General features: G+C 48.3%; 5 protein-coding genes across 9 annotated transcripts; 2 read left to right on the top strand and 3 right to left on the bottom strand.

Moving 5' to 3' along the window:
• Positions 1-67,913: 67,913 nt before the first annotated feature.
• Positions 67,914-75,009, bottom strand: LOC128332549 (phospholipase A2 inhibitor gamma subunit B-like). Its single transcript, XM_053266897.1, has 6 exons — positions 74,916-75,009; positions 74,135-74,256; positions 73,264-73,467; positions 71,324-71,482; positions 70,098-70,238; positions 67,914-68,191 (listed from the first exon to the last, which is right to left on the bottom strand). The coding sequence occupies exons 2-6, from the start codon at positions 74,190-74,192 to the stop codon at positions 67,980-67,982; spliced, it is 774 nt and encodes a 257-aa protein (XP_053122872.1). The 5' UTR covers positions 74,193-74,256; positions 74,916-75,009; the 3' UTR covers positions 67,914-67,979.
• Positions 75,010-80,486: 5,477 nt separating this feature from the next.
• Positions 80,487-92,845, bottom strand: PINLYP (phospholipase A2 inhibitor and LY6/PLAUR domain containing). 2 transcript variants are annotated; one of them, XM_053268161.1, is made up of 5 exons: positions 89,894-92,845; positions 86,656-86,772; positions 83,948-84,100; positions 82,361-82,504; positions 80,487-80,766 (listed from the first exon to the last, which is right to left on the bottom strand). In XM_053268161.1, the coding sequence occupies exons 1-5, from the start codon at positions 90,048-90,050 to the stop codon at positions 80,618-80,620; spliced, it is 720 nt and encodes a 239-aa protein (XP_053124136.1). In that variant the 5' UTR covers positions 90,051-92,845; the 3' UTR covers positions 80,487-80,617. The 2 variants fall into 2 exon arrangements, with proteins under 2 accessions (XP_053124136.1, XP_053124137.1); XM_053268162.1 differs by lacking the exon at positions 89,894-92,845 and adding an exon at positions 87,624-87,742.
• A 1,863-nt stretch (positions 92,846-94,708) lies between these two features.
• On the top strand, positions 94,709-112,093 carry XRCC1 (X-ray repair cross complementing 1). Its single transcript, XM_053267588.1, has 17 exons — positions 94,709-94,865; positions 95,770-95,862; positions 96,145-96,252; positions 97,130-97,288; positions 97,659-97,739; positions 97,829-97,946; positions 98,698-98,819; positions 99,256-99,379; positions 101,000-101,225; positions 102,123-102,239; positions 102,482-102,575; positions 103,338-103,533; positions 104,450-104,504; positions 105,777-105,922; positions 107,949-108,039; positions 108,380-108,455; positions 109,081-112,093. Exons 1-17 carry the CDS (start codon positions 94,815-94,817, stop codon positions 109,192-109,194), a joined length of 1,971 nt encoding a protein of 656 aa, XP_053123563.1. The 5' UTR covers positions 94,709-94,814; the 3' UTR covers positions 109,195-112,093.
• Positions 112,094-113,164: 1,071 nt separating this feature from the next.
• ZNF575 (zinc finger protein 575) lies at positions 113,165-129,919 on the bottom strand. 4 transcript variants are annotated; one of them, XM_053267593.1, is made up of 3 exons: positions 129,787-129,919; positions 118,234-118,347; positions 113,165-115,852 (listed from the first exon to the last, which is right to left on the bottom strand). In XM_053267593.1, exons 2-3 carry the CDS (start codon positions 118,313-118,315, stop codon positions 115,155-115,157), a joined length of 780 nt encoding a protein of 259 aa, XP_053123568.1. In that variant the 5' UTR covers positions 118,316-118,347; positions 129,787-129,919; the 3' UTR covers positions 113,165-115,154. The 4 variants fall into 4 exon arrangements, with proteins under 4 accessions (XP_053123568.1, XP_053123565.1, XP_053123564.1 ...); XM_053267590.1 differs by lacking the exon at positions 129,787-129,919 and adding an exon at positions 126,997-127,112; XM_053267589.1 differs by lacking the exon at positions 129,787-129,919 and adding an exon at positions 124,368-124,709.
• Positions 129,872-139,758, top strand: ETHE1 (ETHE1 persulfide dioxygenase). The gene is made up of 7 exons (XM_053267594.1): positions 129,872-130,179; positions 134,085-134,229; positions 134,499-134,647; positions 135,762-135,891; positions 137,534-137,623; positions 138,256-138,372; positions 139,234-139,758. The coding sequence occupies exons 1-7, from the start codon at positions 130,018-130,020 to the stop codon at positions 139,284-139,286; spliced, it is 846 nt and encodes a 281-aa protein (XP_053123569.1). The 5' UTR covers positions 129,872-130,017; the 3' UTR covers positions 139,287-139,758.
• Positions 139,759-141,357: the final 1,599 nt, after the last annotated feature.

Raw genomic sequence — 141,357 nt, 5'->3', positions numbered from 1 at the left:
GCTCTTCTCTCCATGAGAATCACCAGCCCCATGGGAATCACCAGCTCTTCTCTTCATGAGAATCACCAGCCCCATGGGAATCACCAGCTCTTCTCTCCATGAGAATCTCTAGCTCTTCTCTCCATGAGAATCACCAGCTCTTCTCTCCATGAGAATCACCAGGCCCATGAGAATCACCAGCTCTTCTCTCCATGAGAATCACCGGCCCCATGAGAATCACCAGCTCTTCTCTCCAAGAGAATCACCAGCTCTTCTCTCCATGAGAATCACCAGCTCTTCTCTCCACCATGCCTACTTGTGTTCTGAGTGTCAGCCTCAGCGTGGCTAGGGGATTCCCCAGCGGGCATTCCCTGACATCCTAGAAGTGCGGCCTATTTCCTACCATTATAAAAGGAAGCCCAGAAATTGATGGAGCCTGCCTGCTGATATTTCAAGCTTGGTTGAACACCGACAGTAACTGGTACGATGCGAACTTTTTACACCAGCTTCTGGAACTTGGAACCTGCCAGGTGCTTTGGGGGGCCTCCTGTTTCAAGACAAGCTGCTGCTCTGCTCTGCCTTCAGCCTCCTCAGGGTACATCGTGCTCCAAACTCAAGAAGACCACCAGACTGCCATTGTGTGAACGAGGGCTGAAAGCAGGCCTGATTCTAATAATAATGTGAGATTGAGAATAATCCCACTTTCATTCAGCACCTCCGCTGCAACTATTGGGTACCTGGCTGCTGTGAAGCAGTCATATGTTTTTATCCAGGTCACAGGTTGAGTGGCCATGAATGATAATTCTGTACTCATGCGCTGCAGCGTGCATGCACAGAGCGATACTATGAGTATGGATGGCATGACGGGACGGGATAAAATAAAGCACTGAGTTGGCAGGAGGGAGGAACATAGGAACATAGGAAACTGCCATATATCGAGTCAGACCATTGGCCTATCTAGCTCAGTATTGTCTTCACAGACTGGCAGTGGCTTCTCCAAGGTCGCAGGCAGGAATCTCTCCTCAGCCCTATCTTGGAGAAGCCAGGGAGGGAACTTGAAACCTTCTGCCTTTCCCAGTGTGGCTTCATCCCTTGAGGGGAATATCTTGCAGTGCTCACACATCAAGTCTCCCATTCATATGCAACCAGGGCAGACCCTGCTTAGCTATGGGGACAAGTCATGCTTGCTACCACAAGACCAGCTCTCCTCTCCAGGGCTTCACTCCTGACTGCAGTTGAGAGATAATGAGGCTATGTGCATGCATGTGCAAAACTAGGCTAAGGGAGCCCAGCCCGATTTTGCATGCGCGCGTATACCGCCGGGATCAGGCCCAATCCTGGTGGCCCCCACAGTGGCAAACCCGCCTATGAAGCCAGGCTGTAAAATTTTGGGGATTGTCTGTCATTTGCAGAGGGGAAGGGGGATCTCCATAATGAAACATGCATTCGGGCAGTGCATTCTTGGAGCTCCGGGGGTGCAGGGCAATGTGTGCCAGCACTCCGACCCTTGGAGCCACTGGCAACCGCTGGTGATCGTCTCGGAGGACAATCCACCTGCCCGAGGGAGTTGGACTGCTCATGTGCAGGGGAGGTAAGCATTTCATGGCATCCTTCCCTCACCCCTTTAGAGCCCATTCTCAAATCATGAGAATGGGCTCAAGCTTTTTCCATGCTCCTCTGCATTAAAGCTCCCTACAAACAGAAATCTAGTACACTGGGGAGAGAGTGGAGTGAGGAATTTCCCCTGGGTTGTCCAGTTGCTCATTTGCCTAGTTTTTTTCATGAACGGAACATCACCACCCTGGGATGTGGGTTTGGCAAGTCCCTGTTGTCCTTTGCTGGAACTGGGTCTTGGGATGCTACCAGATGCTTCAGCCAGGCCTCGAAGGACAGCAGGCATCCAGTTGCTCAAGTGAGTAGTGCTTGGCTGGCAACACTAGCCATGGCCAAGGGGAATGGACAGATGCCACTGATGACTCTGCTCTGATCTGCATGCTTTGTTTGCACATCTCTTTATGTTGATGCATTGGAAATTCAGGTTCACTGCTAAGTGGTGAAATGATTCAAGTTCATAATAAAGCCTCACAGTAACTCACGGTGAAGCCTGCTGTGTGAAAAACACCCTGGTGGGGCATCACAATCGGACGAAACCCCGTGTGAGATAAATCCTGCATCTCTCTACCTATGCTGTGCTTGAGTACTCACGCACTGCCTTCTTTGTAACGATATGGGAGGACCTCTATCCTTTCTATTACTAATAATTATATTCCACTTTTCAACTAATGTTTACACAGGAAATAAAAAATAAAGATGGTTTCCTGTCCACCAAAAGAACACAAGGAAGACACCAGGAGTGAGCACTGCAAGAATGCCATGCTGGTTTGAAGTGAGACAATTGCTTTCCTCCTGTTCCATGTATGAGAATCACCAGCTCTTCTCTCCATGAGAATCACCAGGCCCATGAGAATCACCAGCTCTTCTCTCCATGAGAATTACCAGCTCTTCTCTCCATGAGAATCACCGGCCCCATGAGAATCACCAGCTCTTCTCTCCATGAGAATCACCAGGCCCATGAGAATCACCAGCTCTTCTCTCCATGAGAATCACCGGCCCCATGAGAATCACCAGCTCTTCTCTCCATGAGAATCACCAGCTCTTCTCTCCATAAGAATCACCAGGCCCATGAGACTCACCAGCTCTTCTCTCCATGAGAATCACCAGCTCTTCTCTCCATGAGAATCACCAGGCCCATGAGAATCACCAGCTCTTCTCTCCATGAGAATTACCAACTCTTCTCTCCATGAGAATCACCGGCCCCATGAGAATCACCAGCTCTTCTCTCCATGAGAATCACCAGCTCTTCTCTCCATAAGAATCACCAGGCCCATGAGACTCACCAGCTCTTCTCTCCATGAGAATCACCAGCTCTTCTCTCCATGAGAATCACCAGGCCCATGAGAATCACCAGCTCTTCTCTCCATGAGAATTACCAACTCTTCTCTCCATGAGAATCACCGGCCCCATGAGAATCACCAGCTCTTCTCTCCATGAGAATCACCGGCCCCATGAGAATCACCAGCTCTTCTCTCCATGAGAATCACCAGGCCCATGAGAATCACCAGCTCTTCTCTCCATGAGAATCACCGGCCCCATGAGAATCACCAGCTCTTCTCTCCATAAGAATCACCAGGCCCATGAGACTCACCAGCTCTTCTCTCCATGAGAATCACCAGCTCTTCTCTCCATGAGAATCACCAGGCCCATGAGAATCACCAGCTCTTCTCTCCATGAGAATCACCAGCTCTTCTCTCCATAAGAATCACCAGGCCCATGAGACTCACCAGCTCTTCTCTCCATGAGAATCACCAGCTCTTCTCTCCATGAGAATCACCAGGCCCATGAGAATCACCAGCTCTTCTCTCCATGAGAATTACCAACTCTTCTCTCCATGAGAATCACCGGCCCCATGAGAATCACCAGCTCTTCTCTCCATGAGAATCACCAGGCCCATGAGAATCACCAGGTCTTCTCTCCATGAGAATCACCAGCTCTTCTCTCCACCACGCCTACTTGTGTTCTGAGTGTCAGCCTCAGCGTGGCTAGGGGATTCCCTTAGCGGGCATTCCCTGACATCCTAGAAGTGCGGCCTATTTCCTACCATTATAAAAGGAAGCCCAGAAATTGATGGAGCGTGCCTGCTGATATTTCAAGCTTGGTTGAACACCGACAGTAACTGGTACGATGTAGGGATGTGCATAAAACCGGTTCTCCCGGTTCGGTTCGGGTCCGAACCGGGTCCGGACCGGACCGGGGTGGTTCGGTTTTGGTTTTGCCAGACCACCCCCCCGGTCCGGTTCGGTTTCGAACCGGTTCGGATCCGAACCGAACCGGTTCGGATCACAAAAAGTGGCTGGTTTTGAAGGGGACATTGTGTTCTACCTGCCACCCAAATTTCAAGTCGATTGGACCTTCCTCTGATTTTTTACAAATTTTTTTCAAAAAATAAATTTTTGCCCATAACTCACAATGTGGAGCCCTTAGGGGCAAAAAAGCTGGGGTGGGTGGTAGCCACCCATGGGTGTCCTCCACCCCAAAAATCCCAAGGCAATTGGTGGCTCCTAGTATTATTGGTGAATTTCTGAAGAAAATTTTTTTTCCATTGGCTAGAATGGGGGTTTGGGTCTGCCCCAGACCCACCTCTGTGGGGTGGCAGCACCCCCAAAGTGGGTCCGGGGCCATGGCAAAAATGCCCTCAGTCCCTCCCAGCAATCCCCGTAGAGATAGGAGTGATGGTTCTGTTGTTTTTCTGAGGTATTCTGAGTGTAGATTCTATGATAGCTTATGAGATTTCCAATGAGACACCATGAATCCACTCTCATTTGCTATCACAGAATCCACACTCACTCAGAACACCTCAGAAAAACAACAGAACCATCACTCCTATCTCTACGGGGATTGCTGGGAGGGACTGAGGGCATTTTTGCCATGGCCCCGGACCCACTTTGGGGGTGCTGCCACCCCACAGAGGCGGGTCTGGGGCAGCCCCGAACCCCCATTCTAGCCAATGGAAAAAAAATTTTTCTTCAGAAATTCACCAATAATACTAGGAGCAACCCAACAATTGCCACCCCATCTTTTTGGCGCCTCTCTCTGGGCGCCCTAACACGTAACACCTAGTCAGTCCATCTTAATGCCTACCTACTACCACCACTCCTATCCAAGCAAGTAAGAGGAGGACACTCAGAGAGACAACACCCACTCTCTGATCTAACAAAAAGGCCACAGCTGTGCTGCCTGCCAGCACAGCAGCAGCAGCGGAGCAGCACACTAAGCACAAGAGCAGCACACACAGAGAAGAAGCAGGAGGCGGAGCAGCAGAGCAGCAGACCTGCTGCTCCGCATGATGGGTGACGTGATGCCCAAAGAAACCACCGCCTCACTCAGTGCCTGCCACTGACTAGGCCCGACAGACAGAAGCCAGCCAACCTGCTCTGCTCTGCTCTGATGCTCCCCATGGATGATGCACACACACCCTACATCTGCATCCCAATGACCAGACCAGACCAGACCAAGTGCGCAGAGTCAGCACAGGCCAGCAGCCACCAGCCCAGCAACAACAACAGCTACTACTGCTACCACCACAGCCAGTGTTGCCGCTACAATAACATTCCCAGTCCAGTCACGCGCGCCACAGCCTGAGCCTAGCACACAGCCAACAGCTGCTGCCAGCCAGTGCCTGGCAAGCCCAGCCAACATGAGGAGGAGAGAGCTAACAAGTAGACGGCGCACGCACATCACCAACCCATCACGACGGCGCAACTGCAAGGGGAGAGGGCACAATTACAGGCAGGAGGAGGAGGAGGAGGAGGAGGAGGCGGGCGAGGCAATCCTAGCACAGATTTGAAAGTTTAAAATCCACCAGGACATCTTCTAGAATCTAGACTTCTGTTTTTTCTACCACCAGCTGTAGTGTCTAGTTAGTCAGTGTGCTGTGCAGCTGAGCTGAGCTGAGCTGAGCTGCATGTGAGGAAGGGTGACTGTAGCTAGTTCTTTAGTTTCAGCAGACTGAGCATTGAGCATGGGCAGTGGCCTTGGGAAGCAACACAATTACACGACACTCACCTGCTGCTGCTGGTTCTAGAAGTTGCCTCTTCTCGTCTTCACCTCTTCGTGTGTGTGTGTGTGTGTGTGTGTGCAGTGAGTGCATGCCTTTTGCCTTGCTGGAAAGAAATGCTTCTCTGGTCCACCACCACATATCTGCTCAAGGACACAGAGGCCCAAGGCAGAGGTGGTGGCACCAGTGTGAGTGCATGTGTGCTGGTGGTGTTTGCCACCACAGGTGTTTTGTGTGTGTATGTGTGCGCTGCTAGCTAGGAGGGGGGAGGGAGGCAGGGAGGGAGGCTGGGAGGCAGGGGGGAGGAAAGGGGAGGGGGAGAGGGATGTAGAGGGGATTGAAGGGGGGAGGGTCCGGCTCAGAGTTGGTCAGCCACATATTTGTGCACACACGTGCTCACGTGTGTGCTTCGGTGGGAGAGACCAGACTCTCATCATCTGCCAGACCGGGGTTGGGGGCAGTTGAGGCGGTGGTGGGCTGGAAGGGAGGGAGGATGGAAGGTGGTGAAGAGGAAGGGGAGAGGATGAGAGGGGAAGGATGGAGGGAGTTGGAGGGGGGAGGAAAAAAACATGTAGACAGACACACACCACACTACACACAGAAAGCATCCACACACAGAGACAGTGCTAGGCATCCATTCACACAGACAGACAGACAGACAGACACACAACAGGAAGAGACAGACTGAGCCTGCACCACACACACACACACACACAGACCCAATTCCCCCCCTGCACAGTTATCAATCAATATGTTGTGTTGGCAGCCAGTTCATTGCTATTCTGATGGTTTTGGGTTTTTTGCCATCAGCCAACATCAACAGTGACCACAATCAAGATGAACATAAGATGATAATAATTCATTCGTTTCATTTCAAAAAATCACCCAATCATTTTCTCCATGTAAACCAAGCCCCCCACACATGATTTCTGGTGACATTTTCAATAAAATCAATTCATTTGGCATTCATCATTTTGTTCTCCCTTTGTCACCTTTTTTTCTTTCTTTTGCATAATTTTGAGGCTTGATTTTGACATGGGGTTTTTAAAGAAAAAATTATTTACATGTTTATTTACATACAGTATTTACATATCTACACTGCATTTTTGAACGTATACCCGCCGCTGCCGCTAAGTCTAGTACTCCGTGGGCTGTGCTACTTTGGGGGGGTGTGCCGTGCCCACGCCAGGTCCCCAAATGCTGACAGGTGGATAGATAAAGGGCCTGTGCTGGTCAGCATTGGGTTTCTTTTTAGGTGGGCGTGGGCATTGTAAACATCTGGCCAGTCGCAGCACTACAACTACTACTACAACTGCATCTCTGTGTGGGCACACTACACGCTGCGACTGGCTGGCACGGCTCAGCATCTGTCACGTCAGCTCAGCTAGAGGTGGAAGGGGGGAGGGTAGGGATAAGCAGAGGTCGAGCCAGGCAGGTGACCAACCATGGGGCAACCCACGGTAATCACTCGCCCGTCTCAAACTGCAGCTTGGGGTAGCCCAACAAGGGGAGGTTCACCTTAAGGAAGACCAGCTGCTCCACCAGACCAGGGTCCAAGCGGGAGCGAGAGGGTGTCACCACGTCCCCGGCACGTGAAAACACCCGCTCGCTCTGGACACTGGTTGGGGGGCAGGAGAGGAGGCGCACAGCCACCACCGCCAGGTCCGGCCAGACTTGGCGGCGGCTCGCCCAGAACTGTGCGCAGTCCACGCCGTCTCCCTCCACAGGCTCCTCCAAGTACTGCGCAACGCATTGCTCAGCACTGGAGGGGGGCCTGGCAGGTCGAGCCTCCCGCATACCAGGCATGGCGCCATAGCAGAACCGCTGAAACCACTGGGCGGATCTCGAGTCGGTAGCAAATGGCTGCTGCGATGGCGCCGCCTGGGATGCCGCGCTGCTGGACTGGGAAGAGGGAGGGGAAGGGGAAGCTGACGCCGGCTGGCCGCCCATGCTGCTGCTGGGTGCGGGTTGGGCCGCGAGGGCTGCCCCCGCACCACTACCAACACCCTGGTCTCTGCGGGCCCTAGCGGCCTCCTCCTCCCTAACCTTCTCGACCAGGATGCCCTTCCACCTGGGCAAGTCGTCGGCACTCACGGCATTGCCCTTGAGGGCTGGGTGACAGAGACAAGCGAGGACATACTCCTCCCTGTCTCCCAGCACATCAACGAGCCGCTTGTCAACCCCAGACCTCAGCCTCCCAGCCAGAGCACGACCCTCTGGCGTGGTCAGAGAGATATGGAGTCCACCCATCAGCTTCTCGAGACCAACAGCTGTGGGCAGCGCCTGGCTCAAGGGAGTGGTGTCGCCACACAAGCCCTTCGTGGCAAGCTGGAAGGGCTCGAGTGCCGACACCGCCTCGGACATCTGCTTCCACTCTGCGTTCGAGAAGTCGCAGACATCCAAGGACTCGTCCCTCGCCAGGGCGACAAGGGCTCTCTCCTGCTCCAACAGGCGCTGGAACAGGAGGAAGGTGGAGTTCCACCGCGTCTCCACATCCGTAGGGATGAGATGGCGAGGAAGGCCAAGGTCATCCTGCTTCTGGCGAAGCAGTCTCCTGGACTTCTCGCTGCGGTGGAAGTGGGCGGCCAGCTTGCGGGACTTATCCACAAGCGTGGCCGTGGCAGCAACAGCACCTGCGATGGGGCGGGCCCCCTTCTCCTGGGACGCCCTCAGCTCCTTAAGGCCAAGGGCGTCCCTGACGGTCAGATGGAGCGTGTGTGCCATACACCGTATGTTCACACAGTCCATGACTGTCTCGACAGCGGCGGTAACGTTGGCTCCATTGTCGGTGACAATGAAGCCGCGGGAGAGGTGTGGACACCCGCCAATCCACTCCTCTATCTGGCGGTCGAGTACGGCCGCCACCTCCTCCGCGGTGTGCCTCGTGTCCATCGTCTCCACGTGCAGGACGGCCCACCTGTGCCGTAGTGCATCGGGAGCCGCGCCGGACCCGGAAGCATCGCCCGCGGAGGTCCCCTCACTCTCCGGTCCCCACCAGTGGGCAGTGAGGGCCAGGAAAGAAGCGTGCATCCCACTGACACTGGTCCAGAGGTCAGTCGTGAAATGCACGCTTGTCCCGGCCGGAGCTGCACGCAGCTCGGCCGACACGAGCTCCCTGCACCGGCGGTACAGGGAGGGGACCACGTTCCGGCTGAACGTCGTCCTTGAGGGGATGACGTATTCGGGAGCCAGGTATTGGAGAATACAGCGGAAGCCGTTGTTCTCGACCACCTGAAACGGCTGGTCATCGGTGGAAATCATCTCCCCTATGAGGCGGGTGAGGTGATGATGGTCCACGCGAACAATACGCTGGCTGCCCGAGGACTGCGTCCACCGCTGGACGGGCAGTGTAGCCTGCCTGCTGGCTGGCACACTGCCGCTGCCCGCCCTAGTGGCAGATGCACAAGGCGCACTAGCGCTGCCAGCCTGTCCCCTGAGACCTGGGTGGTGACGCTCTAGGTGTCTCCACATAGGCGTCGTACCCAGGTGCGCAGGGTCCCTTCCACGGCTGACAAGCATCCTGCAGTGGACACAGCGGGCGTGGAATGGGTCATCTTGAGGAACCTCAAAATGCACCCATGCACCACTGCCCTTGGCCTCCTGTGCCCTGGGCGCCGTCCTAGGCCGTTTCTCGCAGGGTGGCTGCAGTCCTAGGGGGGGGGCGGCCGCCGCTGCCTGCCCACTGCTGCCACCCAACCCGCCCCTTCCGCCCTCCACAGCGGAGGAAGGGCCCGGCTGAACTGGCATCGGAGAGGCAGGCCTCTCCTCCACCACCTCGCCAGACCGCTCCCCACCAGAGTGTCGGGCTTCACGAGGGGGGGCCCCACTGAGCGGCGAAAGGATAGGGGGAAGGGGCCCCAGAGGGAGGGAGAACCTGGCTGCATCGCTGCCAGCCGCACGGTCCTCACCGCCCTCTACCTGCTCTTCCAACTCCACAGTCTCCTCCACCTCAACAACTGGCGGTAGCTCAGCAGCACCTGGTGCCGCCGGCGAGGAGGGACCCGCCACAGCCCTAACAGTGCCTCTGCCTCTGCCGCGATTGGCGGCAGCAGGCGTGGGGAACTGAATCCTGCGCACCAAAGATGGGGCCGGAGCAAAGAATTCTCCAATGGGGAGAACTGGGGTGTCCTCAGGCTCCCCGCGTCCTCTCCCTCCCCGTGCCGCAGGCGCACCCCGCACCTGGCCTCTCCCACCTCTGCCTGCCAGCCTTGAGCGAGCCCTGCCCGCCACACGGCGCTCAGACATGCTGCTAGGTCAGAAGGAGGGAGACTTTAGGAGGAAGGCCAGACAGGGTCAAAAAAATAATTTGGAGGGGCTTAGGGGCCAAAAAAAAGGCAGCTGATTTGGAGGCGGCGGGGGGGAAGTTTGTTTTGAAAAAAGGAAGCCAATGGGGGGGAAAGGAAGACTTTTTGATATGGGGGGGGAAGCCAATCGAAGTGAGGGGGAGGGTGTCCTTTTTGAATTTGGGAGTCAACCACCAAGCCAATTGGGGAGATGGGTCTGGGAGGGTTTTTTTTTAGAAAAATAGGGGGTTAAAGGGTGGAACCCCGGTGTGGGAGGGTGGCACGGGCAGTTGGGTGGAGTAGTTGTGGTGTGGGTGGCAAGTTTTTAGCTTTTTTGGGGGGGGGAGTGGATGGGGGGAGGGCACAGCACCTACCGGGGGTGGGGGAGGGATGCAGTCAACGCTTGGGAACCTGCAGATCAAAGGAGGAAACCCTTATTTAGTGAACTGGAACACAAAGTGTGGGTTCTGGGGGGTGGTTCAAACTCAATGCAGCCTATTTAGTGACTCTAAATTGCACACAACCAAAACCAGAACCCAGTCACACCAACACAGAGGTTGAACCCACCCACTCTGTGACTCTGCCTGCCCAATGCCATGGCAAGCAAGCAGCAGCAAACACTTGATGGCAGCCTCATGGATTGAACATCATGATCATCATCATGCGTGTGTATTGGCCCAGCATGTAGTGGCAGCATCAGAGCCCAGCCAGGACCCCACTCAGACTGCCCCAGAGGCAAGGAAGCACTCTGGCATGGCATGGGCCCAGCATGTAGTGGCAGCATCAGAGCCCAGCCAGGACCCCACTCAGACTGCCCCAGAGGCAAGGAAGCACTCTGGCATGGCATGGGCCCAGCATGTAGTGGCAGCATCAGAGACCAGCCAGGACCCCACTCAGACTGCCCCAGAGGCAAGGAAGCACTCTGGCATGGCATGGGCCCAGCAGTGGCAGCATCGCATCAGAACCCTGGACCCCACTCAGACTGCCCCAGAGGCAAGGAAGCACTCTGGCATGGCATGGGCCCAGCAGTGGCAGCATCGCATCAGAACCCTGGACCCCACTCAGACTGCCCCAGAGGCAAGGAAGCACTCTGGAAGGCACCTGTTCAAAAACCACCTGCAAGACGCATGCAATGCAACGCAACACACAGCAGCAATTTCTTTACTGGGCATGGGCATGAAGACACAAGTTTTACAACAGTACATCTCCTCTCCAAGGTTCCCTCCCTCCTCCCCACACCCAAATGCATTTCAGAATAGGGGTGTCCCTATTTAAAACCGCCAGCTAGGGAGAGAAAGGGGCAACAAAAGGTGCACAATCGCACACGCACTAACCCCTCTTCTTCCGGTCCTTCTCCTGCCGCTCACTGCTGGTCACGGATTCGCCGCCGCCAGCCAGCCACCCTGGGCTGAGACACAGCAGGGCGGCCGCACGAGGCACACAGGCAACCGGGGTAGTTCAACAACGATGGAGGGGCAGAAGTGAGGAGACAACACTGTTTGTGTCGCTCAACTCACCCCCAAGCAGAGACAAAATCAACCAAAAACTATAAAAAGAAAAAAAAACCGATGGCAGCCGCCAGGTGGGTAGGCTACTGTGTGTGGCTGCAGCTGTGGGAGAGGAGGTGGAAAGTGAAGGGGAGCAGAGAGAGAAAAGACTAAGAGAGAGAGAAAAGAGAGGGGGGGCAGGGACAAAGAGAAAGAGAGGAGAGAGAGAGAAAAGAAAGAGAGAGAGAGGAGAAAGAGAGATGATAGAGAGAAAGAGGAGAGAGGAGAAGCGCAGCGCAGCAGGGAGGGGGGATTCAGGTGTGGGGGGAGGACACAGCAGTAGCAGCGGTCCAAAGAGGTGGGGGGAGCAGAGAGGGTGTGTGTGGTTGGGGCTAGTGTGTGGCAGGGGGCCTGGGGTAAGTGGAGAGAGTCGGGGGCAAGGAGGAAAAGAGGTGGGGTGGGGGGAGCAGAGAGGGTGTGTGTGGTTGGGGCTAGTGTGTGGCAGGGGGCCTGGGGTAAGTGGAGAGAGTCGGGGGCAAGGAGGAAAAGAGGTGGGGTGGGGGGAGCAGAGAGGGTGTGTGTGGTTGGGGCTAGTGTGTGGCAGGGGGCCTGGGGTAAGTGGAGAGAGTCGGGGGCAAGGAGGAAAAGAGGTGGGGTGGGGGGAGCAGAGAGGGTGTGTGTGGTTGGGGGCTAGTGTGTGGCAGGGGGCCTGGGGTAAGTGGAGAGAGTCGGGGGCAAGGAGGAAAAGAGGTGGGGTGGGGGAGCAGAGAGGGTGTGTGTAGTTGGGGCTAGTGTGTGGCAGGGGGGCCTGGGGTGAGTGGAGAGAGTCGGGGGCAAGGAGGAAAAGAGGTGGGGTGGGGGGAGCAGAGAGGGTGTGTGTGGTTGGGGCTAGTGTGTGGCAGGGGGCCTGGGGTAAGTGGAGAGAGTCGGGGGCAAGGAGGAAAAGAGGTGGGGTGGGGGGAGCAGAGAGGGTGTGTGTGGTTGGGGGCTAGTGTGTGGCAGGGGGCCTGGGGTAAGTGGAGAGAGTCGGGGGCAAGGAGGAAAAGAGGTGGGGTGGGGGAGCAGAGAGGGTGTGTGTAGTTGGGGCTAGTGTGTGGCAGGGGGGCCTGGGGTGAGTGGAGAGAGTCGGGGGCAAGGAGGAAAAGAGGTGGGGTGGGGGGAGCAGAGAGGGTGTGTGTGGTTGGGGGCTAGTGTGTGGCAGGGGGCCTGGGGTAAGTGGAGAGAGTCGGGGGCAAGGAGGAAAAGAGGTGGGGTGGGGGAGCAGAGAGGGTGTGTGTGGTTGGGGCTAGTGTGTGGCAGGGGGCCTGGGGTGAGTGGAGAGAGTCGGGGGCAAGGAGGAAAAGAGGTGGGGTGGGGGGAGCAGAGAGGGTGTGTGTGGTTGGGGGCTAGTCTGTGGCAGGGGGCCTGGGGTAAAAAAAAAAAAACAACACCTGGGAACAATGGGCAGAAAGTCTGGGGGGGGGGGAGAGGAACCAACAACAACCAGCAGGGAGGAATGGGACACACACACAGCAAAACCAGAACCAAAAGAAGCTAATTGATTTCACACAAAAAACCAAAGTAACTAAGACAGGACTCAACAGGCAGCAGCAGCAGCACCAGGGAGGATGGGGAACAACACTCAGTCTGGGTGGGAGGGGGCAGGCAGGGCAGGAGTGGAGGAGGAGGTGGCAGTGGGGGGAGTGGGTTTCTGGAGGGGAGGGAGGGGGGAAGCTAGGAGCAGGACCACAGGGGAACAATCAAATTTGAATCCAAACAATCTATACACAAAGTAAAAAAAAGGAAACCAAAGGGCAGCCAGAAAGTCTCAGGGCGGGGGGGGGGGGTTACAACTACCAGGGGGAGGGACTGGGGGAGTGGGTGACACACACAGGGAGCAAAACCAAAACCAGAACCTAATTCCACAAAGAAATCCAAAGAATGCAAGGCTCAACAGGCAGCAGCACAGGAGGGAAACAATCTTATCTGGGTGGGAGGGAGGGAGGGAGGGGGGAAGCTAGGAGCAGGGCCAGAGGGGAACAAATTAACAATCAAAATCAGAACACAAGGAATCAAATTGCAGCAATAATATAAACTAAATCCTCAGAAACACAACTCAGACAGGCAGCCAGCAATAACAATAGCTATTAATTAAAAACCAAAATCAGCAAATATATAAATTTACACAGAAGCAATAATTGAATGCAACTCAAAAAGTGGAACAAAAGTCAGGCAAGGCACAAAAACAGGAAAGCAATGCAGAAGAGGGGGGTGGGGGGGGGGGGGAAGGAGGGAAAGCCAAAACTTTGGAAGAAGGGTTGAGAGAGAAAGGGTGAAGAGAACAGAAAACACACAACAGGAAAAGTTGGAAAAAGTTGAGGGGAAAGTATTAAAGAGGTTTGGACAGAGACAGACAGAGGGCAGATGGACAAGGTGGCACACAACAACACACACAGAGAGCAGAGAGACAGACACACACTAATGTGACACACAGTCAGCAGGGACTCACAGCAGACACCAGCAGCAAAAGAGCAAGCAAGGTCTCAGAGATGATCCCACAACTGCAGCCAAGAGAAGTTTCCAGAGAAGAGGCTTGGGTTTATATAGGTTTGAAATTCCCTCCTTTGGGAGCCCCCACCTTTGCACTCCCCCACGGCCAACAGGGTGCCAGCTCTCAACAGTGCAACAGCCAAGCAGCCTACCAGACCAAAGGACTCATTCTGGCCAATCAAAGGATCAATAGCGCAGCCAATACAATGCCTGAAAATAGCATCACAAAATGGATGCTAGGAGCAAAAGTTTCAGGAATGAGCCACAAAATGGAGGACACACTTCAAACTTTAAAGGGACACTCCAGAGACTCAATTGAACTCCCGAACCGGTTCGGGAAACCCGAGCCGGTTCGGAGCCGAACCGACTCGGATTCGGTCCGGATCGGTCCCAGAAGGGCCCGATTCGGTCCGGGATCGAACCGCCGGATCCGGACCGGTTCGGGACGAACCGATCCAGATCCGGACCGAACCGCACATCACTAGTACGATGTGAACTTTTTACATCAGCTTCTGGAACTTGGAACCTGCCAGGTGCTTTGGGGGGCCTCCTGTTTCAAGACAAGCTGCTGCTCTGCTCTGCCTTCAGCCTCCTCAGGGTACATTGCGCTCCAAACTCAAGAAGACCACCAGACTGCCATTGTTTGAGCGAGGGCTGAAAGTGAGCCTGCTTCTCCACCTCCACCTTCCTCATCCCTTAATGGAGGTGCCTTCGCCTCCCACTCCACTGGTCATCCAGGACTGGTGGGTGTTTTACTTGCTCTGATTTCTTTGCAGCTGAGGGACAACAATGAATTGAAATAATCATCATCCGCTGGACAAGGATGAATGGAGAATCTTAGCCTGATAATACTATAACTGTGCACTGGTGGTAAAACCTGAAACCTCAATTTTTCTTATTCTTACGAGTTTAAGTTTCAGAGGATTCTTTAAAAAACCACCTGTTAGTACATACCTTGTAGCCACCTAATGTCGCAGTGGGAAAATGGCTTGACTACCAAGCCAGAAGTTGCCGGTTCAAATCCCTGCTGGTATGTTTCCCAAACAAAGGGAAACACCTAAATCGGGCAGCAGCTATATAGGAAGATGCTGAAAGGCATCATCTCATACTGTGCGGGAGATGGCAATGGTGAACCCCTCCTGTATTCTACCACAGACAACCACAAGGCTCTTGGGTTGCCAGGAGTTGACACCTACTCGATGGCACACTTGACATTACATACCTTGTGGTACTTGTTTATTGCACAGGTCAGTATTGCAACACTTTGTTAGAGTAAGATTGTCATTTGGTTTACAGTCCTTGGCTTCAGCACATTCCTTGTTAAAGTAAATGTGATAACCTGCAAAAGGAAATTGGATCTTGTGTGATACAATTGCCTCTTAAATTAAATACTTGTGGCCCTTCCAAATACGAACATCAGTTAGTTGAAGGTCATATAAATGAAGATGGAAAGTACTGAATTTAGCTAACTAATCTCAGCTTGAAATTGTTGCTTTTAAAGATGTTTCCCCAAAGTTGGTTTTGAATTTGGTTGAATTAACATTTTGTTTCACTTAATTTTGAATTTTCTAGAACTTAATTTCAGCTGCAGATTGCACAATCTGTAGACAGATTGAACTTCAGTACATTTCTTTGAGGAGGACGTTTTGAAAATTAGTCCCTCCTGCCGCTTGTACATAGACTGCCTGCTCGTCCCCACTTCAGGGGGCATGTAGGGCTGGTTGAGTCAACCTAGTTCACACCTGTAGGTTGATTTTTCAAGAGACTACAATATTACAATGAGGTCATATTCATGATCAAATGGTGGGGGGGGGGGGAAGCTGGAGGGAAGCTGGATCCTACATGCTCCCTCCCACATGATGGGAGCCTCAGCTGGGCTCCACTGTCCATGTGCCCACATGAGAGATGTGGTGGCAAGCCCAATGGTGATTGGGAGCAGGGAAGCAAGCCAGAGTTGCCAGGTATCCCACAATGCTCTGCGCAAGGAGTGCAGTGCATTTGGGAAGCTCCGCACTCCTGGCCGCTCCTTCCCTCCCGCTCTATGATAAAGATGGCTGCCGGCAGCCTGGGAGCAGCTCCCAGCAGTGTGGAGCTGCACCCAACCATCAGGTGAGGTAGGCGGTGCATGCTTGTCCTCCAAGCTCCCTTTAAGCCTGGATTGCCCAACAGGGCTACCCAGGGGAGGAGCAGAAGCAAAGGAGGCACCTTTCTAAAGCAGTGGTTCTCTTTGTTGTAAGATAGACCTCCCCCCACCCTCAGCTCTTTGCTGGGGTCTATCTTGTGTTTCTTTTTTTAGATTGTGAGTCCTTTGGGGACAGGGAGCCATCTTTATTTATTCATTTATATCTATGTAAATCCCTTTGGGGACTTCTGTTGAAAAGCAGTGTCTAAATATTTGTCATATTCGCAGTCGGGCTAGCTTGCTCTGTATGTTCACCAGTGTTCTCCTTTCTTTCCCCCTGCAATTCTGAAGTGGTCAAAATAAAACCTCATTCTGTGTTAGGAAAGCCTGGCTTGCTTATTGAGTGAGGATTCCTCTCACCGTTTGGTCTCCATGCCACCTTCCCCGTCTCCAGGCTCATGTCATTGTCTTTGAAATCTGAGCATCGACATTCCATGGCAGCTCAAGCTCAAGAGTCCCTCGCACCCGAATCCCTTCTCATTACCGTTTGGTGTGCCTTTGTCAAGATACCCACCATAGAGGCTTGCCTTATCTTCCTAGCAGAGGTGCTCTTAGCCCTGGACTTTGGGGCTGAAGTCCAGGGCCTCCACACCTCCTCTCCTCCCAATCCCCTTTAGTCTGTCCTGAGTAGTGTGGTCTGTGCCCTCAAGAACTACATGTTAAAAATGATTCTTGTTTAATACCTTTCTTTTTTGCTATCTCCCCATGTCCCTCCTGTCTGTGTTAAAAAATGATGCTTAACTTGCAGGGCAGGGCGGGGCAGGGGGAGGGCCCCAAAGGCCTCTAATTCCCGGCTCCAAGATCACCGAGGTGCACCTCTGCTTCTTAGTGCTGCCTGAGGGATTTCCATTTGCTTTTATCCAGAGGCAGCTTCATTTCATGGCTTTCTTCAATATGACCCTCTTTTCTTGATATTGAGTAGGGACGGGCAGGAGAAATGGTCATAATACTGTAGACACATGCACAAAAAAATACCCAGACTCCTCCCTCTGTCTTTAGGCACCAGTTTGTCCCCCAAGAAATTGTTCATTGAGCATATGCAGACACAAATAGACGCAGAGGTTATCTGCTGTATTTGTTTATTTGGATCACAATTCAATGGGGATTTAACTCACAAACCACCTTTTCATTCATTTTACTCCCCAAACCTCCAAATTTGACCCTTTTTACTTGTCTTATGACATCCCATCCACCTGCACCAACTGCTAACAGGATGATCTTGGGAGTCTGAAGTCCCAGATCCTTGGTCCTGTAACTACTAAGCTCTCCACTACCCCCCCAAAAAAATTCCTAAAAGTGGTAGAATCCGTGGCGGAAAGGGGAAGGTTTTGCTCTCTCCTATCTATCCTTCAAGGCTGAGCTCAGCTTGTTGATCTATTCCTTGAGCATCGCTGCAGTTTAAATGGGTGTAGTTGAGGGTAACAAATCCACTGACAGTGTGTAGAACTCCTCTTGGGATTTGACAAAAATTTGGCGTTGCACAGCTCCGATAAGCCACAGCTATATCTGTATCTTCAGCTGTGAAAGAAAAAGAAGAATGCTCACATGAGAACTATAACCTCTAATATTCCACATAAGAAAATAAGAACATACACAGTGGCTATTCAAACAGCCGCATGGGTGGGCAGGGAGAAAGGCTGGGCCAACTCACCTTTCCTCTCCAGATGAGCGACTCAGGATTCACCACACCATGCAGTGCCATGCTCCAGAGGCCGGGAGCACACATCCCAGCCACTGGATATCCCATAATGCACCTTATAGCCTTTAAAGCCCTCAACAGCTTGGGCCCTGGGTACTTAAGAGAACGCCTCCTTCATTATGAACCACACCCACCGCCCATTGAGATCATCTAGAGAGGTTTGTCTGCAGTTGCCACCAGCGCGTCTGGTGGCTACTCAAGGACGGGCCATCTCCATCGCTGCCCCAAGGCTTTGGAATGCTATCCTTGCTGAAATAAGAGGTCCCACCCTAATCTGTATTAGGCTGCACGTGAGAACAACCTCACAATCATTCTAATCTAGGTTTAATGTGGGTTACCAAGATTGAGATGATTGTGTGAACCCATGCCATGGTGGTTTATAGCTGGAGAGTCCTACCTTGGAATGAATTCACGCAATCACACAAAAGTTGGCAACTCACATTAAACCTAGATTCAAAGGATTGTGTGAATGTGGCAAATAATGACTCGAGACCCTGGGGTGGGGAAAGAACCCAAAAGAATGGCACTTCTAGCAGCTTGAAGTAACAGGCACAGAATAGGGATAAGGACCATTAAGGGATTACCCCCATAAATAGGGACAGTTGGCACCTATGGAGAATTCACCCAATCGCACAAATGTTGGCAACTCACATTAAACCTAGAAGCTATTCTCACGATCAATAGAAAGCAGGCTAAGGGTGCTTAGCCCGCTTCCCACCGATCGTGAGACTCACCGGGCTCGCAGCCGAGCCCGGTTTAGTCAAAGCGGGCAACCTGCTTAATTGCCCCTGCCTTAAACCCAGGTTAGCGGAGCAAGTAGACCCCCGACCGGGAGTAGACCCATTAGTAGACCCCCCGACTCATGAGTAGACCTACTGAAAAGCAGCCTCTTGGCTTGGGGATCTCTCCAGCATGCCCTGCGCACTAGCGCTGGGCATACTGGAGCTTCCGGGGGCCACGTGGCCCCCAATCCTCCCAGTCCCCGCCAGCTCTGTAACGGAGCTGGCAGTCATGTGGATGGCCACTTCGGCCACCCGGAATAGTCTGCCTGCTCATGTGCGGGGAGCGCGGGCTAAACCTGCTCTCCCCACTAACCATCCCCAGGCGGCTCTCACTGACCGTGGGAACCGCCTCCTAGATTCAAAGGATTGTGTGAATGCGGCAAATAATGACTCGAGACCCTGGGGTGGGGAAAGAACCCTAAAGAATGAGCAGCTCGCAGTAACAGGCACAGACTAGGGATGAGGACCATTAAGGGATAACCCCCAAATCACCCCCATAAACAGTTGGCACCTAGGGAGACCTTGGGGTGTGTGTGTGTGTGTGAAGGTATATGTTGTGGACTACAAGAAAGCATTACTTGTAATGGAGTGAGCTAATTATGGGTTGTCCCCCTTGTTTCCCCCTCTTATTAATATCTATCTATCTATCTATCTATCTATCTATCTATCTATCTATCTATCTGTAAATGTCCTCCGATATAAAGCCCTTTCTCACAAAGGGCTAAAAAGGGCGAGGGGAGGAAGCCGTCAAAAGCTTACTTCATCCACAGATAATCCTCTCAAAGAGTCTGTGAGGACATTCACACCATCGAGAATTGTGTTCTACCCAGGTTTGTGATCTGTGTGTGCTCCTAATTTTCGGTTGTGTGGAAACAAGGTAGGCTGAAAACCTGAGTAGAAGTGATTGTGTGGAAGCAAGGTAGGAGGAAACGCTATCCATGTTTTCCTCCTACCTTGCTTCCACACAACCACTTCTACCCAGGTTTTCTTCTAACCTTGCTTCCACACAACCAAAAATTGGGTGCACACCCAATTTCCAAACCCTGGTAGAACACAGTTTTTGATTGTGTGAATGACCTCAAAGTGTGGAGACCTCACACTCAGATGTACAGCTGCCTCCTCAGGCAGCATGGAAGGTCGGGGGTGCAAGGAGCATCTCAGCCCCCCCCAGAACTCCCATAATGCCCCATACTTGCTCTCTTAACCTCATTTAGGAGGCTGCCCTCTTTGTGAGTTTGCTCCTGGAGTTCTTACGATCAATACAGATTGGGCTTGGCTTTACTGGCCCGTTTTAGGCTGATCATAAGAGCCTCATACTTTGTTTATTTGAGTTGAATGTGCTGGTGAGAATGAGGGAAATGGAGAGGGAGGGATCGTATCATCTAGCTTGAGGGGAAGGGATGGGGCGGTCTTTCTAGGAGGCAAGGTGGGATTATCACCTCAGACAGCACATCTGGGGCCACCAGTAAGCGGACGACATGCCCTTCTGTCTCTTACTTTTGAAAAGAGGAGGACGAGAGGGAATGGAGATCACACAAAGGGGGCAGCCTTTGGTACCCTGCCTCAGGCATACAGAGGCCCTGAACTAGCACTGGGAAGAATGTAGTTTTTTCCTTACTAAAATTACAAAACAGCACCACCAATAATAACTTTTAAATTAAAAAAAAATTCTAGCAGGTTTGCTTAAAAAAATATGTTGGCAACATTACTTACGTGCTTCGAGAGTAAAAGCTATGTATACGCATTGATTCTCATCACCCAGGCAAGCGACAGTGTCGTCAGCTTGGCAATGATCCGTATCAAGGTCTAAGCAGCTTGGGCACTCAAGGCCATTGGGTTGAAGGTTTAAGGTAGGTGGCCCTGCAAAATTCAAATCCTACAGTCAAAACATGGATTCAGTGCCTTTCCCCCTTCTCTGGTCTCTTCTGTCCCTCTCTTGCTAGACTTCTAAGGAGTTGCCACCTCCCGCTCATGTTCTCCAATTGAAATCCACTACGCAGATAAGACAGATCTACTATCTCTAACTTCAGTGTTGCACTCTTTGTTTGGGGTGTTCTTTTCCTGTGGGTTACCTTGAGCTTTTGCACTGTAAGTGTTTAAGAACAGAAGAACAGAAGAAGAGCCCTGCTGGATCAGGCCCAAGGCCCATCTAGTCCAGCATTCTGTTTCACACAGTGGCCCACCAGATGCTGCTGAGAAGCCCCTAGGCAAAAGCTGAGGGCATGCCCTCACTCCTGCTGTTGCTCCCCTGCAACTGGTATTCAGAGGCATCGTGCCTCTGAGGCTGGAGGTGGCCCACAGCTACCAGACTAGTAGCCATTGATAGACCTGTCCACCATGAATCTAAGCCCCTTTTAAAGCCATCCAAGCTGGCTTTAATATTTTTAATGTTTCTTACAGGCCACCTGATTTCTACTTGTAGTTTGGGTTCCATAGGCTGATCTCTCTAGGAAAGACTGGCTGGCTGGTTTTATCCCTTCTGCAGTCCACGCCCCCCGCCAACATAAATCAAGTTCTCCCCATAGGTGCTAACACCCATTCTCCAACCCATTTTCCAACACTCTATATAGGGAGGCAGCCTCGGCCCAACATCCCACCAGGAGTGTGATCAAAACTGACTCCTGTCTGGGAACTTATAAGTCGCCCTCAGAGAATGAAGGGCAGGCGCTGTGCATTGAGTCCACATAGTCAATGCCTCATCTTCCAAGAACTGCCCACTGGTCTTGGTAGGCGTATTTAGTGATGCTGAAGCTAAAGTGAATTTTCATTCAAATTTGAAAAAAGGGGGTTGAAATTTGGGGGGGGGATTGGGGGGAATTTAAGGGGCGCAGCAAAGTTCAAAATATTTCAGGGCCTCCTATTGTTAGAGCAGTGGTGGTTTTTGGAGGAATTCTGGCAGTGGTTGGAGGTGCCATGGCAGAGATGATTGTCAAGCTCCTCCTGAAGGTTGCAAGCTCGTCGCCCCTATGTTTCCCTCCCCACAATGCCCTGAAGTGATGCTACATCTTAGGCATTACGGAGGGGAGAGACGAAGCAACTGCTTGCTACTGGCAGTGAAGATTTTTTTGTTCGTGTGGAAACAAAGTAAGGGGAGAATCTAGGTAGACGTGATTGTGTGGAAGCAAGGTAGGAGGAAAAGCTACCCAGGTTTTCCTCCTACCTTGCTTCCACACAATCACTTCTGCCTAGATTTTCCTCTTACCTTGCTTCCACACAACCGAACATTGGGAGCACACACAGCTCCCAATCCCAGGCAGAACGCAGTTTTTGATTGTGTGAATGACCTCATTCACACAATCAAAAACAGTGTTCTATCTGGGTTTGGGAGCTGTGTGTGTTCCCCATTTTCGGTTGTGGGGAAGCAAGGTAGGAGGAAAAGCTACCTAGGTTTTCCTCCTACCTTACTTCCACACAACCAAAAATTGGGAGCACACACAACTCTGAAATTTGGGTAGTACATAGTTCTTGATTGTGTGGATGACTTCAGTATTGAGTTAGATGGGCCAATGATCTTACTCCATGTAAAGCAGCTCCCTTGTTCCTATATTCCTATGTGATATCTGGACTGATTTTCGTCATTCTAAGCCCCTTACTTGAAATAAACTGGGTTGTGAAACCAAGGTTTGCCATGGGTTCCAAATCTTGGTTTATTTCAAGTAAATTATTAGAATAAACCAAAATCGGTCAGTTCAGACATAACAATCAATCTTGGCTTCTTTCTAACCTAAACCAGAAAGAGAAGCCTTGTGAGGCCCATGTAGGCAGGGAAAGGGGAAGTTCGCACCTCCAAGGCTTAGGGATGTTGCATGAAACCAAGCTTTGTCTGTGTGTCTGCATGATATATGAATCCACCCAATATGTCTACATTCTCAGAATCTCCTGCACAAGCTATGAAGATGACTTGTGTATAAATGATTATTCACCTATGGGTAATGTTGGGGGTAGATGATACAACATTGCTTGCGGAAAGCAAGAAAGATCTAGAATGGTTAATTTTAAAAATTAAAGAAGAAAGTGAAAAATTTGGATTGCACCTTAATATCAAGAAAACAAAGATATTGACGACTGCAGAGAATACACAAGTCAAAGTGAAGATCAATAATAAGATAATTGAGGTAGTAAAGGAATTTATTTTTCTTGGCTCTAAATTTGATTAGTGTGGTGACTGTAGCCCTGAGATCAGGAGGTGTATAGCATTTGGAAGAACTGCAATGATCAGCATGAGTAAAATTTGGAAAAACAAAGATATTAGTCTCCTAACCAAATACAGATTAGTTAATGCAATAATATTTCCAATAGCCACATATGGCTGTGAAACTTGGACTTCGAAGGAAGCAGATAGGAGAAGGATGGAGGCTTTTGAGATGTGGTGTTGGAGGCGACTGTTGTGTATCTCATGGACAGCTAAAATTATGAATAAGGAAGTTTTAGATCGCGTTAAACCAATAATATTGCTAGAAGCTAAGATTACTAAACAAAGACTGACATTTTGGTCATGTTGTGTGAGCTGATTCACTCAAAAAGACAATTATGCTGGGAATGATCAGCAGGAGAAGGGGATGGCCTTGTACTCGGTGGCTGGATATTATTAAAAATGACATTGGAATGACCATGGCAGAATTAAAGGAAGCTGTCCGAGACAGGACAGCATGGAGTGCATTGATCCATAGAGTGACCAAGAGTGGGACACGACTGAACGGCTAGCGAGAGAGAATGTTGGGGGAAACCTGAAATCTCTACACGTTTCATTCTAAAGTGCTTCCCAGACTGTGCCTAGTAAATATATATTTGTAGTCACTGATATCGGGCAGCAGCAAAATAGGAAAGTGCTGGAGGGGGATGCTCACTTCAGTGACAATGGCAAAGTCATCATCTAAAACTGTGTGGGAGAAAGGCAATGGTAAACCACTCCTGTATTCTACCAAGAAAGCCACATGGCTCTGTGGTCACCAGAACAATCTTTCCTTTTTTCTTTTTTCTAAAGAGATGGAGATGCTTACTCTGGTTATGTTCTCCATTGCATAGATCAGAATTGCAACAATGGACATTCGAAGAAAAGGAAAAACCAGTTTCTTCAGTGGTTCTGTAAAGGCCTGGTATACAGTACTTGGAGCTGGCACAAGTCTTCGTAGCAAAGTTGGAGGTGGTATTCACTGTGAAAAGCAATCAAAAACAAATATCTACAATTCCCATCATTTGTGGTGGTAGCTTTTGATTGAAAAACATTCACCAACACTGAGGAGAACATTTTCTCAGAGTGACTTTTGACATGGAGCTCTTTTGAAAATTCATTAAGTTTTGAATGTATTCAGAACCTAATCTCAGCTCTAGTCTGCCTTTTTAGAGACTGATGACTCTTTGTAGATAATTGGCGAGATATCAGACACCCTCCTCCCATCTTTGGTTAAAGACATATTATCATCCCAACATAACCACCCAGAGATGCACAGTTTGGGCAGTATAGAAATGTAATAAATAAATAAATAAATAAATAAATAATCCACGTGTTCTTAGAGTTGGTCATTTTTGAATGTGGAACTTCGGAGTTGCGTGGATTTGCTGCTTGATCGATTATAGGCTGGAGCTGAGATTAAGTTCTGAATATTTTCAGACTGTAACGAATTTTCAAGAAAGTGCAATGTCAAAAGCCCATTTGAGAATATGTTTTCCTAAGTGTTGATAAGTGTTTTATAATCAGTAACCAACTTTATGCTAATGAAAGGATCACAAGGATAATGAAGGGTTGGTGGTGCCCAGGAACACAGGTGGGCCAATCAAGAGGGGTGGGCCAATCAATCTATCAGTCAAGCTGTGTTGCTTGGCCATAAAGAAGGGCATTGGTCAGAGCTGTCCAATTCCGTTTAAGGGAGTGGAGAGATAATGAAGGCTAAGTCAGGTTGGTGAGCCCCCAGCGTGAGCCAACTCCCAAAGCCCTCAAGGCAGATTCACAGCTGTGTTTTGGACTAGCGGGGTGCATGGAATCGACTGGTCCAGTTCAGTTTGAGTCTGGATTGGACCTGAACCGGACAAGGTCAGTTCAGTCCGGAACACCCTTGAACCCTCCCTGGCCCGGTCCAGGGGATAGTAAACATTTTTTTAAAAAAATAATAATAATATTTTAAAGAATTACTTTCCTCCTTCGGGGGAGTTTTGGAGGTGGTGGGGGGCCATGCGGAAGTCCCCCCCCATCAGCCTCCCTTCATGCCCACACTGGCCAATCAGCCAGCACTTTGGCCCATTCGGACCTTCCCCCTCGGGTGCAGTGGCTCTTTTGGAGGCCGCTGTGCCGGCGCAATTGTCCTCTGCATGACCTAGGCCAAACAGAGGCTAATTGCGCAGTCACAGCGGCCTCCAAAATGGCCGCTGAACTAGAGGGGGAAGGCCCGAAGGGGCTGAAGAACCAGCCGCCTGCTATGGGCATGAAGGGAGGCCAGTGGGGGGAGGCGGTAACCTCCACTGATCCCCCCCGGCCGCCTCCAACAACTCCCCCAAAGGGAGTTAAAAAATAATAATTCTGGAACTCTCCCAAACAGATGGGGGGTGGTCGGTCCGGTGTCGGACCGAACAGGGGATGGTTCAATTTGACCCCAAATGGTCAAACCGAATCGGTTCGACATCAAACATGTTTGACGCCGAACCTGTTTGCACATCCCTATTTTAGACTAGGGCAAATTGCCACACCTATGCCCATCACTTGTCCCCTTTTCATTTGCCAACAAGAAGGCAATTATTACCAAAAGGGTGCCGGGAGGTTGAAAGGACTCTCCATTGGAAAGAGCAGTTTTGCAGTCAATGCTGGGGCAATTCAAAGTTCTACCTGCACTGATGCCTCATCTTCTTAGGAGACTCATCTCTTGGTGCTACGCTGAGCAAGCAAGGAACTCACCCATTAAGGATGAAGCCAGTGGTCTTCACTAATTTTCAAGGGGGGACCACTTGGGCCACAGCCCTTCAATGCAAGAGTTATTTCCTACTGTGCTGACCTCTGCACATTGCTGCACAATTCTCAGTGCTGGGACGGCCTTTATGAGAGAGAGGCCTCTCTTAAGAGCACTGTGAGGAAGCAGTGAGAAGGGCTACTCTTCCCGACACTCTGTTCATGCATTGCATCACGGTGCGGAGGCTCAAGAGGGCTCTATTTTCATTCAAGCCGTTCCCTGCTGGTGGTGGTGGGCAAGGTGCAGCACTGCCTAGTGGAAATGGCTGTCCCCGCATGGTTCCAGTGCAGAGTATGATGCTTTGGCCAAGACAGACCCAATAAGCAAGGTGTCAGGGGGACACGATTGCTGGGGTCCACGACTAGGCCCAGGCCTTACAATGAAGAACACTAGGCGAGGCAAACTAAGGTCCCATTGTACTCACAAAGCACCAATGCCACAGTGATGCTGCTGCAGATGTTTTCATCCTCTGCACATTCTATCTCTTCAGGGTTGTTACAGGTTTGTCTGGTGCCGGCACACTGGTAACAGATAAGAGATGCCACTGAAGAGAGAGGGAAGGAGAGAGAGAGAGATGCAATGCCTCAGTGACACCTATGTAAGTCACACAAAGTTAGTGGGGCCATAGTTAGTGAAGGACCAAATGCATGCGTATATGCAGAAGCTTCCAGGTTCAATCTCTGGTATCTCCAGGTTAAGGGCATAGCTAGGGGAGAACGGGGCCTGTGTTCACCCCTCTCCCCGGGCGGCCCCTTGGAGTGAGGGAGATAATGTAGAAAATAGGGAGGGGTGGAGCTGGGGCGGGTCAGCTTCTTGAAAGGTTGGATACTCTTCTACCAAGCGTGTTTCCTTGCATCTCCTTGAGCAAAACCCCTCCCCTCTGCACTTTAAATAAAGGCTGAACATTCAAGGGAATGAGGTTGGGGGTATCTAGCACACATATGAGTAATGCACATATTTTTTGTGCTTTCACAGATGTATATCCCAGGCTCCCAGTTCTCCCTACTCTTATCTATTTTGATTTGCTTTGATGAGCCCATGAGGTTCCCAGAGGTCTTGCCTTATTCAGTTATGGTATAATAATAATAATAATAATAATAATAATAATAATAATAATAATAATACCACCATACAATCCATAAACACCTGGGCTATACCTGTTATCAGATACACTGCAGGAATAATAGACTGGACCCAGGCAGAGCTAGAAAATCATGACCATCAATCATGCTCTGCACCCCTGTAGTGATGTCGATAGGCTATACATCCCTCGCAGCTCAGGTGGAAGAGGAATGCTGCAAGTCCATCAAACAGTAGAGGAGGAGAAAAGAGGCCTTGAAGAATATATAAGGGAGAGTGAAGAAGATGCACTTCAAATGGTAAAGAACGAGAAACTATTCAACACCAATGAAACAAAGCAGGCCTACAAGAAAGAACAAGTCAAGAACCGAGCAGAAAAATGGAGAAATAAGCCCCTGCATGGTCAATATTTGCACAATATAAGTGGAAAATCAGACATCACCAAGACGTGGCAATGGCTTAAGAATGGCAACTTGAAGAAAGAAACAGAGGGTTTAATACTGGCTGCACAAGAACAGCCACTAAGAACAAATGCAATAAGAGCAAAAGTCAAAAAATCCACAACAAACAGCAAGTGCTGCCTTTGTAAAGAAGCAAATGAAACAGTGGACCACCTAATCAGCTGCTGTAAAAAGATCGCACAGACTGACTACAAACAAAGGCATGACAAGGTAGCAGGGATGATACACTGGAACATCTGCAAAAAATATAAGCTACCTGTAGCCAAAAATTGGTGGGACCATAAAATTGAAAAAGTGGTAGAAAATGAAGATGCAAAAATATTATGGGACTTCCAACCACAAACAGACAAACATCTGCCACACAATACACCAGATATAACTGTAGTCAAGAAGAAAGAAAAACAAGTTAAAATAATTGACATAGCAATACCAGGGGATAGCAGAATAGAAGAAAAAGAAATAGAAAAAAAACAACAACAAAATTCAAAGATCTACAAATTGAAATTGAAAGGCTGTGGCAGAAAAAGACCAAAATAATCCCAGTGGTAATTGGCGCCCTGGGTGCAATTCCAAAACAACTTGAAGAGCACCTCAACACCACAGGGGCCACAGAAATCACCATTGGCCAATTACAAATAGCAGCTTTACTGGGAACAGCCTATATTCCGCGACAATATCTATAATAACAGCAACAACATTGATAATAAACTTCAGCCATCCCAGATCCTTGGGAAGGACTCGATGTCTGGATAAAACAAACCAGTCAATAACACCTGTCTGACTGTGTAAATAAATAAATAAATAAATAATGTGTAAACAAGAGATAATAATAATTATGATTATGATTATTTTAAAAATCAGGATGTTTGGTTGCTACACACCTGGATGGAGCAGGGTCAATAGGAGGCATGTGGTCAGCAGAGCCTTCATCATGCTGGAAGATCAAGCGTCGAGGACAACTCAGAGCAGAGTTGGATCACCTAAGGTGACTGATGCATCAAGGGACTGACTTGGAGGACTTTATAGGCCAAGGCAAGAGCCCCAGGGCACCCCCTCAGCGAGTTATAGAAAATGATGACGATGGAGATGGCACAGTTCCCCAGAAATCCCATGTTGTACAGGAATTGGGTGTTGAAAGTGGATGGATGAAATCTTGTTCTGGAACTCTAAACAATTCTTCAAGGCAACCTCCCAGTATATCCTTGCCTCAGTTTCATCATACAGGACTCAGAAGGTACACTGAGAGCTTGGCTCAACGTGATCAATCTGTAGCATCGAACAGTCACAGCACCGGGGGTTTCAGGTAATCTAGTCCAACTCCCTTAAACATCCCATCAGACCCTGCTGAGTAAAGAGGCACCTCTTAAAGTGGTGGTTCTCATATTGTGAAGTACACTGGGAAGCACCCCTTCCCTGCTGGCCTTCTATCTTCATAACTGGTTTGACTGGCTATTTAGAATGCATAGAGCTATTTTACATAAAAAGTAGGTCTTAGATGCAGTTATAAGCTAATTAAAGGTTTTACGCTCTGTCCCCCAAGAAAATTACAAAAGTAGCTCACCTTCTCCTTGCACTGGGTGTCTCCTTTGCAATAAAGGGGTACCTCTTATATGCCTCCCTGCACACTTCCCCGCCAAACTCCCGCTGAACTCCTGCAAAACTCCTTTGATATCTGTTTGCAAAGCCCTGTTAGCAAAATTCCTGGGAGAAAAGGTCCCCTGTGGCTCTTGACTTTCCAAGAGCATTTGATCCATATCTAAGAAACTGTCATGGCCATTCAGATCAATCTTGTATTAGCTATTTACTTTTGGATCAAGATGCTGAGGTTACATATAATGTGGCCAAATTTCTTCTGATTACTAACAGGATTAGAATTATGACATCTTCTCTAACCTTTTAACCTCTGTGTATTATAGCAAGAAGAAATGAAAGGAAAAGATTTAGGTCTAACAAAAATCAATATAATTGATTCTTAAATTAAATAGTTCTGACACTTCCACATATCTATAGTAGATAGCTGAGGGATGTATAGATAACGATGGCAAATATTGAATGTAGCCAACTAATAACCATTGAATGTTTATATTCATGTACATTATTTTAATTGATCATTGATTTTAAATTTTGATTCATTAATTTACATGTATTCATAGCTGAAGGAACTTTCTACCTCCATATTTGACAACAGCTTGGTCCTAACCTTAACCCTCTGGAACGGAGGGTGTGTGTTCACATATTGGGCAGATTTACCTCAAAGTCCCTGCGAGCTATTGGGGAGCACTTCACACACAATTTGGGTTTTTAATCACGCATTAGATTGTAGCCCAATTTATTTATAACTTGGGTCTATTTGCGGCCTATTTCCTACCATTATAAAAGGAAGCCCAGAAATTGATGGAGCCTGCCTGCTGATATTTCAAGCTTGGTTGAACACCGACAGTAACTGGTACGATGCGAACTTTTTACACCAGCTTCTGGAACTTGGAACCTGCCAGGTGCTTTGGGGGGCCTCCTGTTTCAAGACAAGCTGATGCTCTGCTCTGCCTTCAGCCCTGCATCTCCTCAGGGTACATTGTGCTCCAAACTCAAGAAGACCACCAGACTGCCATTGTGTGAACGAGGGCTGAAAGCGGGCCTGATTCTAAGAATAATCTGAGATTGAAAATAATCCCACTTTCATTCAGCACCTCCGCTGCAACTATTGGGTACCCGGATGCTGTGAAGCAGTCATATGTTTTTATCCAGGTCACAGGTTGAGTTGCCATGAATGATAATTCTGTACTCATGCGCTGCAGCGTGCATGCACAGAGCGATACTATGAGTATGGATGGCATGACGGGACGGGATAAAATAAAGCACTGAGTTGGCAGGAGGGAGGAACATAGGAACATAGGAAACTGCCATATACCGAGTCAGACCATTGGCCTATCTAGCACAGTATTGTCTTCACAGACTGGCAGCGGCTTCTCCAAGGTCGCAGGCAGGAATCTCTCTCAGCCCTATCTTGGAGATGCTGCCAGGGAGGGAACTTGAAACCGTCTGCCTTTCCCAGTGTGGCTTCATCCCTTGAGGGGAATATCTTGCAGTGCTCACACATCAAGTCTCCCATTCATATGCAACCAGGGCAGACCCTGCTTAGCTATGGGGACAAGTCATGCTTGCTACCACAAGACCAGCTCTCCTCTCGTCCATTAAGACATTTAATGCAGGGTTTTTGCAAGCCAGGAGGAGTCCTATGATCTGTTGCTGGAACTGGGTGTTTGGGGTGGAACCAGAAGCTCCACCTGGGGCTTAATGGCCAGGCATAAACTGTTGAAGTAATACACACTGTTCTCAATTGCAAACCAGGCATGGCCCAGGGCCATGGGCACATGGCACTGATCACTCTACTCTGCATGGCTTGCTTGGTCACTCGTGGCGTCCTGCCACTATATGCTGCTAACTTGGCAAAGAGGCACCTTTTTAATGTGGTGATTCTCTTTATTTAGCAGGGGGAGAGTAACTGGCCCGATCCACCCCCAGCACAGGACCTCCAGTGACTGTTGCTGGTGTCTATCTTGTGTTTCTTTTTAGATTGTGAGCCTTTTGGGGACAGGGAGCCATCTTATTTATTTATTATTTCTCTATGTAAACTGCCCTGAGCCATTTTTTGGAAGGGCGGTATAGAAATTGAATGAATGAATGAATGATAAGAACTGGTGAAATGGTTTTCTGGGACTCTGTCACTGTTGGCTGAAATGCAACCCAATGGCTCCAGTTCATCGGAATGAATAGATTATATATAGGTTGCATCACCTGAGCTCCCGAAAGATGGGCATTTCAGTCTACACCTTCTTGACTTCTGTCTAGGGAAATAGATGAGGTAGGTTCCAAATCTCCGAGTACTGTATAGGGATGTTAGTTCCAGACCAAGGATTCCCTGACCCTCTTCAACTCACATTTTATGAGTTGAACTCAACTCCCAATGCCCCAGAGCAGCAGCAATTTCATTCTTCTTCAGGCTTCCCCTCTTAGGACCAAAGTGGTGTAGTGGTTAGAGCATTGGAATTGGACTGGGTGTACATGGTTACCTTTATCCCCACAACAACCCTGTGAGGTAGGTTAGGCTGAGCTATAAGCGACTGGCCCAGGGTCACCCAGTGAGTTTCACGGCTGAACAGGGATTTGAACTCCCCCCACCAGAAGACTCACAGCTCCAGGCTTTTTTCGTCCCCCCCGCCCCATCCAATGGTGGTGATGCCAACGCTGCTTCTGGAAAACCTGTGGTAAACCATGCAAGTATCTTCATCAGGTGCACACTCCTTGTGGAAGGCTTTGCAGCCAAATGCCCCCAGACCCCTACAGGCTTGACACCAGAAAAATGCCACTGCAGACAGGAGAGAAGATCTAGAAGCTCATGGTTGTATGTATATAATCATTAAATCAATCATAGATAGAATTTATATTTCCAGTTAGAGACCACAACATACTGTAACAATGCCTATTTCCAGACCTATCATCAGACATTTTGGGGTGTTGTTCAGGGGAAGGGGTAGGATTGTTAAATCCCATGACTCTTATATGTGCACATGTGTGTGTGCACATGCTCACACACTCACATTCTCATTCCTTCTTGGACCAGCCATTGTTTCAGGGGGTTTATTTTATCATTTGAAAACCTTAAGCCAGTTCTTTTACCTGCCAGATAAAAGGCAGGCTACAGGCTCATATACTGATTTATTATGAATACAGTATTTGTTTTGCATAAGCTTTTGTCACAACACCTATGTTTTCAGATGAATGCTGCTGCGTGGAATTTGAAACTGCACATCTATTAAGTCATGTGCTGAAGTTGGATGAAGATGCATTAGCCTTCCTCAACACCTCTACTTCACCCTCCAAATGATGGTGAACAACACCTCCCTCCCAAAGACTCAACTGTCCACCTGATGCAAACCTCCTAGCTTCCAAACTTGATCCTGGAAGACTTTCTATATCTGTTCTCCAAGTTCTGTAGTCCAGGCTCCCAGATCTTCCTGTTTCTATCTATGAGGCCATACTCCTTTCTCCTTCCAGGAGCCTATGAGATTCCCAGCCTTCTTCTCTGAGCCCACTGCATGTTCAATTTCCAGAGAACAGAAAACAAACACAGTATGATGGATTCCTACTCACCTGGAGGGAGCAGGTGCTTAGGAGAGCCTTCATAGTGCTGGAAGAACCAATATCCATGAAGGACAGACCAGAGCTGAACCAAACTAGATGACTGGTGATCCAGGGGTTGACTTGGAGATATTTATTCACCAAGGAGAAAAGCTCCGGGGCAACAATCAGGAAGAACTGGCATGCGAGATAAGTGGCATGTGAGATAAGTGGCATGCGAGAAGTACTGAATATGGAACCTGAGTGTTTTCAAACCAGTCACATCATGTTATATAGGAATTCTGTGCTGAAAGCACAAAATCACTTCCAGGAACTCCATCAAAGCCAAATAGTTTCCAGTTCTGCCTTGTCCTGTGGGTTTGGCCCCTCTGGTGCTCGCTGACAATTATAAATTGGGTTGGGAGACAGAACTTAGGGAGACATTTTTGTCCTATGGACTGTCGCCTGAGAACCTGCTATCCTTGGGCCTTGTCTAGGCCCAGAGGGTATTTGTGCCGAGACCAGAGGATGTAGAACAGCAAAAGGATCTCAGTATAATCTCTGACTTCAGTCAAGAGTATTATGTAAATATCAGCTGTTCTCCAGCAAAATATCTATCATTACTTACCTTCCCCCAGTTACGTAAAGCATTCTTCAGAGCCAGATTTGATGTACTCCCATCGGCAGTACTTTTTGGCAGGTATAATAAAATGCCTCAAGCCAATAGGATCTGTCCTTGCGGTGAAGGCATGCTTGAGACAATACAATATGTTCTTTTGTACTGCTCCTTCTATAAAGACTCACGTGCCAGCTTGTTTACACCCTTGTTACTGTATAGGCCAGGTAGGGACAGGTTTTACTAGACAAGTTTTCTCCTCTCTGATGAGTGTGTAGATATTACCCGAGAGGTAGCCAACTTTTGCTTGACAGCCATGAAAATCAGACAACAGAGGACCACCAATGAGATGTAACTTGATATTTGAATTGATTTGCTGTACCTGTTGTATTGCATTATATTGTATAAGAGGGGCATGTTTTGGATTTTGACTTTTGTGTATTTGATCATTGATTGTAAATAAAGTTCTTCTTCCAGTTCTTCCCTGTCTCAGTTTCACCACTGTGGAAGTCAGAAAACACACCCACACAGAGCACCTCAGAGATATCAATTTGTGCATCACCGCACAATCTTTCTCCAGCAATCTGGTGCCTGTTTGTAGTCCTGAAGCCAAGTTACTTAGGAACCCAATTCAGACATTATGCTGTACAAGTGTACAGATGTCTGTATACTCCTGTGACTGTACCTGTGTTCATTTTAAAGGTGAACCTGGATACAGGTCCTTCAAATACATGGTACAGATAGGAAGGAGAGGAGAGCTGGTCTTGTGGTAACAAGCATGACTTGTCCCTTTATCTAAGCAGGGTCCACCCTGGTTGCATATGAATGGGAGACTTGATGTATGAGCACTGCAAGATATTCCCGTCAGGGGATGGGGCTACTCTGGGAAGAGCAGGAGGTTCCAAGTTCCTTCCCTGGCATCTCCAAGACAGATGAGAGAGATTCCTGCCTGCAACCCTGGAGAAACTGCTGCCAGTATTGTGAAAACAATACTGAGCTAGATAGACCAATGGTCTGACTCAGTATATGGTAGCTTCCTATGTTTCTATGTAAGTGGACATCTGTCCCTCTGTTTATGTGAGTGACTGTACCTGTGTACAGATCTGTACCTGTGTACGCTGTACACTCATTGTATGCATGTTGACTGTAACATGTGAATGGGCTTATGGTGTTGCATTTTCATGTGCTTCACAATTTAAAAAAACAACCAAAACTTTAGCCCTGCCTCTGAGAATAATTAGACAGTATATGTGCATGAGGCCTGTTACAGTTTCAGATTACTTTAAGTTTTATGTTTCCCCCCAGAAAGATGTATGAAATATATTCCCATGAGCCATGCTGAGAATGCTATTTTTGATCTCAGTTTCCCCCAGGTTATCCTACAGACTGTAGAGTCTGGTAAGTCTAGTTCTTTTAAGAAACTACATATAAGCTGATACAGTAAATTAAGAAATACAGTTCATTTTTCCAGATGAGGAGTGATGAGCAGTTCCATTTCGGGTTGAATTGTTATTAGCTCACAGGTTTTTCATATCAGCCTAAACCCTGCTTAAAATCGTACTCCTTTTTGCCAGTTCTAGTCTTTCTCCAGAGTTCGGCTGCCACCATCTCCATTGCCAGCACCACCAGTTTTGACTTACTTGGGTAGACGGGGTGTTTTTTTGAAGAGTTGTGGATTGGGAACTGCAATGGTGGGGAGCTGGAGTAGATGATATCCAAGGCATCTTCCTGTTCTAAAATTCTATGATTCTAAGCGGCTGCAGTAGCCTTTTCTATTGCAGGGATTAGTGGCCCCACTGGAATGAGCATCAGTGGCAGAGTGTTGCCCACCAAACACATTAGCCCTTTGTGAGCTCAGATAATTCACACGGAAAGCCAGGTTTTATTGTACTTTCATGCCAGCCCTAATCATTCCTGGTGTAGCAAATCAATTCATAAGGAAACAAAATGCTCAGTTCCCTGCTGTCAAAAGTCTTCATAAGTTTGTCCTTAATAAATGGTGGTCTGCAACAAGAAGTGCATCTCCCTATGTGGCCTAAATCCCAAATACTGGAAAGGAAATGTTCCAAATCCAATATTTGATCTACTGGCCAGAATGTGGTAGTAATGGCCCAGGGGTGTAGCAAGGTTGGAGTTGGCCCAGAGACAAGATTTTAAAATGCCCCCCACTCACTGAAGTACACACACACACACACACACACACACACACACACCCTATGTGCTACAATAGAACATCATCCTAAATTATTTTTTAAAGGTTTTGTAAATTGTGGTACGATGCAAGTCATTGAATGGTACTAGAGAAAGATATGCTGTTCTGGTAGCTCCAAGTCTTAACACTCACATCAATTTCAGAGAATGAATACAACTGAAGGAAGCCCGGGCGGATGTGCAGCTGGGGGAGTCAGTCATGTGACTTGCCTCTGCCCCCCCCAAGGCAGTGGGCCCCCAGACAACTGTCTCCCCTTGCCCTATTATAGCTACACACCTGTAATGGCTGCAACTGAACCTGGGAGAGAGATTGCTGAGTACAATGGGACAGGAGTTCTTTCAGGTAACCTCCCCTACAGGAAGCTAGAGTCAGGCTTTTGGATGTATCCAAAACTGCACTCATAAAGTGGATTATTCTGGATTTCACAGGGTTTATGCCCACCACCTGGTTTCCACCCACCCCAAAGATTCTTAGCTACCAAGCCCTTTCACACCCATTAGGAACACATCCCCAATGTGTGTCTGGTTCTGCCTCATCACAGGAAACCTTTCAGAAGCAGTCCTACCTAGTCCCAGGATGAGATCAACTGTGTTCATTCCCTCCTCCATGGAGTACAGAGTATATTTAAATATTGACAACACATGAATTTATGCACAGTTCTGCTCCAGTTTTGACTTCTTGTCAGTTGGATGGTTGGAAATGTTTCCTCCTGAGGCCCAAGTCAAAAGAACCAGACAAAGACAGCATCTCCTTTCCTTCTAATTTTTATTCACATTCACTTTATAAATCAACAGGGAAGACACCAGATCTTTCAGAGAGGCCATCTTAGGAGGAGAGAACATTGCTGGGAAATTAGAGGAAGGCTATGCTGGCCTTGGGCCGAAATAAAACAAATAGATACATTAGAGGAAGGCCTGCTTATGTACAGAGTCAGAGCAGGGGTGCATCAAATGAGGAGTTTCAGGAGCAGGAGTCCAGAGAGAGCCAGGAGGAAGGATCCAGATGATGAAGAGACTTTATTGGCTTGTCTGCAAGTAATCTGCTCAACTAAAACGTTAGTCAGATTAAGAAGTTTCCTCTTGGTACCAGTTGCTGTATTGCAGAAAACCTCATCAGCACAGCCCTTTGCATCAACATGTTCTCCTGCAAATGAAGACAGAAGTGAGTGGTGAGGGGAGTTATGTGTTGCCCAGTAACCACCACCCAAACCAGGTTCTCCATTCTTCTCATGTATACCCCACCTTTCCACTGGCGGGCTACACAAGACTGCCAATTCCGCATTGCACAAAGCAGCTGAAACCAAGCCAAACATTATTCAAGTAGTATTAAACTTCCTCAGAGTTACGATAGGCGGCTTGGGCCTGGAGGACGTATTCCTCTATTGCAAAGAATCCTGTGAGGTGCCATGTTTCTTTGAAACCTGCTCAGCCTTCATGCTGTGTGTCTGTTAGGAACATAGGAGGTTGTCTTATACCGAGTCAGACCATGGGTCTATCTAGCTCAGTATTGAACTGTGCAAATGGGGGTGATGGTGGTAAGGATTTGTAGCTGATATACAGGGCTGGTGTGCTAAATATGATTCCACCCAAGAGGGAATGCACCATCGCTTCTAATTTAGAAAAAATTGACTTGATTATATGTTGGAATTTACTAAATAAACAAGACAGGTTTTGGGGGAAAACTTTTTAAAAATTTCTATTTGCTTATATTTGTTTTAGTTGTTTTGTTTTAATAAGAAAAGCTCTGGTTTATTACACTTCTCTCTGAAATCTAGGGGAAATGAAAATACGAAATAGAGATTCGCAGCAATAACAACAAATATTTATATACCGCTTTTCAACAAAAGTTACCAAAGTAGTTTACATAGAGAAATAATAAATAAATAAGATGGATCCCTCTCCCCAAAGGGCTCACAATTTAAAAAAGAAACATGACAGACACCAGCAACAGTCACTGGAGGGATGCTGTGCTGGGAGTAGATACCGCCAGTTACTCTCCACCTGCTAAATAAAGAGAATCACCATATCTAAAAGGTGCCTCATTGCCCAGTTAGCAATCTCATGGTTCTACACTGAAGCTGATATAAAATCACAATTGTTTGGGAGCATAGATTATAGGAACATAGGAACACAGGTACATAGGAAGCCTGCCACAGACTGAGTCAGACCATTGGCCTATCTAGCTCAGTATTGTCTTCACAGACTGGCAGCAGCTCCTCCAAGGTTGCTGGCAGGAATCTCTCTCAGCCCTATCTTGGAGATGCTGCCAGGGAGGGAACTTGGAACCTTCTGCTCTTCCCAGAGTGGCCCCATCCCCCAAAGCGAGTATCTTACAGTGCTCACATGTAGTCTCCCATTCATATGCAAGCAGGGCAGAACCTGCTTACCAAAAGGGTACACGTCATGCTTGCTACCACAAGACCAGTTCTCCTGTCAGGTATCACTGGAGCCTAAACCAATCCACATTGTGGAAGAGGGGGGAGAACTCAAATGGAAAATAGCATGACAAATTAGAATTACCCGCATCATTGAGTCCATCTAGATCAAAGCAGTAGCACTGAAATCCAGTACATTCCAACGGAGTCGTTTTACAGCACTTGCCTGATTCAGAAAAGCAACCTGGGCATTTCAGGCCATTGTATATGAGTGATGACACTGAAAAATAAAAGGAGTCAGCCAGCTAGTGTTAGATCATGGCTACGAGACACCTGCCAATGAGAAAGTCCCTATCTCAAATGTCAGCACTGCCAAGAACTTATTAGGTGACTTGAGGAAAGGTCCTTGGCCTTTCATTCTCCAATGCCACCCCACTGTATAGAGCAGGGATTCTCAATGTTGGGTCCCCAGATGTTAGTGGACTTCAGCTCCCATAATCCCCAGCCCCAGTGGCCTTTGTTTGGGAATTATGGGAGTTGAAGTCCAATATTTGTCTGGGCCAATTTATTTGATATTACATATACAGAGTCCTTGTGATTCATACAAGGGAAACGACATCATAGTTTGTCACAATCCCCAGAAGTGAGTACAATTTCCAGGTTACTTTAAAAAACTAATTAAAAATCAATGGATGGGAACATTTATTTGATATTAAATACCTGGGGAGTCCTGCCATCCTCTCCTTTGTGTGTCAAATTTCAGGGCTCTCTGTTTAGTTTTTTTTTTTTTTTTTTTTGGGACATTTTTAAATTTCTTCATAGACTTTTATGGAGATCGTTGCTGATAATTATCAGATTTCCATGGATCTGTCCCAGTATTACAATGGTTAGGCTTCTCTCCCCCAAGCCTAAAATCCTACACCCGCTCTTGTTAGAGTATAACCTGCCAGACACTAAGGTTTTCATGACATACTACAGGTTTGCATGGCTATATGACTTGTATGAGCTTTCCCTAAACACCTGCTTCATCAGATTGTGGTGCATGAAATGTCTTCTACTAAGCCATTAATGTCCTTGTGCTGAATTTGAGATAAACACAGAAGAGATTCCCTTCTGTAACTCCTTTAGTTTATGCAGGAATCCTGTTTCTCTCTTCTGCTAATCCCAAATCCCTGGTGACTCCCTCCCCGCAAAGGACCATGAATTTCTACCACCCCAGAAACTAAACTTCCCATTTCCTGCAACTTACCAGTAAACCAGACCCCAAATTTCATCCGGATAGAATTTCTGTTTCCCCTCCAGTATTTATAGCCCGGACTCCCGGATCTTCATGTTGGTATTCACTAAGCCCTACTCTTTCCCCCTTGCATTTGCCTATGAAATTCTCAGTCTACGTAAGAACAGCCCTGCTGGATCAGACCCAAGGCCTCTCTAGTCCAGCATCCTGTTTCACACAGTGGCCCACCAGATGCCTCTGGGAAGCCCACAGGCAAGAGTTGAGGGCATGCCCTCTCTCCTGCTGTTGCTCCCCTGCATCTTGCCTCTGAGGCTGGAGGTGGCCTATAGCCACAGGCTAGTGGGCATTGAGAGACCTGTCCTCCATGAATTTGTCTAAGCCCCTTTTAAAGCCATCCAAGCTAGTGGCCATCACCACATCCCTACTTCTTCTAGCCTGGGCTTGGCTGTCCATGAGAACCACCTGGATCCACACAGATCCCGGTGGTCCAGAGGCACCAAGCCCAGCACCAAAACCCAGCTCTTAGCTGAGGTTAAGGGTGCAAACACACCCTTAATCCAGCTGCACTTGTGTAAGCACTTGGTGCACGGTGCACAGTGGGCTACCTGGAGACTGGGATAATGACTCCCAGCCTCTATTGACCCACACTGCCAAGAGCAGAGCAGATAGTTATCCATGTGGCTCCCAGCAATGTGGGTCATGCTGGCGCGCGACATGTACACTGCAGGGACAAGGAGCGATTCTCTGGGGGAAGGTATAGGATGAACCCTGCCTTCCTGCCCTCTCTCCCGCTCAGTCATGCAAATAGCTCCTGCATATTTCCTTCTCAGAGAAGATAAAATGAACCCAGGAGGACTGATTCCTACTCACCTACAGAAAGTAGAGCCAAGAAGAGGCTCATGCCCAAGAGAACCTTCATAGTACTGGAGAGACCAAGAGCCCAGAAGGACTCAGAACAGAGTAGGACCAACCAAAGCAACTGATGCCTCCAGGGGTTTACTTGAAGGAATTTATAAGCCAAGGACAAAAGCCCCAGGGCAAAGCCTGGGAACAAACTGGTTCAGTGGAGTGCAAGCAGTGATGAAAATTGAGCCTGTGTGTTTTTGCTCAAAGTCCATCATGTTATACTGGAATTCTGTGTTGAATCATGACATCTCTTTCTGGAACTCCGTGAAATTATGCCAGGTGCACCCCCAGCCTCAGTTTCACCACTCTGCATGAAGTAAAGTATGTGCGCACTCTCACACACACACACATTTTGTGTGTGTGACTCCCTCCCCCCAAACCACAACCAGTGGTGCTCTTTGGACTGGACTTCTGGGCGGAGGTCCAGTCCCCTGCAGGCCTGGGGGGGCCTCCAATTTTTTTATTTTCAATTGTTAAATTTATATACCACCTTTCATTAAAACAATCCCAAGGCGGTTTACAGCAAAATTTTAAAAAAAGATTGTAAAAGTAACACAATTAAAATATTAAGCTAAAAATATAAAACAAATCTGATCAAAAAATTTAAAACACAAGCATAAAAACAATACAAAATGCAAAGTACAAAGAGCAACAGCAGAGACAATCATATAAAAGCCTGGCTAAAAAGCCAAGTTTTAATATGCTTTCTAAAAGCTGTGTTGGAGACTGAGGAGCAAATAACCATTGGGAGGGCATTCCAGAGCCTGGGGGCAACCACAGAGAAGGCCCTGTTCCATGTGCATGACAACCGAACCTCCCTCATTGTCGGCACCCGGAGCAGAGCCCCCTTAAATGGCCTTGTCAAGCTGGCAGCAACCCTTGGGAGCAGGTGGTTCCTCAGATATCCAGGGCCTAAACCATTAAGGGCTTTAAAGGTCAAAACCAGCACCTTGACTTGGATGCAGAAACAAACTGGTAGCCAGTGCAGCTCTTTCAAAATGGGTGTGATGTACTCCCATCGGGCAGCTCCAGATAAAACCCTAGCTGCTGCATTTTGCACTAGCTGCAGTCTCTCGATATTCTTCAAGGGCAGCCCCACGTAGAGCGCGTTACAGTAATCCAGCTGTGACATGACTAAGGTGTTGGTAGCTGTGGCCAGATCTGCCTTCTCGAGAAAGGGACGCAGCTGGTGCACTAGCCGAAGCTGTGTAAAGGCACCCCTGGCCACCGCCTCCAACTGAGCTTCCAAAAGCAGAGCCGGGTCCAGTAATACCTCCAAGCTGCGGTGGTAGAGACCTCCAAATGCTGGCCTAGGGGACTCCAAATGCTGAGCGGTTCACTAATTTAAGTGGCAGGATTGTCCATGCAAAATTTGTTATCTCTCTGCAAGTCAGTGGCAAGTATCTTATTCAGAATATCTTCTTAAAAAAAAAAAGAGTTTCCAGCTTTCCCTGAGCATGTTCTGGTGTAAAAAATAATGCATTGCAGCTTATGTATTGGCAGCGGGAGGAGCAGTTGGGGGCCCCCAAAAGGCCTTTAGGTCCAGGCTCCAAAATTACCTAGGTGCACCTCTACACACAACACCTAGAGAAAGTTTGTATCTCACTAAGTTTTCTTTTGCCAGCCATCTTACGCCTCTGGAGCCTGTTTGTGTGTCTGGAGTCAAGTGTGACTTCAATTTTTCTGTGCTTCACAGTTCCAAATGATAAAAATATCAAGTTACACAGCTTGCTAATCAAAGTACTTTAATTGTGTGTGTGTGTGTGTGTTGACTGACAGTATTAATTGTCTGTTTTTACTTCTAGGTCAATCCTCACTGACAAAATCACCCCAAAGGCATAACCATGGGAGCGATAATAATGATGAAACAACCCTGCCCCATCCAAAGAGGGCAAAAACCTCAATGCTCGTGGCCTCTGAACAGGGTCTCAGTATAGCGATTCTGCAAAATGACACAGATCAGCTCAAGATGGCTGTGGACTGCAACGGGATTCTGGGCAAGAATGACGTAGAGGCAGATAAATGTCTCAGAATGACTGCTGAGTGTAGAGAGACATTGAACAAGCATTGTAAAGGGGTGGCTGGTGAGCTGACTGAGACGCCAGAACTTCAGAGTTTTATTTAAAAAAACAGTTCAAGTATTCATGTAGTATTAACAAGCATTCTGTACTGGGCAGAGGTATGAACAAATGTCCCAAAGGTGTGTGCAGCCCGTGGGATTAAGAAGTCAGTATCTGCAAATACACCACAAACTACTACTTGGTAGGGTTGCAATGAAGGCCTTGGAAAGGCCACACTTTTTAGCGGTTTGTTGGTTTTTAGCTCTTTTCATTTGAACTTTTATATGTTTTTGAATTGTTTTTAAAAAGTCTTGGTTTGTTTTAATGTTGTAAACTGCCTCGAGACTTCGGTAGTTGGCCAACCAGGAAATGATGGATTTTGGACGCTGCCGTGCAGAACCTGGCTAGATGATGTAGAAGACTTGGAGTCAGATAGTAGCATAGCGATGTAAGAATGGCTCGTGCATCCCGGGTACTTGCGTAGCGGTGGAAGGATGAGGAAGGAACGAATGTCTCTACAATGCAAACAGTGGAGGAGGACATGCTTGGTTGTTTCAATCTGCCCCAAATCACAGGGGTATAGTCGCTCTGTGAATTGAATCTTTCTGTAGGGGCCTTCAAGCACAGTTGAGGGGAGGGTGTGGCAGCATGCCAGGGGGAATGCCCACCTGTGCTTAGGAACTTCCAGTTGCGTAAGATACGCCGTTGAACCAACTTATCTGTTTCCATTACAATCCAAAAAGTTAAACGATTTTAGCTCCCAAGGGCAGAGTGTGGAGTTTAAGGATGACGCTGCATGAGTCTGGGGAAATTGCCAGTGATGGCACAGATGGCAGCTCGTTGAGCCAGGAGGACTAAGGAGGGAAGTGATAAAATGATGACACCATGGCAGAAGTTCTGGACACATGCAAACCTTCCAGTAAGTGCAGCCGGGCTGTTGCAAAATGGCCCCAGGAAGAATTGCATAAGCAGCCTGGTCCCCTGATGAATATTGCCTGTGATGTGCATAATGAAAGTCAATGAATCATGACTCTCAAATTAGGGTCGGAGGCTTCTCCTACCCTATTCCTGGTTGTGAGAACAACCCTTTCTTTTCCTGGTTGTGAGAACAACCCTTTACTTTAACTCCTAGTGGTGAGGAAGCCGGGGCTGTGACATGTGTTGACTTTTTAAAAGACTTTTGAAGAGTTGTTTTTTTTTCCCCCATTGTGGCAGTTGCATGCAGATTCCCTCCCTGGCAGCATCTCCCAGATAAGGCTGAGAGAGACTCCCGCTTGAAACCTTGAAGAAACCGCTGCCAATCTGCGTAGACTGCATAGACTGAGCTAGATGGATCAGTGATCGGACTCATAAGACAGCTTCCTATGTTCCTAGGGTGCCAGTGTGGGTATCTTAAAATGTTTGGATTTTTTAATGTCACACCTGGGCAGCTACCTTTTTTGTTTTTTAAATCAAGGATGCACTGGGTAACAACACATCATCACGGCTGACACCTCCTCCTCCATCTTGTATAACAGATACCAAGCGGCAGTGCAGGAGTATGGACAGGCAAACAAAAGTGTCAGTCGGTTTTTAATTTGTTGTAAATTGTTTTTAACTGCTGTAAGTGTTCGGCCTGGTTCTCCAGGGTTTTTAACTGTCAAAATGTTTTAACAGTTAATTTGTTTTATGCTGTTTCTATAGTTTTGATTTTAATTGTTAATTGATTTTAATTTTTTTTTAACTTTGATGTAAACCGCCCTGAGCCATTTTTGGAAGGGTGGTATATAAATCAAATCAAATCAAATCAAATCAAATAGATAAATAAATACTAATCAAATTTGTACATCGCCCCAAACGTTTGTCTCTGGGCGGTTAACAATAGCATAAAACAAGTTAAAACACATACAAAAACTTAAAACAATGTAACAATTTAAAAATCACCCACAAATTAAAACCTTGAAATTTTAAAGAACTGAAAAAGCTTGGGTGAAGAGGTGGGTTTTCAAATGCTTTTTAAAAATTGTCAGAGATGGGGAGGATTGTATCTCAATAGAGAGATTCCACAGTCTTGGGGCAGCAACCGAGAAAGCCTGTCCCCGTGTGGCCACCAGCCAAGCTGGCGGCAACTGGAGACGGATCTCTCCGGACGACTTCAATGAGTGGTGGGGCTCATAAGGAAGAAGACGTTCTCTTAGATACCCAGGGCCAGCCCATTTAACTAGCACTTTGTATTTTGCCCAGAAGCCTATTGGCAGCCAGTGTAACTCTATCAGCAAAGGAGTGATGTGGTCTCTCCGAGATGACCCAGAGACCAATCTGGCCTCCTCATTCAACTGAAGTTTCTGGACTACGTACAAAGGCAGCCCCACACAGAGCGCATTGCAGCGGTACATAATAAATATGTAACATCTAAAGTGCCACTGTTGGGTTGCCAGTGCCAGTTTCCTCCTATTGCCCAACATCCGCACATCTCTAACCAAGATTCGTAGTTGGGTGGCAGATGAGACCCGACATCAGCAACCTAACAGTCATGGTTTCCAGTGTCACTAAATGTCATTGCTTAATGACACCAGTGGTGGCTTCCAGTGTTATTAAACTTGTGGTTTACTCCTGGGAGCACACATTCTGCTGACACCTCTGCCTCCCACCAATTGTTGCCATGACACATGAAGCCACCCCAAAAAGCTTCTAAAGCAGAAAATCCAAGATTTTAGCTCCCAGGGGCAGAGCGTGGAGTTTAAGGATGACACTGCACGAGCTTAATAATTGCAGGTGATGGCACAGGTGATAGATGGTTGGGCCAAGAACACTAAGGGAAGGGGTGATGCCACCAGAGCAGAACTGCTGGACAAATGCAAGCCTTCAAGATAGTGCAGCCGGGCTGTTGCAAAATGGCCCCAGGAAAAACAGGGTTGCATAAGCAGCCTGGTCCTAAGATGAATATTTGCCTGTGATGTGCATGATGAAATTTAATGAAACATGGCTCTAAATTAGGGTTGGAGGCTTCTCCTATCCTCTGCCTGGTTGTCAGAACAGCCCTTTTACTTTACTTTTGCTCCCAGTGGTGAGGAAGCCGTGGCTGTGACATGGGTTGACGTTTCAAAAGACTTCTGGGTGCTTTCCAGGCTAGCTGCTCAACAGCAACAAAATGGCTCCATTCAGGCAAGTCACATTCGAAACGTAAACAGCAGGGGGAGCAGTCTCGCAAAAACCAACAACCCCCCCCCCCAACAGCAACTTCTTTACGCCAGATAAACGATGTCCTAGCTGTATATCGCAGTGATTGAATTCGAAACAAGGCATTGGAACGATGAACAGCGCTCTTTTGTCTGTGTAGGGACTGCAGTGTCACAATTCAGGAATTGTGGAAGCACATTTCCGAGACCTGATATCACCCCGTTGCAGGGTTTAATCTGGAAAGTGCCCTGAAGAGTTTTCTTCTACCTTGTGGCAGTTGCATGCAGATTCCCTCCCTGGCAGCATCTCCAAGATAGGGCTGAGAGACTCCTGCCTGCAACCTTGAAGAAGCCGCTGCCAGTATGTGTAGACATACTACACACACACACACCTTGAAGAAGCCGCTGCCAGTCTGTGTAGACATACCACACACACACACACATATACATACATACATATACATATACATATTAATTATTATACATATTAATAAATATATAAATATTTATTATGTTTCACAGACTATATTTATTATATATTGAAATGTGCTTTATAGATGTGAAAAATGGGATAGATATCCTTTCAAAAAAAATAATCTGTGTGTGGTTATGTTTGATTTAAAAGCAGGATCCTGCAGGGCAAAAGGGACAATTTATTTATTACCATTCATGCTTGTTAGCACAAGATCAGGTCTCCTCCTCCCAGACTGAGGTCCCTGCTCAATATGGGCTATGATCAGACAAAAGCAACCACCCAGCAGCGCATTACGGACACTGAGCGCCAAATTGATCCCAGTAGTGTCCCAATATTCTACATCAGTGAGTGACTTAGATATACTGCCTCTCCTGCAGCACATCTTACCCAATTGGAGATCCCAAATCACAGAAGGGCGTTTACTTTGGCTCGCTGCCATGGCCTCCCTTCAGCAGTGCTAGAAGGATCCCATTTGCTGAGCGACTATGCCCCTGTTGCTCCGGACAGATTTAAATTACTGAGCATGTCCTCCTATACTGCTCATTTTATAGAGACATTCGTGCTTCTCTCATTCTCCCATTGTTAAACAAGTTCCCGGGACGTATGAGTCAATTCTCTGGCAATTTTCAAAAAACACCTGAAAACCCATCGTTTCGCCCAAGCTTTCTCAGCTTCCTAATATTTTTGGGTTTTAATTTCTGGGTTTTTTAAAATTTCTAAATTGTTTTTAAGTTTTTGTATATGTTTTTAACTGGTTTCATGTTATTGTAAACCACCCAGAGATGAAAGTTTGGGGCGGTATTATTATTATTTATTATTATTTATTCGATTTATTCGAGCCTTCCAAAAATGGCTCAGGGCGGTTTACAAAGAGAAATAATAAACAAATAAGATGGATAAATAAGATGGTATACACCTTATTGGATAAATAAGATAGATAAATAAGATGGTATACACATTTGATAAATAAACAAATAAATAAATAAATTCTACAGCTTCTGGCTACTCTCTGACATGAAGCCTTCCATCACATATAGCCTTGCCAGATACTGTGCGGCTGAGATTGGCATCCATCGGAGGATGATAGGCTGTGAACCCTTTCAGCCTTCGTCCGACTCCTGATGACGTTGGCCTGCCCACGCCTCCTCTCTCATAGTTTTTACTGCTTTCATTGTTTTTATTGCTTTTTAATTTTTAAACTGGATGTTACCATTTTATATTCTCTGTGCATTTTCTATCATAGATATGGTATTCTTTTATTTTTAGCAGGTTTTAATTTTTTTAGGATTAATCTATGTAATTTTGGTCTATTTTAGCTTGTCTCTTTTAAATTGCAATTATTTTTAATTGCAGCCTATTCGTGCTATTTTGCATAGTACTTGCAATCACCTTTATTTTTTAACATGTAACTTATAATTTGTAACTTTTATTAGCCCCCTTAGTATCACTTTCTTTTAACTTGTAATTTTATGCTGGTCTACGACTGTAATAAAGGTTGTTTGTCCCAAACTGAGGTTTTCTTTTGATGATTTAAATCAATCCACCCTGCCAGGGATTCTGGTTGGGGATGATGTAATGTAAGAACTGAAGTGCTATATGTTGCTTACTCTTGCTGTTTCAACCAACTTCCATTTCTCCCAAAGGATCGAGCATAATTTCCTTCCATTACCTTCTGATTGAAATACTTGTATGAAATCATGGAATGAAATCTTGTATCATGGAAGTGCTGTGGATGTTGAGCAAACTGGAACTGATGTTTCCGTTTGGAAACTGAACAGACAATCCAGAACTCTCAAAATTAAAAAACAAAACTCTTTTCAGATCATCCAGAGACAAAAGTTTGGGCAGTATATAAATGTGATAAATAAACAGATAAATAAATAAATAAATCCAAGGAATGTTCAAGTTGGGGGAAGTGGGGCTGATTACAACTAGTAACACCAAAAAATGGGCTATATTTATTATATATTCTCTGTGGCTGACCCAGGGCTTCAGAATATGCTTCCTGTTGAAATAAGAGTTTCTCCTTCTGTTTGCTTTTAGGAAGACCCTCAAGATGCATCTGTTTTCTCAGGCTTTTAACTGAAATTAATTTTAAATGTTTTAATGTGTTTTTATCTCCTGATATTGTTTTTGTCTTGTGAATTTTAACTGTTTTTATTCTGTTTTACATTTGTTATGTTTTAACATTGTACACTGCCTAGAGATGTATATAGCAGGTGGTATAGGGATAAGATAGATAGATAGACAGACAGATAGATAGATAGATAGATAGATAGATATTGAAGTGTGCTTTATAGACGTGAAAAATTGGATAGATATCCCTTTTTTGATATGTATTTGATTATGTGTAATATCCATCTCCACAGCAAACTCTGTGAACTGTGTGGAGACAGTGGTCTTAATGCAGTGGTCTTAATGCATTAAGACAGTGGTCTTAATGCAGACCTCGTAGCAATTATGTATCACTTTTCAACAAAAAGGTTCTCAAAGTGGTTAACACAGACAAATGTTAAGAAGAAGATGGTTACAGTTAAAGTAATGAAAACCCAAGCACCTAAAATAGCCTGGCTCCAGGTCCCACCAACACCTTTACTGGGAAGAGAAGATCATGTGATATGCACACTGGTCTCTTGGAGCCAGTTCTGGACAGGTTTCCCTGCATGCAACTTAGTGAAGTGCAGGTAGGCATGGACTGTACTGAGCATCTGGCAGAGGTTCGTGGAGCTTAGCCAGGAAGGTTTTGACCCTATTTCAGCACTGCACTTTGAATGCCAGTATAATAGTCTGTGACTTCTGAAAATAAAACGAAACAAGAAAACATGCAGTCTCTACTTTTTTAAAATCTCTTCTCGCACCTCACTGGACCAGCCCCAGTTTTGCCCCTGGGGCTCTAATCCTTGAGGTATAAATGCCTCCAGGTAAACCCCTGGATGCATCAGTCACCTCAGCTGATCCTGCTCTGCTCTGAGTCCTTCCGGGCTCTTGATCTTTCCAGAACTATGAAAGTTCTCCTGGGCACCTGCTTCCTCTTGTCTCTGCTCTCTCCAGGTGAGTAGAAGGCAAAAATCCTGCATTCTTCCATCCCCTTTGGGAAAGGAATAGGCAGTTAGCTAGAGCAGGTATACTGAGAACTGTTGGGGTTCTTCCAGCGGGAAAGCAGGTTTGGGAAGTGAGTCCCATATAGCATTTTGAGGAACGGGTCTTATGGGAGCAAGCATGCATTGTCCCTTTTGCTAAGCAGGGAGCATCCTGGCTTGCATTTGAATGGGAGATGACATGCTCTTTGATGGGGACCTTATTTTGGGTGCCTTAATGGACACCATGGAAAGAGAGTTGGTCTTGTGGTTTGCAAGCATGAATCGTCCCCTTTGCTAAGCAGGCTCTGCCCTGGTTTGCATTTCAATGGGAGATGACATGTGGGAGCACTGTAAGAGATTCCCCTTAAGGGATGAGGCCGCTCTGGGAAGAGCACCTTCATGCTTGTCTGCAGAAGGTTCCAAGTTCCCTCCCTGGTGGCCAGAGGCGTAACTAGGGAAAATGGCACCCGGGGCAAGCATTGAAATGGCGCCCCCCCGCGCCCCCAACATACTGCATTATACTTAGGTTTTTCCTCACAAGCGCCCGCCGCCGCCGCCAAGCCAGGCCACTGACTGGCCGCCAGGCGCCAGCAAAGCAATGGGGGGGGGGGCGCGGGTGGCGCAGAAGGGACCGCTCGTGGGGGAGGGGGCGCCGACGCGCTCCCTTGACTGCTGCAGCGCTGCTGCACTGAGCAGGAAACATTTGTATTAACAAAATTTTTTTAAAAAAAATTAAATTTTTTTTTGTCATGGCGGCGCCCCCCATGTGACCAAAAAAGATGGCGCCCGGGGCACGTGCCCCCCCTGCCCCCCCTATAGTTACGCCTCTGCTGGTGGCATCTCCAAGATAGGGCTGAGAGAGATTCCTGGCTGCAACCTTGGAGAAGCCGTGGCCAGTCTGTGTAGACAATACTGAGCTAGATGGACCGGGAGTCTGACTCCATAGAAGGCAGCTTCCTGTGTTCCCAGGAGTAATGCCTGGAAGGCCAGTAGACTGGAGTTTGAAGGCAGGGAGTCAGCATAACTGTTTTTTTGCAGAAGATGTAGAGCCAGAGCCCGGGGTTGTGGGTTAGAGCTTGGGGGATGAATCCTGGGTTCATGGTGTGAGGAAGAAAAGAGTCAGAAATGGAGGTGATCAAAATAGAGAGCCTGGGATGTCTTTGGAAAACCAGGGCAGTATTCTGTCCAATTTTGGCAGATATCCAGGTTCCCCCTTTGCTTTATGCAGACGAGGCTGTGGTGATTTTGTGCACACCAATTGGCCTGAAAAGAGCTCTTAGGAGCATCTCACAGTATTGTTTGGAAAATCAGCTGGAGTTTAATTACCAGAAAACAAAAGTTTTGATATTCACTAAAGAACGTTGGACAATCAATTGGCTAGCTGGGGGGGCGGGGCGGTAACAAAACCGAACAGGTGCAGAGCTTTAGATATTGCGGGGGGGGGGGGTAGTTCTTTGTGCTACGGACTCTTGGAAGCCCCACATCAGCAGCACCATGCAGTCAGCTCAGAGGAGCTCCACAGCTATATTAAGATTCTTCTATGGCAAAGGTAAAAGTAAAGTGTGCCGTGGAGTCGGTGTTGACTTCTGGCAACCACAGAGCCCTGTGGTTGTCTTTGGTAGAATCCAGGCAGGGTTGACCATTGCCTCCTCCCACGCAGTATAAGATGATGGGTCTGTCAGCATCTATGGAGGCCTGTTAGAATAAGGAGGTCTATAATCCCTGGAGGGCAGGAGGGGTTGGCCTCCTGGAGGACATTCCCAGGTTCTGCCCTTCATCTTCATCTTTGATTTCAGTTGGGTTGTGGGAGAAAGCAGCCTCTTTTCTATAGAGATCCAAGGCAACCGTGCAGGCAAAAGTTTTCTAAGCCTCTCAGGGAGAAGTCAGCCTGTTTCTGCCTTCCAGAATTATGGACAATAAGCTGAAAGGAGCTGGGATTAGGGTTCCCTCTAAGGCAGGTCTGCTCAATTCCCCCCCCCCCCCCCGTTTTAGAACCACAACTCCCACAATCCCCAGTCACAGTGGACAATAGCCATGAATTTCCGGGAGCTGCAGGCCAACATCTGCAGAAGGGCTGAAGCTGAGCAGCCCTGCTCTAAAGCGCGCACACACACACACACACACACACACACACACACACACACACACGTTTTTTGATGTCTCCTCAGTTAATTTTAGATCCCACTCAGGTTGAATCAAGAAAATCCCTTTCTGAATGCACATGTATAGGAACATAGGAAGCTGCCATATAATGAGTCAGGCCATTGGTCTACCTAGCTCAGTATTATCTTCACAGACCAGCAGCGGCTTCTCCAAGATTGCAGGCAGGAATCTCTCTGTGCCCTATCTTGGAGATGCTGCCAGGGAGGGAACTTGGAACCTTCTACTCTTCCCAGAGCGGCTCCATCCCCTGAGGGGAATATCTTGCAGTGCTCACACATCAAGTCTCCCATTCGTATGCAATTAGGGCAGACCCTGCTTAGCTAAGGGGACAAGTCATGCTGGCTACCACAGGACCAGCTCTCCTCTCTGCCTTGATACTGCTGTCTGGAATAAAACCTGTTCTACACATTGATGGAAAAAATTAGAGGGAATGTTGGCTGAGATGCACGTTGGATCCCAGCCCTTGAGGTGTGCTTTATTAAACAGAATTGTATTCAGGGTACTTATTAAATGGAGTGAACTGATTTATAACTTCCTTCACTGACTATGTGGGCTTCCAATCACGCTTATGGATTGACCCTCTCTTTCAATGTAACTTCTTCAAACACACCACCAGCTGTGTGGCCCTCGTGGCGCTGAGGTTTTGAAACTCTCTCCTGTCTGCAGTGGCACCTCTGACGTGTGCATCATGTTTGGGTTTTGACGGAGAGTGTGATATCGAACCTGAAGAGTGTGAAGATGATCGAGAAGTTTGCCTCTCGTTACACACTGATATTGATTTGTGTAAGTGAAAAATGATTTTTGTCTACTCATTGATCACTTGGGGATGATCACAACCAGTGTTCCTTGTAAGACGGATTCCCAGATGTTGTTGACTACAACTCCCATAACCCCCAGCCAAAGTTCAGTTCAGTTTATTACAATCTTTGATCAGATAAACAGATTACAACTAAGACCCAAAGGTCATTGCAGCTGGGGATTCTGGGAGTTGTAGTCAACAACATCTAGGAATCCCTCTTACAGGGAAGACTGATTCTCATGTGTCCAGTTCAGAATTTGGATCCCATCTGACATCATCAAACGCACTTCAGATGGGAATGGAGACACCTTTCACATATTCACCAGAGAGCCTTGTCGAGTGCTGAACAACCAAGGGGTCCTTGCATGTGTGATCCATCCCCCAAGGCTCTGGCTAAAGTGCACACTTGAATTTGACTCTATATATTCAAAGCTGAATGCATTTTCATTATTCAAAGACAAATTTAAAAAGGAAAATGCTGTAATTTACGAGCTGATTTTTTAAAAGCATCACTGTAAGCATTAATTTGACAAATTCAAGTCCTTATGCTAGTATTTTGCCCAAATCAAGTCTTCTTTTTAAAAATTATAAAATCCTACCACTGTCCAGCATCTATAATTTGGAGCATCACCAAAAATCTAAATCAGGAAAAGACTGACTAATATTTGCTGGTCTAGATATATGTCTTTTAAATAATAATAATAATAATAATAATAATAATTTCCCCTCACAGATGAAAACAGAGGGTACATGTTGTACAAGGCATGTGGCACCATTGATAGCTGTTTAACAGGCACTTATGCCTTCAGTACAGAGGGCAAAAAATACATGCGGTTCAAAAGCTATTGCTGCCGGTTTGACTACTGCAATGAAGAAACTCAATATTGTAAGTAACTGCATCTTATCAGAATCTTCTTCCAGATTGGGGTGGCCAACCGGAGGTTCTCCAGCTGTTGTTTTTGCAGCTGGGAATGATGGGAGTTGTAGTCTGACCTGTCTTGATGACACGGCCTGCATGTCCACAGACCTGCACTGTACCTGCCAGTACAAAGTACTGAACTGCATCTGCAAGCTTGCGCCGGCCACCCAGGATATCTTATTAATAATCTGCCCCCTCCTCCGGCCTCGTGCCTCATTAAAGTGGGATGGGGCAAAACTGCCATGGCCAAGACTAGCTCAGGTAAGCCGCAGCCTTCCAAAATGGAAAAGTAAAAAAAAAAACCCAACCACTTCTAGACACTGTTGTAGTGCAAGCAAAACCTGAACTTTATGGACGGGCATATCTCCCTGTTTCCACTCTGTGCAAACCTCACAGGAACATAAGAACAGCCCTGCTGGATCAAGGCCAAGGTCTATCTAGACCAGCATCCTGCTTCACACAGTGGCCCACCAGCTATCTCTGGGGAGTCCTGCTGTTGCTCCCCTGCAACTGGTATTGAGAGGCATCTTGCCTCTGAACCTGAAGATGGCCTATATGCCACCAGACTAGTAGCCATTGATAGACCTGTGGCAAAGAATCCCATTGATCAATTATGCGCTGTGTGGGGAAAGTACTTCCTTTTGTTGGTCCTAAAATTCCCAGCCTTCAGTTTCATGGGATGACCCCCCTGCTTCTAGCGTTGTGGGGGGGGGGGATTTCTCTCTGTCCACCCTCCCCACTCCATGAATAATTGTATACACCTCAATCACACCTCCCCTTTTCCAGAATTAAGAGCCCCAGATGCTGTAGCCTAGCCTCATAAGGAAGGTGCTCCAGATTGTCTTTGATTTCTGTTCTGCTCTCATTTGTAACAATCACACAATTATTCCTTCAGGGCTGGGGTGGGGGTGCAGTTTAAATCCCTTAAAAAAAAAAAGTATTTTCAAGTATTTCCCCATGATTCCTACACAAACATCTGGTGCAAATAGGCTGCAAAGTATGCATTTAAATTCATGCTTTCCTGTAAATAGATGCAATATGAAGAATCCGTAGACATCTCCATATTTTATATGGTCTGATCCACTGGGGCTGTATGTGAAAACATGCATTCTGCTTTCTGGTTCAGCATGGCTGTGCTAAACAATTTGGAGATTTTCAGAACTGCCCTCTTGTGCAATTTTTTGTTTTCAAATATATGAGGCGTATCACAAGTTGCACACCTGATGTGCATAAGAACATAAGAAGAATCTTGCTGGATCAAGCCCAAGGCCTATCTAGTCCAGTAGGCTGTTTTGCACAGTGGCCCACCAAATGCCTCTGAGAAGCCCACAGGCAAGAGATGAAGGCACGCCCTCTCTCCTCATATGAGGCGTATCACAGATTAAATGTCCCAGATTAAAAACCATGAAACACAATAAAAACAAGAGCATTAAAACAAATTATTAGAAGAGTTATTAAAACAAATTATTAAAATTAATTACTAAAACTAAAAGCCTGCGAGAACAGGTGACTCTTGAGAGTCTTCCTGAAAACAAACAGAGAAGGAGATACTCTTATTTCAGCGGGGAGCATATTCCAAAGCCCCGGGGCAGCCACAGAGGAAGCCTGGTCCTGGGTCACCACCAAACAGGCCGGTGGCAACCGTAACCGGACCTCTCCGGAAGATCGTAACAGGCGGCAGGGTTCATGACAAAGTGTCGTGAACTGATAGCCCAGCTAACCCTACAGGATTTACAACCCCATGAAAGTAAATAGAAAGCAGCAACAAAACTGGATGAAGGAAAATAAAAGGCTCACAAAGAAAACAGTAAATGAATAAAGTCCCCTGAACTGCAACTAGGTACCCCTCTCTAACAATAACTGAGCAATAAGTGGAAGGAAAAGACAAAACAAGGAATGAAACAAGTGAAGGACACAGAACAAGGAATTAAGGGAATAATGCAGGGAAGTACAAACAAGACAAACTGGAACACGGAAAATATATAATATGCAAGAGCACACTATAAGCTGCCAGCAAAGTTGCAAACAGCAACTCAGCCATGAGAGACTGTTGAATATATATGGTTCCACAGAACTAGCAACCAATCATGCTTCCCTGAGTCAGCAGTTTGGCTTTCTTTCTTGTGATCTCCTGCACCTACGTGAGTCCCACTGAGCCTGCCTCTTGATACGTTGTCTCAATACAGGGGAAATCCCAGGCTCTTCCTCATCAGAAACCAAGTCTGGCAGCTGTTGAGAATCTTCAGCTCCAGAGTCTGGTTTCTCTGCCAATTCTTGTTGCTGTGCTCACTAGCAGGTGAGCCCTCCTGCTCTGATTCTTCTGATTCTGAAGTCTGAGCCATGACACAAAGAAGGCGCTCTCTTAAAAACAATCCCTTACAGAACCAAAAGGTACGTGATGTGGATGAGATGGGATGAATTTGTGCACTGCCTATAAAAAAGCCTTTCCCCCCTTCAGTGTTGCCACATGATCCACTTCTCTCCAACGGGCTGATGTGCCCAGCCTGCTTTGGTAATAGAGGATATTATTGCGAACCAGATAGCCTTGTCCACTGCTTTGGGAATGAGGACTACTGCATCGACCTTGTTGCTGGCATCAGTGATGGTGAGTAGAGTTCAGAATCATCCAGGGGATGGAGTAGCAGCAGGGATATGGCTGATTCCCCTCTCTGTGGTTGCAATACGGAGAGCCCGGAGTTGCACAGATCTGCTGAAATTGGAGAAAGGGCTTTAGGAACATAGGAAGCTGCCATATACTGAGTCAGTCCATTGGTCTATCTAACTCAGTATTGTCTTCACAGACTGGCAGCGGCTTCTCCAAGGTTGCAGGCAGGAGTCTCTCTCATCTTGGAGATGCTGCCAGGGAGGGAACTTGGAACCTAGATGCTCTCCCCAGAGCGGCTCCATCCCCTGAGGGGAATCTCTTCCAGTACTAATCTCCCATTCATATGCAACCAGGGTGGACCCTGCTTAGCTATGGGGACAAGTCATGCTTGCTACCACAAGACCAGCTCTTTTACTGCATCAGGAGCTTTCCCAGGCAGGCAGTTGTACTGCGGCAGGAAGTGCTTAAAGTTACGCTATTTTGAGCACTGCACCAAAGATTTACTTTTTAAGGACTTTTTTATAATGTGTGGTAACTGTGAGTCGTTGAGACAAGAAGAAGCAGAATGTTGTGGGCTGGATGAACGGCACCCTCTGTGGCCATCCTGAAATTGCTATAAATGATTCTCTCATGTGAACTGCCCACCCCCCGCCCACCCGCCAAAGTGTAGGAAAACTGTACCAAATTGCCATTTGGAGAAGCTACCAAAGTACTAATAAAGAGCACCTCTGTAGATGCGCATCTCTAGTGCTGCTGGCAGCCTATATGCACTACGTGCCTACATCTGTTTTATAGCAATGTATTCAAAGCGTTTCAGCGCCTCTAGTTCGAGGTGCCGAAACACTTCGAGCTGCTTTGCCGAATTGTTTCAGTGGAGGCAAGCAGGTCCCTTTAACAGAAGGAAGGCAGGTCTTACCTGCCCTGACAGCCTGCGTTGGCTTCCCTGCCAGTCCCTGCTGCACAGCATGGTGCTGTTTGTATTAAGCTGCCGGGCTCTGTGTTTGGAACAGCCTTGCTGTGCAGTGGCATCTTGGTTGGGAACAGGAGGTTCCCTGTTCCCAGGAGTCTGTGAGCAACGTTGGGAAGGAAATGGCATCTGAGCATGTGCGGATACGATCCTGAGAGTCAGCATGGTGTTGCTGAACACTCAAGATGGCTGAAGCAGAATTCTCTGCACAGTCCCCTGGGCACCATGTGGAGATGGCCATTTGCACCTTGGTGGAGCTCCATGAAGAGGAATAGAGCCCGCTTGAGTCCATGCTCCATCTTGGATGGTGTGCACAGAGTGCTGGGAAGTGTCGCCACCTTTCCACCTCGAGCTCTTAGTCAGGGCTGCACAATTTCAACCCTCAAGCTGTTTTTGGACTTCAGCTCCCATAATCCCTAGCCACAGTGGCCAATAGTCAGGGATTATTGGAGTTGTATACCAATATCTGTGGGAGGGCCGACGTTGTACATCCCTGCTCTTAAGAGAGGGCTCCGTGTTTCTTATAGGGCCCTTCCTGGACTGAAAAAAAGTACAGTAGGAACAGAGGCATATCTAGGGTGGGGCAGGCAGGGCATGTGCCCTGGGTGCCACTTGAAGGGGGGCACCATTTTGTAAAATTAATTTAAAAAAAAAAAAAGGCTGCTGAAAACAAAATGGCCACCGCACATGCTCAAATGGCCTCTGTGAGGCCCTAGGCCATGCCAGGCCTTGCAGAGGCCATTTGAACATGCACGGTGGCCATTTTGTTTTCAGTGGCCATTTTTTTTAAAAAAATATTATTTTAAAAAATGGCCACTGCACATGCTCAAATTGTCCCTGCGAGGCCCTAGAGGCCAGCGTGGGGAGGGTAAACCTTTGTAGACCCCCCCATGCCCCCACAGCCTTTAGAAAGCCCCCTGAAGGGGCAACAGGTAAAAAGTTTTTTTTTTTTAATTAATATGATATAAGACACTGTACACATATTCAGATTGGCGCTATGTACAGAGAATCAGGGCTTGTGAATACTGAGCTGAAGCTTATGAGCTAGGATTGTATTCATTTGCTCTTATGATAAGTGAGTTAAATGTGATGTCTTAATAATATGGCTATTAATGGTGAGTTTGTCTTTGAATCAGTTTAGTATTAAGGCCCACTGGGAGTTTCTTGCTCTCTTTCTCTCATTTTAACTTTCTGTCATTTTAACTGTATTTCTGAAAGACTAGAATATATTCCAAGCCATGACACAGTTTACTTTGCATATCCTTTAACTATTTTCAGAGTATCTTGGAAAAGTCCAATTCTCCATTTAATTTTAAAACTTATGTAATAGTGATGCTACAATGCATAGTAGAGAATTAGACAGGCACTTCTGTTTAGTTTTCCAAGTACACCTCCACATAGTATTTGGGTATTTCATGAGCCCCAGCATACTGAAATTTGTAGTTTTCCAGCATTTTTTGTTCTGGCTACGTCCACTGCTAAATAGTTTTTTGAAAGATTAAAAGATTAACGAGCTTGACTTGTATTTTTCAGCTGATATTATGGTAAAGTTATCTGAAAGTTGGGTGTCGGATGTTTGGACAGGGGGCGCAATTACAGTGCTTTCCCTAGGCGCTATTTTCCCTAGATACGCCTCTGAGTAGGAACATAGGAAGCTGCCTTCTACTGAGTCAGGCTATTGGTCCATCTAGCTCAGTATTGTCTTCACAGACTGGCAGCGGCTTCTCCAAGGCTGCAGGCAGGAGTCTCTCTTAGCCCTATCTTGGAGATGCCAGGGAGGAAACTTGGAACCTTCTACATGCAAGCATGAAGATGCTCTTCCCAGAGTGGCCCCCATCCCCTAAGGGGAATATTTTACAGTGCTCACATGTAGTCTCCCATCTGTGCAGTGGTCAGCATAATGGGAAATGGCTCTCACATGGAAGGTTCCTCTCACTGCAGGACCTTACTTGAAAAATAGTGCCCACTCCACTGCCATAGAAGGAGCACCCAGCAGTGGAGTGGTGGCAGCAGGCTAAATTATGAAAAGCAACATTCTCCATTCCCTTCAGGACCTTACTCTCAGGACCTGGGAAAGGCACTTCTACCAGTATCCTCAACAGTCCCAGTAACTAACTCATGCACATCATCTCTCTTTTTTCTTTCCCAGCTGGCTCTACGAATTCAAGAATTGTCATTCAAGGCTGTGCCACAAAGAATTTGTGTCACTACGAACAGAATGAGATCAACCTAGCAAATGGCTTAACCAGGATTGACATCTATAACCTGAACTGCACACGTGCTCTAAATAAGCCCGACTATTATCCTTACCCGAACGAGCCCGACTATTATCCTTACCCGAACGAGCCCGACTATTATCCTTACCCGAACGAGCCCGACTATTATCCTTACCCGAACGAGCCCGACTATTATCCTTACCCGAACGAGCCCGACTATTATCCTTACCCGAACGAGCCCGACTATTATCCTTACCCGAACGAGCCCGACAATTATCCTTACCCGAACGAGCCCGACAATTATCCATACCCGAACGAGCCCGACAATTATCCTTACCCGAACGAGCCCGACAATTATCCTTACCCGAACGAGCCCGACAATTATCCATACCCAAACGAGCCCGACAATTATCCATACCCGAACGAGCCCGACAATTATCCTTACCCGAACGAGCCCGACAATTATCCTTACCCGAACGAGCCCGACAATTATCCTTACCCGAACGAGCCCGACAATTATCCATACCCAAACGAGCCCGACAATTATCCTTACCCGAACGAGCCCGACAATTATCCTTACCTGAATGAGCCCGACAATTATCCTTACCCGAATGAGGGATCCCCGGATGATTCTGACTATAATTCGTAGATAAGAGAGAGAAAAGCCATTTAGGAACCACTTTTGAGGGCATATATGGTCAGGGACACAGGAGTCCTGGGTCTAATTCCTGGCCGTTGGGGAGAGATAAATTGAATGCATGCGGGCAGATAAAAGGGGCTAGAACATTGTGATGTGGGGATTCTTGAAAAAGAAAATCTGGTATAGTGAATAAATTCCCTGTCTTTCATTATTAAATTAAATTGGCATGGTCAATAAGTCTGGGTTCTGCATCATTTTTCAAAGTGACCATTGGTCAAGGCAGAGAGTGGTGTTTGCCTATGGAAGGAATGGGAGTGGAACATTTTAGGGGGAGACTGCCATGCCCAACTCTACTTAGTACAATCAGAAGAAGCAGGTGCAGGTGCCTTTGGGCTGCAATGTCATTCGGGACCCAAACTATGTAACCCAAGTTCCTGCATACTAGCTCCTATGCATAACCATGGATACACATTGGAATGGGTGTTGAAAGGATTGGAGTGTCAGGGCGTCTGGGTCTCAAATGGAGAATCTCATGGTCTAAGGCAGGGGTTCTTAAGGTTTGGTCCTCAGATGTTGTAGTCCAACAACATCTTTGGTTTTGAAGCTTGGGAACCACTAGTCTAATATTCACCTTGCCCAATGTATTGACATGAGTTGCATACGCTTAGTCTCAGGACTGTCTTCAGACCCAGAAGGGGACAGTTTCACAACATTGCTCCTCATGGTTAGCCAGCAGTATGGAAGTTCTGGACTGGCTTGGTATGGTATCCATACTAGGGGTGTGCACAAAACCGGGTTGCTCAGTTTGGTTTGAGTCCGGACTGGATTTGAACCAGACTGGTCATATGTAGTGTGCATAACTGAAACAAGGGCTTGTGGGAGGAAAATGGGGGCCAGAAATGGGTCCATCTTTTTTCCCCATACACTAGCATCAAAGGGATGCTACATCCACCCGCTAACTGGGCAGAGGGGTGTCTTCAGACTGGTGATTTCCTTGATATTTAGTAGGACTGTGCACAGATCAGATGATCAGATCCAGTTCTGATCTGATGCAAATGGTTATTGATTGCTACCGACTTGAGGTATGCAAAATAAATAAATAAACCCTGAATGGCAGCCATGATTGCCTCTCCAAAGATGAAAAAGGTGTGAGAACATCTCCGGTTTTGCCAAAGGCAGCAATTTTGATCAGATGACAAGCATTCATTCTAGTAGACATGCTTAAGATTTTTTAGCCTACTTTCCTTAAGGAAAGTAAGCTTATGAGAGCACCCGGAGTGTGAGTGTGAGTGTGAGTGTGAGTGTGTGTGTGTGTCTTTATCAACTTGGCAATGCCTGGAGTCTGGACCTATATGAACCACATTGGGTACAGTTGTGGAGACACATAGGGGCAATTCAGTGGCCTAGTTTGTGATGATATCATCCACCCTGATTCAAGATGGCAGACAAATGAATGTTTGAGGCAAAAGCAGGGTAACTTCTGAAAAACCTCACAGATGTGAAGCAAATTAGCTACCACTGTAGGGAAACATAGGAATGGCTCAAGGGCCTAGTTTGTGATGATGTCATCCACCCCAATTCAAGATGGCAGATGCGTGAACATTTGAAGTGCAAGTGGGTAACTTGTGAACCACCTAACTGATTTGAACCAAATTTGGTACTGCTGTAGTGAGTGACACATAGGGACACCTTAACATCGTGATGATGCCATCAACCCCAATTCAAGATGACAGGCGCATCAACATTTGAGGCACAAGTGGGTTAACTTGTGAACAGCCTAACTGATTTGAACCAAATTTGCTACTGTTGTAGTGACACATAGCGAAGAACAGGCTATTTAAGTGTAAAATAATATACTGGATATAGCAGAGAACAGTACTGATAAATGTGAGAGGGAAAGAGACTGAGACAGAGATTCATTTTTGTTGTTAAGAAAAGAACATAAGAAAAGCATTACTGGATCATGCCCAAGGCCTATCTAGTTCATTATCCTCTTCCACACCCTGGCCCAGGTGCTTCTGAGAAGCCCACAGGCAAGAGGTGAGAGCAAGGGGATGCTATGTTGATCCACTCTTTTAAGATTGCTCCTGGCTAACTGTGTGAAAGCAGTGCCTCAGGAGTGCTAAAACAGTGCCTAGAGATGTACATATAAGGTGGTATAAAAATATGATGATGGATGGATAGATAGATAGACAGATAGATAAAAGGTGCCCATGTAGAAGCAACCAGAGTTCCAACAGCAATTAGGGATGTGCAGACTGGCTCGAGGTCGAGTCGGTTTGCATTCAAGCTGGCCCAGTTTGAGGGCTCAATATTGACCCGGCCACACAAATGGCCAGTGTGCATGTGCGGCAGCCTCCAAAATGGCCACCATGTGCTGAGAAAGGACCCAAACGGCCCTGAAATGAGCCAAAACAGCCCTTTTAAGACCGGGGACCTTTTAAGACCAGGGGAGGGTGATCCATCGGAGGACCCCCCCCCATGGCTATAGCAGCACCCCCCAAGGGCCCAGCAGTGGTGAATAACAATTTCCCCCCCCAAAAAAAGAGGCCCCAGCACCCCCAAATGGCCCAAACCACTTCTAAATCGAATCGAGCTGGGGCTTCCGTGCCAGAACTGAGCATGCCCGGTTCAGTTCGAATCTGGTTCGGATTCGGACAGAACCAGGCAGACTGGTTTTGTGCACATCCTTAATGGCAATATTACAGAGTAGCAGAAAAATATTTCACCTCTGCTCATCACTGAGCATATAATTTATGAGATGAGATGTGATTTAGCATATCATTATGAAGTTTCTGCAAAACATACAACCCAGTCATCACTGGCAGTGAGCCAGAAAAGTGTGATTCTTCGAAGCATCTGCATATGCAGTATGCCGATGACACGCAGCTCTACTTTACATTTAAATGAGATGGATGGTAGGAGTTAAATTGCTGCAAGAGTCATCCAATGGAAACTGTTGCTTAACGATGGCATCCACATCCAGAAAAGCAGCACTGGAAGACGCAGGTTTCCGTGCTCCTTCTGAGAAGAAGCCTTTGAGAAAGCTCCAGAGAAGCTAAACAACATTCTACAAGACTAATGAAATATCTCAGGAGGGTTCTGCATACCCCGCCCCCAATAAAATGGTAGTTAAACAGCTCTGGTTACACTCTACTGTAAGGAAAAGGTTTGTCACTTCAGAGGCCTTCTTTGATGTGGACCTTATTTTGGGTGCCTTAATGGATGCCTCGATGGGTGCCATGGGAAGAAAGTTGGTCTTGTGGTAGCAAGCATGACTTGTCCCCTTAGCTAAGCAGGGTCCACCCTGGTTGCATTTGAATGGGAGACTAGAAGTGTGAGCACTGTAAGAGATTCCCCTGAGGGGATGGGGCTGCTCTGGGAAGAGAACCGGCCTGCATGCATGCAGAAAGTTCCAACTTCCCTCTTTGGCAGCATCTCCAAGATAGGACTGAGAGAGAGATTCCTGCCTGCAACCTTGGAGAAGTCACTGCCAATCAATATTGACAATACTGAGCTAGATGGACCAATGGTCTGACTCTGTATATGGCAGCTTCCTACGTTCCTAATGGCATCTGTTACATAAAGCACCTTTCACTCACTTTTGCAAAGAGGTACTTCCCTCTACTGTAGGGATCTTCACTATTTCCCCCCCGCCAAGGGGTCACTTTGGCCAAAAATACCCCAAACCAACCCCCAAACCCACCCTCCATGTGGGAGTTATTTCCCACTGTGCTGACCTCTGCCCAGTACTGCACTTTTCTCAGTGCTGGGAGGACCCTTTAAGGGAGATATAGGAGCCCTCTCTTAAGAGCTCCAGGAAGATTGCGCTGGGAAGTACTACACTTCCCAGCACTCTGTGCACGCCCTCCAAAATGGTGCAGGGGCTCAAGAGGGCTCCGTTTCCCTTAAAGGAGCCCCCTCTACTGGGCAAAGTGGAGCACTGCACGGTGAGGATGGTCCTCTCTGCATGGTATTCCGCTTGGGCCAAAGTGTCACACGGGCCCAACAAACAATTAGTCGGGGGCCACATTTAGGGTTGATGTGGCCACCACTGGCCCCTGGGCAGAGCCAGCCTCTCCACTAGGAATGGTGGGTACCAAAAAAAGAGGTCCAAAAAAGAAATGGAGCAGGAAACCTCCGATAAAACGACTGAAGGCGACCTCACGCCAAACACAACTCCCTTTAAAAAAAAAAAAATGCTTTCATAACCAGAGAATTCTCACCCAGACATTTTATTAAATGAATGACAAAAGAATGGTATGCACTTCTAAAGTAAAGGTAAAGTTTCGCTGTCGAGTTGGTGTCGACTCCTGGTGCCCACAGAGCCCTGTGGTTTTCTTTGGTAGAATCCAGGAGGGGGTTACCATTGCCTCCTCCCGCACAGTATGAGATGATGCCTTTCAGCACCTTCCTAGATCGCTGCTGCCTGATATAGGTGTTTCCAATAGTCTGGGAAACATACCAGCAGGGATTCGAACCGGCAACCTCTGGCTTGCTAGTCAAGCGATTTCCCCGCTGTGCCATTAGGTGGCTTACAGTCTTATAAAGCGGAGAAAATATGGAAGCTAGGAATCAATAGAGAATCTCTCTCACATAACACTAGAACCAGAGGCCATCCCATGAAACTGATTGCTGTGCCAGGACATTTAGGACCAACAAAGGGAAATTGGTTGATGGTTGTAGGCCAACTCCAGCCTCAGAGGCAAGATGCCTCTCAATACCAGTTGCAGGGGAACAACAGCAAGAGAGAAGGCATGCCCACTTCTTGCCTGTGGGCTTCTCAGAGCCATCTGGTGGGTCACTGAGGGCAACAGGATGCAGGACCGGATCTTTCAATGTTCCTCCGTACTTTATCACACAGCACATAATTAATCCATGGTACAGAATGCTCTGTCAGAGACTGCAAAAGGAGGTTCTTCTTATCTTTTCAACCAAGAGGGCACAGTCAATAATGTTGGAAATTTGGGGCAGGAGCGGATTTCGGAGCTGATGCAACACTTTTGTCACAAGTTCAATTTGTCCTGTATCATGATTCTGTAAGAACTTAGTGGAACTGCATGTGAAGAGTTGGCTTATTAACACATCTTAATTTTATTTTATTTTTTAAAAAACCATGATGCACCCCAGTCTCAGCGACCAGGGATGTTGGAACTCTTGAAGCTAGGTTGAAAGCTGCAGATTGTAGGACGGTAGAAAAGAGGCACGCAGAGGCAGGTTAATGTGCTATTAGGGTCAGGGACTGGACTAGATATGTGCCAGTCAGATGTTGCACTTGATCAGATTTTTTAAAAAATGCCTGCCAACTCATTTATCAGGGTGGTTGGATGTGAGGTAGAGAAAACAGATGTTCACGTGCTCCTTGTACTTCTATGGGCAGAGATCATGATTGTTAAACCAATTTGTGGTGTATATAACCCTCTCTGGTAGAAACCCTTGCGGATACTCAAAGACAAAATCAACAAATGCCACTAGATGGCAGTATGGCATTCCTTAAGAGTGGTTAACTCTTCCCATTCAATTTATTGTGTTATTTGTTCTTTTTGTGGTCCCTTCCCATTCAGATGTTTGTATGCTACTTGCTGCAGCTCTCTCTGCACTCTTCTCCAGGGTTATCGGAGACAGCCTGGACTTTCTGAACACCTTCTGCCCCCTCCACCTCTGATTTGCAATAACCTCATGCATACTTATTCCTGACAGCGGAAATCCTTCCAAATCTATTTCCTCTCTGCCTTTTCATCCTAATGGAATAGAGCCACGCTCTTCTAAGCAGTTTACATTTTAAAATAGACATTTCTCATTCTTCCTTCTCCCCCTAGTTCCCAGTCCTATAACTCTTAAACTGCCAGAAGCTCTCAAGCCTGGATCCCCAGATGTTGTTGGACTACAACTCCCATCAGCCCCAGGCATTATGACGGGAGATGGAGGGAGTATTACACCAACAACATTGGCAGTGTGGTGTGTTGGACAAGGACCAGGGAGACCTGAGTCCAAATCCCTATTCAGCCATGAAACTCACTGGGTGTCTCTGGGCCAGTCACTCCTCTCTCAGCCTAACCAACCTCACAGGGTTCTTGTGAGGATTGAATGATGACGGGGAGCCATCTTATAATTGCTAATCAATGGCCACAAATCCTCAAAATCCTTAATACTTTAACATGTTAAAAATGGAGATTTCCTGCTTTAAGAATGCCCGGTGCTTGCCTGAGGCAACTCCCTCACTCAAAATAGGTCAACTCCCTATTTGTGGATACGCCAAATATTTATATACTGCTTTTTAACAAAAGCACACAAAACAGTTTACACAGGTATAAATAAATAAATAAATAAATAAATAAATAAATAAATAAATAAATAAATGAGTGAATAGATAGATAGATAGACAGATAGATAGAGAAAGGCTCCTTATCCCTGAAGGGCTCACCATCTAAAAAAAGAAACATAAGATGGACACTGGCAAAAGCCACTGGAGGGATGCTGTGCTGAGGACGGATAGGGCCAGTTGCTCTCCCCCTGCTAAATAAAGAGGATCACCACTTTAAAAAGTTGCCTCTTTGCTCAGTTAGCAGGGGCTGACCTGCCTCATAGTAAGGTCAGCCCAGTGGTGGCCAATAAGAGCAGATCTGAGGGTTGTAAATGGGCTTCAGGTAAGGTTCATTCTCACCCCTCTCACCCCATCCAGGTTGCCTTGCTTTCCCTCACATGACTGTGGTGTTAACCCCTTGTTCACAGACTGCTCATTCGCTGGGTTGGGAAACTGTGCAAATGACCAGCCCAAATGCAAAGGTTTAATGCCACGGCCCAGGCCCAGCGAGGGTGTGTGAGGCCACTGGGATGGGCTGAGAGGGATAAGAACTGAGCCTCGCCTGAGGTATATTTACAGGGAGAGTCCAACTCACCTGTACAGGCTGCCACTGCGTCAGCCTCTAGGAGGGAGGAAGTTTTATAACCTGGGTACCACCACTGAAAAGGCCCTGCCGTGCATCCCTGGAGCCCTGGTGGGGGGATGTGGAGCGGGACCTCAACTGGTGTCCAAAGTGGGTGGGCAAATTCATATGGCAAGAAGTGGTCCTTCAGTCACAGCCTCTGTAGTGGAGTGTTGACTTTAGCTACAGAGGCAGTGGTCTGAGGTTGTGTGTTTTTTAAAGGTATCTCTTTGCTCAGTTACTACTACTACTACTACTACTACAGGAGGGCAAGGCCCAGTGGGTTGTAGCGAGCACAAAACCAATAGCAAAAGCCTCCTTTTCACTCCTAATGCTCCTGTGGCAAATTTGGTGGGCTGAGTCAATGTTTGGGGAGCAGTAGTCACTCAAGTAACTGGCACCCCCAGCACAGTGGGGGAGAGCAACTAGCCCTCTCCATTCCCAGCACAGCATCCCTCCAGTGGCTGTTGCTGGTGTCTATCTTATGTTTCTTTTTTAGATTGTGAGCTCTTTGGGGACAGGGGGGCAATTTTCTATCTATCTATCTATCTATCTATCTATCTATCTATCTATCTATCTATCTATGCTGCTTTGGGAACTTTTTGTTGAAAAGTGGTATATAAATATTGGTCACTGTCATCAAGACCTCTGTACCCTAATGCCACCCCCTTGGGTGAACCCTCCCTTCCCTCTTTCCATATTTTTTTTGGGGGGCAGGAGGGCCTTATTTCTGGCACCCCAGCAATCTACTGCCTGAGGTTTCTGCCTCCCCTCGCCATATAGAAGGGCCGCCCTTGTCAGGATGGGTCTAGTGGAGGAGTTCTGCAAGGAAGTGAGTGGAAGAACAGCACCTACGGTTGTCAACCAACCCCAGGATTGGTTTGGAATCTTCAGGGATCAGCATCAATCCCAGGTGACTCTTGAAAGCAATCCATGCAAGGGCGGCATGGAGGGGGTAAGGTGGCAACTGCCCCCTCAAGCGAATAGTTTGTCCCTCCTGCTGTTGCATTTCTGTTTCAGAAGTCTAACATGTGAGACAAAGCTTAGCCACCCAGAAATGCACGTTGCCCCTTCTGTGCCCTCCCCAGTGTTCCCTCTAAGGTGTGTGCATGTGCACATACTCACAAGTTTTTTGATGTCATAAGAACATAAGAACAGCCCTGCTGGATCGGGCCCAAGGCCTATCTAGTCCAGCATCCTGTTTCACACAGTGGCCCACCAGACACCGCTGGAAGCCACAGGCAGGAGTTAAGGGCATGCCCTCTCTCCTGCTGTTACTCCCCTGCAACTGGGACTCAGAGGTATCCTGCCTTTGAGGCTGGAGGTAGCCTATAGCCCTCGGACTAGTAGCAATGATAGACCTCCATGAAGTTATCCAAACCCATCTTAAAGCCATCCAGGTTGTTGACTGTCACCACATCTTGTGGCAGAGAATTCCACAAGTGGATTATGCCTTGTGTGAAAAAGTACTTCCGTTTGTTGGTCCTAGATTTCCTGGCAATCAATTTCATGGGATGACCCCTAGTTCTAGTGTTATGTGAGAGGGAGAAGAATTTCTCTGTGTCCACTTTCTCCACACCATGCACGATTTTATAGACCTCAGTCATGTCTCCCTGCAGTCGTCTTTTTTCTAAACTAAAAAGGCCCAGGTGTTGTAGCCTTGCCTCGTAAGAAAGGTGCTCTAGGCCCTAGGCTCTAGGCAGTTAATTTTAGATCCCACTCAGATTTAATCAAGAAGGCCCCATTCTGAATGCATCTGTGCACACACTGCCTTGATACTGCCTCCCAGAATAACATTCATTCTGCACACACATGGACAAAAAAATAGAGGGGACACTGGTCCTCCCCTCATTTTTTTTTTTAAAGTGCCACCACTGAAACCTAGATTTTAACTGTTTGGTATTGGGGAAAATGTGGGATGGGATGGGATGGGATCTCTTGGAATAGCGTCACTCAGTTGACAACCTGGCGACCCTCCCGCTCTCTGACAAGCTCTTACATTCCCACCATTATGTTGGTTGTTGACGCTTTAGTGAGTTGAGGCTGCATTCATGGGTTGGTAACATCACTAATTTATTTACAGGATCAGACCAACATTGCAGACATGAAAAAAGGGACATCTCTCATACGCCGCCTCCTGCGACATCAACATGCACCATTTACAAACAAAAGTGCTTTTTTCCTTACAAACAATGGTTTCAGCCATACGCAGATTTAATTAATCAAGTAAAATTCATTGAATTAATCAATGTTGATTGCTTTGATCGGGCAATACAGTGGTTCCTCTCTGCCCACCAAGACATACACACACATAGAGAAGGAATCGAGTATCCTCTTTATTTATCGATTTTGCCCTTCGAAACGCACACAGATACAGCTAGTGTGGGCATCTGAATGAGTGAGAGCAACATCCCCTGGCCTGTCTGTTTTTCCATCTTAAAGAAGACTTTTTGAGCTTAACAGACAGATGGAGATCAGTAGAGAGATTTGTTTAGCAGCAGCAAAAGACCTGGTAGGAAAATGGCAAGAAACAGGCTTCCTGGAGCCCTGGTGGCACTGCCTGGGACTTTCTTTATGCTGCTGAAATGATAAGTGTCCTCATCAATTTTCAATGTAGGGCCACTTTTAATAACTGCTATCTCGGAGGTAGCGCAGCCTTTCCCAACAAAGCTCGTATTCTTTCCACCTGCAAAAAGACAAGAGAAAGATAAATGCCACCAAGTAGCAGCTTTTTATTCCAGCCAACAAAGTTGGTTTCCACCAGGATTGGATTGGCCTTCGGATCGGCCCCCCACAGCAAGTAGACCAGGCTGCCTGTCTAGACTTAGAATTGGATTGGCACTTTGGATCGGCCTTCAAAGCAATTAGGACAGTTAACATGCTCGAGAACAGCATAGGAGATGCCCCCTATCCTAATTTGGGAGCTGCACACACTCCCAATATTTGAGCATCTGCCTTTTAAAAACAAGGTCAGGGGCACTAGGGATGTGCTAATTGATTTGAATTTGAACCTATTCGATTCGAATCTGGGCTATTTGAGTGATTCAAATTTGAATTGAATCACCCCTTAAAAGGGCAATCTTATTTGAATTGAATTTTTGAAATTCAATTCAAATTTGATTCAAGAGCCATTTGGCACCTTTAAAAACCAATCCAGGCCCCCCGATAGGTTTTAAAAGGTGCCAAAACAGGGTCAAATCAATTCAGTTCAAATGTGAACTGAATTTTCAGACCAGATCCGAATTCAAAATGAATTTTTGGAATTCAATTCGAATTTGAAACAAACTGGAAATTTTGTTTCATTCACAGCTCTCGGAGGCATCCTCCATGACTGACAAGCAGCAGCAGGGTGGGAGGGCTCCCTCCCAAGTTCTAGCATGTTGCTTGGACTTTGGTGGAGCTACACAATTGGTTCAGCTGTGACTTTTTTCTATCTATGATGCATGTGGCAGGGTGTCTTCACGTTATATAGATGACCTGGGAGCTTGCTCTGTGAAGCTTCTGAAAAGGGCTGGTGCCTTCTAGGGAAACAGGAGTCGTTGGAAGGGATGATGATGATATGGCTATTCTCTGCAGCCCTGCCCAAGCTGTGGTGTCTGAAAACATGGGGGGCTGTGAGAGGGGGAGAGAAGGATGGAGCACTGCCATGGGTGGAGTGGGGGACACACTGGGAACATCGTCTGGTCAAAGAACCATGATAAGGTGACCTAGTTCAGTTGGTCCTCATGTCAAAGATGGACATCTTGAGAAGAGGAGACAGAAACAACCCATGGGGGAAATGGGTCTCTGCCATGGTTCCTCTGAAAATTGCCAGCTTGTTTTCCTTGGCAGTGCTCCTTTGCTTTTAAGAGTTGCTCAGCCAACAGAAATTCTGCAGGTACAGCTTCCCCAAGATGGAAATGAACCACATTCATTTCCACAGTTGTATTTTGCCATGCCTCTGTATTACAGGCAAGGGATGTCTGGATAAAACAAACCAGTCAATAACACCTGTCTGGCTGTGTAAACAAGAAATAACAACAACAACAACAACAACAACAACAATAATTCCAAAACAACTTGAAGAGCACCTCAACACCATAGGGGCCACAGAAATCACCATCAGCCAATTACAGAAAGCAGCTTTACTGGGAACAGCCTATATTTTGCGACGATATCTATTGCAATAACCTGGGATGGCTGAATTTTATTATCAATATTGTTGTTATTGCTATAGATATCGTCACAAAATATAGGCTGTTCCCAGTAATGTTGCTTTTTGTAACTGGCTGATGGTGATTTCTGTTGCTGTTGTTGTTTGGATGGCAGCAGGACGGCAAAATGCCCCTTAGCTAAAGCCACTGGAACAGTTCTTTCAGACCCACGCCTCTCCTCACACTCCCTCCAAAGGCTCCCAGAAGAATGAGAAAAGAAGAGGAGGCTTCTTGCAACCTTCCCTCCTCTCCATTCCCCACAGCACTTTCAAAGCTTGTAAGGGTAGCCCCCACCAGGGGCATGCAGCAAGGTGGGCACCTCTCCTCAGGCTCTACAATACCCTGGGCTGCCCCAAGGCTGGAAGCCTCCTTCATTCAAGGCAAGGTGTTCCGGTTTACCTGTGATGCTATACCCAGTAACATTGAAGCAGGAGTCCTCTGGCTGGAAGCACTTGGTGATGGTAGCATTGCAGGTGGTAGCATTGACAGCAAAGCAGGAGTGGCAGCTCTGATGGCTGAGTGTTGTGTCCTCTTCTGGAGCTGCATGGGAGGGAAGAAGTGGGTCAGCAAAACCCCGGAGAGTAAGGCCTGGTCTATGCCTACAGCAGAACACAATGGCAGAATCGAGAGTACCACTTCAGGCCACAGGTAGAGGCTATAGGAACATAGTGACATAGGAAGCTCCCTTCTACCAAGTCAGACCATTGGTCCATCTAGCTCAGTATAGTCTTCACAGACTGGCAGCGGCTTCTCCAAGGTTGCAGGCAGGAGTCTCTCTCAGCCCAATCTGGAGATGCTGCTAGGGAGGGGACTTGGGACCTTCTGCATGCAAGCAGACAGGGGCTCTTCCCAGAGTGGCCCTATCCCCTGAGGGGAATATCTTACAGTGCTCACATATACTCTCCTATTCAAATGCAAACCAGGGTGGACCCTGCTTAGCAAAGGAGACAATTCATGCTTGCTACCACCAACCCATTTATTTATTTGTTTGTTTGTTTATTACATTTTTATACTGCCCCATACAAAAAGGTCCCTAGGTGGTTCACAATCTAAAAACCATTAAAACATTGACACAATTAAATCAACCTAAAAATAAAAATAAAAATTCTAGAACCTGAAGCTTTAAAACGATACACTAAAAGCCTGGCTCAACAGAGATGTTTTCTGGTCCTTCTTAAAAACATTCCGAGAAGGGGAAACTCTAATTTCATTAGGAAGCATGTTAAGGCCCGGTTCCAAGTCACCACCAATTGAGCCGGTGGCAACCTCAACCGGACCTCCTCAGATGATCTTAATTGGCGAATCTTGATGATGAAGAAGGCATTCTCTTAAATACCCAGGGCCTAAGCTGTTTAGGGCTTTATAGGTAATAAACAGCACTTTGTATTTCACCCGGAAACTTATTGGCAGCCAGTGAAGTTCTTTTAATATCGGTGTAATATTTGTCAACCATTAGGTGCTGGTTGACATTCAAAACCATGGAGATAGGTCCTTCATACGTTTTTAACTGCACAAGATGAGCTGTGGCCCAGCTGCATGAATCCTACAGTCTTCATTGGGTCCTTTGAATGTAATCCAGTCCTGGGATTCCCCTGCCGCCTCACTCAGGTCAGGATCCCACATACCTTTAATAACAATGTTGTGGTTGCACTTATCCTCTTTGCAGCATGACATGTTGCTTCTCCAATAAGTGCCATTTCCTGGAGTCATCACTGTGACTCCATCTTTACAAGTATCAAACTTATCCCAGCAGCCTTTGAATGTCCCGGATACTTCAGACCCTCCTGTTGCGAAAGGGGGAAATCATGGAGTTTGAGAACTGAATGCCAACATACATTGTGAAACCAAAGACCTTTAGAAGCCTCCTTGAAAGTAGGCTGCAAAGCAGGGTTGCTCAACTTCAGCCATCTTGCAGATGTTGGCCTACAACTCCCATAATCCCTGGCTATTGGCTATTGTGGCTGGGGGTTATGGGAGTTGTGGTCCAAAAACAGCTGGGGGGCCTAAGTTGAGCATGCCTGCTCTAAAGGAATATGGCCATGCATCTGTGGATACATGATCCTACGGATACGACAAATATTTATATTCCGCTTTTCAACAAAAGTACCCAAAGTGGTTTACATAGATATAAATACATAAATTTATTTATTTATTCATTCATTCATTCATTCGATTTCTGGACCATTGGTCCATCTAGCTCAGTATTGTCTGCACAGACTGGCAGCGGCTTCTCCAAGGTCGCAAGCAGGAATCTCTCTCCGCCCTATCTTGGAGATGCTGCCAGGGAGGGAACTTGGAACCTAGATTGATTGCTTGATTGAAATGATTGATTTCATTTCTACATCACCCTTCCAAAAATGGTTCAGGGCAGTTCACACAGAGAAATAATAAATAAATAAATAAATAAATAAATAAATAAATACGCATTTGTAATAAATAAATAAATAATATTAATAAATTGATATTATTAATTAATATTAAAATTAAATGTTAAATATTAATATCAAAATAATATTAAATTATTATTATTATTATTATTATTAAATAATAATAATAATAATAAGACACCGGCTGGAGATGGATAGGGCCAGTCGCTCTCCCCCTGCTAAATGAAGAGAATCCCCACATTAAAAAGGTGCTTCTTTGCTCAGTTAGCGCTCCTGCAATGCGCTGTCACAGACTCCAACTCCTGCTATCTATATACTATTTCCTAAAGTGCTGACATTTGGGATCCTTACAGAGGAAGAACTGGAAAGCCTGCAGACCAGGCTCATGGTGTCCTGCAGATATTACAGTGTGAAAAAAAGACCTGAAGGAAGAACACCTAAGGGGGGCAACCCCCTCCCCAAACTACTCCCACATTAGTCAATGGGATGGAATGTGTGTGACCTCAGAGTGCAGTTTAACAGACAAGTAGATAGGTGGGGTTAATGGAACTCTGTGCTGAGCAGAGGGGAGGGTTTGGACAAAAAGAGTGGGGAATTTATCAGGCTCAGATAACACGTGCACACCAGAGATATACTGCAATGTTTTGTTGCGGGTCCATTGTTGTGTTATTTTATTTCTTTAGAAGGCTATATCTTAATGTAAAAGCATAATACAATGGAATAAGCAGAGCCTCCTACAGAGTAGAGGTGCCCACATGTGCCAAGCCAGGACCATTTTCTCAAGGGACTTCTTCATGGTTGGACTGGGATGCTTCTCATGTGGCAGCAGCCCACACTGGGGCAGGATTAGGTAAAGGTAAAGTGTGCCCATCGAGTCGGTGTCGACTCCTGGCGCCCAAAGAGCCCTGTGGTTGTCTTTGGTAGAATACAGGAAGGGTTTACCCTTGCCTCCTCCCTCACAGTGTGAGATGATGCCTTTCAGCATCTTCCTATATTGCTGCTGCCCGATATCGGTGTGTCCTATAGTCTGGGAAACAGACCAGTGGGGATTCGAACCGGCAACCTCTGGCTTGCTAGTCAATTCATTTCCCCGCTGTGCCATTAAGTGGCTGGGGCAGGATTACAGAGCCTCAAAATGGAGTCGCAACTGTCAGGAAACTGGAACCATCTGGACCTACCTAGATTACTTGCCACTGCCACAGCAAAGCAACCTCCTCCTCCTTTAACCGTACAGGTATTACCCTTGCAATCAGTACATTCACATTCCAGGGTGGTCGCCAGGGGAGTAGTGGAGTGGGAATGCGTAGGGACGGTGTGCTTCTCGGTTTCTTTGGCTTTTGTGGCGGGCTCATCTGAATGTGCAACTCCATCATGGGTGGTCGCTGAGGAGGAAATGAAAAGAAATGGCAAAGCTCTGTTTTTGAAAAAATGTATTTCTTCCATTGAATTCCTGCTTTTCCGCCAGAAAGTTTAGAGCACTGTACATGGTTCTCACTCCCTGCCCTTTGATCCCCACAACACCCCTGTGAAGTGTGTCAAGCTAAGAACAGTAAATGGCCCAGGGTTACCCCTGGCTGAGCTTCATGGCTGAGCAGAGGTTCAGGTTTGTTTCTCTCTCTCTGATTCAAATCACTACAGGGGCGTTGTTTGATTACAACACGCATCACCCCCAACCACAATGGCCTTCATGGCTGGGGATGATGGGAGTTGTAGCTCCCCCCCCCCCGTTTGAGAATCCCTGCACTAGATCATCAGAGGGCTATTTTTCATGTCATGTATGGAGGCATTGAATTATCTTTATAGACTTATTCAGCAAACGGGAGCTTCAGAAAGCTCTGATTTCTCCTGAACGAGCTCAGAGAAGTCCAAACTGAAATGGACTTCTCTGGTTTGGATGGGAAATTTCTCCGATCGCCTCCGAAATGGTCCGCCTTGGGCCACGTCTGACGTTCCCGACCCAACATTGCACAGCCCTAATATCGGACACCAGTGTGGTGCTCCTCTCCAAGCCGTGCCCAGCTTGCTCTGTCCTTGTACTACTGGACTCACATGCTGTGCCAGCTACCAATGGCAGGAGAGCAAAAAGGGAGAGGAGAAGAAGCTTCATGGTCCTGAGATGGTCTGCTTCGGATTGAGGGTCCAAATGCTCCAGTCAGGTGGTGTCTGCAGGGCTTAAATGATAGAAGATTGATTAAAGCATCTGTAACCAAAAGCACACACCAAAAGAACACAATACAGGTTAGAGAGATGGTCAGACGAATGGAGTTCAGCTCTGAAGGGCATGGCAGACAAATGTCCTACAAATAAAGGAAAACTGCCTACTGAATCAAGCCCTTCGTCCATCTAGTTCAGGGATTCTCAAACTTGGGTCCTCAGGTGTTATTGGACTTCAACTCCCATAATCCCCAGCCTCAGTGGCCTTTGGTTGGGGATTATGGGAGTTGAAGTCCAATAACACCTGAGGACCCAAGTTTGAGAATCACTGATCTAGTTCAATATTGACCTCATCTGCACGTCACACACAACCAGAGGCGAAGGGGCCTCTGCTTTCCATTTTGGTACATCCGAATGCGGGCAACCACAATTTGGGCCGAATATGGATCCGTGGCTTCCCTCCACAGACTCCAATCTGTCCCTTCAGTTTGTAGTGTACAACTGAGTACCAGTGTCAGGGGAGTAACAGCAGGAGGGAGGGCATGCCCTCAACTCCTACTGTAGGCTTCCGGTGGCATCTGGTGGGCCACTGTGTGAAACACGATGCTGGACCAGATGGGCTTCCTTGGGCCCGATCCAGCGGGGCTGTTCTTGTGTTCTTAGTGAGTTTCACCACCTGGACCTCCGGTTCTGTGGCACCAGCATTACATCCGAACACAGCACCACAGTCTGGATCTTTTGCATCAGAGTTGAGGGAGGAAGTTCCTCCCTTACTCCGGCTGCTATTGGTTGCTGGGGCTGTCCTTCAATCAAGAAGGAAGCCAGGGCAGCCAGTTCCCCTGCTCTCTGCAGTCTCACTGACAGCAGAGAGAGAGCTCTCCATGACATCCAATTTTGGATGGAAGTGCGTGGGGCAGGGGGAGTGGAACCGTGGGTCCATTGAACCCATGGTTCTGCGTTACATGCGGATGTGGCCATTGTCAACTCTGACAGGCAGTGGTTCTCGAGGGTTTCATTCCCCCCAATCTGGAGATACCAGGAACGGAAGCTGGGCCTTGAGTGCAAAGCATGTGCTCTACTCCTGCCTCCCTGGGTCCAATCGCTCTTGTAGATTCGCTGGCTGGCCTCAGCAAACCACTGCTCAGTCTCGGTATTCCCTGTCTGTGAAATAGGATTAAAGGTTTTCTAGAATGATTTCTAAATGCTTTCTTCCTTAACAATATGCTACATATCTGCATCTTCTACATGGCCTCTAATCTGTCTTTTATTAGTTTGTTGTTGTTTAAAAGGTATATCCCACTTTGACCTCCAACCTGTTCAAGGCAGCTAACTAGGCCAGCTAATCTTCATTAGGATGGACACAGAATGGATATGCAATTACTAAAAACAGTGACATATTAAAAAAAAAATCAAAGAAAGGCATTGTAAAAACCACAGGACTTAGTAGCCTTGTTGGAATAAAAGCATTTTCCCGCTGGTGACGGAACATGCCAACAAGGGATCCAGATGAACTTCCTGTGGCAGGGAGTTCCACATGCTGAAAGGCACCACAGAGGACCCCTGCCAGCAGGCTGAAACAAGCCTCCCGGCCCTGCAGGTCTCTCCAGGATGCCCCGTGTGCTCACGCGGTGCATCCTGGAACTTCCAGGGGCCACGCAGCCCCCGATCCCCGCAGTCCCTGCCAGCTCTGTGACGGAGCCGGCAGTCGTGTGGGCGTCCAATCCGGCCCCCCAGGGCTGTCTGAGGATCGTCCGCGGGGAGAGCAGGCTAAGCCCCACATAGCCTAACCCCCACATAGCCAGCGTGGTATGGTGGTTAGCGTGCTGGACTAGGGCTGGGGAGACCCGAGTTCAAATCCCCATTCAGCCATGATACTAGCTGGGTGACTCTGGGCCAGTCACTTCTCTCTCAGCCTAACCTACTTCACAGGGTTGTTGTGATGAGAAACTTAAGTATGTAGTACACCGCTCTGAGCTCCTTGGAGGAAGAGCGGAATATAAAATGTAAATAATAATAATAATAATAATAATAATACCCTTTTAAGGCGGGTCTCACTGATTGTGAGACTCACCTCAGTCTCAAGCAACTGACTGACCCACCCCAAAGTCACAAGTATCCCTGTCAGAACACCCGCAATTGCTGGTTGAAAAACTGACTAGGAACTCTTTGACCTTTTCAAAAGAGGGGGGGGGAACAGTTCTCTCTTACCTGGCTTTTCTCCCTAGCTCTTCAGGTTCTCCCCTGACCGGGTGTCTTTTGTCACAAGATCCAACTGGATGGCGTCAGGCTGGGGTGGCTTCTTATATGCCCTCTGTAGGGAAGGGCGAGTAAGCACGGGCTATCAGTGGGGAGGGAGCCGATGTGGGTGGAAAGGGTGGCAGCAGTGAGGCAGGTGTTTGAGATGGAGGAGAGGGGTTGTGATTCGTTGTGGGGTGGGATCAAGGAAGTGGGACTCTGATATTTGAGAGAGCATTGCTCTTCGATGGAAAGCCAGGGGTCTTTCTGGAACATAGGAAGCTGCCTTATGCTGAGTCAGACCATTGGTCCAACTAGCTCAATACTATCTACACTGACTGGCAGTAACTCTCCAAGATTTCAGGCAGGAGTCTCTCTCAGCCCTACTTGGAGATGCCCGAGTGAACCTGGGACCTTCTGCATGCAAAACAGATACTCCATCACTGAGCTACAGTCCCATCCCCTAAGGGGAATTTTTTTTTACAGTGCTTACATGTAGTTGCCCATCCAGATGCAAACCACAGTGGACCCTGCTTAGCAAAGGGACAATTCCTGCTCGCTACCACAAAACCAGCTCTCCCCAAGGCCAGCTGCCCAGCTCTATTGGAGGGTATTCTAGAATCGGTACCCCTGTTTCTGAGCCCTTTATTCCTTAAGTATGTAAATATTTGAGCCTGCAGGTCTGTCTCTTTTCCCCTTGGACTTTGGACTTGTACAGATGCTGGCGAACCTGGACCAGGCGTTGGCCGTTTACTCAAATGACGTGAAAAGAAAAATGGTATTTGCTTATTACAGATTTGCTTGTCTAAATAAAAGAAGTGAGGAGATATGTTTAAGCGTAAAATGGCACTTTCTTTTCTGTCACTCAACATTCAGAAGTGAGTGCCAGGACTCCCAGGAGACGAAATGATGTTTTAAATGTCCCTTGGGAAAGTCTCACTACACTGCTCCCTCCGACTTTTTGTAACTGACCGTAGAGGGAATGAGAGGCGAAGTTGTGTGTTGTGTGTCCTGCAAATGCTCCAGGGTTGTGAGTGGCTAGTACATGCCCCTCCTCAGACTTTGGAACCATCAGTTACCTGTTGTGATACTTTTAATGAGTTTTGTGTGGATGAAATCTCTTGTTTTGGGGCCGATTTGAACTCCACAATTATCACAGAGTCTATAGTGAAGGTCAGCAGCAAGGTGGGTGGACTCAATTACGACAGCAATGAATGCACCACTGAGAGACCTAAAAGGTCAAGTTGATCATCCTGGAGAGAATCTATCTATGTCGTCACTAAGAGCCAACACCGATTTGATGGCACTTAATCAATCAATCAATCGTGAATGTGTCCAGGAACTCCTCTTATAAGGTGAGGTTGGATCAAGTCAGTGTGTGACTCCCATGGTCATGGGCAAGCTGCTTAGCGTGATGTGGTCTATCTCTTGACCCTTGTCCAACATGGTTTATGCTATCTGGCAGAGAGGTTATTGAAAGGGTGGGGCCTAATAGACATCATGAATGCTTCTCTGAAACTGCCTTAAGGAGGCAGTTATTAGACCTCTTTTAACAAAGCTTACACTGGATCCCTCGGAGTTAAGCAATTATAGGCCTGCCTCCAATCCTCCATGGTTGGGCAAGGTAATTGAGAGGGTGGTTGTTGGTTGCCTCTCCACTCCAGACGGTTTTGGATAACACAGTTATTTAGATCCCTTTCAAACTGGTTTTAGGGTGGCCTACGGGGTGACGACTGCCTTGGTTGGCCTGACGGATGATCTCCTATTGGGAACTGACAGAGGGGGTGTGACTCTGTTGGTCCTTTTGGATCTCTCAGTGGCTTTCAGTAACATTGACGATGGTATCCACCCTATAATTCTGGAGAAGTCGCTGCCAGTCTGTGTAGACAATACAGAGCTAGATGGAGCAATGGTCTGATTCATTATAAAGTAGCCTCACTTGTTTATATAGTAAATGTAATGTAGTTTGGCCCTGTGTCTCCATAAGAACAACTGAGGACCAAAATATGGAGGGGTACCTCAGATTTGGGAGATATGTGGCAATCAGTTGGGAAAACTCTTGGGGTCTGGATTGACACAGACACACACAGACACACACACCCTCCCGAGAACTGCCTGACAATAATTTAAGGTGTTATGGATTTCTTGAGAACCCACTGAAAATATAGTATGCCCAGGTCGACCATGCAGGCATGTCTTTTCTCCTCTTGGACTTTGGAATCATACAAACACTAAGAAAGCTGAACCAAGTTTGGGGGTTTCCCAAGAGGAACAAAAAAAGAGGGATATTGATTTATTCCAGATTTGGCTATAGAATAAGGAAGTCCATTAAGGTAAGTAAATGCATTTTCTTGAACAATGGTTCTAACCTGCTTTCTATTTGTTCATCAACATTCAGAGCTGATTGCAAGAAAATGAAAGGCAGAACAATATGTAGTTCCTTGTACTGCTGATTGCTTTCCTTGACAACTTTTAAAAACCATACATAGCAGCTGCAGTTGGCTTGATGTTGATCAAACAATATCATGCCGTGCATGGATTTTGTTGTGTGGGATGGGTGGCAATTCTAAGCTGTTTCCCCAGCAAACTGGGAACAGGCACTGGAATGTACATTCATTGCCTGGAACACAGATTTTTTTATTTGGAAGGTTTGGTGGCTCCCTGCTTTCTTCTCAGGGATCTAAAAATATTCGCTTTGTTTCCTAGCCAGGCTCTGTGCTTGCTACAGACTCCCCAGGCCCATAGCCATGGTGGGCTAAAGTGGGCCTGCTCCCCCCACTTTTTCCCCCTCTTCCCCCTTAATTTTTTTTACAAATATGTACAAGTGTTCTAAAACACAAGCTGTCTCCCCCACCCCCTCAGTTTGGTGCCCTTGAACATTTAGACTGGCCACTGGGTTGAAACACCCTACTTTGAATTTCAGTCATCTGCTCTCTCTCCAAAAGTGCCCTGTGTCACACAAAAAATATGTTCCTTGGAGTCACACAGCCCTTGGGGACATATTTCTAGGTGACATGGGACATTTCCAGAGGCAGCGCAAACTTGCTCATCCTGCCCCACACTGCGCACCTAACACAGTGCAGCTAGGAAAGCTTCCTGGCATGTCCACAGTCTGCTGCGCTGGATGCCAGACTGTGTAAGGGAGAGGCGGGGATCTTTCTCAGGCCTGCTGGAGTATGGAGAAGTTTGAAATCATGATGAGGGCTTCTTGGTGGGCCTTATCATACCCAAATCCCCATGAATGTGAAATAAGAATCTGCTTCTCCCCAGAGCTCTCTGGCCCATGCTCAGTCCTCGAGCCAGAGGCATGATTTGATCCCGATTGCATTGAAGTTTCGATAAGATAACAAGCAGCTCTGATACGAACAAATCTCCCTACTTTCCATGCACTGCCATGTTGGATCACGGTGCACAATGTCATCACAAACCATGCCTATGTGGGACAAATGATCTGTATCAAATTTGGTGCAAACGGATGCAAGCATTGTGAAGTTGTATGTGGAGGAGACACCTTCCCACAGATAGACACTTGGACTCACAAACGGACAGCAAGGCGATCTCCTAAGCTAGGTCCCTTGTAAGAGGGATTCCCAGATGTTGTTGACTACAACTCCCAGAGTTCCCAGCTGCAATGGCCTTTGGCTGGGGATTATGGGAGTTGTCGTCAACAACATCTGGGAATCCCTCTTACAGGACACACAGCTCCTAAGACAGTGGTTCCCAACCTGGGTTTCTCTAGATGTTGCTGAACTACAACTCCCATCTTCCCCAGCCACAATCAACTGTCGCTGGGGATGATAGGGGTTGTAGTTCTGCAACATCTAGAGAAACCCAGGTTGGGAACCCCTGTCCAGTGTCCTAAGGGTACTTTCCATGAGGAAACAGGACTTCATCCTGCTTGGTTTTCCCATCTATCTATCCCCAGAGCAGTACTTTGGGCTGCTGCAGCCATGATGGGAACAGGTGAAATGGCATACGTGGTTTAGCAACTCTTTCTGGTTTTCAAGCCAGTTTATTTGAGGAACTCACTGCAGGCTATGACAAAAGAATCACAGGGGGAAGGAAGAGAGGCCACAGAGCTGGGGAAAGGACAGAGCGATGAGCACCAGGAGTTTGAGACCTCCGTCCCTCCGTCAGCTTCTCTCAGCCACTGCTGGCATTTGAGGCTGGGCTGCACGTGATCCTGCTGAGGTTAAAGATGATGCCTGCCGAGTAAAGGCCCATCCCCAGAGGCAGGGAGCAGGCCGTCTGGGTGCTGCAGCCCTTTGCTGAGAACCTGGAGGGAGAACCGGCTGCGGAGAGAGAAGGAAGCCAGTGTTATGAGGGGCCACCCTCCCATGTGCTGGTGGTGGGCATGTGTGGAGGAAATTTCCTCCCAACTCTCTAGCTTTGAGGACCTCGCTATTCATGGGTCCAAAACCATTGGGGTTTTGCATATCCGTGGTCGGGTAATTAGCACCCGACCTCGGTATATTTGGGGGGAAAGCAGAAGAAAAAAGGGTCAGACCCACATATCTGCAGCTTGGGGATGGCCGGAAATGACCTCCGAGGTCATTTGCGGCTGCCATTTTGACTGCTGGAGAAATCAGGAGCCATTTTATGGCTCAAAATGGAGGCAGAAAATGCAATTTTCTGCTGATTTTTGGCCCTATGGGCAACAGTGCAGCACAGTAGGGTATGGTAGGGCACCTTGAGGGGCCATTTGGGGGCAATTGGGCATGATTGAGTGGGGGGAACGGGGCAAAACCAGCATTTTGGGCTGATTTTTGGCATCTGGGAACCTACTACCCCCACCCCCACCCCCGATTCCCATTGCCCGAATGTCCTTTTATTCACCGATTCGCAGAGATAAATTCGTGGAATGGAACCCCCACGAATAACAGGGTTCTCCTCTACACTGGAGGTTCAGATAACTACAGTAAGACTTCACAGAAGAAAGATGCCTTAGCCCATCTTGAAACACAGAGGTGGGCAAACCCGGCCCTCCAGATGTTGTTGAGCTACAATTCCCATCACCCCCAGACACAATTTATTGTAGCTGGAGATGATAGGAGTTGTAGTTCAACAACATCTGGAAGGACGGATTTGCCCACCTCTGCTGGAGCAGTTACACAAAACTGAAGGGCCTGATCGCAACCCTCAACTTCCACCTCCCATGTAGTTAGATCACCTTAATAATTGGGGACCTGTTAGCTCGCCATGAAGTTAGAAGGAAGAAGCAGAGTAAAGCCAGAAGAATAAGCTTCACTGTCTCTGCCGCAGAAAAACTCTGCATTGTGATATAGTCCCATCAGTGAATGAGGGAGGCCATTGCGGACTTTATGAGTTCAGAACTGTTTCTTGTAACTGCTGGCATGGCATAATACGGGGTTGCCCAACTTTGGCCTTCCTACAGATGTTGGCCTACAACTCCCATAATCCCTGGCTATTGGCTGCTGTAGCTGGGGACTATGGGAGTTGTAGTCCAAAAACAGCTGGGGGAGGGCTAATTTGAGCAAGCCTGGCATAAAGCACTTGCCTACAAGTCCAATGGCCAATCTGGCCAACTCCAGATGTTGATAAACTACAACTCCCATCATTGCCAGCTGCAATGTATTGCGGCTGAGTATGATGGAAGTTGTAGTTCAGCAACCTCTGGACTACCACGGGCAGAGACTCTCCAAGGTTTCAGGCAGGAGTCTTTCCCAGCCCAATCAGGAGATATCAGGGAGGGAACGTGGGACCTTCTGCGTGCAAAGCAGGTGCTTTTCCTCTGAGATATGGCCCCACTCTAGGGCACAGATGTATTCGAATATTTGGTAAGGAACAGGCAGGACATATCCTGCAATACTTCAGAACAGGAATATTCAGGGAGCTGACCTAGGGGCAAGTGAGCCTAAGCATTACCTGAATTCAGCATCCCCGAGACAGTGATGCAGTGGCTGTCAGCTCCGGTGCAGTTCAGCGTCTCGGTTCCCTCACAGTGATCTGAACCAAAGGCGAAGCAAACTGGGCACTGCAGTCCATTGGAGGTGAGGTTCATTGCCGGCACTGGGGAGAGAGACAGCCCTGGACACCTCAGTTCAAAAGTTCCCAACCCTGGGTGCTGATGAGAGGTCTAAACCCTTTATGATGCACTTCCCCTGTTCTACACAACCGTTGCTATTTGGATTGACATCTAGAAGCACAGGGGCAGCCCTTTCATGAGGCATGGTGAAGCAGTCGTCTCAGGCAACAGATTACTAGGGCTGTGCACGGAACCGGCTGGTCCGGTTTGGTTAGAGTCCAAACTGGGCCAGGCCAGTTCGGTCTGGCACCCCCTCAAACCCCACCCCCTTCCGTCCGGGGGGTGGGTCACAAGTTTTTTGCTGGTTTATTTTTAATGTCACACTTACCTCCTCTGGGGGAGTTGTCCTCCGGGGGTCCACAGAGGTTCCCCCTCCCCCCACCGGCCTCCCTTATTAAAGAAATAAATGGCCACTGCGCTGAGGGGGTAAGGCTGAAGAGTGGCCGAACAGCCAATTTCTTAAATAAGGGATGCCGGCAGAGGGAGGGGGAACCTCCGCACATACACCTGCCGCCTTGGACAACTCCCCCGGAGGGGGTAAGTGTAAAAAAAAAATAAAAATGAAAAATTGGGGGAGGGAACCCAAAACTTGTGAACCTCTGGTGGGGGGGGGGGTTCAGTTCGGGGTCGGACTGAACAGGGGGTGGTTCGGTTTGACCCCGAACAGGCGAACCAAACTAGTTCGACATTGAACCTGTTCAACATCAAACCTGTTTGCACATCCCTTGGGACCAATTTGACCTTTGCAAAGCTTGCAAGAAGCACAAGGAGGAAGAGGAGGCTGCTGGCCACCTCCTTCCCATGCTCTTTCAAAACTTGCAAGGGTCAGTTCTGAAAGGGGGCTGGCCCCCACCAGAGGCATGGGGCAAGATGGCATTTTCTGCTTTGCCTCAGGCACTGCAATAAGATCATAGGAGGCTGCCATATACTGAATAAGAACATTGGCCCATCAAGCTCAGTATTCTCTACCCAGACTGGCAGCAGCTTCTCCAAAGTTACAGGCAGGAATCTCTCTCAGCCCTATCTGGAGACTTCAGGGAGGGGACTTGGATCCTTCTGCAGGCAAGTTTGCAGATGCTCTTCCCAGAGTGGCCCCATCCCCTAAGGAGAATATCTCCAGTGCTCACATGTAGTCTTCTATCCAAATGCAAACCTGGGTGGACCCTCCATAGCAAAGAGGACCATTCGAAGTGCACAGCTAAATGGCATTGGATTGTTTAGAGCAGGGGTTTCAAACTGCAGCCCTTCGGTAGATGTCGGCCTACAACCCCCCTAATTCCTGGCTTCTGGCCATTGTGATTGGGGATTATGGGAGTTGTAGTCCAACAGCGGCTATTCCAGTGGGATACACCCAGTGAGAGCAGTGTGTGGAAGTGGAAAGCAGGACATAAATGCCAACACGGGGAGAAACATGGAGTGTTACCTACAAGTAACCTCCAAGCGGTTGCAGAGGTCATCGTGGCAACATCTTGAAACACTCTGTAAGTGGATCCCAGCATCGGTGGTGATGCTGATGGAACCAGCATAGCAATCACCAGCAGTAATACAGGTCTTGAGAGTCTCCATGGTGTCATGACCCCCTGGAAAAGGAAAAAAAAAAACCATGGGGAGAGCCTGTTTATGGTCCATCTGGAATACCATTTCTCAAACTCACACTGCAAGTCCCTCCCGGAGTTTTCCAAGGCAGCAGGCTTTACCACAGGTTTTCCGTGAGGCTTTACTGCGAGTTCGAATTTGCCCCCCAAAAACTGATGCAAAAAGTGGATTTAAAAAAAAAAAACAACCTTGGAAATAAATTGGGCTACACTCTTAATGCTCGATGAAAAACCTGAATTCTGTGTGAAGTGCTCCCTTATAGCTCGCAGGGACTTCTGGGTAAACGAGGCTGATATGTGAATGCACACACCCTCCATTCCAGAGGAGATGTGAACTAAAAGCCAGGTGTGAAATGCTTCCTGGAGGTTTTACAGACAGGGCTCCCCCACCCCCCCTCACCCCCGAATCCACTCTGGATTGGAGTGTGCCAGTCCTCATATTCGCTGAATTTAACCCGACCTCCCTGCGGGCTCTCAGGGACCAGGATAGACAGGGCTTTGTTTTTCTCCATAGGGAGGCTACGAATTCTGGCTTAGCCCGAGTTATGTCCGGGGTAAAAAAAATCCTCTATTTCCAGCAGCTTTTGGAAAAAAACTCCGGGGCTTCTGCTTTCTCCGAAGGTGTTGATGGAGGTGCTGATGGCTATGCAGAATGGTCCATCGAATCCCTCGAATTAAAATGCCTCGAATCTGCTGCGAAGCAGACTCGCTCTTCAGAGACCTCGAAGCATAGAGCCATGTGTGAAAAACCTCCTGGAGGCTCTTTCATGAGGAAAGGTGAGGCGTTTGCCTCAGGCGGCAGGTGATTGGGGCAACACAGGCAGCAGATGCTCCCCACTGCTACATCGAAGTCACTTTCCTTGCAAGCTATGGGCTACCTTCTCCCCCTAACCAACCTTGTGCCACATTCAGTGCTCCCTGTAACAAGGATTTCCAGATGCTGTTGACTACAACCCCCATCATCCCCAACCAAAGGTCGTTGTGGCTGGAGATGATGGGAGTTGTAGTCATTGTACATCTGGGGATCCCTGTTACAGGGAACACCGGCCACATTCAAAGCTTGCAAGGGTTAATTTTGAAAGGGGGTCAGCCTCCACCAGAATCACAGGCAAGGCAGCAAGGGGCATCTGGCCTCAGGTGTCATGAGATGTTATTTATTTCTTTATTTAAAGCAGTTATCATATTTACCTAAATATTTATTTATTTGTTTGTTTGTTTAGGTTTAAGGCTAAAAGGCTGAATTTAAGACGACCTCTCAGTTTCCAACATCAAAGAATCTGGGGAAAATCCAGGTAAATACCGTATTATCCTGCCTTTCTAGTACAATACTGCTTGTTCACAACAGTAAAACAATAAAAGTAATATAAAATTTAACACAGTCAAACAAATAAAACATAATATAGAATACAAAAAATTAAAACAAACCAAATTAAGATTAAAAACCCATCAGGCTATAGTAAGACACATTGAAAAGCCTCTCTAAACAAATAAAGTTTAAGATATTTTTTTAAAGCCCTAAATAGGCCAGGCCTACTGTCTCCCATCAGAAATCCTCCTGGCCCCATTACTTAGGAGCTTAGGAGCTGGCGCTTTTAGCCCTTGAAAATTGGGTGAACATCATTTTAGTGTATTTACCTGTATCCAAGCCCAGGTTCTTCCCAAGTTCTTTAATGTTAGGAAATGCGGGGGGGGGGGGGGGGCGGGGGGCAGTGTCATCTTAAATTCAGGGTCTTCTTCCTTTTGGTTTTTAAAAATTGAGCCAAAAGGAAATCTTCTTCCTTTTCGTATTTAAAATTTGTAGGTTTTATTTTGTGGTTGATTTTAAATTGTTGAGTTGTTTTAATTTTTTATAGGTGTTTGAATTGTTTTATGTTAACCGCCCAGAGACAAAAGTTTGGGCAGTATATAAATCTGATAGAGAAATAAATAAATAGTATAACCCATATTTAACATTTATTTATTTATTTATTTATTTATTTATTTATTTATTTATTTAAAGGGGGTTATCTTAAATTCAGGGTTGTCTTCTGTTCAGGTAAATACAGAATTCTTAAGCGGTGATTGGTTATTCCATTTTACTGCCATGACCTGCTTTTACAACTGTTACAGCGCACTCTACTGAAGAGGTTTTTGGGTTTGTTTGTTTTTTACAGTCTCTTTGCTCACGTTTGTAACTTTGATTGCCTCATGGTTTGTTTTAATTGTGTATTTGATTGCTTTATGGAAGCCGCCATAAAGCATATTCCTTGGAGAAAGCTAGGGTAGAAATATGCTTAAAAGACATACATACGTCAATAAAAATGTGGAAATTGGCCTGCACATTCAAATTTGGAATTGGAGGTATTCCAACTGGGGGGACAAGAGCAGGGAAGGAAATGGTACCGTATTTTCTCAGGTACCAAAAATTGTGCATTGATTGGAAAACGCAATATCCCACAACAGACAGTAACAGAAGCCTGACAGTGCATAAAGGCCTGAAATTCCTAGGAATTGGACTCTTTCTCTCCCCGCGAGGCCAAGGCAGAACTGCGTTAACTCACCCAAAGAGTTCATCCCGACTATGGTAAGACAGGTGTCTTCATATAGGTTGCAGGGATGGGCCAAGCCAATACAGCTTTCACCAGGACTGATACAGGTCTCGCACCTCAAGCACAAGCCTAGAAAAGGCAACAGATGCGAAAGAAGATGGGTATGTTACAATTTTACAAACGCATCTACATCCAGTAGTATATTTCTGAACAGGAAGGTGTGTTGGTCTCAGGTCGTCCTGGGACTCTTGTACTCTAACCTGGAAAGCCTTCAGCCACCAGACTAGCCCAGACTGGCTAGCACCAGTACCATCACCAACCTCCCTGACCTTTAAACTGTAGAGCAGGTCCGCATGTTGTTTGTGAATTTGGAGGAGGGGGCAACCTGACGAGTGGATGCATATATTGTGTACACACATATGAGCCTCTTTACAAAACAAGAAAGAAACGCAGACAGCCTACAATGAAAAAGGAAAGACTGAAAGCCAATACTGTTCAGCTTCCTGGTATGGATGTGTGCAAAGGAGTAATTCCCACCCTTAGTTCCACAGATGTTGCTGGACTACAACTCCCACCATCCCCGGCCACAATGGTGTTTGGATAGGTTTGAGAACCCCTGGTGTAAAGCACTCTGAAGGTGAGTGATTACTCTTGAGAAGGGATGTGGAAGAGCCATAATTACTGTGGGAAGGGATCACTGTTCCCTCTAAAGTGTGCATACGTGCACACACTCACACTTTTTTTTAAATGTCTGCTCAGTTAATTTTAGATCCTGCTCAGTTTGAACCAGGAAGGTCCCACTCTGAATGCACATTCGCACACATTGTCTTGATACTGCCACCCACAACAAAACTCATTCCACACACAGACAAAATAAATTAGAGAGATCACTGGAAGGGATGTGGAGAACCATAATTACATAAGTATATTCATGTTAAACCATGTTCAGGAGTTGGTTTATTTCTGCAGGCTGCATTCACCTGAACAATTCCTTTACTTTAATGAATCCTTAATGCACTGAGGAGGAACCAAAAATATAAACAGTTATTTTCATTGCAGGGGCTGTGTAGGGCAGTTGGAAAGTCTTTATTGCATTTGGCCAAACACACAAACAAAACAAATGCCTAAACACAGACATCAGAATGGGATGGGGGGAGTGCATAAGTATAACAAAAATATTTAACATACTATGGCTGACATCCTGACGAAATTATTCCTGAGTAACCCCATTGAAATTAAGTAATCCTTTAGAATAACCCTGAATCGTACTATTGAGTAAATTAGTCTGGAAGTCAACCACTGTTTCCAGACCTTGGAAATACAATAATGACAAACTCTGAAATCTAATTAAAGCGACAAACTGTCAGATCGGAACATCAAAACAGCAATCGACGGTCGTGGGACCACCAGCCAAAGCCTAGTGGGAGATCTGATGGGCCACTGAAATATCTGGATAAGACAAAAGATATCTTCTCTGTGACAGATCTAAGTTGTGAACAGGTCAGAACTGGGGATGAGGCTTTAGCTCAAAGGAGGAGCATCTGCTTTGCATGCAGAAGGTCCCAGGTTCAGTCCCTGGCAGGCAGCATCTCCAGGTAGGGCTTGGGAAAGACTCCTGCCTGAAACCTTGGAGGACTGCTGCCAGTCAGCGCAGACAGAATGTACCTAGATGAACCATAGGTCTGACTCCACAGACAGCTTCCTATGTTCCAATGAATGGCTCAGAAGCTAAGCAATGGAGAACATGGTTCCATAACCCAGTGGTCTAACTCTGTACAAAGCAGCTGTTCCGAGGCCTTTAGGGACTGACGCTAGCCAATGGCGTCGCCTGTCTTGAAGATGACTTTGCAGACAGCTCTGGACCACTCTGCAGAGCCAGCATCACCATAACTGCACTGTCCAAACAGCCACTGACCCCTGCTGATGGCAGGCGGAAGTGCAGCCCATACCACAGGCTTGCTTCTACAATTCATGCGGTTCCCTTTTCAAGACAAACATGTATCTTTTCTGAATATCTTGTCTGTGCAAATATTTAAGAAGGCATATGAGTGCAGAAAAGCAAGGCATAGATCTAGATAAAATATTACGAAAGGGCCGGGTAATGAGACACATTTGTATGATGTCATTAACAGAAGAGGTGGAACCAGATAGGGCTTGTTTGCCCTAGTGGGAGTAACAACCTCTGGGTTGCTTACAGAGATGAATCAGAAGTTAAAGAGGCAGAAATAGAGTAGGAAAAATGGTACGCTTTGGCCTTATATTGAGGCAGACCATAGGTCCCGTTCGCTCAGTTAACCCCTGCTAGCTGTGCACAGAGGCACCTCTTAAAGTGGTGACTTTCTTCTGTTTAGCAGGGGGAGATAGGGATGTACACAAACCATTTCGGCGGTCGATTCACAGATCGCCGAACCGGTTCGGAAAACTGGTGTTCGAGCCGGTTCGAAGGTGTGTAGCGGGGTAGCTTTTAGGTGCGGTAAGCGTGTCCTTACCTCCTCTGCCACATTTCCCCCTCTGGCGCTGCTTCCAAAACCGCTGTTGTGGGGCAGCTGTATACCCTCTTGCCGCCCCGGACAGTGTAATACTGGAAGTGGCCAGTGCACGCACATGACACGCACATGCGTGCTGGTCACTTCCAGTATTACGCTGACCAGGGCAGCAAGAGGGTATACAGCTGCCCCACGACAGCGGTTTTGGAAGCTGTGCCGGAGGGGGAAATGTGGTGGGGGAGGTAAAGACAACCTCCCCGCACCTTAAAGCTACCCCCTCCGCCTCCCGGGTGTGCATGGAACTGTGCACATCCCTAGGGGGAGAGCAACTGGCCCTATCTGATCCCAGCACAGCATCCCTCCAGTGGCTGTTGCTGGTGTCTATCTTACATTTCTTTTTTAGATGGTGAGCCCTTTGGGGACAGGGAGCCATTTTATGAATTTATTTATGATTTTTCTATGTAAACTGAATCGAAATAGAAATCGAATAGAAATCGAATCAACAAACTGCTTTGGAAACGCTTTTTTGGAAAGCAGTATATAAGTAGTAGTAGTAGTAGTAGTAGTAGTAGTAGTAGTAATCTCAGTATTGCCAACTCTGACTGCCAGTGACTCTCCAGGGTTTCCGATGGGTCTTTTCTAGCCATACCTGGAGAGGTTGCCAGGGAATGAACCCGGGATGTTCTGCAAGCAAAGCAGAAGCTCTCTTGCTGTGCTATGGCCCTTCTCTTAATACCACTCATCAGAGCTCAAGATAGACTCACCTTCAACCAGGAACGCAGCAAGGAAGAGGCTGAGGTTCACCAGGGTCTTCATGGTGGGAGGCGAGATCTCTGCAGAGCCCCAGCCACTGAGGCAATGGGCAGAGCAGGTAGGAGTATATAAGCTGGCCCAGTTACATAAGGGTGAGTGAGTAAACATTAAGCTTGGCCGGGGGGCTGTGGCTTCAGATGAGAAGCATTTAAACTCTTGGGCAGCCCCTGAACTCTCTTGATAGCTGATTCTCTTTGTCTATTGAGTGCCTCAAGGAGGCCCTTTGTCCTGCGGCTGGTTCTCTCCCATGGCCCATGGAGCACGACCGCCTTCATTTGCCCAAACCTCACTTGCTCTTGGCAAGGAATCTGAGAGTGTTGAGTTTCAATGCATGGAAGAGGAAGAGAGCCAAGGAAAGAGGAATGCTTCCCCATCTAAAAGCCGCCGGTGTGCTTTTTCTTTGTTTCTTTGAAGGGGTCCTTCAGAAGGTGAGCGCCCGCTGCCATTTTGTTTGAGTCCCATTTTGTTTGAGTCCCAGTGACTTGAGGGTTATTTGCTGCTCTGGCATCGTCGGGGAGCAGTCTTATGAATGCTTTGTGTGTCTCAAGATTGCAGTTGCTTATTAAGAACATGAGGAAAACCCCGTTGGATCAGGCCAAGGCACATCCAGTCCAGCATTCTGGACACAGCAGCCAACTAGAGACAGTCATGGAGCCCACAAGTGGCTTCCCCATCCCAGGGAAATCTGGGTTTTGATGGGTTTTCTGGGATGTGCCGAGTTAGAGCCTCAAGACCAAGTGACACATTATGTCAAGGGCTCTCAAATTTGGGGCCACCACCTTTTAAAGTGGTGACATGACCCTTCTGTTTAGCAGGGGGAGAGCAGCTGGCCCTATCCAACCCCAGCACAGCATCCTTCCAGTGGCTGTCGCTGGTGTCTACCTTATGTTCCTTTTTAGATAGTGAGCCCTTGACAGGGAAACATCTTCTTGAATTTGTATCTGTTTTTCTATGTAAGCCGCTTTGAGAGCTTTTGTCGAAAAGTTCCCATTCATAGCTGTAGCAGTAGTTGTAATCCCACAGCATCTGGGGAATCCATATTTGGGAACTCTTGAGGTAACATTAATAAGGTTCATTTACATGGGTGCTTTCCAGCTTAGCTGCTCAACAGCAGCAAAATGCTTCCGTTCAGGCAAATTGCATTCAAAACGTAAAGAGCAGGGGGAGCAGTCTCATGGAAACAAACATCCCCTAAGAATAGCAACTTGCTTGCGCCAGATATACGACATCATAGCACTACTTCGCAGCGATTAAATTTGAAACAAGGCATTAGAAATATGAACGGCAACCTGCTGTCAGCATAGGGACTGTGGTGTCACAACACAGAAAGTGTGGAAGCACACTTCTGAGATACGGCGTGACCCCATTGCAGGGTCTAATCTGGAAAGCACCATGGCTGGGAATAGGGAAGAACAACCAACCTAGTTCGGGCGCTGGGTGGGCTCCCGTTTTGTGATTGTGTGTGAGGAGAAAAACAAAGTGTGAGGGGGAGGAAGTGATTGTCTGGGAAAGTGATGCTGGGCCAGACAGTGCTTCCTCCTCCCTAAAATAAAATAAAATAAAATAAAATTTAAAAGACTGGCAGCTTGGCTTCTCCAAGGTTGCAGGCAGGAGTCACTCTCTGCCCTCTCTGTTCATCTGAATTTGTTTTCCAAGTGGATATAAAAACACCACTTTGTTAAATCATCTGAACTGTCCCAGGGAAAAGGCAATAAATATAACAATGAAACAGTTCTAGTATCCTCTCTCTCCCTCACACGCTTTATAAAAACATGTATTTGGTCCTCAGATAGTCTTCTCTGAAAGAGAAGGGACCAATCCAGTTGATGGAGAAGCCACAGAAGGTGGAGAGCGCCTTGGTGACAGTTTGCCCCCTGAGCACCACTGGTTCTAATGGGCTCTGTGAGGGGAGAAGAGGCCTAGTTCCAGCTGGTGAAACAGCAACTTGGTTTGGTGGCGAAGATGACAATTTGTCTCATGCACAGCTTCTTCTCCTTCTCTCAACTTGGTTCTTCTAATGGCCACTCGGAGGGGAAGAGGGACCCTGTTCGTGCTGCTCGCTTTGGCATGTAAAATGTCTTCTTGTTAACTGAAATCTCTCAGGAACAGCAAATGTATGCACTCAAGGTGGAGAACACAGAACCAATTGTTAGGAATTCAAGTTGGAGAGACTCCAGCGGCTGGCTTGCAATTTGAGTTCTTAAACGGAGTTCTTCTGACCGGGATAGCTCGTTTTAGGAACAATGGTATCGAAGAACCATCGGTACTGGCCATCATCAAAAGAAGATGCAGGTTCTTTTGAATATGACTTAAAGTTCTTGTCCAAGATGAACATTAGCCAAGTATTAATATGTTAATCCCATGCAAGGATTTTTGAAGGAGCTCAAAAATATCTGCACTTATGATTAGGGATGTGCGCATGCTCAGCGGACATATGAGTGCCACTGCCATGCTGCTACCATCACATGAAAGGTGCTGGGGACTGTGCTGCCACAGCTGGAAGCTGCATGGAGAGGAGAAGGAGCAGGTACGGATCTGCTTTCCTCACTTTTAAAGGTGCCAGGGCTGTGCTTCGAATCAGTGCACGAATCTTGATTCTAGAATCTCAATTCGTGCACACCCCTAAATACGACATTTCACAAACCCTACATGACAGTATTGGCCCAAATCTGAGCTCCTGAGAGATTCCAACCACCCCCAAATTCCCAAACCAGAGGTGGAGAAAAGAGAGGTGTAGAAAATGGCACCAACAATGAGATAATTTGGACACCCGGGGTCTTGAACGAACAACCCTGCTTTCAGGGCTCAGATGTCTCAGATGTTAGGAGAGGAGAGCTGGTCTTGTGGTAGCAAGCATGACTTGTCCCCATAGCTAAGCAGGGTCTGCCCTGGTTGCATCTGAATGGGAGACGATGTGTGAGCACTGCAAGATATTCCCCTCAAGGGATAAAGCCACTCTGGGAAGAGCAGAAGGTTTCAAGTTCCCACCCTGGCTTGTCCAAGATAGGACTGAGAGACATTCCTGCCTGCAACCTTGGAGAAGCCGCTGCCAGTCTGTGAAGACAATACTGAGCTGGCTAGATCAATGGTCTGACTCAGTATATGGCAGTTTCCTATGTTCCTATGTCTGACTCGCTGGGCCATCAAGGCAACTCTCAGGCTGCGGGAGCTATCAGCCTGATCTCTGCTGCACAACACCACCATATATGTGCTTTTAGGCACAGGAAGGCAAAACCTGGCTCTTCAGCCCAGGTGACCTGAGAAACCAATAGGGGCCTGTCTTGCACTATATAAGAATCGCTCCAAACGTGGTTCCTTTTCTGAGCAGTGTGACCCACCAAGTAGCTACACTGCCTTGCCTACCAGCCCATCCTTGACCACATAGCTAGCAGGGGAGAACATGGGCCCCCTCTCCTCAATGGCCTCTCAGAGTGAGGGAGCTAATGATGAAAATAGAGAGGGGTGGAGCTGGGGGCCCCTCAGAAGCTGGGGGCCCCATGTGCTTTGAACCCATCTGCTCAATTATAGCTACACACCCTTTCTTCTACCTCTGCACCTCCATTTTTCATCCTTCTGGTCCAGTACTTGATTATGTACCTGTCCTCAACCACACCTTAAGGTTCTGCCTCTTGATCCCCATCTACCTAGAAATTAAGAACATAAGAAGTGTCTTGCTGAATCAGGCTCAGGGCCTATCTAGTCCAGCATCTTGTTTCCCACTGTGGCCCACGAGATACCTCCGGGAAGCCCTGAGAGGAGAAGGGAACCACAACACGGCAAGACTTTTGTCTTTCTCAGTAAACTTGTTCAAGACCACCAGGAAGAGCCCTGAGAGGGCGAAGGAACAGGCAGTGCCTCTACACTTTGGTCCTTTGTCAACTTGTTCAGATTCTTCGGCCTCTCTAATAAAGCCCTTTTCATTATGCTCTAATGTGATATGCTCTGTGGCTGGATCAAAGGTAGAAAATGAGTCACATGGCACAGGGGTGGCTCGAAATATTGTGATGCCTGGGGCGAGTTGCCAGATGCTGCTTTGTCCCATGGTCCTGCTGGGGGTCAGTCCGTTTTCTAAACCAACCCTTCTGAGCTTGAAAAGTGCATTGTGGCTTGGCAAGAGGAGAGATGGCAAGAAACCTCCTTTCCCTTATGCTCCTTCCAAACTTTTCAAGGAGTGTGAGGAGCAGGGGCTGAGCTACTGTATAACTGGGAAGACGGGTTCAGAGAACCCGAGTCGCCCGGTTCCTGAGCCCCGCCTGGCTCGTCCCTTCCTCCTCCCCATGTTCTTTGTTCTCTCCCCCAGAAAGAAAATAGGGAAGAAGGGGTGAGCCCTTTCCGAGCAAGTCAGCCAAAGTTTGAAGAGAGTTGGGTCAGAAGTCAAGGAGAGAGAGCGCACCATCCTATGCATGTTTACTCTGAATCAAGTTCCTGTGTAGTCAATGGCATCACTTCCCTGTAAGTGTATTTGGGATGGTGGCCCTAAGGTCGCAACCTCAGGGCCCCTGAGTACTCTGAAGAAGGGCAAGGCTGGAATCAAAGGCAGAAGAGGATCTCTCCATTGATTTCTACAGGCAGATTTCACCACCAAACAACAACAACAACAACAAAAAGGGTTTCCCAAAGTAAACCATTTGTGCGAGTCTGACTCTCTTGTATTTAAAAGGCTACGCTCTTGAACGCATAGCTCAGAAGTACGCATGCGTCACCAATCGGCTTGAGCCCCTGCGCAGACGCGCCGGGAGGACTAGCAGGTGGAGAAAACCATAGGCGTGAGCCGCGTTCGTGAGTATAGAGCGGCTGCGTAGAGCCAATGCTTCCGGGTGGCGTGTGGAGTTTTGTTGCCGGGTTACGGCGGTGACAGAAACTGGCGGGGAGATGCCGGAGATCGCGATCCGACATGTGGTGTCTGCGAGCAGCTCAGACACGGTGCGGACGGGGTTGGACGAGCCTGTGCCCGCCTTGCTGGGCCCGCCTTCCCTCATGGGCGGGGCGGGGCAGGGGGAGGGAGAAACCACTCCGTGGGGGGCTGGAAGAAACCATTTGTGTTATGGGGCGGGGGGCGGAATGGGAGGGCATCTGCGATGTGCGGAATGTGGCGGAAGAGCCCATTCTGAATGAGATGCGGGGGGGAGAAGCGCACTGAGCGGGGGTTCTCAACCCTGGGTCCCCAGATGTTGTGGGGGGGTACAACTCCCATCAGCCTCAGCCACAATGGCCAGAGGTGGGCATGATGGGAGTTGTTGTTATTATTATTTATTTATATATTTATTTAACATATCTTAATACCGCCCAAAGCACAGGTTCTCTGGGCGGTTTGCAAAATAACAAAAACAACCAATTAAAAAGATTGGCACATTTCAATTCTGGGAGTTGTGGTCAACAACACCTGGAAATCCCTGTGAGAGAGAACACTGGGGTGGGGCTGGGGGACGGGAATGATGGGAGGAGGAACATAGGCAGCTGCCATATACTGAGTTGGACCATTGGTCCATCTAGCTCAGTGATGTCTACCCACACTGGCAGCGGCTTCTCCAAGGCTGCAGGCAGGAATCTCTCTCAGCCCTCTCTTGGAGATGCTGCCAGGGAGGGAACTTGAAACCTTCAGCTCTTCCCAGAGCAGCTCCATCCCCTGAGGGGAAGATCTTGCAGTGCTCACACTTCGTCTCCCATTCATATGCAACCAGGGCAGACCCTGCTTAGCTAAGGGGACCAGTCATGCTTGCTTCCACAAGACCAGCTCTCCTCTCCTACCACTGAGATAGAGCCCCATTCCCTTTCTTGCTAGATGCTTTCTCTCTGACCACCTCTCCTTTCTCTCTCTAACCCCCAGACTCACTGCGCCGAGAACCTGCTCAAGGCTGACACCTACCGCAAGTGGAAAGCTGCCCAGCCCGGAGAGAAGCAAGTCTCTGTCATATTACAGGTGAATTTTTGGCAATCGTGTGGCTGTCTTCATATTTGAAAATGGCCCCCAGTAGCACGCACAGTTGCTGTAAAGCCAGAGTCAAGAAGGGCTTCCTTGGCTGATCGCTCTCACTGGTTGACGCGTGGGGTCGGTTTCTCATGCGTACGAGCAATTGTGACTCCATCGTGTTTGTGGTCTGCATCTGGTTTGACTGAGCATGCACAATGCAGCTTGTGCTTGTAGAATGACCCTTCTGCGTTGTGCCTCATCCTTGGCTGAGACTCTCTTTTCTCCCTACAGTTTGAGAAAGAGGAGCAAATCCACAGCATTGACATTGGCAATGAAGGCTCGGCGTTCGTGGAAGTGCTGGCCGGCAGCTCTGCTTCCTCCAGCGAACAGAACTATGAGGTGAGGCGCGAGGGGTGGGGGTGGGGGGCTGAACAGGGTGGTGTCCAATATTCCCTCTAACAGAAAATCCCATATGTTCTTGACTACAACTCCCAGCATCCTCAGCGAAAGCCTGTTGTAGCTAGGAATTCTGGGAGCTGTAGTCAACAACACCTGGGATTCGCTCTTACAGGGAACAGGTGTCTGGGGGCCTCTTTCCTAGCTTGGCTTAGAAACGGCCTCCTCTCGCAAAAGTCGATGCTTCCCTCTTGGGAGATTCAGGGTGATCTCTTGGTCACTCTTGCTTGCGAATCAGGCAGGAAACGATCCCATGATCCGGGGCCTCCAGATCTCCCTGAACTACAACTCCCATCATCCCCAGCCACAATAAATTGTAGCTGGGGGTGATGGGAATTGTAGTTCATCAACATCTGGAGGGTTGGGAACCCCTGCCCTAGGGCATTTCCTGCTTCTTTCTGAACTGCACAAAATGGCAAGCGGCATTCGCGGCCCTTGGAATACCTTCAGCTCTTGCCTGTGGGCTTCCCAGCGGCATCTGGTGGGCCACCCTGTGAAACAGGATGCTGGACTAGAGAGGCCTTGGGCCTGATCCAGCAGGGCTGTTATTCTGTTCTTAAAGTTTCTCAAATGCTGTGGTAGCAAAAAGGGGGGGAAGTGAGTTGGTGGGGGAGAGTCCCTTCAAAGTCTATTTCTCCCAAATTTCTCATTCCTGATGGTGGCCAGGTGAGTGTTTAAAGACATCACTGGTCTTTCCACAGCCCTACCTGGAGATGCCAGGCCTCACACCTGGGGCCTCCTGCATGCAAAGCCGGAGCGATGCCTCTGCGCCCTGGCCCCTCCCAGACCACGATCTCTACCACTGCCCCTCCTTTCCCAGGTGCTGCTGGTCACATCCTCCTTCATGTCCCCCTCGGAGAGCAAGAGCGGCACCAACTTGAACCGGGTCCGTATGTTTGGCTCAGACAAGCTGGTGAAGGCCACAGCCGAGAGGAAGTGGGACCGGGTGAAAATTGTCTGCACGCAGCCTTATACCAAGGTTTGTATTAGATGGCCTAAGCAGACAGGATAGGAAGGAGTGCTTCTTCAGACTTCCTAGATCTTCTACTGTAGGAGTTTCCAACATCGGTTCCCCAGGTGCCACAGGCTGCTGTGGCCGAGGATGATGGGAGTTGTAGTCAATGCTATCTGGGGATAGTATGTAGTCCAGTAATATCTGGGAGCTGGGGAGGGAAATGATTCATCGGACTTCCTGGATCATCTTGAGCAGGAGTTTCCAACTTTGGGTCCCCAGATGGCCGTGGGCTGCTGTGGCTGAGGATGATGGGAGTTGTAGTCCAATACTCTCTGGGGATCCAAGGTTGGGATGGGAACCCCTGCTCTACAGAGTCACTTTTGTCTCTCCACAGTCCTTGGCATATGGCCTTTCCTTTGTGAAGTTCCACTCACCTCCAGAGAACAATGAGATCCATTCCAAAACAGCTTCCCCGGTGAGTATCCCAGTGCTGGGATGTAGGTCTCCTTCTGCATTGTACAGTAACGCCTTGACTGATTTTCAGTCCTCCTCTTCCCGCTGCAGAAGGTCACCAAGCTGGGCCAGTTCAAGGTGAAGGATGACGACAACGGGGCCAGCTCTTTAAAACCTGGTGCTCTCTTCTTCAGCCGTGCCAGCAAACCCCTGGTCTCTCCAGTGAAAGGTATCTGGGAAACCGGGGCATCTATAGGCAAGAGGGGTCCTGACAGACCTCGCACCCCACCCCACCCCCCACAACTGGCCCAGTTTAACTGAATGGAGTGGAATGTTTGCAGGCTCAGAGGGCAGTTAACAGACAACCAGGTGGGTAGAGCTAGTGGCACTTGGTGGTGGTGGTGGTGGGCGGAAGGAGGGCTTGAACAGAAAGTGGAAAACCTTTCAGCTTGAAGAATACTCCTTCAAGACAGTTGCACCCCTCTGCTTCTGAGGGGGAAAGGTGCCTAACATTTTCATCGACCTCAGTCACAGGCTCAGGTAACACATGCACACCAGGGATTTACTGCAACATTTTCTTGTAATGCAATCCATACTTGCATTAGAAATATAAAATCATACTCATAGGCCCAAGTCAGTGTCCATAAGCATGACAGCCAACAATTTCCATGCACATCATGGCAGGTTCTCAAACTTGGGTCCCCCAGATGATGATGGACGACAACTCCCATCATCCCTGCCATGGCTGCTGTGGCAGGGGGTGCTGGGATACGTAGTCCAGAGACATCTGTGGATCCATGTTTGTGTGGTCTAGCAAGTTAGCATCAGTGGAGCAGAGAGGTGAGCTTTGTACGCCCTGGCCCTGGATTGGGGTTTGCGGTCCTTAAGTGCAAAAAACAAGCTCTCCCACTGCCTGCACGTGTGAATATCCTGTATAACCTGCCACGTCGGTGGTGATGGAGATGAAATTGTCCTTGCAGCCTCTCAGAACGACCAGCCTTCACCGAGCTATGCCGCTGCCTCGCTGCAAACCAGCATGTCCTGTTCCCCTGACCCTTCGCCATCACCTGCGGAAAAACCCTCCACCAAACCTTCTCCCAAGGTAAAAGCTGGATGCAGTGCGAATAGGCTGGATGCCCCCTTTCATCTGTGAGTGAGGCCCACAAATTTTGGCCATCCATACCATACCAGGGGATGAATGCTCATAGTGATGCTTGGCAGTGTCTACCCCCCCAGGGATAGAACATAGGAGGTCATTCACACAATCAAAAACTGTGCTCTACCAGACTATGTGAATGACCTCTTGGTCTAACTTCTACTGAGTCAGACCACTGGTCCACCTAGCTCAGTATTGTCCACTGACCGGAAGTGGCTTCTCGAAGCATCCTGCAGATACACCCCATCCCAGAATCAACTGCATCTCTCCTCCAAGTATTTCAAATGGAGCGACTTGGGTACCAAAGCAGTGAGGTACCAAAGCCACACCCATATTGAAAGGGGTCATAGGCAGTAATCTCCGAGTTTCCTCCTCCTTGCAGGAGCCCACCCCAGTCAAACGGAAGTTTGAATTCAGCAAGGAAAATCCTGGCCTCTCATCTGCAGCCAAGAAGCTTGATCCCGAAACTTCTCGCCCTGCAAACCCACCCCTCAAGAAACACAAAGGTACACGTGAAAGAGGGTTGTCTTGAGAAGGGAACTCTGGGCTTTTGTTCCGGAACTTTTGTGGACTTGTTTCCCAGAATGGCATGAATTCTGCAAGTTAAGAAGTTTTTCATTCGTTCTCTTGTCTTGCTTACATCTGGGCATGGAAAGGAGTCAAGAAATATTTGGGGGAAAGGGCCAGTCTTGTGGTAGCGAGCATGAATTGTCCCCTTAGCTTAGCAGGGTCCGCCCTGGTTGCATATGAATGGGAGACTTGATGTGTGAGCACTGTAAGAGATTCCCCTTCTTAGGGGATGGAGCCACTCTGGAAAGAGCAGAAGGTTCCAAGTTCCCTCCCTGGCAGCATCTCCAAGATAGGGCTGAGAGAGGCTCCTGCCTGCAACCTTGGAGAAGCCGCTACCAGTCTGTGAAGGCAATACTGAGCTAGATAGACCAGTGGTCTGACTCTGTAGAAGGCAGCTTTGTATGGTATGGAGAGGACTGAAGCTCCTGGCTTCAGGAGTCCCAGTCCTTCCCTCCCATGCCCTCTTTCTGGTTTGTGGTTGTCTAGCATAGGGATTCTCAATGTTGGGTCCCCAGATGTTATTGGACTTCAGCTCCCACAATCCCCAGCCCCAGTAGCCTTTAGCTGGGGATTATGGGAGCTGAAGTCCAATAACATCTGGGGATCCAATGTTGAGAATCCCTGGTCTAGCAGGTCTTCTCCTCATGATTTCAAGAAGGAAGCACATAGGAGGAGAAACAGCACAGCAACAGCAACTAGAGAAGAAAGCAGGAACAGTGCACTGATGCTTTATTAGAAACATAGGTCCCGATGCGTCTTGAGCTGGTATACCTTTTCTTCAGCAAGAAATATTTATATTTCACTTTTCAACAAAAGTTTCCAAAGTGGTTTACGTAGAGAAATAATAAATAAGATGGCTCCCTGTCCCCAAAAGGCTCACAGTCTAAAAAGAAACACAAGATAGACACCAGCAACCGTCACTGGAGGTCCTGTGCTGGGGGTGGAGAGGGCCAGTTACTCTCCCTCTGCTAAATAAAGAGAATCCCCAAGTTTAAAAGGTCCCTCTTTGCCCAGTTCTTCAGGGGAAGACCTTCGTAAAACGGAATGCACAGCTTCTCACAAGCTTCTAGCAGTAACCAGAAACAAGCTAGTAGCTTGTGAGAAGTTGTACATCCTGTTTTATGACCTTCTTCCCCTGAAGAAGAGGGTTACCACCTCGAACACGCTGGGCTTTCCCCCCCTAATAAACCATCAGTGAACCGTTCCTGCTTTCTTCTCTAGTTCCATGTGATTTCAAGGCTCTTTCCACCTCCATAAAGACTAGAAACTTGCTGGAAAATGAAAGTTGAGGTTCTCAGGGTGCTGTTTATCAGATTGCACTTGCGCAGTGCACTTTTGGAATTGTGGATTATGCTACTCTGGGAATGAACGCTCCCTGGCTTCTTCTCATGTTGCCTAGTTCTAGGGTCTTCTATCGAGCATTAAGGGATGGAGAAATCTGTCATTTTGATTTTAATCAACTTTTTCTGTTTGTTTCTATGAAAGAATGATGGCTGATTTTGTCCCTCCTCTCCTCTCCCAGAATAATCTTTTTCTTGGTTGTCCTCCATTTCCAGCTTCCCCCTCAGCGCCGCCTCCCTCAAAAATGCCACCTTCCAAGAAGCTTCCACAAACGCAGTCTTCAGAGGGGCCCACAGATGCATCTTTCCAACATCTCCTTCAGGGCACCGTCTTTGTGCTGAGCGGCTTCCAGAACCCCTTCCGTTCGGAGCTGCGAGACAAAGCCCTGGAGATGGGGGCCAAGTACCGACCGGACTGGACCCCTGACAGCACTCACCTCATGTAGGTGCCCTGCAAACCACTAGGCCTTGCTGCCCCTCCTCAGGTTTTTTGTGTGTTTTTCCTTGTAGATTTTAAACCTGTACAAACTTCATACAAGGATTAACTGGGTCCCAGAAGGATGCAGTTAATTGAAAATAATAGTATAAAGGTATGGTTGATTAACAAAGCAGAAATACAGTGGACAATCAAAATTTGGCTTCTGCCTTCTTCTGGTAACACCAGAGCAGCTGAAGAAGGTGGAAGCTAAAACGTCTTGCCCGTTTATATTTCTGTTTTGTCAATCAACAATACATTTATCTATCTATCTATTTATCTATCTATAAATAAAATTTTATTTATATGAGGTAGGTTAGGCTGAGAGATACATGACTGGCCCAGAGTCACCCAGTGAGTTTCATGGTTGAATGGAGACTTGAACTTGAGTCTTCCTGGTCCTGGTCCAACACTCTAACCACTATGCTATGCTGGCTCTGTAAAAGAAAGGCACTGATGCAACCCCCTCCTGAACAAAATTCCCTAATAAAGTAATACTTTTATCTACATGAATCCAATACTAGGTTTTTCCCAAGTTCTTTGATGTTAGAAATGAGGGGCTCATCTTTAATTCAGAGGCCTCTTCCGTTTGGGTAAATGTATGTATAACCTTATTAAACCTCTGTTCTTTAAGGGGCTTGTCTTAAATTTAGAGTCGTCTTGTATTCAGGAAAATATAGGTGCTGACCCAAAGGAGCCAGATTCTATGCGGGTTTGCTCAAAAATAGGTTCTGGTGGGTTCAGTGGGATTTAATTTCAGCTTAACCCGTCTGGCCTTGATTTCCTGGTTGTGGTGTCTGCTGGCTTCATAGATGATTGCATGTAACTGCACAGTGAATGCCTCCCTCTGCTGCCTCCTCCTAGCTGTGCCTTTGCCAACACCCCCAAATACAGCCAGGTGAAAGGGCTCGGGGGCATCATAGTGCGCAAGGAGTGGATCCTGGACTGCCACCGCACGCGGCGACGCCTGCCCTGCAAACGGTAATTGGGGGTGGGTGGGGGCAGGAACAGATGGAGAGGGTTCTTGGTGCGCAGGGTTCAGGAAACCCACTAGTCTACTTGTCTGTGGCAAGTGAAAAATGATGCCTGACAAGTGTGTGGGGGGGGGAAGATCCTGACAAATAATTAACTTAACTAATTGCTGGTTTCAAGGATGCCGCCCTGGACGGGAGGTTTGGTTTCAGCTGCCTCTGGGGTTACATTTTATGCATTGCCTTTGCCAGTTACCTGATGGACAGCCAAGAATCCTCCAGCAGTGAAGAGGAGAGCGAAGAAGAAACCCCTACCCGCCACCACAAACCCCCTGCTCATCGACAGGTAATTTGTATCCCAGCTCCAATGAGGCTAGCCAGGGCTCTGGGGACCTTCTGTGTTTTCAGCGGGGTTGCTGTTAGAAACATTGGGAGCTGCTATATACTGAGTCAGACCATCGGTCCATCTAGCTCAGTATAATCTGCACAGACTGGCAGCAGCTTCTCCAAGATTGCAGGCTGGAGTCTCTCAGACCTCTCTTGGAGATGCTAGACAGGGAACTTGGAACCTTCTGCCTGCAAGTATGTAGATGCTCTTCCCAGGGCGGCCCCATCCTCCAAGGGGAATATCTTCCAGTGCTCACATCTAGTCTCCCATTCAAATGCCAACCAGGGCAAACTCTGCTTAGCAAAGGGGACAAGTCATGCTTGAAGACCAACTCTCCTCCTCCTACATGTCCGGTGTGTTGCCCCACTGACCCCGATCAAATCTGTTCTTTTAAAAACAAACAGAAGTCTTTTTGACATCCAAGGATGCCAGATTCCATGCTGAGAACCGGAGTTTTGCATCCTGTATATGTCTTCAGTGCAAATGGGAGTGCTTTCTACTGCTGGTGGTAATGGGAAGGGGCAACGTATCATCGGATATACATGAAGTCAGACCATTGCGCCATCTAGCGGAGAATTGTCTGTTCTGACTGGCAGTGGCTTTTCCAGGGGCCAGCCCTAACTGGACATGCCAGGAATTGAACCTGGGGCCTTTGGCATGTGGGACACGTGCTTGCCCCTTCCCCAACACAGCCCTGTTAAGTGGGCCCTTATTTTGCAGAAAGCCAGTCTGCCCAGCTCCAACCACAAGCTCAAGATGCCTGCGAACCCCAAAGCAGCACGGACCGTGCAGAGGAAGGGGTCCTCGGAAGAAGAGGAGGAGGAGCCCTCCACGTCCCGGAATACCAGCATCCACAACAACTCACAGGCGCCAGCGGCTGACTCGGTGGCTTCCAGCAACGACGAGGGTCCCTCAGGTAAGGCTGCGTAGCCCTTGGTTCTAGTGTGTTGAAGAAAGCGAGCTTCATGTAAAGACTTCCCCATAAGTCTTTACATAAAGATTGTCTGGCCGGATCGGGCCGAACGTGGGAAGCTGCTTTATACCGAGTCAGACCCATAGGAACAGAGGCAGCTGCCATATACTGAGTCAGACCCTTGCTCCATCTAGCTCAGTATTGTCTACCACAGACTGACAGCAGCTTCTCCAAGGTTGTAGGCAGGGGTCTCTCTCAGCCCTCTCTTGGAGATGCCAGGGAGGGAACTTGGAGCCTCAGATGCTCTTCCCAGAGCGGCCCCATCCCCTAAGGGGAATATCTTCCAGTGCTCACATGTGGTCTCCCATTCAAATTCCAACCAGGGCAGACCCTGCTTAGCAACAGAGACAATTCATGCTGGCTACCACAAGACCAGCTCTCCTCCTCCCTTGGTCCGCCTAGCTGAGTATTGTCTACAGGGCTGTTCAACATGGGCCCTCCTGCAGATGTTGGCCTACAACACCCATAATCCCTGGCTATTGGCCACTGTGGCTGGGGATTATGGGAGTTGTAGTCCAAAAACACTGTTTAAATGTTAATGTGTGTTTATCAATTATGATTTTTTATTTTTTTAATGAATTTTAAATGTTTTATGTTTTATATTATGTTTTAATTCTGTACTTCCTAGAGATTACGCTGTTAAGCGATATATACATTCAATAAATAAATAAATAAATTAAGTAAGTTGGAGGGCCTAAGTTGAGCAGGCCTGGTCCACACTGACTGGCAGCAGCTCTCCAAGTCTCTCCCAGTCCTACCTGGAGATGCTGCCCGGGGTTGAACTCAAGGCCTTCTGCATGCAAGCAAGGTGACTCAATTCCCCTCTCCTTCTCCCACCCCTTCCCCTACCCTCTTCCAGGCGTTCAAGACAACGGGGAAGAGGGCTCTGGCGACACAGACGATGAGCTGAGGAGGTTAGTGAAGTGACGGCTGTTGGGGTCGGTCCCTTCTGTGAGGCACGACCCTGAGGGGATGAGAGAAGAGCTAAAAAGGAACCAGGCCTTCTCTCAGGGTTGCTTGCTGCTGCTCCTTCAGTGGTAGAGATTCTCCAAGAGTGGGTGGCTCCTCCCACTTGCTTTGGAGGTGGGGCTATGCAAATGAGTCTCTGCTGGGTTCCGCCTCCCCTTCAGTGGGAGGAGCCTCTCCCCGTTCCTGCCCTTCGGAGCAGCAGGGCTTCCACTGAGCTCCGGCTTTGGGGACTTCTTGTGTTTGTGCCTGTGGTGCTGACAGTTGTATAAGAGCATATTGAGCTGTCTTTATCGCTAGCCGGATCATTGGTCTCTGTAGCCCAGGGGTTCTCAAACTTGGTTGCCCAGATAACGTTGGTCTACAGCTCTCATCATCCATTGGGGGGGAAAGGGTTAAGATGCCCCCTGCTCATCATTCCCCGGTGCCAGCTTTCTGCTTTACATCTGCTACCCCTGCTAAATGAGCAAAGAGGCACTTTTTAAAAGTGGTGGTTCTCTTTATTTAGCAGGGGGAGAGCAACCGGCCCTATCCGTCCCCAGCACAGCATCCCTCCAGTGGCTGTTCTGGTGTCCATTTCGTATTTCTTTTTTAGATTGTGAGCCCTTTCGGGGCAGGCAGCCACTTTATTTATTTAATTTGTTTATTTATACCTATGTAAACTGCTTTGGAACTTTTGTTGAAAAGAGGTATATTAATATTCACCATATTTGTATTGCATCTCCACAGCAGTATTCTGTAACACACACGTCCCACATGGAAGCTCTTCATGCAGACCGAAGGTCTCAAACTGCGGCCGTCCAGCAGTTGTTGGACTACAACTCCCATCATCCCCAGTCACAATGGCCGATAGCCAGAGCTGATGGGAGTTGCCTCAACATCTCTGGCAACATCTGCAGGAGGGCCGCAGTTTGAGACCCTTGATGTTGACCAGGGTTGCTCAACTTCAGCCCTCCTGTGGAAGTTGGCCTACAGCTCCCATAATCCTTGGCTATTGGCCACTGTGGCTGGGGATTATGGGAGTTGTAGTCCAAACAGAGCTGGGTGGGGCTGAAGTTGAGCAGGCCTGATGTCAACTTTCTGGGTCTCCTAAGCCTTTGTCGGAAATTGTCGGTGTGCATTTTCGTCTCACTTGTTTGGCGGCTGCAAGCGGGATGAGGTCTCTGGTGAAGGGAGAACCTGCTCCACCTGCCGCTGACTTGGTTTCCCCCTGGCTGTAGAGTGGAGGAGGAACACCGCAAAAAGCAGCAAGGAGGCCGGAAACCTGCCCCAGAACCGGATGACGATCCTTACGGCGGCTCCACCGACGAGAACACAGACGTTGAGGAAAAGGCAGAGCCTGATCACCCGATCCCTGAGTTGCCAGGTGGGTCAGGACGGATGAGATGCAAGCTGTAATCAGCAGGTCAATCAGCTGAAGAACTCGTTGATTTCTCGTGGAGGTTAAATGTGGACCAGCAGGACTAAGAGTTAAAGGCACGCTTGTTTTGCTTACTTTATTGAAGCAATATCAGTGCTTGCATATTACTGCAAACCGGGCCTGCTCAACTTAAGCCCCCCAGCTCTTTCTGGACTACAACTCCCATAATCTGCAGCCACAGCGGCCAATAGAGAGGGATTATGGGAGTTGTAGGCCAACATCTGAGCCACCTAATGGCGCAGTAGGAAATGACTTGCCTAGCAAGCATGAGGTTGCCGGTTTGAATCCCCGCTGGTACCTATATCGGGCAGCAGCGATATAGGAAGATGCTGAAAGGCATCTTCTCATACTGCGTGGGAGGAGGCCATGGTCAGCCCCTCCTGTATTCTACCAAAGACAACCACAGGGCTCTGTGGGCACCAGGAGTCGAAAGCAACTCGACGGCACACTTTACCTTTAGGCCAACATCTGCAAGAGGGTCAAAGTTGGGAGGGCAAATGCTTAAAGATGGCCTTCCTTCCTAACATTGCGAGAGCGTAAGTCGTCTCATTTAATTGTAAGTCGCCTCATTCTTTTAAATATCTCCCTAAGGCCCCTCAGTCAAGGTTGTGTTGATGTGCATGTGCAATGCTTGGATTGAATAAAAGGCAGGTGATACATAACTGAAAATGTTTTCAGTGGTGGAGGGAGGCCCTGATTCAGTGGCACTTTACTGGCTTGCGTGCAGAAGAGCCCCGGTTGAATCCTTAACGTTGCAGGTAAAGCTGGGAAAGACCCCACTCTGAAGCCCTGGATTGCTGCTGTCCGTCTGAGTAGATAATACAGAGCGAGATGGGCCCATAGTTTGACTGGAGATGAAGTTGCTTCATGTACGAGAGCCCCCTTCTTCCCCGGCTCCGACAGTGGCTCATTGGTATTCAGGCAGGTGCCGTCTGGGAAGGTGACCCTGGGGGAGAATGGTGCATTGGCACTTACCTGAAGGGTCATTCTCCTCGGTGTTAGGGAGGGCATCCTCTTGAGTGACGGGTTGATCCTATCACTGAAGAAGAGACGCTCCCTGACTGAGGGAGAATGGTGCTTTGGCACTTACCTGAAGGGTCATTTTCCTCAGGGAGGGCATCCTCTTGAGTGAGGGGTTGATCCGCCCACTCAAGAGGAGACGCTCCCAGACTGAGAGGGAATGGGTTACGTAGGAAGCTGCCTTCTACTGAGTCAGACTACTGGCCGCCTTAGCTCAGGGTTGCCTACTCTGACTGGCAGCAGCTCCTCTGGGTATCAGCTTGGGGTTTTCCCCACCGATTCAGTTTGCAAACTTCTATATGCAAAGCGCCCCTAAGGTGGCGCAGCGGGGTAGCATCTTGCCTAGGGAGCAAGAGGCTGTTAGTTCGAATCCCCGCTGGTTTGTACATTTATAGTTGCCTATATTGGGCAACTAAGTGCTGGAGGCGGCTGCTCACTTTAGTGACCATGGCAAAAGCATCATGTCAGACTGCACGGGAGGAGGCAGTGGTAAAGCCAGTGCGATCCTTTCCCCCCAGTCGTAAGACAGGGGCTTGTTTGCCCCAGAGCAGGGCTGCTCAGCTTCGGCCCTCCAGCTGTTTTTGGACTACAACTCCCATAATCCCCAGCCATAATCAGTAGCCAGGGATTGTGGGAATTGTAGGCCAACATCTCATGCAGTAGAGCAAGGGTCTCCAACCTCTGTGGTGCTCCAGATGTGGCTGGACTACAATTCCCATCACCCCCAGCTACAATTTGATTGTGGCTGGGGATGATGGGAGTTGTAGTTCAGCCACAGCTTGAGTAGCACAGGTTGGGAACCCCTTCACTAGAGCTTGGGGGTTTCCATCTCGATCTGCTCTGTGCAGCTGATGCTTGGAGATTCCAGGGTTAATTTATGGGGTGCTATTTGGGGTGTCAGACTTCATTCTTTTCTTTCCTTTCTTTTGGCTAACTTCACCCTCCTCACCAGACTTATTTGGGGGCAAACACTTCTTCCTTTATGGCGAATTCCCGTCTCAGGAGCGACGCCTCTTGAATCGCTTCATCACGGCTTTTAATGGGTGAGTTTTGCATTCCAAAGCGATTACAATACATGCCTGTCCCGGTCTTGGCTGTGTGCCGAGCCGGAGTTCTGGTAGCCAAAGGACGGGTGCTTAGGGACCTGCACAACTCCTGGCCCCTTCTATATCTGTTTAGTCCATCCAAACGTATGTATGTTTGTCTTGTTCCATTTTAGGAACATTAGGAAGCTGCCATATACTGAGTCAGACCACTGGTCCGACAGAAATGTAAAATAAATGAATAAAGCCAGTACTAGCGCGCAGATGTGCTGCACGGGTACAGCTAGTAAAATAAATAAATACAAGTAATAACAAGGGAATGCTTCTCTTCGGCTTGCAGGGAAGTGGAGGACTACATGAACGAGCGGGTCAACTATGTGATCACCGCTCAAGAGTGGGACGACACTTTTGAAGAGGTGAGTTCCCCTGCCCGCCGGATAGCGCTGTCTTGGTCAGGTGGCCCAGGGCTTCTCAAGCCCTGGCCTTCTGTCCTCTTGGGTGGCCCCTAGCAAAAAATATGGGAGGTCTCTTCCAGTTTCAACCGTGCCAACTACAGAGTTGCTGAGCAATGAACTTAGCACATATGCAGAGTTTTCAGGTGCTTGATGCTTCACTCTCTCCTTAGGCCAACCTCGGAATGCAGGCCAGAGGGCCTTGTAAAGGGGATTCCCAGATGTCCTTGACTACAGCTCCCATCATCCCCAGCCAAAGATTGTTGCAGCCTGGAGATGCTGGGAGCTGTCGTCACACCATCAGGGAGTCTCTGTTACAGGGAATGCTGATGCAGGCCCGAATTCTGTGGCTCGCCTGGGGCGGTTTAGTGATTCCGTGGCCGAGGTGAGGTGTGAGAGCTTTGAACAGTTTTGCTGCTTCTGTTGGAAAGCTGTAAATCAGTATGAACACTAATCATGGGGAAGGAGACAATCTCCACTTGAATGCTGATGCTGGGACGCCCCACCCTTTTTGAGTGATCTGGCTCCATCTTTGGAAGGGGCCAGAGAACGCCACTAAAGTGCTCGGCCTCTTTCGCTCCCGCCGCAGGCTCTGAACGAGAACGCCAACCTCTCCTTCGTGCGCCCCCGCTGGGTCTACAACTGCAACGAGCGGCAGAAGCTGATCCCCCACCAGCCCTACGTCGTGGTGCCACGAGTATAGGACAACCTCCCTGCAGGCTCCCGTCTGTATATAACATGTACTCTCTCCGGAGCAAGCTGTCCCCTCTGCCTCTGGGCCATTTGACGCAATGCTCTGTTGCTGCGGTGACCGAGTGGGGGCTCTCCAGCTGTTTCTGGACTACAACTCCCATCACCCCCACCTCAGTATGGCATGGCAGGGGGTGATGGGAGTTGTAGTCCAGCAACAGCTGGAGAGCCTCCGCTTGGTCACTCCTGCTCAGTTGTTTCCCTTTGGAATTCTCAGTGTAGTGTCAAGGGCCTGATCCACCCTGGCGCGCGCTCTCTCTCTCTCTCTCTCTCTCTCTCACACACACACACACACACACACACACACACACACACACACACTCTTGTACAAATTTGATGAAATTTGGCTTCTCATCACGGAAGTTGATTTTTATTTTTTATTTTTAATGTTTGAAATGTTTTCCCTTAGAGGAGCATAGTCCGTGGGATGCTCAGGGTGTTTTCCAGCAGAGAACATTGATTCCTGATTCATTTTGTTTTAATTTACTGGTGAAGCATCCAGGAATCCGTTCACACATTAGGTCTTTATTTTACAGACAGGGGCTTTGTTCCTGCATCTGTATACACCGCTAAAGACATGAAGCGGGCCTGGATGGAATCCCAAGCCCGTCTTTACCATTTGGGGTTTCCCGTGTCTGTGTGTGTTACCCATCGGTACATTCCACTTTTCCATATTTGTGGAAACACCGGAGGGGAATGGTGTCCAAGCCTGTGGCTAACACCCACTCCTGAGTTGTGTCCACACATTACATGCTCCCATTTAAGCTTGTGTGGACATGCTCCCGCTATATACTCCTCCCCTTAAGATCTGTAGTCCAAGTCCTTTAGGCAGAGCGAACAGTTCCGCTTCGGACCGCAGCGTTTTTCTGCTGCCCCCCGTGGAGAGTTACCTGCTGGTTCCACGCACCCCTCTTTCTTGCCATCTGCCCTGCTAGTTTTATGTCTTTAAAAAAAAAAATCCTGTCCCTGTAATAGTAGCCACTTAGGGTGGATGCCCTACACAGGGGCCAAGCACTCTAAAGGGAATCCTTGGCTGTGGTGGCGCAGTTCTATTTTTTCTTAATCGTGAGAACACGGCATTGAATGAATACAGTATTTAGCATTGCTGGCGGAAGGGAGGGGGAAGCAGCCGTGGCCGTTACGCTGGATGATGCATGTGCTGCCTAATATTCAAGGGCTTGAATTGGGTGTGAATTACTATTATCATCATCATCATCATTGCTGCCAGACGTTCAGCACAGTGTGACGCCGACGTTAGGGGGCTTCTGGGCACATGGGAGTCGCTCTTCACGGCGTTGTGCAAGAATGCCCTTGCTCCCTTGCAACATTACTCTGTGCTGAATGTTGGCTACTCCCTGCGAACTCTACCTGTAGAAAGCAGAAGACACTTAACTAATTTAACTGGACTGGTCCATTTCAGCAGGGTCCTCTCTCCACTACATTGTTTTCCTGTCCTCCCTCTTATCTGGGCAAAGCAGGCTGTCTCTCGCCTCTGGAGGGAAATGATAGCAGCTTTCCAGCCAAACCTCCCTAGGAGGAAAGTGCTTTGCTGGATGGTCCCTGCTTCAAAGTGACTCTGCCCTCCCCACCTTCTTACTGGCTGTGAACTGGACTGAGAGGCCTTGAATTATCTACCTCGTTTTTACAGCCAACTTCCTCTCGCCTGCCCCACTGATTGGTGCTACCTTCAGCGTTAGGGATCAAGCCAGCAACCCCTTCACTCTCTTCTTCACGTCTGTTCACCCCCGCCAAGGAATTAATTCCTCCTGGGAACTCTCTGGCTTTTGGGGAGGTGCAGATGTCAGGTGCTGTCCTTCTCTCCAGCAAGTTAGTTTCAGTCCCGACCAGTGTCCCCGAATTCCCAGATGATGATGTTGACTACAACTCCCAGAATCCCCAGCCGCAATGGCCTTTGCTGGGGTTGGGGATTATGGGAGTTGTGGTCAACATCTGAGACTCCCTGTTAGAGGGAGCACTGGTCCTTACACCCTTAAATTTCTTAATTTTGCTGCTGAAACAAGAGACAAAGCTGCAGAAGCTTCCTCTGCCCCTTCCCCACCCTGTCCTGTAGGGCACACCTGGAATTTCTTATTGCAGTTGGTGGGTGGGGAAAAATTAGGCAAGAGAAGCCACTACTACTGCCTTGACTTCTGCTTCACCAAGAAATCCAGAGGTGTGGGGGGATGTCTGGGCTGCAGCCTGACAGCCCCTTGGAATACAGCGGGGTTTCTCAAACTTGGGCCCCCAGATGTTAGACTACAACTCTCATCACCCCTTGCCACAACAGTACTGAGGATGATGGGAATTGTAGTCCAACATCTGGGGGCCCATGTTTGAGAACCCCTGGATCAGCTTTCCTCCAGAGAGGGGATGCTATAACTCTAGCTGATTGTTTGCCCGATCTTTGCCTACACTGAGATACCTTGGGACATTATGATGTCCTTCCAAGTGTCTGATTAATCCAGGACTAATGGAGGGTGGGATGCCCCAAAGGGGAGGTGAGATTGGGGCAGGGAGGAAAGAGGTGTCATCTTTTAAATAAGCTAGTGTGGCTTCTACTCAGAATAATTGTAGTTTTATTTGTACTGAGAATCCACACCGACCCCTTGCAGCAGGGGGAGGGAGAGAGGGAAGTCCTTAAACCAGATCACGTTTGTACCGCAGCTCCTGGGGCTCAGGACTCAAGGGCTGACACTTTTCTATAAATTGTACCCATGACCCAGTGCAGTTCTGCCTGGGTGGCCAGAAATGCCGAGGATGGCCCAGGGCAAACCTCCTTTGGGGGCTTTATTCATGTCTTCTTTTTCTCCTATCTGGTTTGTTTTTTTAAAATAAAGCATTATAAAACATGACCCAAGACTTGGGTTGCTCTTCCGTTTTCTTTCTAGGTCACAGAACAGACCCATTGTGAGAAATTTCTAGCATCCGGTTCATGGGGAATGGGAGTCGGAAAGTCCATACGAGCACGCTCGCAGGTCTGCAAGCCTTTCAAAGGGAGATCAGCTCATTGGAGCATTTCCCTCTGAGGCATGCAGGCTCTGCCAGCCTAGGTTCCCGAGATGACCCATCTGGATTGCCCATGTGCCCACCCAGCCCCAAGCACACAGCCTGATATGTTCCTCCGCCTCCCTCATCTAATGGATTTAGAACAACAAACATCCCAACTGTTTGCATAACTAAATGAATCTTTTGTAACTATCAAATATAACTAAATGAAACTTCTAACGGCAGGCCACACACTCAGCGCTGGAGCAGATGTGTCCTGCCCAAGCTCAGGAGCTGTCTACGCTCAGTTATTTGTGATCATCTGTGAGTAAAAAGCAAGGCATGATGGGAGTTGTAGTTCAACAGCAGCTGGAGAGCCAGGGTTGTCTGCCTCAGTGTAGATCAGTGGTTCCCAACCTGGGTTCCTCCAGATGTTGAACTACAACCCCCACCATCCCCAGCTAGAGTTTATTGTGGCTGAAGATGATGGGAGTTGTAGTTTGGCAACATCTGGAAGAACCCAGGTTGGGAACCATTGGTGTTGACAATGCTTAGCTAGATGCACCAGTGGCCTGTCCTGGTCTAAGGTAGCTTCCTCTGTAAGAATGTCTTTACGTACAAGATCTGATTGAGGTTCAACTACTCTTGCCTTTTCTTTCCAATAGTAAAATGCTCTGCAAGCTGGCCAGCAGGATATGTATATGGTCTATCCCAGGGCCCTCCTGCAGATGTTGGCCTACAACTCCCATAATCCCTGGCTATTGGCCACTGTGGCTGGGGATTATGGGAGCTGTAGTCCAAAAACAGCTGGGGGGGGCTAAATTGAGCATACCTAGTCTATCCCCACCACTCGATACAGAGAAAACTATATTGCCTCTGAAGGTAATAGTTGCCGACAGGCCTCACGTGCTCGAAGCTCACCGTGCCTCAAAATGAAGTCCGCTTTTATATGTTTTATTAATTTCCCAAGAAAAATAAGACAAAAGGCTCCCCAAAGGAGTCCTGCTTTTAGCATCAACTACGAACAGACCATGGACCAATCAGCCCCACCCCATCTGTCCCATGGCCCCCTGCAACCATCCAAACACGCTGCCGTCTTGCAGTGTCGGGGAATCCACCTGTGCTGGTTTGGGGCGGGAGGTGACCCGGGAGGGAAGAGGATACTTTGGCAAATGTTTAAAAAGATGTAAAGAATAAGAGTGCGATTCATCCAGGAATTGGGAGAGTGGGGAATGTGGGCTCGTGCCTAGAAAACTGGAGAAGACGTGTGGATAAGGAATCCAGCATTTACGGCCGAAAGACACATGGAACCTCAGAACTGAAAGGAAGGATGAAATACCACCAAGGAGGTTGCTGTCTTCCTGGGAGTTGGGGGCAAATCAGCCACACGGGAGGAACAGGAGGCCAAGAAGTTGTGTACACCAAGCAGGGAAAGCCAAAATTTCAACAGCCTGCTCGAACGGAAGAAATCGTGCGTAAGCTGCTTTCTGCTGTGCGGCAAACGCGTGTCCCTTTTGCAATCCACGCACGGGTTGGAGCGGCTGGGTGCATCTTTGGATGGAAATGGGCTGCCGGAACCAGTTTTTTTTGGCTGTGACTGGCACCCTGCTGGCTTCAGGCCTGTCTCTATGCCAAGAAAAGCTCCATAAGTGTTAACTTGTGAAGGTTTTTCTATTTTGGCTCCTCAGTGGGAGGGAGGGCTTACAACTGTAAAAAAGCACGGGACGCCCCCCCCCCTCCGGTTTATTTCTGGAAGTTGTCCCTCCGGCCCTTCTGGCATCAATCTTACTTTGACATTCAGAATCCCTTTGTCAGGGTAACATATTTGTTTTCAATATGATATTCTGTATTAAGCTGGTCATTGACCACAATAAAGTCGTTTGATTTGTCAGGCTCATCTCTGCCTCTATACAGGCTAGAAGGCAGTTGTTTTTCCTTCAATCAGACATGACATGCACCAGTAACGCGCTGGGGAGTTAAAACTCCCAGTTTTGTAGACGGGATGCAAAAACTGGGTTCACAACCAGTGTTCCCTGTAACAGGGATTCCCAGATGTTGTTGACTGCAACTCCCACCCTCCCAACCTGCAATGCTCTTTGGGGATGATGGGAATTGTAGTCAACAACATCTGGGAATCCCCCATTATGGGGAACACTGTTCACAATGCATCTGGTAGGCCACTATACATAACTGGGGTACAGCTCAGAGGCTGCAAGATTGACAGGATGGTCTTAAAGGAAACCTTTAGTTCTCCCGATCCTGAGTTGCACCTTCCACCTGCCAGCATGCACCAGTTCATCACAGCAGCACAGAAAACAAACAGCCCTGATAGTGGCCAGAGATTCATCCCATTCTCTGCAGAGCAATGCAAAATCCGTCACTCGGTGATGCTGAGGAAGGTTCGTGCAAAGCCCTTCATTTCCCATCGATCTTTGCAAGCTGTTTATGGGAACTGAACATTTGGACTTGGGCAGAATCAGGGCACAGAGTCAAGGTGATGGAGCAAACTCCAGAGCTCCATGAGACCCCTCAGGGGAAGCCAGAGGGAGATGGATGAAAGCAAAACGAGTTGCACAGACGTGCACGTTTCTGTGATTTTTTTTCAGGTTGCAGATTATTATTCTTTTTGTGATGCGGAACTCAGATTTTCAGCGCAGAATGGTGGGTCCTTTTTTCAGCTTGGTATACACAGCTCCGCCTACAGGGGGCTTCTACTTGGCACTGCAGGGTTAACGGGGAGTATTGACAAGACAGCACCATGGGCCAAGAAGCTAGGGGGGTCATGGAAGAGCGTCTTCACGTAACCCCCAAATCCCCCCCTCCTCAGGTTCAGTTATTTACAATGATCCCACCACAGCCACCAAACATCCAAACGCGTGAACTTCCTCCCCGCAATCCCCACATTGTCCGGACATCAAGAGCTCTGCTCTAGGACCGTTCCCCATTGCTGTGGCCCTTGTTTTGGGACAACTCATCCCCCACCTCCCCGTCCTCGTGCACCCGCTGGTGAAGCGTAAGATTGCGGAGCTGCCGGAAGCTCTTGCTGCAGTGCAGGCACGGGTAGGGGCGTCCCGCTGCCGCCGCCGCATGGATCTGCTGGTGGGCGGCGAGCTTGGATGGATAGCAGAAGCTCTTCCCGCAGCGGGTGCAAGGGTAAGGCCGCTGGCCCGTGTGGGTGCGGCGGTGGGCCGCCAACTTGGAAGGGTAGCAGAAGCTCTTGGGGCAGTCGGCGCATTTGTAGGGGCGCTCCGGGGTGTGGATCCACTGGTGGGCAGCCAGCTTGGAGCGGTGTCCAAAGCGCTTGGGGCACAGAGTGCAGGGGTACGGGCGCTCGCCGGTGTGCGTGCGGCGGTGGGCCGCCAGCTTGGACGGGTAGCTGAAGCTCTTGGGGCAATCGGGGCATTTGTAGGGGCGCTCGGCGCAGTGGGTCCATTGGTGAGTGGCCAGCTTGGAGCGGTAGACAAAGCGCTTCCCGCAATCCTTGCACTGGTAGGGGCGCTCCGAGGGCAGGACGGCGGGAGGCCGGGGGCGCCGGGGACGGGCCGGCTTGGGGGACTCCGTGGTGGGGGGCGAAGACAGGGCGGCAGGCGAAGGCGACTTGGCGTTCTCCTTCAGGGCTTGCGAATCTGGAAGGAGAAAAGTCAGAGGCTGACACCATCCCCTGGGTACTCTTCTACTGTCCCGTTCCCCCAACAACCTAAAGGCTCGTCTCCCGATCTTCAAGCCATTGCCTGTCTCTCCTCTTTGGCAGGGGTTCCCAACACGGGGGACCCAGAGTCCTCCCCACACCGAACTGTGCTGTTCATAAGCAGTCTTATTGAAATTAATGGAACACGTTTACTCCAGATGGGAGTAACTTCAAAATGTTTGTTTCAGTGGGAGTACTCAGCTGGCCCTATCCATTCCCAGCACAGCATCCCTCCAGTGGCTGTTGCTGGTGTCTATCTTATGTTTTTTTTTAAGACTGTGAGCACTTTGGGGACAGGGAGCCATTCCCTCCCTCCCTCCCTGTAAACCGCTTTGGGAAATTTGTTGAAAAGCAGTATATATTCTTCGCACTCATACTCATGGGTAACTTAATCTGGATGTAAGCCAGTGACTGGAATAACCTGTTTCATAACTGTAATATATAAATTTGGACGTGGGGGGGAGTGCTTGAGCTGAAGGTTTGCAACACAAGGGGTATGTTTGTTTAGAAAGATTGGGAACCTATGCTCTAGGACAGGCCTGCTCAATTTAGCCCCCCTCCCAGCTGCTTCTGAACTACAACTCCCATAATCCTCAGCCACAGTGGCCAATAGCCAGGGATTATGGAAGTTGTAGACCAACATCTGCAGGGGTGAAGTTGAGCAGCCCTGCTCTAGGAGATAGGCAACCTTGGCTCTCTAGCTGTTGCCAGGTTCAATCCCTGACATCCCCAGTTAAAGCAGGGGTCTCAAACGGTGGCCCTCCTGCAGATGTTGGACTACAACTCCCATCATCCATGGCTACTGGTCACTGTGGCTGTAGATGATAGGAGTTGTAATCCAACCCCAGCTGGAACGCCACAGTTTGAGAACCCGGAGTTAAAGGATCAGAAAGCAGCTGATGAAAATACCCCTTCCTGAGTCCCTGGATAGCCATCAGAGTAGATCACATCAGGTTAGATTGACTAAAGGCCTGGCTTAGGATAATGCAGTTTGATATTTGCAGTTTGAGAGGGCCTTTTCAGTGGTCGCACCCCGTTTATGGAACAGCCTCCCCAGTGAGATTCGCTTGACTTCATCACTTTGTTCTTTTAGATGCCAGGTTTGACCGGATTCTTAACTAATTTTAAAATGAGTTTTTAAGCTGCTTTGGATTATATCTCCCCCCCACTTTTGTTTGTTTTGTTTGTTATGATTTAATGCGTTATGTGTTTTTATTGTATGTTTTAATCCTCTGCTGTGAGCCGCCGAGAGAACAATTTGTCATGGGGCAGCTTAACAAATAAAGTTTATTATTTATTTATTTAGTAGACTTATTCATTTCGAAATATACTCTGCTCTTTGGGACCAAATCTTCCCAGGATGGTTAAGAACCATAAAATACATAGCACTGCTATCCAAAAAGAAAACAGCAATAAGAACAGACAGCACCAAGACCAATCCCAATTTAAAATCAACAATATAAAAATCTGCAGGGATGGTCTATTCAACATGCCTGCCTCCCTTGCTCATAACTCAGAGAGTCAACTGGCAGCTGAATTCCCGATCCCGCCCTCCTGTTTGTTAACAGCTCTATCCACCCTGAAGGAGGGAAATGAGGCTTATGCAGCAGCACTGCAGCCTAGGGTTCAACATGGTACCTTTACCTAAAGTAAAGGTAAAGTGTGCCATCGGTGTCAACTCCTGGCAACCACAGAGCCCTGTGGTTGTCTTTGGTAGAATACAGGAAGGGTTTAGAACATGAGAACATCAGAACAGCCCTGCTGGATCAGGCCCAAGGCCCATCTAGTCCAGCATCCTGTTTCGCACCGTGGCCCACCAGATGCCGCTGGAAGCCACAGGCAGGAGTTGAGGGCATGCCCTCTCTCTTGCTGTTACTCCCCTGCAACTGGTATTCAGAGGCATCCTGCCTTTGAGGTGGGAGGTGGCCCACAGCCCTCCGACTAGTAGTCGTTGATAGACCTCTCTTCCATGAAGTTATCCAAACCCTTCTTAAAGCCATCCAGGTTGTTGGCTGTCACCACATCTTGTGGCAGAGAATTCCACAAGTGGATTATGCATTGTGTGGTTTGCCATTGCCTCCTCCCGCGCAGTCTGAGATGATGCCTTTCAGCACCTTCCTATATCGCTGCTGCCTGATATAGGTGTTTCCCATAGTCTGGGAAACCTACCAGCAGGGATTCGAACCGGTAAACTCAGGCTTGCTAGGCAAGTCATTTCCCCCCTGAGCCATTACGTGGCTACCTGGTACAGTCCTACCCAAGCGGAATTCAGGTTTGTCCACTCGGGGGGGGGTGTGTGTGTGCCCTGAGATTCCTTACCCGCAACACTGCTGCTCAGAGGGTTGCTGGCCACTCCATTCTTGCTGTTGCTCACGCAGGGCTGTTCTCCCCTTTCCAGCATTAGGACAAGCGTTGGTCTGGCCAGTATGAACCCTGCACAAATACGGGAGAAAGGTGCAGTGTTAGACACAGCAACGGATCAGGACAGTAGCCCAGGAGAAAGAAGAACACAGGAACTTAGAAACACAAGTAGTTGCCTTATACAGAGTCCAAGCATTGGTTGCATTGGTCAGCACCTGGTTGCAAACTGCTACCACACACAACCCTAGGCATGGGGAGCGAGGGCGGAGTAGGCATGTGTACGTGGAACGGACTTGATGTAGGAGCTCAGAGCATCCTGACTCTGGAAAACGATGACGACGACAAAAACCCTCACAAGCAACTGCACATGACTCCTGATTTTTAAGAGAGCTGCAGAGAACCTAGAACAGGGGTTCTTAACCTTGGGGTCCCTTCAGGCTGTTGGAGTCACAGTGTTCCCTCTAAGGCGTGCGCATGTGCACGTGCTCACAAGTTTGTGGATGTCCGCTTCGTTCGTTTTGGATCCTGCTCAGATGGAATCAAGAAAGCCTCATTCTGAATGCACATGCGCACACACTGCCTTGATACTGCCGCCCAGAACACAACTCATTCTGCGCACAGATGGGAAAAATGAGAGAGCACACTGGTTGGACTACGGCTCCCATCATCCCCAGCCATGGCCTTTGGGGCTGGGGGATGATGGGAGTTCTAGTCCAACAACATCTGCGGACCCAGGGTTAAGAAACCTTATTCTTATTTATGTATTATTTACTTTTCTATGTACTCTGTGAACTTTGGTTGTAGGGCAGTATATAAATATCCATAGTAGCAGCAGCAGTAGTATTCTAGAGGGAGGGTTTACCACTCCCCTGCAGTTTCTCCAATAGAAATCCCACCCCGCTCTAGCGGCTATCAGCCACGCAAGTAAAAAAAAAAAATACAGCTATCCGTATCATGTTGAATTCAATGGGGCTTACTAATGGCACAGCGGGAAAGTAACTTGCCTAGCAAGCCAGAGGTTGCCAGTTCGAATCCCTGCTGGTATGTTTCCTAGACTATGGGGAACACCTATATCGGGCAGCAGTGATATAGGAAGATGCTGAAAGGCACCATCTCATACTGCGCAGGAGGAGGCAATGGTCAACCCCTCCTGGATTCTACCAAAAAAACCCACAGGGCTCTGTGGGCACCAGGATTCGACACCTGATCACCAGGAGACGGCACAACTTTACCTTTTACTCCCAGGAAAGTGGATATAAGATTGCAGCTTTTGCCGCACACAAACACCCCTGCCCCCTGGGGAAAGTCCTGCAGATACCCATAATTATGGCTGCCTTTTCTACCCCTGCCCCTTGCTGGGCCAATGGCAGCTTTGGGGAAGAGGGTGGATTCAGAACAGAGAAACAGAACTGGGGCAGGGAAGAGCAAAACACCCCCCCTTCCTAGAGGCGTCTTAAAATGCTTTAAATCCTAGGGAAATCCCATCCCAAATCTCCCAGGTCACGCTGGCTTCGGGCCCGCGACAGGCTTGCAAACAGACAGACCCTCGCCTGGTCGCCTGTGGCGTCCGACTTGGCTCCAGGCGATCATGCAGAGCCGTTTCCCGCCTGTCGGCTCTTGCCCCCCCTTCCTAGGCCACTGGCGGCGGCCACTGTGGGGAAGCCCAAAGAAGCGGCCCGGTGGCTTTGGCGGACTTGCTTCCGAGCTGGACCCGGGGCTTGGCGTGGGGCAGGCGGGTGCCCGAGGCCTGCGTCCACTAGCGGGGCTCCGGTGGGCACGGCTCCCTCTCCCAGCCCCTCGTCTCTCGCCGGGCCCCAGGATCCAATTAGTGCTCTCTCGCTCAACTTGGCGTAAGTGTGGGGTTGCCATGGCAACTCGCTCGGAATACAGGCCAGCGAGGAGGCGGCCGCCGTGGGTGAAGAGAGAGCCGGGCCGCAGGAGACGAGCCTGGGATTCTGCACGCTGGCCTATGGGCAAGAGAGAGACGGAGCCAGCTAAAAAGGCCAAAAAACCCCCAACAACAACCACCCAACCAAAAACCCCGAAGGGAGCAGATCTCCACTCGCACCAAGGCCCCGGCTTCTGTTTTCAATGCCAGGCCTCGAGACTGAAAGACATGGAGTAAAAGCAGATTAAACGGCAGCAGAGTTTTCACATGTCAGGTCTAGACACTGAACAAATGGTTTTCAGAGCAGGGAGTGGCATGCTTAGGTAGACCCGAGACCCATTCGCACATTATGTTAGAACGGCGAGTGTACAGTGTACACGGGTTGCAGATCTGTACGCAGGCACAGTCATTCGCATGGTATGCTGAACGCAGGGACAGATGTACACTTCCTAGCTGTATCATGCGTTGGAAGGGCCTGTATCCAGGTCCACTTCTAGAATAAACACAGGTGCGGTCATTCACACAACCACGTATACGAGTGTACAGACATCGGTGCATTTGTACAACATAAGATCCGAATCAGGCTCCAGTAGGGTTGCCAACTGTCTCTCATTACATGCCAACTGTCTCTCATTACCCTAACCCTAACCCTCATTTCAGGGATGGAACGGCGGTCCCTATAGGGATAGCATTTGTCCCTCATTTTGCTGGTGGGGCCAGCAGCTTCTTATTTTGAGAAGTTTTGGGTTGAAAAGTGGTATAACTTGAAAATGTTCTAAATAATAACAATGCTGGCATCATTCAATAACATATCATTCAATTACATATACATCAATGATTACATATACATCAATGATACTCGGGTTCTTAATTACCACTGCATACATCTCCTGGCCCCCACCTGCGAGCCCCCCCCCCCGCCAAAAAAAGCTTGTGTCCCTCATTCTGGCAATGAAATGTTGGCAACCCTAGGCTCCAGCGTCTTCCCTATTCGCCTTCTTCCACCCAAGTCTGCCCAAATAATTCCTCATCCGAGAGGTTCTTCTAAGCTACTCCCAGCATTTGAGGTCAGGCAAGGGGTGACCGGGGAAAGGACCTTTTCAGTTGTGGCCCCCCCTCCCATGTGGAATTCCTGAAACTGAATAAGTCCCACACAGAGAATATGCCCTAAGATACCTAAAGTTGCCCCGAGATACCTAAAGGACTGCTTCCCCCCCCCCACCCCACCCACAAAACCCCTGTGTTCACCTTCCACATTCTACCATTCACAGAAGTGAGGCTGGGTTGGCATGCAAGAAGGCCTTTTATTTGGTGGTGCACAGCATGTGGAACTCCCTGCCACAGGAGGGCCATTCGTAACCTGCTGTAACACACTCTGTGTGGGGCTGCCCTTGAAGAATGTTCAGAAACTGCAGCTAGTGCAAAATGTGGCTGCTAGGATTTTATCTGGAGCTGCTTGCTGGGATCATATTACAACCATTCTGAAAGAACTGCACTCGCTACCAATTTGTTTCTGGATCCAATTCAAAGTGCTGGTTTTGACCTTTAAAGCCCTTAATGGTTTGGGCCCTGGAAATCTGAAGGGCCACCTGCTCCCAAGAGTCTCTGCCCACAAGGTCATCAGAGGGGGCTTTGCTCCACTTGCAACAGTGAGAGAGGCTTGGCTGTTGAGCATGTGGGACAGGGCCTTCTCAGTCATTGCCCTCAGGCTCCGGAATGCTCTCCTGGCTGGCATCCACTCCTCAGCCTCCATCATCAGTTTTTAGAAAATAAGCTTAAAACGTGGCTCTTCACCCAGGCTTTTATATGAGTACAGTTTGTACAGAGTACAAACCACTTTGGGATTGTTTTAATGAAAAGCAGTATAGAAATGGAACAATAAACAAGCAAGTTAGTAAATAAGTAAGTAAGTAAATAAATTTGACAAATGCACTCTTTGATGTAACTTACAACATAGTATCGCAGAGATTCTCAAACACAGGTACCCTGATGTTGGTGGATTACAACTCCCATAATCCCTCCCAACTGTGGTAAGGGGTGTTGGGAGTTGGAATCCAAGAACATCTGGAGATCCTTGTTTGGGAACCCCTTTAGAGTGCGGACCAGGAAATTAGGCCAAAAGGCTTCACAGAAAAACTGAAAAAAGTCATTTTAGACTGTGTGCCCTGAAAATTTTATTGAAAAGTGGCTTATATGAATTTTAAATGTTGGCTAACAATAAGCCTTGGAAGGGAAGTGGTGACAACGTTGTCCATTTCTGTCTCATTGCTTCCAGCAGAAACGGGGGTGGGTGGGTGTGTGTGTGTGTCAAATGTCAGATCCAGCATGGTCCACAGCAATTCCCACCACAATCTGCACAAGTTACTGAATCATCTTCACGGTCACCTTCACAGCTGATCCAAGTTTTGGGTGGGATCCACAAATCTAGGCTTAGCTCACTAGCCACACATTATTTGTGGTTGCCACTCATCCCCTCTCTTCCCTCAGATCCTTTTCTGGCACACAGGCAAAGGGCTTAGGAGGGAAGTGGGTCTTCTGTCATTTGCACTGGGATATGGAGATGGGAAGAAACGGGGAGCCCTCTCCAACTCAGAAAGGATTCCTGTTGTTCCTTACCTTCTCAAAATGGCACTGGAAATGAGACCTCTGGTGAGGAGATCTGTGTGATGCTGGGTGTCCTGCTCGTCGGGGGGGGGCACTTGCCACTGGCAAGTGGATTTGTAGATGCCTGATCACATGGCTTTTGACAGATGGCTTTTAGGGGACAGAAGGCTTGCTGTAGGGGTCGCCAGGAACTTTCCCAGTCAGAAGGCCTTACTGCGGGTTTACTGTGATGCTTTACTGTGAGTTCAGTTACCCCCCAAAAATGACACGTATTTTTTTTTAATTGGGCTGTACTCTAACATGCAAGGAGAAACCCGAATTGTGTGTGAAGTGCTCCCCAATAGCACGCAGGGACTTCGGGGTAAATTTGGCCGATATGTGAAAAATTCAGGTGGAATAGGCCATTTTTAGCAAAAGATGGGTGTGAAACCACTGACCTCCTTTGTTAGAAAGGGATATGTACACTGCACACACATTTGCCACCAGAACCAGGAAATCTGGCACATGCTAGCTTTGACTGAGCAAGTTTATTATTTTTAATTGCTACTATTTGGGGATCAGCTCCTTCCTTCACACTGTCCTTCACTTCCTCAAGGAAATCAAACCAACTTTCTCCACCACCTCCAGATGGATAGGACCAATCCTAAAATATTGGGTACTGGAGGATATTGTATGTGTGTGCACATGGCATGTATTTACACCCAACAGATATCTGGATTTGGTGCAATGCACCCAATTTTATCTCATCTGGTGTGATGCTAACTGTGGTAGCACCAAAAAAATATTGGGGAAGGGGACAGAAGGGGCAATGTGAGGCAGGGGGGAGCTTTGCTAGACTTCTGAAAGTAAATGCCACATTCACGCCCCCACCCAAAACATATCTTCTCTGGTTGCGATGGAGTTAAGTTGTTTGGAAACATGCTGAAGATCACAGCCTTCTTTGAATGGCCAGCCGAGTCTGGGGGGGGGGATGAATGGGGAGAGTCACTTCTTGCCTCCTCCCCATCGCCCCTCCTTCTGGGGCTGCCTATGTGGCCTAATGGGTTGGCAACAGCTGGAGCAGAATCGGAACACAGGAAGCTTCAAGCTGCTGCCTTCTACTGAGTCAGACCCTTGGTCCATCTCCCTAAATATTGCCTACACAGGCCGGCAGCGGCTTCTCCAAGGTTGCAGGCCGGAGTCTTTCCCAGCCCTATCTTGGAGATGCCGGGGAGGCGACTTGGAACCTTCTGCATGCAGATGCTCTCCCCAGAGCGGCCCCATCCCTAAGAAGAGGAATATTTTGCAGTGCTCACACTAGTCTCCCATTCAAGTGCAAACCAGGGCAGACCCTGCTTAGCAAATAGGACATTTCATGCTACTATAAGACCAGCCCTCCTCCCAATCAGCTAGCCCCCATGAGCCCGCCCCCCCCAGGCCCCCCATCAATGCCAACGGTGGTGGGGCTCTCTCTCCCAGGAGATGCCCCGATCGCCTCGCTGTGGCTCCCCCTCCGCTAGCGCATCCCTCCCGCTTGCCCCACATCCATCTCTCCAGCAGCGGCGGGGCCTTCTGCGCCTGCCGCCTCCTCTCCCTCCTCCTCCCAGCGCCCCTCACTCACCCGCCCGGGAGCCTCCCCCGGCCTCGGGCTGCCTCTGGGGTCTCCCCTTCATGAGCCGATCACGCCGGGTCATGCTGTCCCCGCCGGGGGCCAGGCCGTGCGCCCCACCGCATCCCTTCCCCAGCCGGTCCCCCAGCGATGCGCAGCAGCCCCAGCCCGCCTGGCTGGCTGGAGAGGAGGGTCTTTGCTCGCTTGCAGCTTGCTCGGCCAATCGGCGCCTTTCCCCTCTTCTCCCCCCCCCTTTTCTTGAGGGGGGAGGGAAGAAAGGGAAGAAATGTCTAATGACGGCAGCGGCGTCTAGGGGGGCTCCTCGGCAGCCGGAGACTCTCCCCGCCTCCCCCACCCGAAGCACAACACACAATGGCATCCCTGCGGGGGGTGGGCAGCGAAGGCACCCCCGCCCCGGCAGCATCTCCGAAGAGCCCCGATCCTATCCACCGAGGCCTCCTCAGAAACCAGCCAAGCTGAGGGCGGCAGCCGAAAAGCCCGAGCGTTTGCATGCACGCGGATTGGGAAGGAAAGCTTGCTCAGTGGGCCCTTACTCGCGAGGAAGCGTATATGGGCTCGCAGCCTTCAAAACCCCTATTGCAAACCCGCACCCCTCCCCGCCTTGTATCCAAGGTCTCTGTCTCCCAAGAAAGCAGACATACAGTTGCAGCCTCAGCTTATAGGAAGTCCCACTGCATTCAGTGGCTCTTACTCCTAAGAAAGACTGCCCTCCCAACAGGCTTACTCTGACCAGATTTACTCAGAAGAAAACCGCCCCCCCCACTTTAATAGGACTTCCTTCTAAGTCAGGATACAACCCTATGCTCAGTAACCCTCTTCCACCAGCAGCCCTTCCCTTCCAAATAAATACCCACAGGATCAGGCCTCTCTGATCCCAAAGGCAGGCGAGCTGTTGTAGGTGGGCAAGCCACTGTTCACTCTGTACCTGTTCAGAGACTCTCTTTCCTTTGATACTACCCTTTTGCTATGGCTGAGCCCTGATATGAGAGTGGGGCTGTAGCAACTGCTTTGCATGCAGAAGATCCTAGGTTCACTGGCAGCATCTCCACGTAGGGCTTAATTTCTGCCTGCAACCTTGGAAAAGCTGCTGCCAGTCTGGGGAGACAATACTGAGCGAGATGGACCAATGGTCTGACTCAGTATACAGCAGCTTCCTGTAATATTTGGACTGTTAGCTGGTCAGAGACCATAATCAAGTTATTTGATTTCATTTTCTATTTGGACTGAGTTCATCGGTTATAGGGCTAAATCTACCCACCCTAAACCCACTGTAACTAAGCCTGTGGCCCTAAAGTAACTGCATATTAATCTCCTTATTCTTCTATTTCCCTCCCTTTCCTTCACTCTTCTCCCTTCTGCATATGTATAGATTGTAATCCCCTTTGGGGCAGGGACCTGCCCTCTCATTTTTGGTCAAGTGTTATATTTTTATAATGTTTGATGCTTCAGGATAGGGAACCCTCTTCTTACTCCTTTAGCTAAGCAAACCCTTTTGTGCACTTTTATTGAATTAAAAAGGAAGGGCATGAGAACAACAAGTGCGGTGTATATGTAGTCCCAAGGACTCAAATAGGCCCTTTCACTCATTGTATTATTTCTTGGCAGTATCTATAGCTTTTTGCCATGCAATAAGAAAGGACAGGGAGGAATTACAATTAAATTAAATTATTCAAAATATTGAGATATATTGCTTTTCGTCACAAAAAAGGTCTACAAGCAATTTACACAGCAAGAAGTGTTTCTTAAAAATAGTTCCTTGACTATTGGGGGGGGGAGGAGTCACAAGGAAGGGATCAGCACTGAAAAGCACTATGCTGGGACTGAATAGGGGAAATTGCTCACTCCCTGCTTAAAATAAGAGAGTCTTCACTTTCAAGGATGCCTCTTTGCCCAGTTAGCCAGAGCACAGAGTTAGCAACACTTAAAAAACAACAAAAAACAAAACAAAAAAAAACTTATATACTCTCTATTCAAAAGTTCCTTATTTTGCAATTGAGGTAGGCTGAAGGATTGTAGTGACAAAGAAAGGAGTCTCTGAGCATGCACAGAGTGAACAGGAGCTTGCCCACCTTTGGGATTAAGGAAGAGAGCAACCTGACCCCAAGGGTGTTTCATTTGGAAGGAAAAGGCTGTTGACTTAAGAGGGCAAAGTGAGGAAAGCAGAGGGCAGCGTGAGGAATTGTGGGGCATAATTTCAGATTCCAGAGCGACCCCCTTGTTTAGCAAGGCCCACTTTCGGATAGAATAAAGATTAAATGGGGTGTGTGTGTGTGTGGTTAAGGGCATCCTTTGCACTGCAGTGACATCCCCCCACCCCACCCCAAGTTGAGTCTTCTAGACGTGCAGCAACAGGTCGAGTAGCCATCCACTCCCTTGTTTAAAGATTTGTGCTTTTGGCATGCACAGCCACTCCGGAGCGTACCATTTGTGAACCGTATTAAGAGGCACAGAAAGCAGAACGCGTCGCGAAAAGCAAAAGGGAGAAATGGAGCGGAGCAGAGCAGATCATGTGAGCGTTGTAACATTCCAGTCACACACAAGGGGTAGCACGGCAACATTTCACAATCAGGCAAGGGAAGCGCAAAGGAGAGAAGCAGTCTATGCAACCGAGCAAAACTACCTGCCGCAGAACCAACTGAACAGGTCTTGTTGAGCAAATGCGCGTCTGGGCAGAACCACATTCGGGGAAGATTTCCCACCCCCGCTCTCTGGCTTATGGTTTCGCCCAATGGAGAGGGCAAAGTGCGACGGTGGCCGTCGAAAGACAAACTTAATCGTCGTGCTTGGAAAGGAGCTGCATTTTTCAGTCTGCAGTTTCCCAAGATGAACCCCTTTCAGCGAAATAGATGGGGCTTACAGGTACTATGATGATAGCCCACTTACTCCACCCCCTTGCCCTGCTCCTGTGCTTTAATACGAGCCCGATGCTCAGAAATTTAGTAGGCAACGTTGAGATAAGACGTGGGGAAAGTTTCACTTGCCTAATTTCTGTTTCTTTATTTCGCAGATTTATCGACTGCTAAATTATTGCACAAAATATTATGCAAAGTAATATTTTGCAAAATTATTTGGCAACCATACCGATTTTTCCTCTCTAAACCATGATGAACAGCAAAAATAAAATACACAATAAAACATAACAACAGGGACAGATGAAAAACAAGAGAACTGGCAGATAACCAACAGTTCTAGGCTGCAATCTGATGTGCTTCCCTGAGAACAAATCCCACAAATGCAGTGCAGTTGCCCAGGGGTGGGGGTGGGGGTCACAACTGCACTCCCTTGAAGTGAAATATACAGTTATTGTAGGTTCTGTGGTCTGGAAAAGTTTGGGGACATGCAATGTACATAACCAATGAAACTACTCAGGAATGAAAAGTCCTGTGATTTAAAATGTCATGGTTCAGGATGAGGATTAACTCTGCAATGTGGACAAGCTCAGAATCTGTAGTCTTTGCTGAAAAAGGCAAAGAGAAGAAGAGATGGGGAGGAGGCACTTATTTTAGCCAGGAATGCATTCCAGAGTCTTGGGGCAGCAACAGAGAATGCCTGTCCCTGAGTAGCCACCAGACGAGCTGGTGGCAACTGCAGATGAACCTCTCCAGCTGATCTCAATGGACGGTGGGGCTCATGGCGAAGAAGACATCCGCTTAAATACCCAGGGCCTAAGCTGTTTAGGGCTGTATAGGTTATAACCAGCACCTTGTATTTTGCCCAGAAACTTATTGGCAGCCAGTGTAGCTGTATGGAGTAATATGGTCTTTCTGAGATGACCCAGAGACCAACCTGGCTGCTGCATTCTGGACCAACTGCAGTTTCTGGATTACGTACAAAGGCAGCCCCACATAGACTGCATCGCAGTAAAGTCTGGAGGTTACCAGCAGATGTACCACTGTGCTGATGGGGGTGGGGGGGAGGAAAGGAAAGGCTGTGCCATTGGGTCGGTGGTCTAGGAGAGGAGAGCTGGTCTTGTGGTAGCAAGCATGACTTATCCCCTTAGCCAAGCAGGGTCTGCCCTGGTTGTGTATGAATGGGAGACTTGATGTGTGAGCACTGGAAGATATTCCTCTCAGGGGATGGAGCCGCTCTGGGAAGAGCAGAAGGTTCCAAGTTCCCTCCCTGGCAGCATCTCCAAGACAGGGCTGAAAGAGATTCTTGCCTGCAACCTTGGAGAAGCCGCTGCCAGTCTGGGTAGACAATACTGAGCTAGATGGACCTATGGTCTGACTCGGTATATGGCAGCTTCCTATGTTCCTATGCACATACACTGTCCAGGTGCCCCCTTCTAACAGATCAGCCCTGGGACAGACTCAAAGTAATCAGTAGCTGGATAAGGGGGTCAATCCAAAACAAAAAGTGGCCAATCCCACAAAACGAAATAAATCCCCGCAACCTTCTCCTCTTATGCAGTCATCATGTGGACTCCGCTGGTGCCAGTCTGTGTGCATAAGGATGGCCACATCTGGAGGTGTTTACACTGACATTTCTCTTGCCCTCTACGTGACTCAAGGCAAGAGTTGGACAAAGCACAGAGGAGTGCTTGTTTGCAAAAATGAAGGAAGGGTTTACAGTCCCGTTTACAAGGCAAGGGAGGGCCCATCTCCGTGTTCACTAACACTTGCTCTTGCATTCATAAAAAGCCCTTTTGGCAGGTGTGTCTCGGGCAGTGTTTCTTCTCCACTGTCCCTTTAGGCATCTGACATAGTGGGCTCCAGTCCATGAAAGCTGATGATGCCATGAGTCATCTGTGCAGCGCTTAAGGTGGCACAGTCGTCTGTGTGGCATCCCTAAATAGGTGGTCCCTCCCCCTTTTTTAAGCCCCCGTGCTCATGCTAGGAACAGGCCTGGCTCATTAAACTTTTCCTCTGGCTCCCTAAGCTGGAACAGACAGCACAAGCTAGGGGTTCTCAAACGTTGGCCCCCAGCTGTGGTTGGACTACAACTCCCTTCATCCCCTGCCACAATAGGATGACGGGAGACAGGGGCAATGGGAGTTGTAGTCCAACCACAGCTGGAGGGCTACGTCTATCAGTGGCTACTAGTCTGGTGGCTATTGGCCACCTCCAGCTTCAGAGGCAGGATGCCTCTCAATACCAGTTGCAGGGGAGCAACAGCGGGAGAGAGGGCATGCCCTCGCCTCTTGCCCGTGGCCGTGGGCTTCTCAGAGGCATCTGGGACGGCCACTGTGTGAAACGGGATGCTGGATGGGCCTCATCCATTCCAGCAAGGCATCCATTCCTGCAGGGCTGTTGGACTACAACTCCCAGCACCCACTGCAGCCATGGCCTCCAGCCACAGTGGCAGGGGACGATGGGATTTGTGGTCCAGCCCCACTTAGGGCGCCCAAGTTTGAGACTCCCCCCCCCCACCGCGCCTGCTCTCCAGGCTGTTGCTGGGCTAAAATTCTCACCATCATCCCCAGCCACGAATAAATCAACTGCGCCCGGCGGGGGTTGGTTGCGAGGAGTCGTGGCTGCGGGAAACGCGGGGCTCGGCCACCCCGGTTCTGTGTTGCTGGCCCTTTAAGGAAGCCGGCCCCTCCCTCGTCCGCGCCGGCCCCCGCCTCCACGCCAGCCTCGGAGCGGTTAAAGGGCGCCGCGTCTTTTGCGCCTTGCTGCCCTCGAAGCCTGGTACGCGAGCGATGGCGCTGCTGGCGGCGCGGAGATTCCCTGCGGGAGCGATGGTCGCAGCCGTTGCGCGGAGTCTCGTGGGCCAGCGCCTCACTTCCCCCCGGGGAGCCAGCCTGCCCCAGCGGCGCTCCTGTGCCCGCTCCGCCCAGCGCCAGGGGCTGCTCTTCCGACAGGTGAGTTGCAAGGAGATCCTCGCCCCGCTTCTTTCGGGCTGGGCTGCGAGGTCGGTGGGGTGCCCCGCCGCCCCCTCCCAGCCTGCCTCTGAGAAGGAGCCGAGCTGGACGAGCGAGAGCGTTTGCTGACAAGCTACTTTTGTCAGCCTGCTTTAATCAACAACAACAACAACAACGAGTAATAATAAAATAATGCAGGGTTTCTCAACCTCGGGTCCCCAAATGTTGTTGGACTACAGCTCCCATCGTCCCCAGGCTTTGTGGCTGGGGAGGACGATGGGAATTGTAGTGCAACAACACCTGGGGACCCGAGGTCAAGCAATGCTATCTAGCATAATCTAATCTGGAAGGGTGGCCTCTCCTGCTGCTGTCCTCCGTGTGGGTTGCCAGCTTCCTCCCCTGGCTTGGCTCTTCTGCCTTTAACAGTCGCAGGGCAAGTAGCAGTTCAGAAGGGCAAAATCCCATGCTGCTTCCTCACCCCTGCCCTTTGTGGGTGGGGAAAAAAACTCATTGCCTTTTACATGTCTGCTTGCTAGGAGCCCTGCTGCCTGCAAGAGGTGACAACCCTAGTTCTAGCTTGCTTTCTTCTTTCTCTAGTACTAGACTTGGCATGATCCCTAAATTAGAAGGGCGGGCGGTGGTGCTAGGAGCTGGAACTTCTGAGTTCCGTTTCCTGGATGTCTAAATCTTCCTTTAGCTGCCCGGGACGCCCTGCCCCACAACCCCTTGGCGAGTTGCATCCTAACTTTGGTCACTTCCTCTTGGGCCTGAAATAAATGCATGCCTGTCTGCAGACAGAAAGAGGGGGAAAAGAGCATGTTTCAGAACTCTGGCTTCATTTCCGTGTTTGGGCCTTTTAATGAAAGGCATAGCTACAGGGCCAGTAAAATAAGGTGGCAACCCTACGTTGCCCTGTAGTTGAGGGGTGTGTGTGTGTGTACATTTTGCACTCCCCCAACCAGAAGGATCCTTCCCACGCAAAGAGTAAAGGCTGATCAGCAGCCTTGCTACAATTGAACAAGGGGGGGGATCTTCCTGGAGGGAGGGGCCCTGCTGGTTGGGGGACAGCTGGCTCTTTGTTCCCCTCTTGCACCTTTCAGAAGAAGATGGGGTGGGGGCCAGTGTTCCCTCTAACAGGGATTCCCAGATGTTGTTGACTACAACTCCCAGAATCCCCGGCTGCAATAGCCTTTGCTTGGGGGTTATGGGAGTTCTGGGAATCCCTGTTAGAGGAATTCCTGGTGGGGGCACCATCTTCACTTTTTGCCCCAGATCCCACTCCAGCCTTGCTACACCGCTGCTTATCATAGGAAGAGGATTATAATTTATGCCTTTTGGGGTAGGCTATTATAGCTAGTGGCCTGTTTCACACAATCGTTTGAGTCTAGGCTTAATGTGAGTTACCAAAACCTATGTGATTGTGTGAACCCACACCAAGGTGGTTTACAAATATGACGAATATTTATATACTGCTTTTCAACAAAAGTTCCCAAAGTGGTTTATGTAGTAGTAGTAGTAGTAGTATTGCTAGTAGTAGTAGTAATATTATATTAATTATTATTATTATTATTATTATTATTAATTATTATTAAAATTTTTAATTAACAACAGTCGTGGCTCCCTGTCCCCCTAAGGGCTCACAATCTTAAAAAAGAAACCTAAGATACACACCAGCAAGAGCCACTGGAGGGATGCTGTGTTAGAGATGGATAGGACCAGTTGCTCTCCCCGTGCTAAATAAAGAGGATCACCACTTTTAAAAAGTGCCTTTTTGCTCAGTTAGCAGGAGTCCATGTTTACAGCCCAAGATGAACCTGATTCCGCCCCTCCCACCTTAGCGTGGTTCACACAATCATGCTCATGTCAGTAACCCACATTAAGCCTAGATACAAATTATTGTGTGAACAAGGCCATAGAATTGTAGAATGTTAGAGTTGGAAGTCACCCTGGAGGTCATCTAGACCACCCCCCTGCTCAGCCCAGGAAAGTATCACAGCATCCCTGATAGATACTTATCCAGCCTCTTTACTGCAAAGCTCCAGCTAAGGAGGCTTATCAGTGTGCAAGGCGTGCTGATCCACCATAAGTTAGGGGACACTCTTCCTAATGCCGAGCCCAAAACGGCTTCCTTGCCACTCCAACCCATGGCTGAACCCTTGTGTAGGGTCATGCCTTTTATCTCTCCCCCACCTCAAGGCAGATTCCAGGAATCTTGCTATCCAGGGTTCTTGCCACAATTAACAGCTAGATTAGTTTGTCAATCAATTTGATGATTAACTTATTCCTTGTCTTTCAACCTGTGGACCAGCTTTGTGCTTGCCAGAGTGGAATCTAGGAACTGGCAAATGCTGGAAAGCCATAAACGAAAAACCTCAGTCAGCAAAACTGGACTGCTAAAGCCTGGAAGTTTGCTGAACTGGCAAAACAAATTTAACACGCGGCACACACACTTCAAATATTACCTTATCTTTTATTGACTTTATGTGTACAAAATGGTTGACAGCCTGATTAAGTTATTTATGAGTAGTCGCACTGAAGTTAATGGGACAAGTTATTGGCCTGTCCCGTTTCAGTGGGACTACTGCATAAGAACAGCCCTGCTGGATCAGGCCCAAGGGCCATCTCACCCAGCATGCTGTTTCCCACAGTGGCCCACCAGTTGGAACCCACGAACAGGAGGCGAAGGCATGCCCCCTGTCCTGCTGTTGCTCCCCTGCCACTGGGATTGTGTTGTGTAACTCGGGAGTAACTTCGTCTGGCCACCCGCCAAAATAAGTTGGATATGACACTTTGCTACATCATAAATTGCAGATTATTGCAACATATACCTTTTTGAGTCTTCAGGAACTGTGACTGGTACAGTAAATGCTGCAGATGTGCTGGGCATATTCAGGACAGATGGTGGAGAACTGGAACATAGGAAGCTGCCATACGCTGAGTCAGACCCTTGGTCCATCTAGCTCAGTATTGTCTTCACAGACTGGCAGCGGCTTCTCCAAGGCTGCAGGCAGGAATCTCTCTCAGCCCTATCTTGTAGATGCTGCCAGGAAGGGAACTTGGAACCTTCTTCTCTTCCCAGAGCGGCTCCATCCCATATGGGGGAATACCTTACAGTGCTCATTCTTCTTAACAGTGTGGGTCCAGGATACCTGAGGGACTGCCTGCTCCTAAGGGTTGCTGCCCACTTGATGAGGTCATCTGAGGGGGCTCTGCTCTGGGTGCTGACAATGAGGGAGGCTCGGCTGTCATGTGCTCGGGACAGGGCCTTCTCTGTTGCTGCCCCCAGACTCTGGAATGCTCTCCAGGGGGCTATTCGCTCCTCAGTCTCCATCACAGTTTTAGAAAGTGTGTGTTTTAATGAAAGGTGGTATATAAATTTAACAATAAAATAAAAATAAACCCCGAAAGCCCTAAACAGTCTGGGGCCTGAGTACTTAAAGCCCAGGCGACACATTCAGCTAAATGCATAGTTTGGTTCTTTCTGTGTGCCTTTCTCTTTGCAAACCGCAGTAGGAAGGGAAGCCATCAGGACTGGGATTGGAGTTTGTAAAAGTAAAGTGTGCCGTCAAGTCAGTGTCAACTCCTGGCGCTCACAGAGTCCTGTGGTTTTCTTTGGTAGAATACAGGAGGGGTTGACCATTGCCCCCTCCCACACAGTATGAGATGATGCCTTTCAGCATCTTCCTAGATCGCTGCTGCCTGATATAGTCCCAGCGGGGGATTCGAACTGACAACCTTCTGCTCGTTAGTCAAGCATTTCCCCGCTGCACCACGTAAGGAGTTTGTAGGTAGTGGATATTTAACCCCTCATTATAACCCCAATGGAAATCTCTCTCCGACCCCCCCCAAAACTACAATGAATAACCCTCCTTTCATGGGCAACCAAAATCTGTCTGTCCCACAAGTTATTTGAAGAAGAGAGCTTCACGTACACCTACCTGCTGGCAGATACGAAAACCAAGGAGGCGGTTCTGATCGACCCCGTCCTGGAGACGGCCAAGCGGGATTCAATGCTGGTGAAGCAACTGGGCTTGAATTTGCTCTTTGCTGGTGAGTCTGGGTTCAGTTTACGTGGGGTCTTGATGGTGCAGTGGTTGGAGTGCTGGACTAGGACCGGGAGACCCGAGTTCAAATCCCCATTCAGCCATGAGACTAGCTGGGTGACTCTGGGCCAGTCGCTTCTCTCTCAGCCTAACCCACCTCGCAGGGTTGTTGTGAGGATCAGCATAACCATGTGCACCTCTCTGGGCTCCTGAGAGGAAGAGCGGGATATAAATGTAAAAATAAATAATGACGTTCCTCTTCTTGCCCCTTCCCAGTTAATACTCATTGCCACGCTGACCATATCACAGGCACCGGACTCCTGAAACAGTTGCTACCAGGATGTCGTAGCGTTATATCCCGGGAGAGCGGAGCCTCTGCTGACCTCCTGATCAAGGAAGGACACACGCTTACATTTGGGGCTTTCGTAAGTGGAGTGATCACGAGAGTCCTTGGCAGCTGATATTGGGGCTCTTGCAGTCTGTGTTAGATCTTGGTTCAAGGCCCCTTTTCGCCGTTTCTGTGTGTGACTTTGGGCAAGTCACAGTTTGCTTTTATCTGCATAGTGGCAATAACTTCCTACCTTGCAGGGTTGTTGTTGGGAAGTGGCAGACTAGCAGCTGAGTTGTGCCCCCCCAGATGGAAACAGACAGCAGTGACTCTAAATTTTGGCAGATCATCATTCTTTTTTGGACCCTGCTTTTCCGAAATAAATATTTTTTAGGAACATAGGGAGCTGCCTGAATCAGAACATTGGTCCATCTAGCTCAGTATTACCTACACCAACTGGCAGCAGCTTCTCCAAGGTTACAGGCAGGAGTCTTTCCCAGCTCTGCAGATGCTTCCAGGGAGTGAACTTGGGGTCTCAGATGCTCTTCCACAGAGCTATGGTCCCATTCCGTAAGGGGAATATTGTACAGCGCTCACATGTAGTCTCTCATCCAAATGCAAACCAAGGTGGACTCAGCTTCGCAAAGGAGACAACTCACGCCCTCAAGGGGACAACTACTACAAGACCTGCTCTCCTTCCCATTATTCAGTATAATTATTTATTTAACGCAGAAACTCATGAGAGAGGAGAGGAGGAGAGCTGGTCTTGTAGTAAGCATGACTTGTCCCCTTAGCTAAGCAGAGTCTGCCCTGGTTGCATATGAATGGGAGAGTAGATGTGTGAGCAATGTAAGAGAATCATTCCCCTCTGGGAAGAGCTGAAGTTTCCAAGTTCCCTCCCTGGCAGCATCTCCAAATAGGGCTGAGAGAGATTCCTGCCTGCACCCTTGGAGAAGCTGCTGCCAGTCTGTGAAGACAATACTCCGCTGGGTAGACCAATGGTCTGACTCAGTATATGGCAGCTTCCTATGTTCCTATGATATTGCTGTATTCTGTTTTTAAATACTGATAATTTTGTGTTAGACTTTCAAGCAGTTGCTTTAATATTCTCAGCTGTATTGTGCTATAATCCATTTTTAAAATGAAATAATGAGAGTGAGTGAGAGAGAGATGGTGCACGATTCCCACAGACTGTCTTGCTCTCCCTGCAGGCTCTGGAACCTCGCTCCACCCCTGGGCACACAGATGGCTGCCTGACCTACGTGCTGAATGACAAGAGCATGGCTTTCACTGGGGATGCCTTGCTAATCCGGGGCTGTGGCCGGACAGACTTCCAGCAGGGTACGGAGGCCTTGCAGAAGCGATGATTGTGAATGCCGGGGCACCTCTCTAGTGCCTGGGAGCCCAGAGACATGGCATAGCAGGCTGGGGTTCCTATTAAACACATATCGAGAAGAAAGAGGTTAAACCTTTCTTTCCTGATTTGAGTTGTCCACATTCAGAGAGCTTTGCCGAGGCTAGCGTTCCAAATTGGGTGTGTGGCAATTGGAAATGGTACAGGTCAGAATTCTCCTGCTGCAGACCTTCATAACCTGTAGATCAACTGTCTTAGAATGGCAGCCCGTGAGCTGGACTCTCAAATTCTGGCCATGGGTACCACCTCAGAGTAATTTTTGGCGACCTCTAGTTCTTGGCAACATGCAGTGCAGCCGCCTATTCATTCATTCATTCATTCAACATATTTTTATACTGCCCAAAACTTACATCTCTGGGCGGTCTACAACAAGATGAAAACAAAAGTAAAACATTCATTAAAAACAAAAACAAGACATTTAAAAACAAGACATTTAAAATACAATTTACAATTTTTTAAAAAATATTCTAGAAACAACATGAAAACAATCAAAACAATATCAGTTATTTTCCCCTAGAGATGGAAAATAGGTGATAGCATTGTGGCACTGACAACGTTGTGCTATATAATCCATTCAGAAAATGAAAGAGTGACAGAGAGACAGACCATGAGCGTCACTGAATGTCTTGCTGCAGGCCCTGAAACTTGAAACTCCCCACCACCACCACCACCACCAAACCATTAGTGTAAAATTCCAGTCATTTTTGCACAAAGGAAGGTGCTAGGCCAGGTCTGAACTACATAAGGCCTGGTGAGCAGATCTGGCCCACAGGGACTTATTTTGCTGGCCCCAAGGTAGGAGTATCCTCCAGAAGGAACCATGAACAGCAGGATCCATGAAGACCTCTAGGACTGCACGCCTAGGATTGGAGCCTAAAAGCAACTGTGATGGAGTAGGAGGAGGAGAGGACTTGGTATTTATTTGGGGCTGGCATACATTCCAGATGCCCTACTGTCTGAGCAGAGACAGGGCCTATTTTTATGGGCACTCTCCTTGGTTAAAATTGTGGGTCCCTTGAGGGAACGACCCATAAGTAACTAACAGTTACTTCTATTAGTGTGTTTTAATTCATTTTAATGTCATGATGCACTGAAAATTGACCTCTTCCTCTGCATGCTGAGTCCTGGTTGGTTCTGGCCCATGGGGGCATTTGAATTGTGTGCCCCTGTGCTATAGTAACAATGAACAAATTGCTGTACTCTCTCCATGGAGTAGTCTTTGGAGGATATTCCTGCCAATTTCCATTTCCATTTCTCTGGCCACATCAATAAAATCTTATAGTCGTCTTTTGCTTTTTGGACTGGTAAAAGCTCTTACAGCTCCCTTGCAAATTTGGCTGCTGGAGGCCCGCCGGTCAGGAACATAAAAGCCTGATAACAGCCTGCAAGCTGCAAGTTTTGCAATGCTATTGCCTGTTTTCCATCTCTAGGGGTGTAGAGTCAAAAATCACAATGGAGCCTTCGTCTCTCAGATGGTACCAACCACCCCAGCTTGCTCATGTATTGTGATAGAGGGTGCAGGAATTAGCTGATGCTTGCAGCTCGGCCCACTTCCCTCTCTCCTTCCAGGCTCGCCAGAGACCCTCTATCGCTCCGTCCATGAGAAAATCTTCACACTCCCTGGTGACTGTCTAGTCTACCCTGCCCATGACTATACTGGTAAGTTGATGCCTTCAGTATGACACTAGGGGGCGCTGTGGCACAGTTGGTAGTGGTGGCGGCAAAGATGGCCACCCTCTTGCCCTCCTGTGTTCATATTAACTTGCAGAGGGTAGTTTGAGGCAGAAACCATAAAATCAAGGGGCACCTTTAAAGCTTGTATCATAGCCTAAGCTTTTTGTGGCTATCTGATGGAACATAACTCAGTAGGAGATTACAGCTCCCATCACCCCTGTTGGCCACTGTGGTGGGGATATTGTTGCCATGCCCTCCGAAATTCCAGGTCTCACCCGGATTTTAAGCATCTCACCCAGATTGTTTAGCCCACCCAGATTCGCCTGGATTTCAGCTTTCTTTTTTTTTTTTTTAAAAAAGGCTAAGCTCTAGCCCTTGTAGAACAGAGTTCTGGAGCAAAAGGTGCAGTCACTATTCTGCTCAAAAATTATTTTCAAGCCAATTTACATAATATGCAAAATAGGCACCCAGATTTGGAAAGCCAGAATATGGCAACCTAGGTGGAGATGATTGGAATTGTAGTCCAACAGCAGCTAGAGCACCAAAGTTGTGCAGTCTTGTGTAGAACTTTGCAAGGTGTCCTCCTTAATGCCCCCCCCCGCGCCCTCCCTTTTCAGGCCAGACGGTCTCTACAGTGGAAGAAGAACGAACCCTGAATCCTCGTCTGACCTTGTCCAAAGAGGAATTTGTGGAATTGATGAAGAATCTGAACTTGCCCAAACCCAAACAGATCGGTGAGGCTTCCTTCTCTTCTCCGGATTCAGGGAGAGAACTGCCAGCCAATATTATTTTTGCTTTATAGAGGTTTCGCGTGCGACTTCCCTCAGGGAATCCTGGGAATTGTAGTTTGTTAGTGAGAACTCTCATAGAGGATCCCTTGCAGAACTATGGATCTTTGGGTCAATGGGAGACTGTTGCTTATGCACTTTTAAGTCAGCTTAAGTTGGTAGTATAGATATACCTGAAGTCCGTAATCCAGAGGTTCTTAACCTTGGGACCCCAGATGTTGTTGGACTACAACTTCCTTCATTCTTGAGGAGGAGAGCTGGTCTTGCAGAAGTGAGTATGACATGTGACCTCGTTTGGAAGTTAAATTACCCCCCCCATCTGACATCAGATGTAGGGGGCGTGTCTGAGGCGTGAGGTGTGGCCCCTGAGGGGTGGTGACCCGAGTTCTTTGAACCTGTCTGCTCAATGGTGGCTCTGCCCCTGGCCTGATGGCACAGTGGTCTGACTCTGTATAAGGCAGCTCCTTATGTTCCTTAGTCACAGTGATCAAAGTCTGTTTTTGCTGGGGATGATTGGAGTTGTAGTCCAACACCAAATGGGACCCAAGATTAAGAAGCACTGCCATAAATATGTAAAGTGTATTATTGCAGAGTGTGGGAAAGTGGGTTAGAATAGGAAGTCTGGGGGAGATGGTTGTTCTCCAGGGTTAAGACACTTGGAAGAAAATCCCCTTGAACTCTGTAGGACTTACTTCAGAGAAATCTTGCATATGGCCAGTGTGCAGTTGCTGGTTAGGCCGGGGCCCCCGAGTCTGTGAGCGAGAGTGAGGTCTCTGGATAATGCACCTGCTCTCTCGTTTTCTGCAGATCTTGCAGTACCTGCTAACCTCAAGTGTGGGATTCAAGATGTACCATCCTAGCCTCTTCCTCTAGGCTGTGCCTGATCCACCGGGATTACAGCTTCTGAATCATTTCAAGGGGGTCTCCACAGCGATTGCTTCAGAGAGTGTAAACAACTGTCTTAGCATTCGCTCTGCCCTAATCGGTGAGAGAAGATGGCAGTTGCTTGGAGCAGCAAGTGCATAGTTGGATCATGCCCCTTCCCCCACACCCTGGTATCCTGATGAAGAAGCATTAATCTCTTAGGGGGCTCCCTTCTTTGGTCTGTTTTTCATTATCTCTTTGCACTGTCCACGGTCTCCGTTATGTCCCTTTCAAATTATTGCACTGTGTTGATGTTGCCCTCGGGAGTGGGCGACTCCAGTTTCCAGCTTCTCCCCTTTCCTGGATCAGAAGGCGGAGAGACCTTTGTACTGTGAATGTTTGAAACTCAGGGTGAGGGAACTTGGCGTGTAAGGCTCCTTGTTTCTAATAAAGTAAATATTTTTTGTTTTCTGGTGTTCAAATGTGGGCAGCACACGGCCAGGGCGGTTCCTCCCAGCAGGCTGAGTTAACGGTTACACAAAAGACACCAGAGCTTAATGCCTTAGCTGGCTTAGTTTGCTTGCTGTGCTATAGTGACCAAGCAGTTTTCAGATCTGGCCAAAGGGGACCCTTTTGATCCACGTTCTCGAACTCGTTTTCTCTGCAGCTAGACTGGCACTCCTGGGACAAGAAAGGGAAGCAAGGACTAGATCTTCCTTCCTAGTTCTGGGAAGATCTGCAGAAGGCAGGGTAGAACAGGATCCCATTCTCAATCCCTGGTGCCTTCAGGTAGGCCTGGGCATGACCTCTTTTTGAAGCACTGGAGAACTCCTGCAATAGGGTTGCTCTCGCAAGGTTTAACTGGATAGGAAATGTGTCCTGCCCAGCAGTTTTCCCTCTAACAGGGATTCCCAGATGTTGTTGACTGATTAAGTGCCATCAAGTCGGTGTTGACTCTTAGCCACCACATAGATAGATTCTCTCCAGGACAATCTGTCTTCCACTTGGCCTTTAAGGTCTCTCAGTGGTGCATTCATCGTTGTCGTAATTGATTCCATCCACCTTGCTGCTGGTCATCCTCTTCTCTTTCCTCCCACTTTCCCCAGCGTTATGGACTTCTCAAGGGAGCTGGGTCTTCGCATAATGTGTCCAAAGTAGGATAGTTTGAGCCTGGTAATTTGTGCCTCGGGTGAAAATTCTGGATTGATTTGTTCTAGGATCTATTTGTTTGTTTTTCCTGGCTCTCCATGGTATCTTCAAAAGTCTTCTCCAGCACCAAAGTTCAAAAGTGTCACTACTTTTTCTATCTTGTCTACAAGTGGTCTATCTTGACTACAACTCCCAGAATTCCCAAGCAAAAACCATTGCAGCTGGGGATTCTGGGCCTGCCTTGGTCTAAATCAGCTTCCAATGCTCCTATCCCTTCTCAAATATTGACTCTGCAGTATTCCAAGCCAAAATTGCTGTCTCGCTGCAGTCCAAAAAACAGAACCCCCGAAGCCGACCCGCAATGTCAACACCCGCTCTTCATGCCTGAGACGCTCCAGCTATTGTTGGAATACATGTCCCGTCACCCGCAGCTGCAACAAACTGGCTGGGGATGGTGGGAGGTATAGTCTGCGAGCAGCTGGAGAACTTCGAATGCCCCCCACCCCCCGTTTCCATGCATTACACCATCAACAAGGCTGCTGCTATACACAGCCCTCAAACTCTGACCCTTGTGGTATTTTTAGCTGTCTCTTGCATTCCTAATGCTTCCTTCACCCAAACTGCTCAACACTTACCCTGCAACATCCAGGGTCTGCACTAACGAAATGGAGATGACGAAGGAGGGGTTGACCATTGCCTCCTCCCGCACAGTATGAGACGATGCCTTTCAGCATCTTCCTGTATCGCTGCTCCCCAATATAGGTGTTTCCCATAGTCTGGGATACATACCAGATTCAAACCAACAACCTCTTGCTCGCTAGGCAAGTTACTTCCCTGCTGAATCGGGCTACATTCTAACGCTCAGTGAAAAACCCAAATTGTGTGTGAACTGCTCCTCAGTAACCCGCAGGGACTTTG

This window comes from Hemicordylus capensis, chromosome 7 (assembly GCF_027244095.1).
Source record: "Hemicordylus capensis ecotype Gifberg chromosome 7, rHemCap1.1.pri, whole genome shotgun sequence".
NCBI lineage: Eukaryota > Metazoa > Chordata > Lepidosauria > Squamata > Cordylidae > Hemicordylus > Hemicordylus capensis.
Note: the sequence above shows the minus strand (reverse complement) of the source record. Positions and strands in the feature narration are given on the sequence as shown.

Coding starts and splice junctions, on each gene's coding strand:
- LOC128332549 (XM_053266897.1), bottom strand. CDS start 74,192: ATGAAGCTTCTTCTCCTCTCCCTTTTTGCTCTCCTGCCATTGGTAGCT. Junction 73,468..74,134: donor ATTGGTAGCTGGCACAGCAT/GTGAGTCCAGTA, acceptor TTTCCTCCTCAG/CGACCACCCATGATGGAGTT. Junction 71,483..73,263: donor GGCAGTGGCAAGTAATCTAG/GTAGGTCCAGAT, acceptor CTTTCGCAACAG/GAGGGTCTGAAGTATCCGGG.
- PINLYP (XM_053268161.1), bottom strand. CDS start 90,050: ATGTTTACTCACTCACCCTTATGTAACTGGGCCAGCTTATATACTCCT. Junction 86,773..89,893: donor TGCTGCGTTCCTGGTTGAAG/GTGAGTCTATCT, acceptor TGCCTTTTCTAG/GCTTGTGCTTGAGGTGCGAG. Junction 84,101..86,655: donor AGTCGGGATGAACTCTTTGG/GTGAGTTAACGC, acceptor TTCCTTTTCCAG/GGGGTCATGACACCATGGAG.
- XRCC1 (XM_053267588.1), top strand. CDS start 94,815: ATGCCGGAGATCGCGATCCGACATGTGGTGTCTGCGAGCAGCTCAGAC. Junction 97,947..98,697: donor CCTGGTCTCTCCAGTGAAAG/GTATCTGGGAAA, acceptor TTGTCCTTGCAG/CCTCTCAGAACGACCAGCCT. Junction 103,534..104,449: donor CAACGACGAGGGTCCCTCAG/GTAAGGCTGCGT, acceptor ACCCTCTTCCAG/GCGTTCAAGACAACGGGGAA.
- ZNF575 (XM_053267589.1), bottom strand. CDS start 124,440: ATGACCCGGCGTGATCGGCTCATGAAGGGGAGACCCCAGAGGCAGCCC. Junction 118,348..124,367: donor CGGGGGAGGCTCCCGGGCGG/GTGAGTGAGGGG, acceptor GTATTTGTGCAG/GGTTCATACTGGCCAGACCA. Junction 115,853..118,233: donor TCTGAGCAGCAGTGTTGCGG/GTAAGGAATCTC, acceptor TTCTCCTTCCAG/ATTCGCAAGCCCTGAAGGAG.
- ETHE1 (XM_053267594.1), top strand. CDS start 130,018: ATGGCGCTGCTGGCGGCGCGGAGATTCCCTGCGGGAGCGATGGTCGCA. Junction 135,892..137,533: donor CCGGACAGACTTCCAGCAGG/GTACGGAGGCCT, acceptor CTCTCCTTCCAG/GCTCGCCAGAGACCCTCTAT. Junction 137,624..138,255: donor CCCTGCCCATGACTATACTG/GTAAGTTGATGC, acceptor CTCCCTTTTCAG/GCCAGACGGTCTCTACAGTG.